Source organism: Tetrao urogallus, assembly GCF_951394365.1.
Source record: "Tetrao urogallus genome assembly, chromosome: 2".
Classification (NCBI taxonomy): domain Eukaryota; kingdom Metazoa; phylum Chordata; class Aves; order Galliformes; family Phasianidae; genus Tetrao; species Tetrao urogallus.
In genome coordinates, this window is record NC_136814.1 from 17,253,365 (window position 1) to 17,380,878 (window position 127,514).

Below are 127,514 nucleotides of genomic sequence, written 5' to 3' on the forward strand. Positions count from 1 at the left end.
CGCAGTTGTAAAAATAATTCAATGAAATTATTCTTCCCATTTGTATTCATGGGCTCCCTGTTTTCAGGCACCGTGAGAAGTACTAAATTGCACTGAGCTGTGGTAGAATTACTCTCAGAGATGTAACTCTGCCGAAGGAGTGTGCATGCTAATGGCTTCAGCTCTGAGCAAAACCAAACTGCAGGGAAGTACATTCAGCACATTGTAAGGAGGATTAAATGTAGCATACAGCTTTTGAAGTCGTGATCTTTTGTCTTTTTTTTATGGACCTACAACCTTGGCATAGAAAAATTACTTCTATATGAAGCTAAGAGGACTAGTTCCTGATTCCAGTAAAGTCCTTAACATAGCAGCTTTTGCATTCCCTGGTACAGAATGTGTCCCTTGCAAATGAAGTTTTCTGGATGATGCCTTAATTAAAGTGCATCCTCTCTAATCTGAACTGATGTCTGTTTATTTCAAAACCAATTATTTCATTATGTTTTCCTCTGCTAAAAGATTTTTGCTGCCTGAATGAGACTGCCAGCTTCTAGGGGCAAAGACCACAGGTAATGAGATAATGATACGTTTGCTAAACAGTATATTGGGAGGGAAGTTTGTGATCGCAATATTGGCTCAATGTTTGTGATTCATTTTCATGTATAGATGAAATTTCACAGTTTATCCCACATTTGCAGTCATAAATAATCTTTGTTCTCAGGTTCATAAATAAATCATCAGCTGAAATCCATCCTGCCACCCAAATGGTCTCAAATTATCTCTGACTCAATTGTGACAGATCAAACAAGAACTCCTTGATTCAAGTCATTTGCAACAAAATTTATCATATACAGCTCCTCTCTTGTGCGTAAGCCTTGTGTATGTGAAAAACTGTAACAACCTCTGTGGCTCTTACTTCAAAGGCACTTTTCCTAAAAATGATAATGTGAACTTTCTAACTTAAAACATCCATCCTACACCAAATTGATGCTGAACCCTTCTATGACAAATAAAGTTAATTGGACCAGAGTGCAGTGGTCAGCCAAGGAACGGTGTTTGCTGCTTGCTGATATTCAAAATGGGCAAAAAGAAAACAGGCTGTAATACATCTCAGTAGTTCAGAAGCACTGATTTCTCAAAGGTGAAGAAAATGTGAGTCTGATAGTGTGAATAAAAAACATCATAAAGAGCAAATATGATTGAGAACTGTGAGCTCTTTCAAGATAGTTCAATAAAGAGCCAAAATCTGTGATTCCATGATTCCAATATCAAGAAAGATGACAGGGTTACCTGAAAGGCCTTCTAGAATCTGTGAAAATATGGCAGAAGCAATTAGGAATAAGAATTGATAGGTCATCAATTGAAAAGGATAACAGAACAGCCAATTATATATGAGAATTTGTGAAGTGTGAAAAATGGAGAGAGGAGAGTAAAAAGACAATAATGAATTCTTGATGGCTCAGCATAAGGCAGCTAGGGATTTTTTTAGGAGCAGGATGTGTACAGGACAGTGGTAACTCCCTAAAAAGATATCACCTAAGATGGAGTAATCCCTTTGGAAAGGGTCGGGCCTACTCCAAGCTTCTCAACAGTGAAAGCAAGTTTGAGATTTGTTGCTCCAAAGAAAAGGATTCATCTTCCAAGGGAAGACTGTCCATGTCCCTGCTCTTCCCTTATTGCCACTGGTCTCTGGTAGCTTGAGCAGGTTCGGATCACATGTAAGAACAAAAAAGGCCAGAAGGATTCAGTATATGGCAGCTGGAATTCAAATTGGATAACTGAGGATCTTATTTCTGTGTGGAAAGCAATTAACTTGTTTGAACAAGCTGCCACAAGAGAACGGGATGCACTTATTGAAACATAGGTCTAGCTAAACACCAATATCCTTCAGCATACAGAACATACTGGGCTAAATGAGAGAAACATAATGGTCAGTGACATTTAGAAGGTCTGATTAGATGAAGATAAATTTAACATTACATTCTGAGAGCCTATCATCTCAAGCCATTGCCATCATCACCACTATCCATAGTCCCAGCCATGCATGCCATATCTGATATTTTATGCACCAAGAATACGTTAACACTGCTACCCTGGAGAAATAAGTTTCTATTTCAGTTTGTGCTCTGCACTTTAAGGAAAGCAATCACCTCACGTAAATTAACATGAATGCCTAATTACAAAGAGGAGCAATGCCTTAAGATGGCACTAAACTTAATAAAAAGGAATAATTAATATTATCTCAATTAACCTGTTGATGAAGACTAGACCTGGATGGATTTACTTTCCATTAGCAGTGATGAATTCTATGGGGATTCCAATACCTGAAAGCTATCATACAGTCAGTTCAATATTGTCTTCTTTTTACTATGAATTTCCCACAACATGCAAGAATTGTGGTCATGACTTTTCTAGTTAGCTTTAGTTATCAACTCACTTGATCATAGCTACCAGATAGTGAATTACAAAACACAGAACCAAAAAAAGGAGAACGGATCACACACAGGGAAAACCTGGATGGACCTGAATTGTTTTCTGTACAGAGAGCCAAAAGAAAGACTGATAGAGTCAGCACAGCTGAGTGGCAATATGGCTATAACTGCATTAAGCTATTTTTTTGTGGCTGCATGAAAAAAAAAAAAAAATGTAGAAAAATAAAGAAGGAAATTAGAGATGACAACAGCTCATATCCAAAGTCTTGCTTCTTTGAAGTCTCCTAATGTCAAGAACTACCCAGTACGTTATTCTTTTTGGTCTCTTTCTTCTGGCTGCAACAATGCACACTGTACTTAATTTCCATTGTGGATTTTTTTCTAAAAGTTTACTTTGTGCCTTGGCTTTTATTGCGTTCGTCAGATCATAGAATGGCCTGGGTTGAAAAGGACCGCAAAGATCATCAAAACTGATACTGAAGAAAGTAACCCTAATACTATTGTAACAGCAAAGTATCATTTTGTAGGTCTTCTGTGGCTTTCCTACCAGATCAAGTTAACACAAACCCCTGTATTTCTATCAAGAAACAGGGAAACGAACAAGCATGTGTTGTATGAGAGCTAAATAAACCAGCTCTTAACAGATTCACATTTACCCATGTGTTGTGTAGTTAAGGTTTCACATGGCATTTGGTTAGGATAGAATCCAAAAATCTCAACAATTTAGAAAACAATTATAACGTGCTAGATAACTTTGACATTTTACCTTTTCTGTTATCCTTCTTTCAGGATAGCAAAGCTATTTGCACTAGAAGAGATCTTAAACAGCATCCCTGCTCTTGCCACAGCCTCTCAAGGAGAAGGTGTGAATGCATCTGCTTTGTCTCCCCTCTCCTCCCCTCCCCTCCACTCATGGGGACTCCTCTCCAATCCCTCCTTCCTCTTTTCCTGTGTCCTGAAGGAATACGTAAAGCTGCTCTTTATGGGAGGAAAAAGGTAGCACATCATTTTCTACTTTCTTAGTGATTAATCAAACGCTTGAAGGCAAACACAGTGCACACAGGCTCTGCAAGCAGGAGATGTGCACACCTGTATCCCATTGGGCCATGCAGCCCATTCATTTTGCACCTGGGAGGAAATCTCACCTCATCGGCTTGTGCAAGGGAAGGCACAAGTTTTTAATTAATGAGTGATGAGTACCATTTGTGTTTGGAATGGTGTTGCAAATCAGGTGTTTTGTGTTTGTTCACCTCCTGTCCCGTGGGATGAGAAGTATTCATAATAGATTTAAGTTGTTTCAGATCCTGGAACTGCTTCTCTTCACATTGTTCTGATGGCAGTTGCTGCCTACTGGAAAGTAAGGGCCAAGCACAGTCACAGCAGTGGTGGTAAGCACGATTTGGCAGAAAAGAACCAAGGTCTTCATGTGCTCGTGAGCAAACCTTTCAGTAAATTCTGTGCAGTTGGGTTCTCCAGCTAGCCTGGTACCATTTATTTTTTTTCTGTAATCTCCTCTAAACATGGTGATGGCAATATAAATAATTACTATTCTATACTAATTGAATTGTAGCTGTCATTAAAGCGCTCTTCAGATTAAGATTTTTTGTTAGTTATGTGAAAAGGGTCAGTATGAAACAAAAATGTAGTGCAAACTCCATCTTCCCTATGCTACCTATTTTTCTAATAAAATAAAACCAGTACTAACTGGTAAAACTACATTGGTTTTCCCACTACCAGTGCTGGTGAATTGGTCTCAGATGTGGTTTTATGGTTACAAGTGATAGTGGCTCAGTGAAGGATAAAGATTTCTCCTGTCATATTGCCTTTTACATCTGGGTGCTATCACACCTAAACAACAGTGACTTTGTTTTAGAAAGGGAAGGCCTAAGTGCCAACCTTGAGCATCTCAGGGTTTCTAAGGCTGCTTTTCTCGAGCCATCATCATCATTAGTGGTTCAGAATTTATCAAAATAATTATCCTCCTCATTGCATATCTGTTCTTGAAAGCATGCTTATGAGGCAAGCTTCTCTTCAAAGCAATCACCTTAAAGCATTCTGTTTAGAATAATTGCTTTCCTGCAATCCCAGCTATTACTGTAGGGACAGCAATCATCTTTTTCAGGAATACATAGGTGAGAAAGATGGCCTTTCTGGAGAGGGGGGAAATGAAGTGATGAAATCAAGATATCCAGTGCAAATCTGCTCAGATTGGTGTACGGGGGAGCCTCTTGTTGAGACAAACACAACAGCACTCTGAAGAGGAGAGTCTCCAAGTGTGCTCTGGTAAGGAACAAAGCGCACTTGGAGATACAGTGGAAAATACTCAGGGACTCGTTTGTTCATGAATACTAATGTAAAAACATTGACATCAACATTAGCTCCAAAGAAGAGGAATTCTTTCCTTGATGATAATCTGGTATATTCACATGGGTTAATGATGCATATCTCATCCACACACACCTTATTTTAGTGAAATAGAGGCTCACTGATTCTTCTAAGTTAAAACAGAAGTATAGCATACTCCATGTATGAAGAAATTGCATGAAGATTTTATCTGATTTACAGAGGATGCTTAAATTGAACTGATAAAGTCAGAAATGATTCACAAATTTGTTTGAAAACGTTTGAAAACTTGAGCCTGGTAAGAATGCAAGAAATATCACTTATCCCAAGTTACTACCTGCTGTAACTGCATGACAAGATCATTATTAAATCTTAGCTCTACATAGCTTTGTGCCTTGCAAGGCATTCAGAATTCTTTTCAGCACACCACTGCGCATTTCTCCTTGTTTTCACCTGCACAATTTTGTTTAGCAGTGTGATGTAAGCAGGCCAGGGGCTGGGAAGCAATTGCTCTTTCCTGTGGCCCATGAAAAAGGAAGTTGGGTTGTGGCCAGGAGGCCTGGAGGACGTGTGGCAACAATATGGACTCACAGCCTGGGGTGATGTCCTGCCAGCCAAAGCTCAGTGCCAGTCACTGGCATTTTAGATTTTGGAATAATTCATTTCAGGCTTCTGAAGTAAGCTGCACTTTTCCTGATGGACTGAGCACCCCTATACTCATTCAACTGCAAACAACCTGCCTTGCTGTCTTCTTTACTATCTCCCACTGCCACAAATAACTTGTCCCAGACTCCTTAGCTCCAGTCACCGCTGCATCCTCTTCATCCTTACCAGAATCCAGCCAAAGAAACTACCCAACAGCCACATTCCTGGGACAGTTCCTTCTGACTTTGTTTATGAGCAGGTAAAACCCAGCTTCATCTCCTAGTACACAACTTTCTGGGCTATGTCTCTGCTTGGAAATCAGAGGTGTTCACAACACTCGTAGGCAATGGGCCCAATTGGCACAGGAGGGCCTACATCATTAACATTCTTTACTTTCAAAAACTGAGAAGCTGTATGCAAGCTATCATCAGGAAATGGGCTCGGGCCTATGGTGTCTCCCAGTCCGGACTTGGAAATGTTAGGCAGCTGGAACTGATGCTGTGATAATAATACAGAAAAATGAGACTGAGTATTCTAGAACTGTCTGAAGTTCTCATATACAACTCATAGTTGCAGCTGCAGTGCTTATAGAATCTATACTCTGACCAAACTTAGGAGGGAGAGATTTGGAATCCTTCAGACCATGGAATTTCCCAGTTTCTGGATGAGAGCTGTGTGAAGTTATCCAACAAATACGGGCTGGAGTGCATTATTCTGAGCAAAGCCTGACCTAGTTTGCACAGTGTGCTCTGTGGAAAACTTGAGCTGGCTGGCACACAGAGTGCTCTGCTGCTGCCAGTCACACACGGCCCTGGTCCTGGGCAGGCTCAGGACTGCCAAATATTATATTATACCATAAGGCCAAGTCACCTATCTGTCACGATGTAATGGACTGTGAGCAGACTCTAGGTGAAATACTGTAAGAGTGGGGTTGGTGTTTAGTTCTGTGCAGTTCTGCTACTTGGCGTGGAGAGAGGGATTGCTTTTGTGGTTGGATCTGTTTGGCTGCATGTTATGATCCAAAACTGCACACCCAGATGAAGGAGCCGACTGTAGAATTAGGGGTTAAGTAGGATGTATCAGCACAGGCATTATTTCACCCATTTCTTCCTCCTCTTCCAGTCTATATCTGGGTGCAGTGCCCCCATCCATGCTGAAATCTTTGCATTTTGATCTGCATGAAACAGGAGTGGTGCCACCTTGTTAGGGACGTTACCTTTCATTATTTTGACTTAAAAAAATCAGAGCTATCAAAGCAGAGACATAAAGAGTAGGGTCTCCTATTACAGAGAACAGAAATTCTGGTTTCATTGCTCAGTCCTGCCACCTGTAGTAGTCAGCAGCTTATTGCCTCAGATGTATCTCCATCATATAATTGCACCTGTGTCCTATTTGCTCAGCTTGTGTGACCTGCCAGTAACCTCGTTGGGCTGGCTGAGGAGGTGAAAATCACCTGGTCATGTTCGGGTGAAAAGGCTCCACATCTTCCATGTTTTCCTGTTGAAAAGGAGCAGCAAAGTGATAAAACAGTCACTAGGCTGAAAATCAGCAACATACTTTTGCTTCCTTAATGGAAGACCTGTATTTCTGTATGAGATGCCCATTCTCTCCAGGGGAGAGTATAAAGAACTACATTTCTTACACTGTTCTTTAACTGATGCATGATGCACTGACTTGAGCTCAAATCCCTTTTGAACTGCTTTAAGTTTGAGCTTGGAGGAGCCAGCATAAGGTAGCTGAAACTCGAATGGGACTCCATCCCTATGCATACTTCTAACAGCACAGAACATTCACCCCAAAGCATCAAGGTATGCTATTTCCACAACAGGGTTGTTGGTAGGAGCGTGCACGTCTTTGGATATGGCCTTGCTTTGGGACGTTTTGTCACTAACGTGTTTTCTCTCGTTCTCATTGCGACATTTAAGGTGATTTTCATTCCATCGGGGTGGAATTCCATTGAGATCCCGCATGGGTCGGTCGGTCGGTCGATGTTCCGTCCTTCCCTGCCCAGAAGACACCGTGGTTACTGCCGGCGGGGAGCGGGGAAATGCCCCGAGCTCGGCACGTTGTAGGTGGCAGCAGGAAACAGCCACAGCCGCCGTAGCCATGAGACAGCGTTCGACTCACTGCTGCGCGGCGGTGAATTTCAGACCGACTCGATCCGCCCGGGCGTCGCTTTCTAACGGCCACCAGCTCCGCGACCCCCTCGGGATCGGAACCCCGCCGCAGCCATGCGTGCGCACGGCGGCGGTGCCTCCCGGTCCCGCAGCGCCGGGCTCCCTGGGGCCGGGCAGGTGCGCGCTGCGGCTACACGCCGCCTCCCGCGCAGGTAGGGCAGAGCCGCGCGCGCGTGTGCCTGCGCGCGTCCGCGGGGCCGCCCGCCTGCGTGCCGCCGAGCCGCAACGGCGGAGGGGCCCCGGGGGGCGGCGCGGGGCCGCTGACGGCGCCGCGGGGAGCGGAGGCGGCGGCGGGGGCGCCCCGCGGAGCCGGCGCGCAGCCCCGGGCAGCGGCGAGGCGGCGGCGCGGCGCGGCTCTCTCGTTGCAGGCGGCGGCGGCGGCGGCGCCCCGGATGCCCGCGGCGGGCAGAAGATGTGTCATGGCAAGCAGGCGAGCGGCGGCGGTGCCCTCCCGGCGGCGAGGCGGCGGGCGCTGGCCGCCGCGCTCTGGCTGCGGCTGGCGCTGAGCCTCGGCCCGGGGCCGGCGGCGGGCGGTGAGTGAACGGCGGCGGCCCCCGCTCTGCCCGGCAGCCGGGCTGAGCCGACCCCTGCCCCGCGAAGGCTCCCCTAGTCCCGGCACCGGAGAGGGGGGAGGGAGCGAGGAGCGGGGAAACTTCCTCCCCGTGCTGCCCCGACGGGAGTGGAGCGGGAAATCCCCCCTTCGGGTCGCCCCGCGTGCGCCCCCCGGGAGAAGGCAGCCTCAGCCGGGTCCCTGCTGGGGAGCGGAGCCCCGCGTGGGTACGGCGCGATTCCGTTATTATTTTAGCACGATTATTTTAAATAGCCTTCCCCCAGCCCGGTGCCGCTCGGACATCCTCTGATCACTCTCAGTGCCGGTCCCCGAGCGGAAACGCGGGGTGGGAGAAGGTGATTTGGGTCTAAATAGGAACGCTTGGAACGTCCTTCAGCGCTCTCCTCCTGGAGAAAGGACCGAGTCGTAGTTGGCCTTTTTCATTTTAATTATATTTTTACGCTATCGTTTCAAACTATTGAGCCTCTGAGATATTTTGAGCAGGTACATTTAATTACAAAATTGCTTGAAACCGATTCTGTAATTAGACTTGGATTGTGGGAAAAGTCTTAAAGTAAACTGCTTCGCTGCAGAACGAACTTAGCTGTGATAAAGAGAGCAGCTTCCCATTTCCACTCCAGCATGGTGATATATTTTTGTACTGGGGGAACAAGGCAGCTCGTGATTGAATCACATCGCTAATGGCAGGCACAGTTTGATACAAAAATTGCACGGGCTTCTTCTCGTGCCAGAGAGTCATGCCAAAATGTTTGGAATACCTAAGTCCCAGCAGCTCCGATCCTGAAGCATTTTCTGCCTCTGACCATAGAATTGCTGAAATATGTCTGATGAGGACCTGGAGAGGTCGCCCTGTCCATCGTCCTTCTGATGTGATTTGGTTGTAATTTTCTCTCAGGACTGTAATGCCATTTCCAATAGAAATCCCATGACTGCAAATGTGATTCCAGCTAAACAAGCCTTTAAACTCTTGCAGTCTCCGAGAACGCCTCTTTAGAAATCAGTAGCATTTTTTGCTCCTGTATTTCCCATGGTTTCCTGGCCAGCTCGCCTTCCAGTGTGGTGATGCCACTCTTGTGCATCCCTCGCAATTGCAGTCGTGTGAGCTACTGTCATTTCCTGATTTCCTTTTTATGGCTCCATTCATAAAACAGGGTGGCCCAAGGACCCCCCTCTCCCCAGAGCTGTGTGCATACTGCAGTTTGCTTGTCAGCATTTAGTTGGCTGAGCAGCACAAGAGGTTCCTCAAGATGCAGTTTATGTCTCCCTTGGATGTAGTAGTTTTCATCACAGCCTGCTATAAATTCTTCCGTGATGCTGATTGTTATTAACACTGCTGCCGTTCACCTTGGCAATGTGGCTGATTCTGTATCAAATTGCATTTGTAAGGTGTTTTAGGATCTTTCAAGACTAAAATCTTGCCCAGAGTCTAGGGAAAGGTTATACACTAAATGCTTGTGCATGGCTAAAATAACCACTTGGAAAGATTCATTGCTCTTTCTGAGTTATTACTGCTGTTATTTTCTGCGGGGTTGTACTGGGAAGTTATGCGCTATATAAATACCTGTAAGTGCACAGATCTTTCATGTGATAGAATATATGATCGTTCAGGGTGTTTTTTCACCCTGAATCATCTGAGTGGTAAAATAATGACTTTTGTAATTAGAACAGAGAGCTGCACATTAGGATTCTTCTTATTTTATGCCCTGTTGTACCTGCGAGCAAGCTCGCTTTGCTTGCATGGCTCCCTGGCTCAGCTCTGGCTCCTCAGCCTGTGACCCAGAGTTTGAGAACTTCCAAGCACTCACTGTCACCAACCAAAGCTGTGGCTTCCTTGGACCTTTGCCTCTATTTTTTCAGGACTTGTGTTCTATGGGCTTGTGTATGCAGATACAAGCCGCACGGCACTATTGACTGCTTTGGAAAATGTGGCCCCAGTCTCTTTATATCTTCCCATTATCTGTTAAATAAGGATAATCATACTTCTTGCAGAGATTTGAAAAGAGCTTCGTTGACATTTAATGAAAATACTATGGAGGTGGAAAAAATTTGTTTCAAAAGCTTTAGAAAAACAGCACTGGCAATATGCTAAAATAAAAAGCATCTTGCATATTAATAACAAAAATGAATGGTGTAGCTTTTTTCTATAAATCCATCCACTGCTTACATTTGGATCCCAGTTACAGCTTCCTCCTGTCTTTGTCTGATTGGAGAATTTGGCTCCTGTAACAACTGTCATGACTTGCATGACTCCGTCTATTTTCTGTCTGACTAAGCCCTATTGATTGTCGCGTTCTACCATTTCACCCCAAATCAATACTACTTATGACTCTTCTTTTTCTTGTCAATAACCCTACAGAGAATAACTCTGTTTATTACATTCTGACTTTCTCCAAGAGGATCTAGCAGAAAATTTGCTATAGAAGTGAACTCAGATGAACAAACCTTTCATATGTCAATATGCCTGATTCCTCCCAGATGTATTTAAGTTTGCTGACACTGAGGATAAAGTAAATCTCTCATACTCTAGCTTGTGGCTTTCATCTCATCATCTTTGTTTATCTTGCTTTTTTGCCGTAATTCTGTAGTGAAGGAAAAAAGAAAGAAAAGAAGGAAGTGGGAACAGACTGGGAGGGTTATTAATGGTAGGCTTTATTTTCCTAAATCGGTGTTGTCCTGCAGCACTGATCTCCTGCAGGGCCCATGGGGAGGATCAGGGCTGCATCACCCAAGGGGGTTGCATCTCTGTAGGCATGGAGCAGGCCTTGGGCTGTCACCAGGCTTCGTCCCAAGGCATGATAGTGCCCTTCTGGGCAGATGCTTGTTTGATCTCATTCTTAAAACATCTGCGCCTGTCTTTGAAGCAGTCTCCAGGGTACCCTTGCTATCATTATGAAGAAATTAGGAATAAATTCTTAATTCAGAGGTTGGTGAGGCATCAGCACTGCTGCCCGGAGAAGCTGTAGTGCCCCATCCCTGGAGGAGCTCCAGGCCAGGTTGGATGGCCCTGGGCAGCCTGAGCTGGAGAGGGGCAGCCCTGCCCACGGCTGGGTGTTGGGGCTGTGTGATCTGCTGCTTTTTGGGTGCTGTAATCCAGTTGTTGAGTTCCCCTGGGTGTGTGCTCTGCAGGCAGCATCCCTTCACATCAGTGGGTGCTTTTAAGATGGGAGGCACATGGCTTCGTGCAGAGTGGCAAACAAAGCCAACGTGTTGTATAGCCTTTAAACATTACATTGAATAGCGGTGATACAATACAAAGTAGTTTTTTTTCCACAGACTAAAGCTGAGTTTTTATAGCTTTGTGGTTTTCATGCATTGCATTGGAGTCTTGGTTCTGCTTGCCTTTGGATGTTGTGGCTACCGAAACCAGATCTGTTGGCTTTCTAAGTGTGGTAGACTAATTTCCTTGGAATAAGACAAATTTTTTGTGTGGTAGTGATGCAGACCCACACTAGAGCTTACTTTTTGCTTACCTGCAGTTGCTTTCAGCAAGAGAAAACAGCCAAAGATTCCCCGTTTCTGCTTTACATAAACTTTTGGCATTATGTATAAAAACTGTGTTCTGAAAAGCCAGAATGCTTCCTGATAAACTCTCTAGGTTTGTAGTTAATATATTTTACTCACTCTATTTCAGTGTCTGCATCACTTGTCAAGCAAAACAGTCATTTTAGCCTAGAATTGTCTGCACGTTTTGCAAAATTGTCAGATAGGTTGCAGCATTGGTCTTAACCTCCAGCTCACTGGAAGATCTGGATATTTTGCAAGGAACAGATTTCTCACGTCCTTGTGCAATATCATTTCTGGACCTGTACCTGCCCCATGCAGCTCCCCTTCTCTTCTTTAGGCTGAAGTTGACATTTCAGTTCCATTTTGTGTCCATTTTGTATCCAAGTGGCAAGGTCAGCAACATCTGAGGACGAGAGATCATCATCTGTTGTAGTGGCACACACCTGCCACTACAAGTGTAGTCTTCCCACCTGCAGCCGTGCAAGATGTGCACCCTGCAATATGGAGGTATGGCCCTGATTTACCATGGGATATGGGGGCTGAGGTTAGCTTCTCCATCTGCTTTCTTGTTTCCAGAATCACAAGAATCTGTATCGTGATCTCTGTATTATGGATGATTATAGCTTTAGAAAAATTACTTATTTATCTTAGTTTGATTTTTCTCATCCATAAAGTGGATAAGTGATTTACTTCACAGACATGTTATGTGATGGTTGAAGAACCTGTGACAGGAGTGAGAAATATGAATTTTGACAAAGTATAAGTTTACCACAGTGAATGGTTCTTTAATACTTTTTACTTTTTTTTTTTTTTTTTTTTTTTTGTAGTGTTGATTATAGTGTTGATTAGATTGTTATTAATTAATCAGTCTTACAAATATATGAAGATTAGGAAGAAGTTATCTTTCTTTGTTGTTGTCATATAGGGCTTTTTATGGATTTAATTTTTTTATAACGTGGGTCATATGCTTCAGTTTTTTTCTGATTACCTACTTCTGGTTGAAAGTAATTCTTTTTCAAGGAAATGCGCATTACTTAAAAAGTAGAAAGCATTACACTTGTGCTGTGCTCTTCTATGAGGTTTTAGACATGAAAAGGACAATCAATCAGTGCCCAAGTTCACATTTGCTACATGTGAGTGCTAATATGAAAGAAAGTAAGGGGGCTGAAGGTGTATGTACCATACCAAATTCACCAATTTAACTGCAAAACAAACCTCCTTGCATGGTTTTACATCTTCCTCTCAGCCCCTTTCTTTGACTTGGCACAAGCAGAGCATAATGAAGCAAATTTCAAGCCGTATATCGACTAGTTTTCATAGTGGAGCCGTGCATCATAGCAATTGTCAACATACATGTTTTTATTTCCTGACTGTCTTATGCTGCCAGCATCTGGGTTGCATGTGGGATTTGCCTGAATTGGGGTGTTTTTTTCTCTGTGTATTGAGGCCAGTGGAAGAGTTGGATGCCATCTGCACATATTGAGCACCTGCTGGCACAGCACATGCCTTCATGCTCCCGATGGGTCGCCCTTGACTCACATGGCCTTACCTGCTCATGTCAATTTCCGAACTGTGTGGTGCTCATACTGGGCTGATCTTCTGCTCATTGGAAAGATTTCACATAAGAAACAAATCCTTCTATAGATTGGCAGATCCTCTGGATCTTAGCCTATCACTTTTTTTTATAAATAGAACTTGGGGAAATTCTTAATCCCCATTTGTATGGCACAGCTGTTACAGTAGGAATTTTTGATTGTGACTCTCCTCTGACTGAAACGAGCAACAGATTTCCTAAACTGCTACTTAAGCAAATCACAAAGGCAGTTTTTCCAGTGCAGTTTATTTGCCTTATTCCATTATGTCTGAGATAGCACAAGGCATTTTTTCCAGACCCTGAAGGCATCTCCTCCAAATAATAACAAAAAAATAATACAAAAATGTAATGGGAATGATATTTTTGCCTTTCTGGATCATATGGTTCATGATGATAGTTTACACGGAAGAACATTAGAAAAGCATTACATGCATCTTTAAAATAGTTCTACCATACTTCTGCTGTTAGACAGGAGCGCTGCATGACCACAAAGCCCTGTTTACTCATGAAAACATAAGTTATAATGTAGAGTACATAGATGGATAAAATAGATACAGTGACTGATTCCCTGCTGATTGCAGCGAGAAATCTCTGACTGCAGGTGGTGAAGTTGTATGAAATGTGGAGATGAGAAGCAGGCCCAGGAAAGGGTGCAACAGAACTTTTAAGTAAAATTCAATTCTGTGCACAGTAAAAATGTACAAAATCTTTAAAAGGTTGGACTTGCTTGGAAACTGAAAAGAGGAGACAAAGCTTACAATGGGCTGAAGAAGAAAATAGGTTAGGTTGCTAACGATTAGATTATTTAGAAGTTGGATTATCAAGGGGATCGTGAGATAGTGTCCTAAAAATACACCTTTGTGCACCACCAAAGGAAAATAAGCAGAACACAATACAACCATGAATCAAGAGAACTGCTGTTTTGCTGGACTCTCAGTCCTGAGTCCTGAAGAACAACCTAAAAAGAAGAGGTTGGAAGCAAAAGCCTTCAGATCTTTTTTGGTAGTGCAGAATGCCAGCACATGTAGTTGTTGATCTGTCAGAAGACTGAAGAGCACTACACAGGTTCAAGAGAAAAGGCCCTGTACATGCTGGGAGAGAGGAGAAGATGCACAGAAGTAGAAGCCGGTAATGTAGGTGTACTGTTCTCACTTCTGTCATTAGCACTTGTGAATGCACACAGTAAAAAAAAAAAAAAAGAAAGAAACAAAAAACCAAAATGCCCTAAAAAGTCATTTCTGTGATTCTGGAGATAAGTAGGACAATGAGTTTGACAACAGATTTATAGAAATGGGACTGAAAGAGACCTCAGAAGCACTTGTGGCTCATCTTTCAGCTCCTGGGAGGACTCTTGGATGCATGTCAGTGAAGTAACTCAAGATTTTTTGTTGGAAACTCTACAGTTTCCCTGATCATCTCTGAGTTTTTTAATTTCTCAACCACTAATAGGGTTTTTCTGATACCTCTTTTTTTCTGATACCCTCTGCTGGCGTGCCAGTGCTGTGTCTTTGGCTGTCCTGAGTGCTGCTGCTTCCCTTGATCAGGACTGGAAGAACCCTGACTGCCCCTATCCAGCAAAATGTCTCTGAAAAACTAGCTATTAGTTAACAGTCCAAGAGCTAAGGCTTACTTTGTACCCTACGTTCTTATACTGCTGTTGATGCAGAAGGAGTTGGCATGGTTCTTCATGGTTTAACTTATATTTTTCTGGTTTAGTTAAAGTGGCAGCAAAGTTTGTATTTAACACTAGATCCGATATCTCATCAGCAGCCATCAAACTAGCAGCCTTGCTAGTTTGGAAGGAATTACAAGGATTTTCCAAAGCCACTATTGTAAAGAATGAGGAATAAATCTGGGAGCCTCCTTTAAAAAATGCCTGTTTATGTTATCTTTCAGGATATGAGACCAATCATTTGTACTTGTTCACAGTGCAAACAGTGTGGTTAATCTCACACTAAATTGCACCAGAGTGAATTTGTATTTTACTTCAGTAGAGTTGAGTGAAATTTTATGTACTGAATGGCCCATGGTAGTCGATGAGATCCACACAAAAGCAAGTCAGTTATTTAAGACTTCCATTTGTATTTGCAAACAAACAATTTTAATGAGAAGTTTAAGGACCAGCTACTTATAGCTGACCTGGTTCTGTGCCTAAGTTCCTACACTCACTAAAAAGAGCACTGGTGGTGGCTATCCAGGAAGACTGTGTCTTTCAGCACTCTGTGAGGCACAGGCTGTGGTGGATTGAGAATATTAGACAATGTGTGGGAAATCATGTCTTTCTTAGGCTGAAAGATAAATCTGAGCCACTTAGAACAACATGCAGAACTGAATTAATAAAGGACTGTGATGGTGTGGGGATTGAAACTGAGAAGACTTCTTGCTTGAGGAAATTGGATCTTTTAGCTGTATGAACTTCACAGCGAGGAGTATGTCTTTCATCTGTTTCTAATGCCATGTATAAGCCTGCGTGTTATTACTGTGTTTGTGTAGCAATGATTTGTATTCTGAAAATCACGGGTGCTTGTGAGGCAGTCATTTTTCTGTATTGCTCTACTTAGATAAACAGTTGACATTTTTAGAGATATTTTCTACTCAGAGAAAACACAAATGATCCACTTAGAACTGAAAATAAATAATAAATAATTTGGTCTCCTGTAAATTGGACTTGTAAAATATCTTGATTGCAATTACTAGCTTAGCAACAATCTTGAAAGAATTAAGATAAAATGGTGCTGTTATGAGTAGTGGTAAAAATGAGAATATTCCACTGTAGTGTGGCCTTCTGACAGTATTCAGATACCTGTCCCAGTGTAATACCCACACTTTAAAACTCTTCCTCGCCTTGAATGGTCCACATTCCAAAGAGTGGGGATAATTTTTCAGGCCTTATCCTCTTCCCTTTTTGAAGAATGATTACTCAAATGGCAGAGTCCATCTTTCAGATACAGCAGAGACATCCCCTGCTCGTAACCTGTTGTTTATCTGTTACGGATGCCCTCATCCAGCATGTATGTCTTAGAGACCAGCACAAGAGGGTACTCTCTAGTACTTATTTTGTCAAGACCAAGGTGATTTGCAGATGCTTGGATACCTTAGCCCAAAGTGAAAATCCCAGTACAAGTGTTCACCAACCAAGATAAGCATATGTGAGCAGATGAAGCCCAGCTCCGTTATAGCGATGACCTTCTTGAAATGGGGTCATCATGGGATGCTCCACTCTGCACATTGGCTGTAAGAAGTGTAGTGGAAACAAAGGCAGGAAAGGGCATGCAGACTCATGGGACAACGTTATTAGTAAGGAGGGGCATGTAACTGTCTTCACATACAGTCATGCGTTAATGCATTAGAGTATGCCCACATCAATCTTACATGCAGATAGCTAGCTGATGCCTAGATATCTGCTGGAGATGAGTAAGAATCTCAAAGAACAAACAAACAAACAAAAAGCCCCAAGACCCAGCAGAGAAATGGTAAAAATATATACTACTCTCATGGACAGTTATTTTGAGAGTCTTATGCAGCTTCTTACAGCAAGGTTTCTTTTCACACTGAAAAATGGATGGCTGTTGCCTTTAGTGCTTCCCTTTAGGAGAATATTGGATTCATGTGAGGGATGAAAAACAGAATACTGTTGAGCGTATTTAGATTCTATTTCATTTTTTATTTCATATATATACAGTAACAGTAAAGAGTACATTCCTCAAATATATACCATTTTAAAAATAAATCCATCAGATAAACTACATTCATTGTGGGGAGAGGGATTTTGTCAAAACCAGGCTGAAAAATATTTTTTTGCAGTGGCCTTGTCCTGTTGCGAGGTGTCTTTCCTGGATGCTACTAAAAGGAAATTTTTCAACTCTGGTTCTGCTTGTGTGAAAGTTTTCTTGTTTTTTTCCAACCAAGAAGACCTCTTCAACCTCCAGCCTCTTCAAAACCTTATCCTTAGAACAAGTAGGTCTGTGTGGTTCATAAAGCTAGTGTGAACACAGGGCAAGTTTATCACTTGGATGGAATTTCACTCGATAAAACAGAGTGAAAAATTATACATAAAATGTTTAGGGTTTTTTTTTTTTTTTTTTTTTTTAGAATGTCAGCATTATGAGATTATAAAAATATAAGTGAGTGCTTATTTAAAGGAGCTCAGAATTATGTCAGCTAAAAAGATTTCACTCCATTGCATTAGTATCTCAGGTAAATGATTCATTCCATTGGCCTTCCTGGCCTGTTTAAAACTGATTTGAAAATGCAGACCTTCAAAGAAGGTTGTTATTTGTTCAATCTGAAGTCTGATTAATTATTTCTTCTAAGGAAACAATGATGCAACTTTGTATTCACCTTGACACTTGATGCTTAAGGTCAATTTTTGATGTGGTTGAATCTATTTAATTCTTTGGTAGTTTTAATAGAGAAAAAAGTCCTTTGATACTGTATACAGAGATACACTTAGAAGAAAATCTTCTCTGTATGCTGATTTTTTTTTTGTCTCTGCAGTCAGGTGATTCTGTTATCATAAAATCTACAGAACTGAAGCAGCATGAGGAGCTGCAGAGTTTGAGGAGCCAACAAGAATGGCAGCTTACTGAGGATATTAACGTGATGCTGCTATTTGCTACCTTGGAAATACCATTTGCTGTTTTTTCCCTGATCTGAACTTCTGGGGAAATAGATGATATGGCGGTTTTCCTGTTTATCAAGTTTCCATTTCTTCTGTGAATTTCCTTTTTCCCTCAGAAGTAGTCCTTCAGGCTCTGATCAGCCAGCATCACTACCAGTACCTACAAGGGATCTGTGTCTCTTTGTCTCTTATGCTTGACCATGACAGTTGAAGAGGTAGAGATGACCGGAGATTGTATGAGATGAAGAGGTTTGACCTTATGAAATTGTTCTACAATAAGAGTCCAGATGCGGCTCAGAGATATCTGTCCGGTGTAGATGGGCATTTATGCCAGCCCAGCTGGGAGGTTCAGGTGCTTTGCTGTCTGATGTGCTCCATGGGAGGCTGTCTGTCATGGTACCACATTACCACACTGAGTCTGAGTCCGTGCTCCCATCTGGTGAAATTTTCTGTTGCTGGGCAGGTAGGTGAAATCTGCCCATCTTTTTTCTGTCTTGTCTGATCCCATACTCTGTCAGTAGACCTAACTGTGAAATGCCTGAAGCTGGTTGGAGGATGCTGACTCCCATTTCAACCAGCATTTTGTGTATACTGGTAGAAGGAATGCCTTTAAGTCCAGCATTTCCCATTTGTCCAGCTGTCTCCCAGCTCTGGGGCCAAGAATATTTCTTTCAGGAACTCCTGCCCTTGGCTTCTTCATTATGCTCATTTGAAGAAGCAGGCTTCAGAAATTCTGTAGTACCTTCTCTGCTATTTTCATAGGCTATACAGACTCTCCTTTTAGCATCTGAAGATCACTCATTCTTGTCCTTTTCCCATAGAGCCCTGTAAGCCCAGAGTTATTTCCTCCCCTGACCATTTTCAAAAGTACTTACCTGAAAATAAAATGAATGGTTGGATGGGTGCCTTTTTCTGGAGATTCTCTGGGAAGTTACAAGGCACTTTAAAAACATTTAATATGTTTCTTTTATAACTTGACACCCTTGCAGCCTTCTACAGATCATCTAGTCTGTCTGTCTAGATCAACTGGCTTTCAAAACAGTTCTTCACAAACACTCTGTAATCATTTTACTTGATCTCTAATACAAAAAAAGAAAAAAAAAAAGAAAAAAAAAAAGCAGGCTATCTGTAGTAATTAGTGAACATAGGGTTCAAAGTTTGTGCTGTGCAGAGGTTTAAGTGTAGCTTCTCTTTCCTTCCCAGTAGTAGTAGTAATTTCATTATTGACCCCCATATTGGACTTGACTGCATTAATTTTGTTTATTTTTGAACTATGCATTGAGTTTTGAAACCAAGGAGCCCACTTACTGTGTGGTGATGTTCTTACTATCATTTCATGTGTGGCAGGAAGAGAATCGTTCTGTACATGTAAGCCTAATGACCCGAATTTGTAAAGCTAAACAGCAACACTGCTGCTGGCATGACTCACTATTATTTTTAGCTCTGAAGGGGAGGCAGTGGAGCAAAGGTTCATCTTTCCTTACCAGTTGTGTCTTTTGTTGAACAAACTGGTCTTACTGAGAGGTTTAACTTTCATGTTTCTGTTTTCAGTCAGACTTGTGCAAGATGCTACACAACTCTTCAATTTCTTAGCAGCCTCATTCCTTGAGTTCTTGTGTGGCAAGGATCCTTGCTTACACTCTTTGGGACTTGAACTGTTGCTGGAAGCACTTCAAAATAGAAAAGGTAACTGATTTTATTGTGAGTGGAGGAGAACTCAAATTCTGAGCTGCTCTGAGGGAGATAGGGCAGACTGGTGAGGTGCTGCTGCCTTTTGGATACTTGCTAATAGGATGACCAAAGCAAAAAGCTTCATTCAGATTACATGGGTTTTAGGTCTTAGATAGTAGCTCATAGTGGCTATGCAGCATATTTGATAAGGAGATTACTGCATGCACGTACATGAAAGTGAAGAAAAGATTTACTTTCCTTTTAAATCACAGTGGGAAATGGCACATACAGAAATCTTTTCTTGGGAAAAAATAAATGATAAGAAAACCCCAACTTTAACAGTGTTTAAATCTAATTTGAATTATTTCTTAAGAAAGACATATGATGATGAATGTCAGTTGAGTGATACTCGTATGTTCTCCATAATCAAGCCTCACTCTGCTACATATGGGAGATTTATCTGAGCCAACAAGGGCTCAGATAAAGGGCAGAGAATATGGAATACAGGGGAAGAACGTGCCTTGCATTATCAGGGGACTGCAAACTTAGATAAAGCAAGACACAGACATTTTGTCAAAGATGTGGGATATGTAAGTTTAAAGCTTGCTCTAGGCAGTTTGAAGTCAGACAGCACTTAGAGCAGCCGATAACCCAGAGTGGCACTGACCTTGGCAGATGCACAAGGGTAAGCTTTGCATGGAGATGAATTATTTCTTGATCAGTCACTCAAGAAGGAGTGGCACTGTCTGGCATTCCTTCAGTATTGATTATAGATGTTTTATCCCAAAGCAAACACATTTATTGCAGATAGTGAAATCAGATTCAGTCTCTGTGTATATCTGAGCTTTTCTGTAGCCATTCTGTGGTATCCTGAGGCACAGTGGTGCTGCTAAGCTTACGCTGCGCTTCAATCTTCTTGCTTTTTTTCACTCGTTCCTCTTTAAAGCTGCAGTGCATAGAAAAGGAAGCATGATTTTGTTCAGCAACTACCATCAGGCTCTTCTGTCTGACTATTATTGGCTCTTTGCTTGTTGCGTTCATGTCTGGAGGATGTTTCGTGACCTTTGCTTGTGGACATGCAATTGCAATTGCAGATAGTTTTCAGGTATCATAAGTGGCTGCTTCGAGATTGTCAGTGTTTAGAGGCACTGTGGAGGCAATTTAGCCACGACACTATTTTTAATCCTTCTTCTGTGTGCTGAATCACTGTACCTCTTGCTAAATATGTCAGGGTCTGTAGGTGTTGAATGCTGCTGGGATGCAAATCCTTTTTCTTGTCAGGAGATATCCAGGCTCAGGAAATAAAGTGCCATGATGGAACAGAGATCATTTGTATCCTCCCCATGCAAACTGCAGCATTTTTTAGTCGCTGAATAGGACAGCTCTAGAGTCACACCATAGTCCAAGCCCTTGTCTGGAGGATAATCAACTGTGATCTAGTGTACAGAGACTGCTGTCAATGCCAGAAGCCCCACAGATGTTCTCATTTTAGGCTAAATATATGAAAATAAAAATTTCTGAGGTAGAAAAATGTATGTATTATCTGATACCTTAGGGAATCTAACAGCTGGAGTGTCCCTTCTACATCCTTTATTGAGTGACTTGATGGGGTCAGAGGTATGTTTGCACACACTGCCTTGCCCACCTGCTCTTGCTGCTTTCTCAGATCCTCTGAGCAGTCAGAGAAGCAAAATTCAGAGGACTTCTGCTTTCTCTGTTCTTCAGAGAAAAGAAATGGTGTCAACTGCAATACTGCATTCAGACACAAAAACCTGAGCTGGCAGGAAAAAACAGATAGCATGACTGATGCGTAAGGCTGGTTGCTGAAGGAGTCCTGGGTTTTAATAGTGGTCATTGAGTTACAGATCAGATGGTAAAGATTTTGGACAGCTGCATTTTTTTGCTTGCTTTTTCTGTGTTAGACATTTGAATAAAGGATGTAATACTGTGATGAGAAATGGCTTTATTTATGGGATTTTCTTTAGCAGCATGGCCTTTTAGACACTACTGCATTGTGAGATTCAAGCTCTTTGTGAGCTCAGTCTCTGTTGACAACTCATGATCAATTCCATTTTGCAGATGGGACAGGTTTCCTTACTGTGCTTCAAGCTGTCTTCTGATGGCTTGCCCACAGAACTAGCCACTGTCAAACCAAAATGTTAGTATGGAGGAGAGCTCACTCATATGCATTTACACATATGGGAAGGCCCATTGCTTACCCAGTTGCTTGAGCAGAAAATTTTACACGATTATCTTGCTCTTTATACATGTGTAATACAGAATGCAAAGTTATGTGGCCAGAAATAGGAGCAGGAGTTTGAAAAGTTCACTTGTAATAAAATCAGAAATGAATATCGAATTGGTGTATATTAAAAAGCAGGCTGAGAGCCACTGGGATTTGTATGTTCATCGATCCCTTCAGCAGGTCAGCACTTGTTAGCTCTAAACCTACAGCTGCTTTCTTCTGAATGCTTTCTTTTACTTTTACGTCCTCCCATGGAATACCTATCTGTCTCATAGTCCCAAGTCACTGACAATTACCAATAATTATTGTCAGTTTGGAAGGGAAAACCGGGACCGAATGGGCCAAGGGACTGCACTGCTCTCCTGTCCCTGACAGTTTTACATTGACAGCCAATTGTCACACAAGGCTGCTGCTGTGGCCTCTCCTATGTAGTTTCTGAATATAAAGACCATTATACTTTTGGCTGCATCAGAAGCAAAACGTCACAATTGAGTAAACAGAAGAATTCAATTTTCAGGTTTTTTTTTTTTTGGCTGTATACTTCCAGCTATACAATATTGACATTGAAAATATTTTAAAATATAATATCTAGTACATAGTTCAGGTTTCTTTGCCTCAATGCCAATTTTAGGAATTGTAGTAGACTAATGCCTAACATGATTTTTTTTTTCTGCTGTACCTCATACTGTAATTTATAACTGCGCATAGGAGAATCTTGGTCTCTCTGAAAGCTACACCATGTTTGCAGTTTATTAGGAAAATGACGATATGGGTTTGATTTAGGTCCCAGATTTCCTTCCATAAGCGTTAATTTTCCCATTTAACATAAAAGGTTTACCTAAGGCTGAGCCCTAACAAATGAGGTGACATCCTGTGATCATCGGATCATTAAGGTTGGAAAATACTTCTATGATCATCTGGTCCAACTGTCCACCTACCCAATGTTATTAACATATAAAGAAGTGCCTGAGACCACAGATCTAACCAAAGGACTTCATTCTCACAGGTGATCTCCCCAAGTTTGTAGTAAATGTAGATGAAATCTGTGGTTTTGCACCATCTTAGGAAGGTGCATCTTATGGCACCATTAGTGGGGAGTGACTTCTGGCCACTGCACTAAAATATCTTTAACAGGTTATCATCTGCTCAGTGTTCTGCAAAGACAGGAAATATTAATTACAGAATATTCTGACAGCTCTGTATTTGTAGAACAGCTGAATGGTGCCCATTATATTTATAAAACTGATGTTGATCAGAGTAGCACTTCTGAACCATTCGCCTCTGAATAAGAATATTAGACAAAAGGCATGTATTTTAAAAATACATTCAGTACAAATTTGCATGAAAATAGTACTGTTGCTGAAGAGTGTATTATAAAGTGCTACATAAATAATCAACTTCTAAACAGACTCCAAATGACTATTTATGCAACATAGCAGTTATAAAAAATTAGGTCATGTTTTAAGTCTGACAGTAGCTTACTGTGTTTAGTGTCTTTGGTTTGTATGGCAGAATACTTTTCCCTTAACAACATATTTAAAAAAAAACAAAAAAAAAGCCCTAAAAAAAAAAGCAAACCAAAGCAAATGCTGAGATACATTCTGTGCACACTCATTGTATTTAAATATAAAGTTCATCTTGCATAATGAGTCAACTACAACCGGGGAGTTACTAAATGTGGCGGTTTGTCAGTGAATGTTCTACTATGCCTGCTTGTTACACAGGTTGTTCATCAATAGATAATGCCATATACGCTACAAGATGAGTGAACTAAGGCAAAAAGGTTTCTAAATAGATAAATATGAGTGGCTTTACCTCTTGTTAGACCATTAATGGATCGTTCTCCGAATGTCAAGTTTAACAGCCAAATTGCAGTTATTTAGTAGTTGGTTAAATAACATTGCTACAGATTTAAGCTTGTAGGGTTTCTGGAATTGAGTGAAATATTGAATTCTACCTGCTTATTATTCAGCTCTTCATGCCAGTATATACTCAAGCATTTGCTGGATGCAGTGACTTCTTAAATTGAGAAGTTGTATTTGTTTAAGCGTGGATCTTCACTCCACCACAGCAAGTGACTGTTCCTAAGTGAGTATGAAGGATGAACACCTCTCAGCAGACATCACTAAGATGTCTCTGTGCACCTAGGATCACTGGGACGCAGTGATTGAGAGACCCACTCATAACCCACCTGCATTATGTGTTTCTTTCAAGTGTGGAGGCCGGTGATTTCTTATTTGAAACGTGAAGGAACAAATAACTGAAATAGTTGTAACAGAATTGTACTTTTATTCAGTTTTGAGATGGATATATCATTTTTTGCTGATTTATTAGCATTGCCAGACTGGAAGGCTCCTTAGGCAAAAGATCATACAGTCTCAAAAAGACAATGCTACAATATGCATATAGCATGTTGAAAATGATAATCTCACCGTTTGGGTGTGTATCTGTTCTAGTCTGAAGAAAGAAATGAATCTGGTCTTCTGCCACAATTTCCTTAATATCCTGTATTTTATACAATAGCTCGGTCTTACAATCAACTGGCCAGACATTCAATTTCTGTTTTTGACTCTTGAAAGTTCTGCCGTGGCAGGCAGAACTTACAGAGTTGATGAGATATTAGTCAGATAATGGTTAATCAGATATCTAAAATAAAGCAAATAGCTCTTTAGAAACATCCTCAAAAGTTCAGATTCAAGCAATTCTTGAAAACTAACCCTTTCTCTTCAATCTTCTGGAAGAGGATCTAATCACATTCAGATTTTGCATTGAGAGAGAACTGCAGAACTGATGTGAACTAGGCACATCAGCTTTCATGTTTTCTACCTGGTTGCCCATGTGCATCTTTCTGATCTGTAAACAACATGTCCACTATTAGAGCTGTCTGTGCAAAAAAAAAAAAAAGTCAAAAAAGCCATCTGCCTGACAATATAAATCCACTCTTTCTTCTGTAGTTCATTAAACAAGAGTGCAACATGGCTATATTTTTCTTGAGTGTTTCCTACTTATTCTCATTCAGAAAATCACTTTAGAGAAATCTAGACCATGATGTGAATTTTCTATTTTGTTTTGATAACAGTAAGTTTTGAGATCACAATCATGTCCTATATGTAAGGGCCCTGTGAAAGAATTGCCACCTACATCTGTTGTAGTTGCAGGTCTTAACACCTCAGTCCAAGGATCACCAAGAGATTGAAGCTACCACAGTAGTGTGAGAAGAATTGTGGAGGATGGTGGAACTTAGAGATCTTAAGAATCAATTTGATTTTGGATCCTGAAACAAACGTGGCATGCTTGAGCACTGGCGATGTGTTCTTTTCCGTGTTTACAGACTGTAGTTTTGTTTGTGCAGTGTGGCATGGTAGTTAAGGTGAAAATGGCACATGCTTTGGCCACGAGTTAAAGTTATAAGCGACTTAAGGGCAGAAGAATATTTATGATTACAGAAGCCATGTCCATATCAAGTAAGAAGACATGCCTGCAATGGACTGCCTACCACTTGCATTTGGTTAAAGCAATCTGAAAGTAGCCAATTCTTTAAATATTTACCTTTTAAAAGACTGACTTCTCCCTTGGTTGGAGCTGGAAATCAGGAGAGCTCGGTAAGAGTTTCATCTGTGTTTTGGAGTGATGGATGTACATAGTAGAGAATCAGTTTTGTTTCATAGGAGAAATAAAACCTACTGGCATTCACTGGGAGTTTCTCTTCTCATGCACAAGGAGACTTGAGTCCTGTGAAACTATCTTTACCAGAGAGACCAGCTATCTCTTCTGATAATGTATGAATGTCTGGGAGGAATCAATACTTCATAGTCAGTTGTAAAAAATTCCACTGCCTATCCTGCTCTGAAGTACCGTTTGTGCATCTGCATCCAAGTCCAAGGTTAGGCAGGCACACATTTTAAAGGAGTTCATTTTCAGATGTGTACAAATCCTGCTAGTCAGATTGGGGTTGACTGACTAAAGCAGCTCTGCAGAGCAGGACTGTGAGGGTTGCCAGTACTGGAACATGTTGCTTAGCGAGGAAGCAGCTGTCCTTTTGTGGAGATATTCAAAACATGACTGAATATAGTCTTTGGCAATCTTCTGTAGCTTACTCTGCGTTAGCTGGAGCAATGGACAAGATGATCAGAAGGTCTCTTCCAATCTGAATGGTCCTGTTATTCTGTCATATAGCACAAATCAACATAAAATGCTTCCTTATCTGACTTGTCTATCAGCCAGGTCAAGGACAAAAGATATGCATGAGGCTTGCTCCATTATATAGAATTTATGCAGTTGTGGGGTCACAGAATCACAGAACTGTAGGGATTGGAAGAGACCTCTGGAAATTATCGAGTCCAACCCCCAGCTACAGCAGGTTGCACAGTTAGGTGTCCAGGTGGGTTTTGAATATCTCCAGAGAAGGAGACTCAGCCTCTCTGGCAGCCTGTTCCAGTGCTGTCACCCTGTTTTCCTTGTGTTCATATGGGACTTCCTATGTTCCAGTTTGTGTCCATTGCATTACAGTGCACCCCAGGATTCTATTGGCTTCTTGGCCCCAAGGGTTCTCTGCTGGCTCTGGGTGACTGACTGTGATGTGCTGCTCACATCCAAAGGACATGGACTCAAGGCAAACTGAGTGTGAGGCTGCAGTATGTTCCTAACATAAAGAAGAAGCTGAAGATCTAAGGCCTTCTATTTGAAATGTTCAGGTGTATACAGCAGGATTTGTATGCATAGTCCTCATGTGGACTTTTTTGCTCATATTTGAGAGCCTGAATGATCCCAGCCTGAAAATAGCTCATTGGAAATATTTATTTTGGCAGCATGTAGTCTACATTTCCTCCTCTTTTTCATATGTGTTATAACTTTATTCCAGAGCAAATATATAGTGCTTGATCAAGGTGAAACTATTTAGCAACACTTTCAGTATGGAGTTAAAGGTCTATGTTGCAATATAAGCAAGGGAGTGACTGTTAAAAAATAAAAAGTCATAGAGATGTTAGTATAGCCTGATACTGTGGTCTGTTACTACTCTTATCATCAGTGTTACTGCTATTATGACTGACATAGGTGTTTTTAGCACAGCCTGGCTACTATCCTCTGCTGAAATTAGGAATGGCTTGTTGCATTATTTTCTTTATGAAACACAACGTGACTGTATGCTGCCTTGGTGCAAGTAGGACCAAACCGTTAAGTCACAGCTCACGTTCTTCAGTGTCCTTGTGTTGTTGCTTTCATAATAGAAACAGATGGCTTAGCAGAAGTGTTTCTGGCTTTGGTAAAACAAAGATGCAGAAGGTCATATGAACTGGCTTTTATTGGAATATGCTGGCTATTACAGTTAGCTGTTTGATAGTCAATCCTAGACGTACATCTCCATTGCACAGATAGGATCAAATGTCTCTTAAGTGCAGGCAACAGGGAAATGAAGTGGATGGTTTTAAGAATTAAGATGCAAAATAACTGATTTGATATGCATATATACATTTTTGAGACATTTCTGCTTATATCTGATTCTGAACATGCAGCAACCGCGTTTTGGTTGTATAGGAATAAAATGACTGCTCTGTTGGAGGCACGTCATAGTTGCATAAAAGCCATGATGGCCTTGAGACCTTGAATCTGGACAAAGAGATAAAAAAATAGTTATATTTTAAACTCCTGATTCAGTGACCTTAGTTCAGCAGTGACAAAAGATTTCTGCCTTCTAAAAAGGTATTAAAGGACCTCGCAAATGTGAAATGGATTTTTCATTTGCTCAGGTGTCTGCATCACGCTTTCCATCCTCATGATCTTTCACAGAGCCAGCAGAGATGCCAGTTAGGGATGAGAAGCTGAACTATGCTTGGCAGTAGAAGTGAGGTGTATGGAGATGGAAAGGTGCTGCTGGGGTTGTGGAAGAAATCTGTATGTCCTCCTCCTCTGAGCATACTGATATTTTAGTTTTTAGCATTTTATATCCATGCCAAATGGAAAATTCGGTTTATGCTTTTTAGACCACATTCGCTGATGTTTGTTCACTGTATTTTGGCCTTTCGTGTATGTGACTAGAAGTAGGCTAATGTATGTCAGGCATGTGATTGCTGAAAGTAGGAAAAATAAATGCCAGGAAATGGTCTGCTAAGTGACTTTATCTCATTTTCTTCTTTATTGCTGTTGTATTAGATTGATCTACAGTGTCTTCTTTGTTCTGACATGTATTTATTCGCCTTCTAATTTTCTGCATAAAACTTAAATAGTTATGCACTTATTTGTATATATATCAAAGAGAAAAGAGATCAGTGGAGGATAGTAGAGCTGAGAGGGAGAGAAGGGCGTTTGGAAATATGTTTCTACTTTGATTAGATTTTGATTGTGGTTCTAAATATAAAATCTTTCCAAACTTTAAACTCTAGAAACCTTGTTAGATCATATTCACAATCAATTGAATATTTGGCCAGCGTGCCATTAAATGAGTATTTTCCAGTTCATAATTGTAGTAAGGACAATAAAGCAGAGTTCGTGAGGAAGGCCTTGCATGCCTGTGAAATGGTCCATTTTTAATAAAGATCTTAATTACTGCAGCAAAATATATTTATTTTCCCTGCAAATATTGCCTTAGTGAATACTGAAGGCAATCATAGCTTCAGCAATATTAGTGCTGCTCTAAAAGTTGCAACTGAATATGTCAGTGGGAGTCAAAGTAAAAGGTGCCATAGAAATGTTATGAATTATTATTAAGATACATGAAAAACCTCCGCAGGGAGGAACTGGAACATCTTGGGAGACAGTCTGAAGTCAGCCAGCTGGGAGAGCTGGAGGTAGCATGTTAATAGAAATGTTTTTCAAAATCACCATGACATCAACATTTATATCAAGTGCAGTGTGCTGGGGCTGGTTATGTAACAGTGATTGTATTAGGTGTGATGAGCAGCTGTGTAGATGAGATGGGCTGTGATGCATTGGGAAAGGTGGAGTTGGTGGTGATACCTGTAGCTAAAGCTGCTTCATTAGGAATCCTTGTTTCCAACATGACAATTGTTTGGCTGAAACTTTCCGTGCTTGGTTTCTTTCTGCCTTTATAGCTTAGGATTCCTGGAAATGTTAGAACAAAGTTTACAAAATATATAATTATGCCCACTTAAGTTACTTTTCACAGTATGTAATTTGAAGTGTTCCTGTATTATCAGTGTTTGGAGCAGCAACGTAATTTGCCCAGGTGCGAGGCCTGAGTACTAGAGATGTGCTTTATTGGCAGATCAGCCTGAACGGATTTGATCAAATACCAGCGTTCAGTGTGTCAGGGTTCGCAGATACTTCATGCTTGCCTTTTTGCCCAGAGGAGTGTTGGTTGCACAAAGGAAAGCATCAGTTTGCTTTCTTAAAGTAAGTGACATGCTGGAAGAGGTTGAAAGGACACTGGATTGCATGGACCCTCAGGTTACAAAAAGCTGAAGTCAGCATTGCTCATCTGGCCGTTCTTCCAGCCTGCTTATGTCTAAGCCCATTGTAGACACTTGTGTCCTTTCTCAGAGCAATCACATATTTTAACCCAGGTTGCCTATGCAGAGTTATTTCAGATATGGGAAAGAAAAGCAATAACAGAAATAATCAGTGTTACCATTATGGGTTCCAGTAGGATATTTACTTTGCATATGGGAAGGAACTGAAGTCCCCTAGCATACAAGAGAAGCGTCTTGAGAAAGTATGGTAAGTACCACACGTCATCTAGCAAAACAAGTCTGGTATTTGCTTGACTACATTTTCCTCCTTAAGTAGCAAGAGAAGGGAAAACATCCCAGTTCCACCCTAAATAATCTAAAACCTAAGTTCTTGTGATTGTGAAGTAAAGCCCCTCTGGCAAGATTTCTTGGTTAGAAGGATGATAGTTAAGAATAATGACATGCAAAGTCTTTATATGGCAAGCATCTTCTCAAAAATGGCATGAACAGTTCAGAAGTAGTTCAGAGACTAGAACAAGTGATGAATATTTCAATAAATGTACTGTGGAAGTTACCAGACACAAACATACGATACCCTCTTTCATCCTCTGAACAATATATGCTCTAAGGCAGATTTCTTCTGAAGAGCCGTGGAAGGACTAGGGTATAAAACACAGATGCTACTTCATAGTAGTGTACTTTTAATATTTCATATTTTTAATGACATTTTGAATGTCAGCTGTCTAGGGAGCTTGAGGGAGATTGTACAAGATGTTGAGAGGTCTGAGAAAGCCCCACTCTGTTTTTTGAAGAACTCTGCTTTCATCCACCTGCTTGGCAAGACAGCCGTGATGCATATAAAACTTGTATACACACAGACTCCATGCATAGGAAACAAGGTATATGTTTTCTTTTGCAAAATCTGCTAAAAGCTTTGTATCAGATATTGAAAATTTGATAGCATTTTACTACCTCAGTGTATTTCTGTATTAATATCCAGTGTTAAAAGGCTGGCTCGCTTGAGTAATCTGAATTGCTTATTGCCACTCACCCAGATGGAAGGGTGACTGCATTTTTAGATGAGGCAACTGTTAATCAAAGGTGCTCTTATCACAGTCTTATTCTTGTCCTTCCTTTGCATACTTTCCATTTTCGAGTGAGCAAGTTATACCATAAATTCCATCTTTTTACAAAACCTTTCACTGAAATAGAATTTGGTCTTGAGGCAAGGCTGCTGCTTCTTGGAACTCAATTTCTCAGCTATAATTATTTTCACTAATTTCTCTGTCACTTTCAATATCGCTTTATAATAAAGTTATCAGAGGCTCCCTCTGGTGGTCACATTAACTTAAATAAGACTAGCATTCCAAAACTGAAGAAGCAATAAGAACCATCTGTTGTGCAAGAGCAGCAATGTAGTTTTTATACGGAATAGGAAAAAAGGTAATTTCTTGCAGCAATAGCTGAATGATTTTCAGCAGAATATGAGCTTTACTTTAAAATATTTCATCCACCACTGCTATTGAGCAGTACTTTCACATAGGAGCAGAACATGAGATCTGTTTGAAAACATAGCCTCTCTTTTTGAGTATTTAAAGAATAAGATCTGTTATCTCATCTGATGTGAAAAACTTCTGCAAGCTTTGACTTTCCTTTAAAAAAAATATTAGTGTGATATGCAGACTTGATTTGAAGTAATGATGTTGCATTCAAAAACGCATCTCTTTGTTCCCATTAGCTTCATCTGTTGTATTTTTTTTTCCCGAGCTTTCAGAGCATATATAAAATAATGCAACAGCTCAATTCTGTTGTTTGTTAGGAATCTATCCAGCAAATAGTCTTGATGAAAAAAGTTAAACCTAATGTATTTCATCTCCTGAGTGAAGAGCTTGCATGGCCTGTTATTGCAGCTGAGATTGGGAAGCTCCAATATTTTGGCCTTGGAGGCACCAGCTAAAAGGAGCTTTCAGGGAGCCTGTGGTGGTGTGAGAGGCAGGCCTGACTCCTCTGCCATGTGATAAAGCAGGAGCTGGTTTTAAGCAGTGCTTAAAAAGTGCTGTTTGTACTTGCATTGTCCATCTATTTTTTTAGGCATAGATTCTCAGAAGGTTTTAGTTAAAATGCTGTGTTCCTTTGGGTCCTCACAGTCTGCTGTTCCATGGTAGGATGAGAGGTAATGGCCCTCAAGTTGTGCCAGGGGAGGTTCAGGTTGGAAATTAGCAGAAATTTCTTCTCAGACAGAGCAGTGATGCAGTGGCACAGGCTGCCCAGGGAGGTGATGGAGTCACGTGTCCCCAGAGATGTTTGAACCGTGGAGATGTGGCACTGAGGGACGTGGTCAGTGGGCAGTATCGACAGTAGGTAGATGGTTGGACTAGATGATCCTTGAGGTCTTTTCCAACCTTGGTAATTCTCTTATTCCCCCTCCATCCTCATCTGTCCCCAAACAACACAGTTGTGAATTAGGGAAAAATCTCTTCTGATGGCCTCCTGGTTTATACAAGTTTCAACAAGTCTTGTATCTACTATGTAAATAAAACCAAAATGGAGCAGTAATTGAAGGTTATTACCTGAGTTATGTACACGCCTGATACTCATGAGGATTTCACAGTTTTGCAGAATGGTGAGACAGATTAAAATACTTCAGAATCTGACTCCCAGAAGAGAAAATGTATCACACAGTGTCATTACAAAAAGAATGTAACTCTTCATTACTGTTATAAATCCCTCTAAAACAATTTTGTCCCTCATTTGAGTATGCCATATTTCAAAAGTAAGTGTAACAAGATGGGATTTTTGCCTGTTAGTCTGAGTTTGCCTGATTACTGTTTAAATGAGTTCCAACTATATGATGCATTCATCCCAACTTGGTGTATCTCTACTTGTAATTCCTCCATACCTTGCAGAGCAGCTGATAGAGCTGAGACAGCATCCCTTGCTACCTAAGAAAAAACTGCAGTTTCAAGCAATCTATACTTATAGAAGCTCGAAGATATATCAGAGTTCCCTCAGTTTTTCCATGGGTTACAATCCTTTGACCTCCATCTTCACTCCATTTTCAGTTATGCTTTTGTATTGTGCATGTGGTGTATGGTATGGATAATCTTATATATGGAATGGGAAACATGCTGAGTTTTAAGATGTACATTTAAGCTAAAGCCTAGAGTACATATTTATGTGTGCAAACATGTATGTGTGCATGTGGTGTGCAGGATCTTTCTGAGCAGCACACAAGTACAGTTGTGCTCACAGAGCCAGGCCTATTCCTAACACAGCAAAGCATTCAGGTTGCTGTTTGGGCCATTTTAACATGGGATACTAGATGGCACTTGTCCATATCCTTGTAGCTGAGGAATATCTGGGCTTTTAAGTGAACAATGTGATGTTACCTTTCCCTATAATTTTGTCCAGCAGTGAATTGCTGACAGCACACAAGATGCTGTGTTTTAAGAGAACAGTAGGTCTAAATGTGTGGAGGACAGGCATGCCCTGCGTGTGGGAAAGAGCATTGGGTCAAGGTGTACACTTCACACCATGCAGCACCATGTCAGTGTGGGAACTGGTAACTACAGTAGGTGGTTTCAGAGGTCAGTGCTGCCTGATGTGTGGTGATTGATGTGCCTTTGGTGAGCAGCATGTGGGCTGCAAAATGGCTTGAGTCAGAAATCAGGAGCAGAGGTACTTCTTTTCATAGCGGGAACAGGTATTTCTAATCTTGACAGTAAGGCAGATCAGATCAATGGCAGCCTCTCTGTTTGTGGGTAGAGCAGTGTATTCATGGAAAATTAATAGCAAGTGAAGAAATTCCAGAAGGTGCCTGTGGAGAAATGCAGAAAATTAATTAAAAGCTGAAAATTTTCAGGCCACAGATAGGGCAGAATGATGTAAGAGACCACCAAGTGTGGAAAGATGTTTTCTTGTCTTTGGATTTTACAACCTAAACTCAAAGACCTCACAGATAAAAACCCTTAAAGGGAAAGCAACTGGGTCTGGCACCCAGAAAGAATAAATGATGTAAGTGGGGCTTTGAGAGGGGATTTAAAAGACAACGTGACATGTGTGGGGAGAAATGGAGGATGGGGAGGTGGCATAAAAAGATAAATTCAAGCCTGAGAAAAAACAAAACAGCTTGAAGTATATCCTGGGGAGAATCCAGAAGAAAGGTAGGGCACAGAAATAACTGGGAATAGGGAGGACAGGATGAGGAACTTGGACTTCACAAAAAAAACGGAAGGGAAAGCAGTGAAGGGAACTGATGACACGTTTGTCCTGGCTAGTGGCAGAGTGCAGAGGGACTTTCCACAGAGAAGGAGCCATGAGCTGAGGGTGACCCCACCATAACCATTCCTTTACCAATGCAGTCCCACAAAATCCCTTTGGCTCCACAGGGGCAGAGCTGAGTGCTGGATTGTGCTTAACTATTTAGATGCAACCAGGGAATGAACCAGATCCAGTCAAGGCAGCAGGAGATGGGATTACAAAATGGGCCCAGGAAGATGAGGCCAGAGACAGGCACACCTAATAGTATTACCCAGGGATGGCCTGGGTGCCCAGGGCTGAGCTATTTGGAGCTCCTGGTTCATAGGCAAAGGGTATGGGCAGGTGTCCCAGGTGAGACCAATCAGTGCCATTAAGGTTTACCAATGCCCTCAGGATCCTGGTGAGGATTGTCTTAAGAGTGGAGGTGTTAGCAGCTCCAGAAAGTCAATTATGATGCTATACGCTGAATGCCAATTTATGGTGGATGAGTTCTGTCAAGTAGAACAGCAAGAAAGAAAGGAGGTTTTTAAGGGAGAATTTTGGAAGGCAGCAGGGAATGGTCAAGAAACTGGTGCTGGGACTGCATCAGTGTGCTTCCTCTACAGATAAGTTGAGAATTTTAATATGAAACTGTTTTGAGTTATTGGAGGCAAAAAGTACCCGTGGATTTTGTACAGAATAGAGCAAGGTTTGTCTATCCCAATAAGGCCTGAACAAATTATATTAAAATTATATTAACTTCCTAAAGCAGTTCACTTCTACTCTCAAATGAAGCTCAGGACAGTGTCAGATAGAAAGATTTTTTTTAATTATTTTTTTATTTTATTTTATTTTATTTTTAATAAAGGTGGCCAGAAAGCGAAGATAACAGTATTTGTAGGCAAGTTCTGGTCATTTAACCTTAACATGGTCACCATGTTGGATAGAGTGCTGGCTGAATGGAAGCTAGGCTTACTATTCACCATCACAACATTAGCCTGTGCTGTTTTTGTCCTGACTCTGTTTTACTGAATGCCCTTCATGTAAATTGGTAATATACATACCTGTCTTGGTTATACAGTGATTTGAAGACTGATAAGAGGAGTAAAAAATAATTTATTATCTTAAAATTGGTATTGACATACTGTAGCCAAAATAGGTACTGAAAGACCATGTCTACTTTATGAGCTTCTTAACTAACACTGTTTTGGGCTGTGGAAAAAAGTTAGAGATGTGTACACATAATAATTAGGAAGAACATAAATGTCCAAATAACTCAACTGTTTTTGCAAGTCCAGAATATGTTGCTTGTGTTAGTAAAGATTGCAATTCATCTGATACTGGAAGGCAGACTTGAAAGTCTGGGGTATTATTACAAAAAGAAAAGACTGAGCCGAATATTTTGTAAGAACAATCTAAGCTTTGAAAAGAAAATCCCCGAATAAAATCAGGCAACCCATCATGTGTGTGGCTGGAGTCTATGGTGTAAGGAGGGAGGCAGACACCTTCATTTATTTAAGTCTGCTTACTACATAATTCAGGGTAGTGGGGTGAACTAAGGATGAAGCATTAACTTCAGCATAGAATTTTTATTCTGATCACTGAAGCCTAAAGTTATTAAAGGAGCAAACACAGTTATGACATCCTAGGGGAATGGCATGCTTATAAATCTGAGTATGCTGCCTGTTTCTAGCAGAGCATGTACGTATGGATCTGTGTACTGCATGCTTGTTATTTTAACTAGGTTTGCTGCAGCTGTTGCTCTGCAAAGAGCCATTTAACCCTCAGGGGAAAGAGGAACTTCAGAAATCCTCAAATTAATATCTATTAAGGAAGATGACTTCTAAATAAGTTCATTGTTTGTGTGATTAAAACTCTTATCCCTTGAATAAGAACAAAGAATAATCTCTTTGCTAGTTCCAGACCTTTCCTAGCTCCCAGCTAGTCAATTTATAGCACCATAAAATCTTAAATAACAGCTTCCTCTTCCTCTAGTCCTTCAAAATGATGAGAATCTATTTTCATGATTGGGAGGGATGTGATTACTTTCTGAAGCATAGATGCATGTATTCTTTAAATTTAACCAGTGTATGTGATTTTCAGATTGGCTTTTATGTAAATATTTTGAGCATCAGACATCTCATCATTACCTACTATGCATATGCACAGGAATGCTGTAAGTCCCAGTCTTTTAAGTGCCTGCCAGCAGATTGTGTATATTATATAAAGGACATTAGATTTCATCTGACAGCCTCAACTTCACTGTTGTCAGTGCAGAGTACATTGTAGTTTTTTGGAAGTGTCAGCAGAAAAACAAACAAAGCCGAAAAATAGAACAACAAAAGAACACATCAGGTTGTTCTGTTCCAAAGATAGGCTGTTAACTCTTGAGCGGGCTCTCCTAGTGTATTAACAGCCTCCAGAATTGTTCTACCTCCTCTCAGTTTCTTAGGGGCACTGAAGACCTTGTTTTGGTGTGCTGCTCTTCCTCTTTGCTCCACTGCCTGTGGCTGAGGGTTCTTACCCCTCCTGTTCCTCTCCAGCTCCCTGTTTACCTTACTGGGAACCCTTCTAACGCTGCTGCTTCTTCTCACATCTCTTTCTCTCTTCTTTCTTAGTGGTAGTGCCATCCAAACAGCTGCCAGCCGGTTTCCAGGGAACATATTTTGTACGTCACTATGTCTCAGCACTGCCTTTACTGAATCACTCCTGCTGTTCCTCCTCCAGTTTCTCTTCTGTCCTCGGCTTCCTCCTGTTCTGCTTGGGTTCGTTGTCATATGCATAGCTGAAAGTGGATGACTTCCAGCAGTGCCCTAAGATAGTATCTGTAATAACCACAGATGAAAACAAAATTGGAAATCTCTATAATCTGGGAGATTGTGAAAAGAGAACTTGGTTCTCTCCAGTTGAACAATTCACCGCATTTTAGAATTTTTCTAAGTTATAGAAATTAAAAATCTTGCAGGTACACTAAGAACAAAATAAAGCATAGATGTGTTAAATAAAGGTTGTGCCAAATTAATCTGCTAATCTCTTGAGACGACAGCTGGTTTCTCAGGCAAGGAAAATGCAGCAGATAGTGTCTGTCTTGACTTTAGTAAACTGCCACTAGGGAAACTCTATGTGAAGATTTGGATTAATAGAAGAACTGCAGAACTGATAAGAAAATGGCAAGAGAGAAAGCAGATTGTGTTGAAAGGGGAAATATTGGACCAGAGCGTTCTTTACACACAAAGATTTGTAAGATTTTCATCTTAAAAACCTTGCCACAAATATTGAGAATGTGCCTGTAACATCTATCATTGAAACAATTTAGAAGGCCCCCTGTGGAGAAGGCCTGGAAAACTGTAGGTGGAAAAGATGGATCTAGAGAACTGTTCATAATAATAATAATTAATAAAGTTGAACAATTATTACTAATTACAATTACTTATTAATTACTAATAACTGCATTTCCAAAGAAGGGCAGCAATGGTGTGAAGGGTCTGGAGTACAGGTATTATGATGAGCAGCTGAGGGAACTGGAATGGTTCAGTCTGAAGAAGGGGGGGTTCAGGGGAGACCTTATCTCTCTCTGCAACTGCCTAAAAGGAGGTTGTGGTGAGGTGGGGATTGGCCTCTTTTCCTAGGTATCAGCAACAGGGTGAGAAGAAATGGCCTTAAGTTGCACCAGCAGAAGTTCAGATAGGATACTAGGAAACATTCTCAGAAAGACTGGTAATGTACTGGCACAGGCTGCCCAGGGAGGTGGGGGAATCACCATTGCTGGAGGTGTTCAGGAGTCATGGAGATGTGGCACTGAGGCCCAAGGTTAGTGAGCGGAGTGAGGATTGGTTGGTGGGTCAGCATGATGATCCTAGTGGTCTTTTTCAACTGTAATAATTGTATGATTCTACTAACTATAACCTTTATTATATCAATAAGCAAAGTCACATCATGATGGCACAGTTTCATTTATTGGCCTGGGACAATCTAAGCAGAGAATGTCCCAGAAAAGTACTTCCTATTCATTGCTCCTTACTACATTTTCACTCTTGCCCTTGTCAATGTGCTGACAGTGCTCAGAAGGCCAGTAGAATGAGAAAAGTCAACATCTTGTCTTGCAGGGCTCATTTCCAGCCAGTTCAGCCCACTGGTATCAGCAAAGGAGTGGAGACACCCAAATGGGATGAGGGAAGGGTGCCCATAAGTGTGTCTGCAATATGATCATGCACACAGGGGGATTTTTGTAGACAGCCCTGCAACTGCTGCTATACTCCCATTCCCAACCAGCTGTTTTAACAGTATCTGGAACAAATTTTAGAGTTGTTTTTCCGCTTTACTGAGGAATTGAGTTGGAAACAATTCTGAGTCAAAAGGGAAGGAATAAATATGCTTCTGCATCATCTTAGCCTGCCTCTGATTTTTTCCAGTCTTTGCACTATGGACAGAATAACTCACAGGACAGGGCATTTAAAATGAATAATTGTAAGTAACAACTGGTTCAGTATAATGACAGTGCTTCATTACCCGTGCTTCTTCCTTTCTATACAATTTGGTGGTTTTGTCTTGCTTTGTCAAAATAACAAGAAATCTTGTTATTATTCTCGTGAAAGGAAACAATAAACTTAAATCTGTGCCTAATGCTAACAGTATTGGCAAAACATAGACATGTAAGTTCACTTTTCAGCATAGAAAGAAATCAGGAGTTCTCCTTGAGTCCGTGTTGGGACCAAAATCAGTCAGTGTATTTTTTTCCCCCTGGATATTATATTTGTAGAAACCCTATTTGAGTAGAAGTGCTTTACTGTGTGATCTGGAACAAAGTTGAAAGGCAACATGGCAGTCCTCACTTGTAAGATACGTATTGGATGAGCAGAACCATGGCTTACCAAAATTAGCCTGCAAGCAGTGTATCCACTTCTTGCCTGTTTAGTGATTTATTGTTCAGCCCTTCTCAAAAGCCAAGCAGACAAGCTCTGCACTGTTGCAGTCTTCCAGTTATTTCTCAAATAGGTCACTTTCAAAAGAGGAGGAAAATGCAAATAAAGAATAGATGACTGTGATGCAGTTCACATCTAAGAGGAAAGGTCACAGTTTCATGGATAGGTGCATACAGAATAAAACACTGTAGGGCATAAGAGCTGTCAGAGTATACAGAAGCATCAGAGAACTTATGATGAGGAATCAAGTGCAAAAGCTGGAATTATTGTCTGCCTACTCTCCTGCATCATGTACCAGCTTTTAAAATCCCATGTCTCCCAGTCTTCTCTACTGTGCACTTTGTTAAAAAGTTACAATAATTGTAATATTCACACATTAATCCTGATTGTCTCTATATGAAATTCTGTCTGTTCTTGGGGGGGAAAGTATACAATCAATTTCAATTACACAGCTGAAATGCAAAAATTATTGAATTGCCATACTAGTGCGTGCAGCAAACATGTGACATGATATAGGGAAGTGTGTAACTGATTAGAAAATAAATATCAACCCAAAATCATGTGGCTGTATATTTGATTCTTGCATCTTACAGAGTCAAGGATCTCTGTGGAATTTGTAAGTGACATTTCATTACTTCAGATTCGCAATGATGAATAATCTTGTATGCTGTTGGCCTAAGAGAAATATTACAATAGTAACTAGCTCATGATTCATTTGTTGGTTTTTTGTTTGTTTGTTTGTTTTTTGTTTATTTGTTTTGCTGTATTTCCTAAGGGATGCATGCCTAGACTAGAAATGTTTAAACCAACCCTTGGTAAAGGTAATTAATTTTTCCCAGAATACGAAACATAGGGAACTGATAAACAGCAGCGCCTAGATACTGAAAAACACCTCTGGCCAATAACATTCTTAAAATTATGGAAGCATAGCTTTATTTTATTTGGCACTTTTTATTAGTAGCTTTCTGTGCTGTTCTTAATCCTGTTGAGTGACCTAAGGCTGGATTCCCACATTGACAATATTGCAACTCTAATGAAATCGTTAGACATATAATATATAAAGCGTTACATGTGAGGAACAAAATACAAGTGGGGTTGGTTGATTTAAATCAAAATAACGAGCTGGCCTATACATTTAAATCAGTAAAAAGGAAATCTTGGCCTGAAAATACATTAATGCGTCATATTTTTAATTTTTACTTATTTCATTCCTTATGATGGTTCTTCTTGGTCACTAGGAAACAAACACATGTTGGCAAGTGTTATCTTTATTACGGTTCCTTAAGCTGAATTGGAGGATGTGTTAGATACATGCTTGTTTGTTGAAAGGGAGGTAGAGCTTAATGTGCATTTACCGCATCCTTGGTTTTATTGTGGTGGAAGATTTTGATTGATTTTTTTTTAATCAGATTGTTTAGAAAACTCATCACCCATGTCAAAGCGTGTTTGTCTGAAGCCACAACTCAGAGATGTTCAGAATTCAGATAAAAAGTGTGGAAATAGCATTTGGAAGAATAACCATTTTGAAGGAGTTAAAATTAATCTGTGTGGTAAACACGCACAGAAACAAGTTTATGTAAGCACATCCTATATTTAAAATTCAGTTAGAAACCTGAAGTATTATCTGTAAAAAAAAAAAAAAGGGAAGTGAGCTGGAAGGAGTCACTCATTTTCGCCTGGTTCTTTTTCACAGCATAGAAAAGAAAAATCCAGTTTCATATTTTTGAAGTCTTGGTAGAGATTGCAGCTCGAATAGAAGCAATCATTAAACTGAACTAACTGGATGAATGGAAACGAAGAAGATAATTTACTTTATATCTGCAGAAAGTCGAGCAGGCCCTGGTTTCAGATTTTCAGTTATTTCTGCTTAATGCTTGAGCGGAACAAGCCTCAGGTCGGGCCACAGTGTGCCGCCATTCTAAATTATTCAAGAGCTAAATAGCAGTATAGGAGTTTAGGACGTTGTGATATTCCTTCTCTGATAAGTTGGCTTTTATTCACCCTGACACACACCAGGAGAGCAATGATAACTTTCTGCAAGCAAAATAAACTATGGTGGGAAGAGCTTGGCTTTGTCAGTAGAACCATGGGCTGATTTAATTTCCGCTTTATTCTGTTTTATTTAAGTGATGCTAGGTTCAGAAGATCACAGACTTGCATGTGACATTTCGTAAGGATTCATAAATTATGCAGCCAGAGTTGTGAGGTTACAAAGGCTGGAAACAACAAGTGCTTCCTGCATTATAAATGAAATGCTTATTTACAAAGATGACACAGCTATATTAATTTTAAGGAGTAGATATGATTAAAAGGACAGGCCTATACTGTTTAAGATATTAATAAGAAGCAACTCATTTTCAAAAAGAAACTAAAGCGCTCTGCAAATTTAATTCTACGTCTTCTTCCTTTTCCAGCAATTTTAAATGTTGTTGTTTTTTTTTTTTCCATGTGTATTAGCCTCATGTGCAAGTAACAAATCCTGTATCAAGGTTCACATACAAAACTATAAATTGTCATCACCTCCATTGACAGAAAATTTAGCTTGTTCCCTGCTGCCCTACACTGGTAGACACAGTTGGGGTGTGCTATCTTCCCTGAGTTCTTAAGTGTAATTGGAGTGTCTAATTGGAGTATCTAATTAGAGGCATGACCCCTGAAATCAAGATGCTGCTATTGCATCTGCTGTCATTGATGCAGTGGCTTGAATGCAGATCCTTCCCTTTTCCTACTGGTGGGTGTCCTGACCAGAAGCAGTTCTGATGTGACTCCTGGAAAACCCTTCCCATCACCTGTGGCCAGTTTGTCCTGGCTCCATCTCCTCACCTTCCCTTTCCCGTGCCCTCCGTGGAGGGTGCAGCAGTCCTGAGGGTTTCCAGGGATACGTCAGTTTGATTTAACACAGAAGTGCCCAAGGACATGTCATGCCTGAGAAGGGATTTTGAGGTTGACTGTGGCTCTTGGGAGCATCTCTGAGCAACTGCTTCTTTTCAGCTATTCCTCCAATAGGACTGTGCAGGAGTGGCTGTGGGCTGCCACCCTCATTAGGAGGAAGGATCCACTGTGTCCCCTTGGCACAAAGCAAGCATTACCAAGTGGTGGCACAGACACCCAGCATGATGTGCAGGGCCCCTTGGGTGAAGTGCATGTGGGAGCACTGGGACCTCCTCTGGTCTTAGAGGCTGCAAGGGTTAGGTGGTGAGTTGGTTTGGAGTTGCTTGAAGAACACAGATTGGAGGAGAAGATGACATTAAGTGGAATAATAAGAATAGTGGGCCATTGTGAATGAGGTAGCCTTTCAGCCTTTTTGGTGGTAGATTGCCTGTCTTGGAACTTGTTGCTGTTTGCATGGCATGCACATTCTCTTTTGTTGTTGTTGTTGTACATGGATGTTTTTGTGCCTGTGAAGTGTATTACATAGTGACTTGCTTATTTTTCTGCTTACACTTCTGGCTTATTCAAAGAAGAATAGAGCTTAATGATCTTCTTGATTGTATAGGTAAAACTTGTGGCTTATGCCAAGTACCCACCCCTGGAACTCTTATTTGCTGTTCTGTTTCTCCTCGATAATTTGAACATCTCCCTTTCTTCCAGCAGCTTGTTGTGCTGCCTTGGATGAAACTCAGCCAAGTGAGAAGGGATATCCAACCATGCTGAGGTTGGGAGCTTTCTGCAAGGATGGCAGTGAGGCTGTGATTCACATCTTAAACAGGGCAGGGTTTTTTGAGGCAGCTGAAGCCTCAGGGAAGCTTAGGCATTAGTGACCCTTAAGGGATTAAAGAGAGTTTAGATTTTCACAGGCATTTCACTAATGAAATTACAGGTTTATAATTTCATTTCACTTGGAAGGCTAGATGCTACTCTGAGCACATCCTTCCTTTCCTTGTTACAGTGGTATGTGGATAGCTCAATTAAAATCACCAGCCACAAGGAAGCATAAACAGCCAAAGGCACAAAACGCTGTGCCTGCGTGGCTTTCACAGGAACAGGCAGAAACTGTTAAAGGGATGAAAATGACTTTTCCTTTGTATGAGACGAGGAAGCCCTCGGCGCGTTTACTCTGGTGGCCTTTCTGCTTTAGTCCTAATAAGGCTTTTTACTGTGAGCTGGCCTAAGATAACCTGCTTCTGCCATGTTTGCAGGCTCCTTACAAAGTGTGTGTGTAGGCAGTCTGGTCCTGCCACAAGCTGCAAAGCCTCAGAATCCCTCTGCTGCCTCTGAAATAGAATTTGGTGATGGAGGGAGCCCAGGTCCCGGTGTTGGTGCATGAAAAGCCTGTCTCCATCATACTGTCACAGCTGAAGACAAATGCAGAAAGCAGACCATATCTTTAATATTATTATACATTGTGTATACACACTCTTCATTGTGTGTATGTAACAAACTGAAATGAGAGTGATGTCTCTCAAGAGCAAGTGCAGCCATTTCTGAGGTAACAACATCAACAGTTTTTCAGTGAATTGCCATACAGCAGCTTTGCAGGCACAGAAATGCATCAAATCTTGATTGGAAATCACCTGAGCAGCAGCATGAATTTACAGAACGCAGTAAGATTTGGCGATGAGGGGAGAGGGAAATGAGGAAGACAAGTGTGGAAATTGAGAAAAAGATTCTGGGAAGTGCAGAGAAAAGGAAGGATTCTTTCTCCTGGTTTATTTCAGGCATATCTGAAATTCAGCTGTGATACGACGATCCCATGTGACTACAGGGACGTAATTTACCCCTTGCCTTTCTGTTCACTTGACTTCTGTTGGGAGCACTCTTCTAGCAATGGAGAGTGGCTGTCTTTGCAGCTCACTTCAGACACAGCAAGCTGCTCACTGACATACAAATGTGGTGAAGTGTGTTTGCATTATCCTAGCACCAGGAATGGGAATAGCTATATTTGTCATTGAGCAATTTGCCAGTTTACAGACTTCATAAAAGTCTGTTTTCCAAAGGAATAGTCTGTTAATGGAGATACTCACGTCTGATCAGAATATTTTCTTGAGACTCTGAGCTGATGTGAGAGCACGCTGTATGAATTTGCAGATTGACTGAGAAATGTATCCATTAGTATGAGGAGCTGTTACTTTAATTCAGAACTGAACAGGATTTGGGAACTTCTGGTATTTTTCAGATAACTGCCTTCTGATATTGCAGGCTTTTCATCCAGAGACAAGATGAACCATTGTATGTGAGAGAACATACAGTGCAGGATTCCAGCAATACACATCATTCAGATGGACTGTAACTGTTTTACACCCCAAGGAAAGCACTGCTTTTTTTTTGGTCTTCTGATTCATTTGTCATAATTTTTGTCTGGGAAACAACAGCAAGTATGTAAGGTAAAACAAAAACCCATATAAAATACCTCCACTCTATCCAGGTTAAAAGCTTTGTGATGGTCCAGCAGTACAAATACAATAAATACCACAACCAAAGTACATTCTGTACCAACTACATGCTGTGCTGGTAATGATGAATTTGCATAGTCCTGAGCCTCATCAGAAAGTGTTATTGCTTGTTGTATTTTAAGCAGTATTCCTTAAGGGTGCCATGATACAGAAAGTCTTCTAGTTAGATTAATCTAACTAAGGGATTTAATGCCATGCAATAGCATCCCATAAAATTGGTGCTGGTGACGCAATGTTGATTTTGAAGATAGCTGCTGAAGTTTAAATATATTTTGCTGTTGTAGATACTATGGAAATTGACTGCTTTAATTGATAGGTGTTCTGTCTATTTTTTACTAGCAGACGCTGATAATCCCTTTTTCCCTTTTTCTAACCATGAAAACAGTACAGGAGACAAAGTAAAATTTATTCTTTTCATCCCCAGTGACTCATTGAAGGGTTTGTAAAGAAATAGAATTCATTGTCATTCTAACTTATTTTAAAACTTATTTGATATACTCTTTCCTGCTAGATAACACCTTCCTGCTATAACTGTAGCTTTCCCATTTATGAGATTTTTATGGTTCTTTCCCAAGATTTATCTTACAGCTCTGGCTGAAAACACTTTTTGTCTGATTTATTCAGGTTCTAAAATGACCAAAGCAACAGATGTCCAGTCTGTGACATGATACTGCTCCTTTCATTGAATAAAATACTGTATCTCAATTTTGAGTAGCTGCTCCTAGAAACATAGCTTTGATAAGGGAAAGAAATCGAAGATGACAAGACGAGAATACTTACTGTACCATTCATTCTGTGTTCACTCATTTTTGACAGCATAAGATTGATTTTAGCAAAATAAGGTTATATTATATAGAAATTATTGTCATGGAAAGAGTCCAGCTCTGATTCATTGAGGTCAACTGGAAGACTGCAGTTCTCAGGAGTGTTTTAGCATTGCTGTTCTTGAATATTGTACCACAAGATTCAGACCTAAAGTAGAAAACACTGAGACTTAACTCTCAGATAAATAAGCTGTTGAACTACTTAGCATGCTGTATTGCTTGTACAGTCAGCCTATGTGGCTATTTCTTGAAACTTCTTCCTCTCTTCAGGAACAAGCAATGGAAATACTGCATGGAAGCAGTGATCCTGTGCTGCTTCCGTGTGTCATATCTCATTCAGTGGCTGAATAAGCTCACTGCTGGGTTTGTATAAACTAGGGATACAGAAATTAATTTTTCTTTCCATATTCCAGTTCCTTCCCAGGAGTGCCCTCTGGGCATTGCATTTTCTGCTCCCAGACTGCTCAATTCAACTTACTTGCAAAATGAATGAAAATCTTTGCTTGTTAAAGGTCACCAGAGAAATGACAGCAGGGTCACTGAATTGAGCTGCATGGGGGAGAAGAATGTTCTTTCTTTCTGTGTTGAGTTTTGTGCTGACAATCCCACTGTCTCTAACTTTGCATATTTGACTTAGTGAAAACTAAGGAATAAGCTTGACTAATTTTTATATCCTGCAGACTGTAAGTGACCCCAGCATTATTCTCACTCCTCTCCTCTCCCCTTTTTTTCTGAGGCTTAACAGTTAGCAATTTATGAACTTTGATGCAGTTAATAAGAAAATGTGTGTATTTCAAGGCAGGCTATAATATTCTTTACCTGACTACAATCTCGGAGGTGTCCAAAGTAACAAAATTAAACTACATATCTGTATGGGAACTGTTGAGTCTCAGCCTGAACCACTGATTGAGCACCTGGGAAAGGATCAGGTCAGACCTTGGAGCACAGGTGAAGGCTATTTGGCTGGGTGACTGGAAGGGTGGAGCCTGGCTGCACCTCTGAGAATTAATTTAAGGGCTGACTCCCCACTGGGGAAGGATCTCTGGTTGGAGATCTCTTTCTTGTGTAGTTTTTCCCCGTGAGCCTAGATCTTTGGAGACGAGCGAACATTCCTTTCCTGTTCGTCCTTCTGCCTTTCCACTGTACTAATCTTTCTAACTGTAACAAGGTCATATTATTCTTTTGCTTAATGGAAAATTAATCAAGATCGTTGCTGACTTTATTGAATGATGTAAGTTTGGTGCTTGAAAAATAAGAGTCTTCTTTTTAATCTCCAGTAAGAATGGACAGCCCTCCTCTATTATTAGGTATTGTCTACAGTATGTAATCTCATGACTGTATTTCTCCTTGCTTGTCATGTTAGCAAACTATAGAGTCTTAGATGATTTGCACTGGAAATTTTGAGCCATGTGGCAGATGAATAGACTTGAACTTCAGAAATCTTTTCCACTTGGCTATTGCACTAACCAATTTCTCCTTGTGATAAACTTCACTGCATGGAAGAGTAAAACTGGCTAAGAGCAGATGCTCAAGAAATTCTTTACTCAGAGGGTGATGAGGCCCTGGCACAGCTGCCCAGAGAGCTGTGATGCCCTATCCCTGGAGGTGCTCCAGGGCAAGTTGGATGGGGCCCTGGGCAGCTGAGTTGGGGGGTGGCAACCCTGCCTGCACCTGGGTGTTAGGGCTGGGTGGGCTCTAGGATCCTCTTCAGCCCAAGCTATTGCAAGATTCTCTGGTCCTTTTGTGTTGGCTCAGCAGTACAAAGAGAGAGAATGCCAGTGGCATCTCCTTTTTTGAAGTGCCACTGATATGTGAGCACTGCTGAGGCTGGAGGTCAGCGATGGCTGCATGGATGTTGGAATTCGTGCTGGGCTCTGGCCATCCTGCTCTCAAATTGCTTTTTGGAAAAGGGAGCCTGCTGGGAGAGTTCAATACAGGGACCTTGACCCATGGGATGTAATCAGGAAAATGCCAGGCCTTCTTGTGGCTCTTCTGAGCCTTTCAGTGGTTTGGGAAACAGATTTGTTTTGAAAAGTCTTCTATTGTAATACTTTAATTGTCCCTGACTGTATGACAGAGGCACTTTGTGCTTATCACACAGGAAGTAGCTGAGGCTTTCCAGTGCTAAAACATTAAAGACAAAATGTGATGATTTATGAGTTTTTCAAGCACCTCTCCCATCAGCATTAATTGCCCCCTTGCTGTTTCTGCTGCAAAACTCTTTTGCTCTTTCAGTATGCAGTACTTGTTCAGTACTGTGATAAACCATGGCTATTTTGCAGTTAAAAAAAAAAAAGCCTCACTTTATGCAAATGATGTTGAAATAGGTTTGATTAAGTGATAAACAGTCACATTTAATGATTGCAACTGTTGGCTTTTTGTTTGTTATTTTACAGTTAGTTTTATGGATATAAATGGCTTTACAAAATCCCTTCTGGCATGAATGCTGTAATATAGCACTCTCATAAAAGTGTTTTAAGAGTTTAGTAGGGCCAACAGGGCAGATTCATAGGGAAAACGCATATCTCTAGCATTAGAGTGTCTTTTATCCCTTTGGTGGATGTCCTGTACACCTAAAAATCTCCCTGTACCTAGCAGCTTAAATTCTGTTTAAATGCATGATGCAGTTAGGCTTCATACCCTTTTCTTTATTTCCTCTTCCACTCTGCTTCTGGCACATTATTATTCTTTCCAATAATAGTACAAGGCCTCTAGAACCCAATAGACCCCAGGAATAATTACAGATACATTAGTGTGCTGTCCCCACAGGTAGATTGAGTCAGTGCTTAATTTCTGTATAGGTCAGCTGTTGAGGAATGTGCTTGCTCTTGATTTCTCCATAGTTACCTGGCAGGACAGAAATATTTCTGTCCCTCGTGTATTTGTCCTGTGGCTGGAGGCTGGTCCTCTCCCGAGTCTGGAGCACCCAGTACCCATATATGGTTGATAATGAACATTAGTGGGGAGATTAACTAATGGGGAAACCTAGACAAGGTGTGATTATGGCTGCATGAACACAGTTTGATTGTATCTTTGTCTGACTTAGGGTTTGATGACCTACAAGCTTGTGCGGATCCTGGAGCTCCTGAACACGGATACAAGACTCCCAGTGCAGGTGTTTTCTTTGAAAGCGTGGTAGTCCGGTTTCATTGCCAAGAAGGATACAGGCTTAACGGTACTTCAAAAAAACTTTGTGTGAGACACTTTAATGGCTCCCTGAGCTGGAAACCAAGTGATAAACCTGTGTGCCTACAAGAAGGTAAGTCAGTTTTCTTAAAGCAATTCACCAGTGTCAGTGCTTCTCATTTGTATGTGTACCTTGTCCTTGTGTCTCAGCACAAACCACAACAGGCTGGAGTCCATTTTATTGGATCTTATTTGATACATACTGGAGTTTGTCATCCGTAATCACCATTCCTCTGTTAAGTTTGTACTGTGAGAGGTTCTGTGTGCGTGCCTATGTGTTGAAAGGGACATAAAGGAATCTCAAGGAAAAAAAGTAATCCTTCTACCCAGTTACAGACCAATGCAGAGAGAAATAAGAAAACAATCTCTTATCAGTAAAGTGTTTATAGCTATTTGTTAAAACTGCCTACTTAATACTTCTTTCTGTAATATCTTACTAGGAAAATAAAATTAACTTCCATTGCCACTGTTCCTGCTAATCAGGAGTTTTAAACAATTGTGTTTTATGGCGTGTGCACGATTCAAGTAAGAAAATCAAATATGCATGAAATGCAAAAATTTAAAGTCACTGTAGAAGTTTACTTTGAGATAAATCAGACTATTATGCATAAAACGACTTATTTTTATTGCAGTGCATTTTTGAATTTGTATTTGGTTTTAACTAATTAGGGCATTAAATTACTCTCTTCTTCCAGGAATTTTTAGAAGCGGGATTAATATGAATATCATAAATATAAATTTTGGCCAAAAATACCCCCCAAGCAGCATATTTATTCCACTAAGTATATTAAAGCTATAACTTGTTCTTTATGTTGAATTATTTTGATCAACAGAGCTATTAAAATCAACAGACATGAAAAGTGTTAGTTAAATCAAGTGTGCACATTTTACTGTTGTCTTTCCATTGAAGACATCAGCAATTGCTTCACTGATTTCAAGGTGGACGGTCCTGTCAATGTGATGCAGTAAGTACTGGGGAGAGCAGCCAGAAATAATTGGCGAGTAGTCCATGGTTTCTCAGGTAGCTGTCCAGTTGGCCAAGTAGAGGTCTTGGTAAAATATGCCATAGGCAACAGTCATGAGGGATGCAGTCTTGAGCTCTCTTTTGATATGCACTGAGATTACAATTAGTATGTAGAACGTAAAGGCAGTCAGGCTAGTAGCACCAGCTCATAAATTGTATGATAATGTGCTGTCTGTTTTGAGGGTGATCAAAGGAAAATGAACCTAAGAGTGACTGAACAGCACAGATCCTAACTGGTGGAGCGGCCACAGATGGAACCGGAAATGGGACACACGGGTCAGCTTGTCTTCCAGACAGAACGGCTCTTCAGTGGCTTTGTGGAGCTACAATGCAGTGGTCTTAGCAGGAATGATACTGAGAACTTCTGAAACATTTAACAGAATTATGGCCCATGCAAACTCTTTTAGGATAGATTATCAGTGTGGTGATTGTGACACCACGTAAAGACTTGGATCTACTTTCAAATGAGATTTAACATACAGGCAAGCAGATTGGAGTATAGACTCTATACCCCTTGAGTTTAGGGTTAAATTATGGGAGCAAGTCCAAATGACAACTATGACTGTTGATATCAAGAGGGAGCTGGCTGTGCAGTGCAAACAATATTCTGTGTTAAATCACTCTACCCACAGCACTCAGATTTTACCTGATTTTCAATGTTGAAATTATATGCAAGTTTGAAGAAATTCATAGGTCATAGCTGATAGAAATTAACTTCATAAGAAGAAAGGGAGTGGTGGTCATTTTATCAGGTGGTGCTGGCTGAGAAACTTTGATATCTAGGCCTCAAGTACATATGTAGATAGGATGAAACCCTGGCACAAGTCACGGAATCATTTGGAGCTGTGTTTAATGTCAAAACTAGTGCAGCACGCAACCAAAACATGCACAAGTTATTAGCCTCGCTAATAATACACGTTCCTGTTGAAAATAATGTCCTCAAGCCATGTAGCCACAGATACAATTAAGCTATTGGAAGAAGGGAAAGAGTATCAAGGCACTGATGTGTTTAGATATTGGTGTTCAACACTGTGTCACATGGTATGATCTTTTTACAGACCACAAAAAAAATAGTAATGGAGTTACCATAATAGTAATTTTGAAATAGCACCTGTACCATCCACATTATTTAAAGAAGCATTGACCTATTTTATTGAATATTAAGTGCTTTACTGAATACTGAGACCTCTTCCAGCCCCAACAGTCCAAATCTATGGAAATCTGTGAAAGAAGTTTCAGATCACAATGCCTTCAACAGCAGAGCTGACACTAATATCACTGTGATCAAAATTTCCTCCAACTGTTTTTAAAAAAGAAAGAAACTGGAAGAACGTGATGGATGATGTGACAACAGGTGCTTAGGAGATAATCATTACTTTTCAGTACAGAACACTTAAAAACGATTGCAAGCCAGTGCTCTGATCAAGCAAAGCACTTAAACTTGAGCATAGCTGTAATTATGTGATTAGTCCTCTTAAAGTTCTATTTCCAAAATTAAGCATACAGAAAAATACTTTTTATTATTTAGACTGAAGAGTAGGACCCTGATATGGGATTTAGTGAGGCAAGTGCCTAAGTGCTTTCCTGATTAATGGTGCTTCCCTCAGGTATTGTTAGAACAATCTTAGAATTTAGCTAGGGAAAAAAAAAATAATTCTTCTTTCCAATGCATAATATAACCAGTGATTCAGAAGAAATACTAAGCAAAGGTTCTGTGGCAATTCATAGGACCTGCCCATTTATTGAAGTACTTTTCAGTGTGGTTCTTGTGTTTACCAGGACCAGAATCATGAGGAAGGAGCATGACGGGGAGGTAGGGAGCACAGGAGCGTGGCACAGGAGCAGAGCAGTCAAGGAGCAGTTAGAACAGTGTTTGTGGGAACAGGCTGCCCAGAGAAGCTGTGATGCCCCGTCCCTGGAGGTGCTCCAGGCCAAGTTGGATGGGGCCCTGGGCAGACTGAGCTGAGGTGGCAGCCCTGGCCATGGCTGCAGATGGGGCTCCGGGGGTTTTAGGGTCCTCTCCAACTTAAGCTGTTCTGTAATTTACCCTATGTTTTATCTATGATGTAGATAGAAGTCTTCATTGCAGAAATTCTATAATGAAATGTGAAAAGAATTTAGAAATTTGTAACAGCTGCTGCTGAGGTAGGAAGTTAATGTTTTAACGTTTGTCACTGACCTGTCGCAGGGTGAAACAAGCATTATATGACATTCACCCAGTTAAGGCAGAGGCTGATTGCCATAGCTACTGGAGTATAAACTCCATGCTTCTGGTGCCATATGGTACATGTAAAGGTCAAACGCTTCCATCTGAGCCCGAACAGTAAAAATGTTCAGTACTTTGCAGTTGATTTTAAGTTAATTTCAGGAGTTTGGGTTCAGCTAAGGGTAGTTATGTATGATTTTATACCTGTATGCTATGAAGTATGATTGTTTTTATGTTTGCTATAATAATTTCTAATCACAAGTTAGTGGTATTTACAAAAGGAAGAAAAGGAACTTGTTTAAGAATATAATCAATCTTAAAACTGCTCTTAATTCTGTTAATTGGATTTAAAACTGTCATTTTTTGTGAAGTGGCAGGAGACTTTAAGTATCAGTGCAAGAATGAAGTTGCATGACTAGGTGCCAGTGAGTGCCCTGTCACGAATTGGCTTGCTTAGAGTTATGCTCTCGTGTTGATCTATGGCCTGTTGTGAGTGTAACTTCCATCAATTCTAATGCAGTTATGCACATAAATGCCAAAGCTCTAAGGTAGGAATTTTGTATTTACTGTTTAAGAGCAATATGTCATGTTGTTCACACTTTAATCTAATCTTCTCCCACTGTGATAATGTGGCTGCCGAGACTGTTGCCCTACTTGTAACAAATGCTGCCTCTTTCCTCTGAGATTGAATCTAAATTTACAGTCAGTGTAGGGATAGCAACGAAGCTAAGAACTGTGCCCTGCTCTCTCAGTGCTCCTGCAGGCAGATGCCTTTGAGATGTGTTCAGTGCCTCGTTCTCCCAGTGGCAGGGATGATAAACTGGCAGTAAAAGTAACAGGCTAGAGCACAGTTTGGGCACAATTTCCTCGCATGACATTTAGCACTCATTTCTCTTAGCCTTTGTCCCTGGATCTGTGAGATGATCGAAGACTTTTTTTTTTATCTCCATCTTTTAATGCTCTTGCCCAGTGTTTAATTCTTAAGCCTGGTCACGCACCCCTTCATGACGCATGTAACCTGTGCTTGGTGTGATGGCCACTAGTATTGGGAAAAGCCATTGTGCGCTGTTGGAATACAAGCAAAGGCAGCAGGAAGGCATTTAATATGCACTGAAATCTCATGTTTTCCATCTTCAGAATGATTCCACTAGCACAGTAGTACAGATTCAGTACTACTGAAAGAGAGAATTTGGATCTTAGTTGTTTTTTTTTGGTTTAGAGGATAGTGTGCAGAGGAGTTGTTCCTGCATACAGCACATTTTTTGTGACTATCTCCATAGCCCTCCTGCTGAGATGCCTTAACTCTTTAGATGCTGCTGTAAGGAGAGAGGAGGGTGGCCCTCCTTCCCTGTGGCCTGGAAGTAACATCTCTGAGTGATGCCTGAGGCCAGGCTGAATGGAGCCCTGGGCTGCCTGAGCTGGTGGGTGGCAGTCCTGCCCATGGCAGGAGATTGGAACTGGATGGGCTTTAAGGTCCCTTCCAGCCCAAACCATTCTATCATTCTGTGATTCAATGTTCCACTGTATTGTTTGCATACAAATTTAAGCACTTGGACTATTGAGTTTAACAAATCTTGCCTGCTAAAAAATATCCTCCTTTGACACATGAGAGCATGGTTTGCTGAAGCCAAGGACTCCTAATGTACATCTTCATCAAGAGTAAGCCAGGATGACACCAGTGCCAGGCCTGCCAGCTGCCCCCACCTGCATAAAGACCACTGCCTTCACTGCCTTTGTACCTCTGGAAGAAAAGGAACGTGTTCCTAACTAGGGCATGCTCTTGGCTGACCCATTTTAATATTCATGCATTCAGTATAAGCAGATCATGTAGAAGTGGCAGAAAAGAATGTAAGTCATAGCCATTACTGTTTGATGCTGGTTAAAGACACTGTTAAATGGTTTAGTGACTTCCATGAGTTTGCAGAAAAGTGCTTGGAATAAAGCAGTTTTATTTTCTAGGACAGGACATTTTAAAATTCGGTCACTTCTCAGCTTTTCCAAACAGATTTTGTGCCAGCTAATCCAGTTGTTTGCAGAGAGAGGGCATCTGCAATTTATTCCTGGCTAAGTGCTAAACAATAGAAACTCAGCCAGTGGGAAACCATTTCCTCACGAGGCATCAGGAAAAAGCGCTGTAATATTGTCATATGAAAGTCCCATACTTAGCTGGGGCTTGTAATAGGGCCATTATCAAAGCCAGCCAGGATCTAGTGAGGATATAATGTACAGTGAGCAACTTTGCACTGTCCTCCACCATCATCTATCCGATCAAGTGATTCAATCTATAGCTGTTATTTGGAATAATGAGAATGAAGTCACCGTTATAGATCATTGTTACAGAATCAATTTCCCCCACTTTGGAAGTGAAATCTCATATGTTACTGCAGTGTATATATACGTCTTTTTTATTTGTGCAGCAACAGAAAGCTGTTGTGCCCAAAGTGTGAGCTGCTCATTGATATTATCTTCTGTTATCCATCTCAGCCCTCCTCCTGCAGGGCTGCAGAGCAGGACCCTCATCCGTCTTATCCCAGCCGTGGAAGTGCCCGGGGCAGCCTCTGCATAACAGACAGTAGACGAGGTTTGCATCAGGCATTTCTTATGGTGCAACCTCTGCTGTCTGTCTGCTTCACTGATTAACTTGCCAGCAAGAGTGAAAAATGCTCAGTTTGGAAGGGGGATGCCTACATTCTTAGCCTAGTGCATTTTGTAGGTTCCGGGCAAGGAACACATCATCCCAGACTTGGACATCTATAAATGAATACCTATAAAGCAACAAGAGAAATGGGGAAATTCTGAACTAATAATGTATCTGAGCCCAATACTGAAGTTTAGGCATGTACAGTGTATTTTAGAAACCATCTTTATAACATAAAGGTACACTGGATAATATATTTTAAATGGGGAAGCAACACCTTTTCACTTCATATTAGTAAAATTTAATGGTTGAATCTCAGAGTAATAATGACCTACTTTGCCTAAATAAATGAAGTTTTCCCTGGAGGTATTTATGAAATGTGGAGATGTGGCAGTGAGGGACGCAGTTAGTGGGCATGGTGGGGATGGGCTGGTGGTTGGACTAGGTGGCCTTCCCAACAGTAGTGATTCAATGAAGACATCATGAAATATGTTTGCTCTTAGTAGTTTGCATGTACTATGCTAAACTGCAGTTTACCTTGCTTAAAGTTGTGTTTCTAAACAAAGTTGTTGTTGCTTTACTTTGTGCACGCTCGCTGTAACCTGCTAAGACCAAACTTGGATTTCCCTCTACCTCTTCAGCAAGAATTACTGCTGAAAATGGCAGAAACTTTCACTTTTATGCAAGTCTCAAAGGACTGCTGAAACTTCTTTTTAGTAAATACCACATTCCTAAATGAAGGTGATTACTCCTTGTGGTAGAAATATTTGAAAAAAATAGCATAGAACAGGCTTGCTGTTCTTATTTGCTTGCTGTTATTTGAACCACTCTGCGGGTTTTGTTGCCTGGAAATTTTTATCCCCATCTGTGTCATGGATTGACTGCTGGCAGAAAACCAGATAATTTTGATTATATTTTCCCAGTATGTGATATTTTCCTCTCTTCTGTTTAGTCTCACTTTGCATTCATGTGGAGGATGAACTTTCAGTAACCTGGACTATTCCTTCATATCCTCTTGGCATCTCTCTTAATTATTCAGTATTAGCAGAATGTTTTTAACTGTGCCTCACCCTTTCCTTCCACTGTTCATGATATCTTTCATTTTTTTAGTCATGTGGGTTTTATTTTATATTTTGGAGATTTTGGCACCAGAGTATACCTTGAATTGATTATAGTGCTTGATAAATGTATCTCAGACAGGTAAGAGAGCCCATGACTGTATATCACTGGAGGTTTGTAGCTATTCCACTTTTTGAGAGTCTTTACAAACACTTGAGATGGCGCTTAGTTGCTTAAAATCTCACACCCTCTAAAGGCAAATGAATTCAGGCACATAAAATGGCCTGATTTAAAACAGAATCAATGAGATTAACATGAATACGTTCTCAAAATGAACTCTGTGAAATGGAGTTGGATAAGCCCTTGTAGCTGTACCTGGTTTTCATTCTGTCTCTCTGCTAACACTGCAGTTTCCCTTTGTTCCTTGTTCATATCTGTATTTTATCTCCTCTTTCATCTTGTCCTTGGTGCTGTCAAAGAGTCTACCGTCGCATGGACCGTCGTGTAGTCCCAGTGTGCGGTGTAATTTGCACTTGATGAATGGAAGGAGAAAATTAAAAGGAGTCTTCCTAAACTATCTTAATTGTGTTTGTTTAAAAATGTCTTGGGGAATGAACCATTAGTGTAACACATCACATTCTTGTACCACACTATAGACTTTGTAACTGGTGGTTAACTAGGGAAAGTATATATTTGCTGAAATGCATTTTGTCCAAATGGTTTAAGCAGAGCACTTATATTAACTGATAATTTTTGCTTAAGAGCTTGATTACTGAATAGCTAGCTGTGCTATTTTTAATTAAGTCAATTTTTTTCTTTATGAAGTCACAGATTGCCTTGTTCCACATGTTGAAGATGCAAAGATTCATAACAAGACTTACAGGACTGGAGATAAGTTAATAATCAGCTGTCATGAAGGATTCCAGATCCGTTACCCTGACTTAGACAACATGGTTTCAATTTGTCAAGACGATGGAACTTGGGATAATCTGCCCATTTGTCAAGGTTTAGTACACCAGAACATCCTGTTTTATAGCTCATGCACCTTGTGATAGCCTGCCAATATTTCTTCCTGCAGTTTTAAGGATGACAGTGGTCTCTTCAGTCCCACTGTAGAGTATTTGAATAGCGATTCTTCTAAGATACTTTGGTTTCTCCACCCCACTGCTTGCTGCAGAAAAGAAGATACTGGTTTCTGAACATATCCATGCTTTATGAATTACGAATTGTTTTATCTGATAGTTTATAATCTTACAGAGAAGCATTTTTAAAAGAAGTCAAGGTTAAATCAGAATATCAGCAAATGATTTGATGGGCAGATGATGTTTTTGTGCCAATTTATGGAGAGGTTTAAGCTTCTTGCTGCAATTTACCTTTGTTTGCCATGTACAGTGGGCATAGCTAAAGGAGAGAATATCCTGGAACCTGTTCATCTCTCTGAATTTTCAGCAGAATTGATAGTTGGGTTCACAGTCCATTAAACTGATTGGTATTGACTGAAAACTCAGGATTGGATTTTGTCCAGAAAAACTATTGGTCATAGAACTTGTAGAATTAGTAGTTTGAGAATTCAGCTTTGCTTCAACTGCAAGAAGTGGCTGGGGGTGAGCCAGCTTTATTTAATGAGAGTTAACTCCCAGTCTGCTCTAATTTCACCTTTCTGACATGCATGTCTTGGTACCACTGCCTTTTAACCGATTCAAGCATGGCCAGCTCAAGAGCATCAAAAGATTTTATCTGTCTATGCAAAGGAGAAGAGTGGCTTAAGCAATTCCAACTCCCCATCCCAAAGAGAGAGATCAAAAAACAGGATGTTAGGGTGTGCAGATAGGTGAGGTGAACTCAAACAAGGTGGATTTGTAGATACTGTATTTACCAAAGATTCAGGTAGAAATTTTGTGACAGTCAGAATTAAATAGGAGAGTAGAAACAGCCCCTAGTTTGTTACTTTCTTCAGTTGCTGTATTTATGCTATAAATAACAATCAATTGCTGCTACTCAGTGCTCAATGTTTACTGCTTTTAAAAGTAAAGGCCATGCTAGTTAAAGTTATGGAGTCAATTGCATGAGAGCAAAGTGCTGTAACTACCAGATAGGTAAAGAATAGATAACGCAGATTCCAGTATCTTCTGTATTTTGCTAATTTCTATAATTCTGTTACAGAATTAACTCCAAAATATTTTTTTTTTTTGCCTTGTTAGGCACTAATACTGTCCAAGGCTCTCAAATACTTGCAGTAGGAAGCCTGACAATTACATTTATATGGCCCTTTGATTATAACAGGCAAGAGTCACGTGATGCTGAGATGTCTTTTTCTTCTGACAGAACATTGGGAAAGGATTGTAGAACAGAGAAAAATCAAGCCTCAGTCTATTTTTGACATGCAGTAGTCATGATAATTACTGATCTGGAATGATGTGAATTACTTGGCAAAAAAATGTCAAAAGGAAGTTTCCAGGCAGCTGGAGGTGTTTGGAGACTGGGGATTTTCACAAATCCTTAGAATTTTTACAAATTCCACTAAATCTTGATCCTGCACTGCAAAGACCTTGGGTGGCATTAAAGTTCTGCATTAGAAAGGCAAAACCTTCCCCAGTATAATGCAAGTTTGGGCAGGCAGCGCTCCTCCCTTCTGTCCCATTGGAGGCTGCTCATGTCATCCTGCTCTGCAGGCTGCCTGGTTTGCAGGAGCAGTTAATGTGAGGGGTGTATCTGACTGGGGTACAGGCAGTAAGTAGGAGATAGGATGCCTATGGTTTACTTGTGCAAGGAGATAACCCACTAGTAAAACAGCTGTCAGTCATTGCTCTGTTAGTAAAGTGTGCTGGGAAAAGCTTTCAAAGCTTTATTCTATTTGCGTTTGCTTTCATCCCTCTTCCTCAAGTGGCCATTGGAAGGAAATAATCACTTCAAGTACTTTATAGACAATAGCTGGGCATCCACAGCAGTGCTACTATCTTACAAGAGATGCTCTCACTCTGGTTCTGGTTTCTCTGTCAGGCTTAACATTATGTGAGCCTTTGTAGATATCCTTCACAAATTTCTTGTAGTGGCAAGAGACCCATTTCTGGGTTGCCATAATGAAATTCCTGCTTGTCTCCTAATCCTGTAATATTTATCATTCCCTGATTAGTAATCATCTTCCCCTGATGTTCATGCAAATTTAAAATCAACACAATTATTATCCAGTGGGTCATTTCTGATGGCATGAGGCCTTTATTTTTTCTCTAGTACATCTCTAAATGCCACCTCAAAGCAAGCCTTGAATATATGTGAATAACCTGTCAGAAAGTCATGCCATCTATTAATTTCACTGCTGTTTCCTCTTCTTTTCTGTACCAAACACAGCTGGTGACCACTTAACTGTCACAGCTGAGTACCACCCATGTCACAAATTCCTCGAGAGTAATTCTAGGGGTAGAATGGAGCTGCTGACTGCATTTAACATTTCTGTTGATAACAGGTATTTTAAACCTTTGATGGTCTGATCTGAACCCTTGCTCAGTGTTTATCATGTGACTGCTCACAGGAAATGGCATCCCTTTAGACTTTCTCAGTTTGGAACTTCAAAATCATTAATTCTGTCTGCAGATCTTTTGCAGTTGTGTGCACTTTATCACAAGAGCAGTTTGAATATTTAAGATCTACCTGACTGTTTTAAGAGGAGAAATAAAATTCATGGTTTATATAAATGACAGTCTTTATTTATTTTAGATTCTACCTCAAAAAGGAATTGCCATCTGCTATAGCAGTGAATGTTTGTGCAACAAAATACTGTAATTTTCAGTAAACCTTCCTTGGATTTGTTGAAACTGAATCCCATACTAACAAAGCATGTGGGTTAAATGATAGAAAGAGTTTCAAAAAGAATAACGAGGCATAAGTATCTGAGGGAGGGCATGCAGTCATGCCATTCATGGTAGAGAAGGTGAAAAATATTGCACTCTTCAATCTAGGAGTTTTTTTCTGGGTATGTTAAAATGAATAAGATAAGCACCTTGTAATAAAAGATACCTCCTTCTTCTTAATTTGCAGGTTGCCTGAGGCCATTGGTTCTTCCTCATAGTTACATTAACATATCTGAGTTCGAGTCCTCCTTCTCAGTAGGAACAGTGGTGTATTATCAATGCTTTCCTGGATATAAACTAGAAGGGGCAGAGTTCCTTGAGTGCATGTATAACCTTATCTGGTCAGATAGCCCACCTAGGTGCCTTGATGTGGAAGGTAAATGTCTTATTGTTCGTTTATCTTGCTTTTAATTTTGCAAAAATCAGCATGCTCAATATGATTCTAACCCAGGGCTATATCTGCAGTTCTACTATGTATAATGTTCCTGAAGGCCATGCAGAACGCACCCAGTTTGTGTTGCATGCAACGAGCTCCAGTTCACTGCAGTCAGCTGCCAGGGTTCTCCAGCTCGTGGCTTCTCTCTGCTGTCCTCAGTGCAAGAGGGAAGGTTCTTTACAGGGATGATTGCTTTGCCTTGAAAATGTAAATCTTTGCAGCTTTTCTGATGAAAATATGGAGGGAGTTATGGAGTTCACATTCACATACAGATGGTCAGTGTTTCTATAGATACAGACACATTTCCATGTTAAGCAAAAAATGCTCAATGCAGACTCTTATGTTGGGCAGTTTTATTCAGTGCCACGTGCTGCTGCTGCACACTTCAGAATTGATTGTCTCTCATAGTAGTTATCTTTAAGGAAGGATCTGCAACCAAAGTGAATGACTTTATTGATTAGGAACTTCAAAATTGTGGTCAGAGTGTGATAGATATTAGCCATCCAAAAGGAATAGTCTGTGGCTGCAGCTGCAGTGACGCTGCAAAGACATTGAATGGAATACTCCATACACGATCAAAATCTTGTGAACCACCTTCTGTCACCTTCATATTGCATCCTAAGTAAAAAGCATCCCAGGAAGTTACCAGAATTGAAATACATACTCTAGAAGGACTACATTTTTGCTCTTTCAAGATAGATATCTATATTTAGAAAATAGTTTAAAGCAGTTGTAGAAACGTCTGAGTGATGCTTATTTCAGAGAGTTAAACACTAAACATTCTGGGAGTGCAAAAATTTGCCAACAGCATCAACAAAGTGGCATAATACACAAAAGCAATGAAATGATCCTTTTCCAAAATGTAAAACGCCTTTGCAGTTTTGGGATGACATGAGTCTTTTGTAGGGTTGTGTGGTTTTGGTTTTTTGTTTGTTTGCTTGTTTTGTTTTTATTTTGATTTAGCTCACCATGAAAAATTAATTGCGTACTAGATCTACGTAATACCTTTTGGGAGGTTTGCTTCTTGTTCCTTTTTACATCACAGCAAATAAATAACTCAAAAAAAATTAGAAGGCCTTGTTAGTCCTGAACAAAGAAAGTGAAGTGTTTTAATAATAATGACAATTCTTCAGTTAGGAAGATAGGAGCATTAATATATAGATATCCCAATGTATGAAACATAGGAAGCTGTGCTAGTGTCCTTTCCGTCACCGAAGGCCACCACAGGCAGCTTCACCTGGGAGAGGTGTTGTAGGAACACATCAGTTGGTATGCCACAAATTTCAACATTAACTCCAACAGAACAGAGTAAATCAATGCTAGATGCTCTCAATGGGAAGTGTTTAAGTGATTTATGCAAGGAGTGCCATACCCCTGAGATCTTGCTGCAGTCTACCTCTCTAGTGAACTGAACTGCCTCCCCACATATTTTTTATTCCTTACCTTGCATACCCAGGTCAAGCTCATTCCTTGGTATTCTTTTTATGTGTGATGTACAATCTCACCAAGAAATATTTTGCACAAAGGAAATCTGCAACTAACGAATTAATTCCATTTTCAAATTTCTCCCAATAATATTTTCCACTCAGTAATCCAATATGGCAATGATTAAAAGCAAATGATTTTAATGAAGCTGTAGTACAACATTTTGGAGTTTTTATTGTGCCGCAAGCAGAATTTTTTTCTTCCTCATTCTGTAGTATATTCTTGAAACCTTTCTCACAAATGCTATATCTGTCAATCTTGTGAAATTTTGCCCCCTTTTAGGCCGGATTGATTCTGGTCAAGGGTTTGCAGATCCATTTAACTACATGGTTCTGCTAGGCATCACTTGGCTCACTTTCAGCACTGTGTGGAGTAGCTGTCTCTAAAGCTGAAGTTAAAGATGTACGTGCAGGTTTGGAGCTTTGGGTGTATGCTGATAGCATTTATGCACTTCAGATGTAGAATCACAGTAGCTGAAGGTAGGAAGGAACAATCAGCTTGTGTAATCCATCACTTGCTTCCACCCTACCTCATTCTATCTAATGCTCAGCCCTGTCTTGTTCTCAGCATGGCAAGAGCAGAGCTTCACAAGCTCCTGTGAGAGGCTTTGTTATGTTCAGGACATTGTCCTGATAGGAAAAAAAAAGATATTTTCTGCATGAAGATTGTGTTACCTGGTACTGACGTGCAGCCAGCACTGCAGTGGTGTGCAGCGGCTTCTCAGAAGCAGCTGCTAGTTCTGATCAGGGAAATTGTTGTAGCTCAGGCAAATGAGGACGCCGCTAGCACAGATTGCCAAGTATTTACTGTTATGAGATCCTCCTCTTAAATGCTTGTAACTTTGCCAAATTTAAAACATTCACATTGATTTTTCGAGTGTCTGCCTCGAGCTGAATCATTTGCGAAGCTTCAGTTGAAATGGTTCAGCTATATGAGAGAATGGTGCTAGAGGAAATTGTGTTGTTTTGGCAGTGTTGGAAATTGTTACAGTCATCTAGAGGGTAAGCTGAAGCATCTTAACCCTGAATTTTCTTCTTCTATTCCTTGATTTACATCTCTAACTTTCTTTATACCTTTTTTTTTTTTTGTAGTGAAACTCCATAACTATACAGATGTTTGTTAAGCATCCTTTTTTACTGAAACTTCATAGACTAAAGAAATATGAAAATTAAAGAAAATTGTTAATTCAGTTATTAATATGATTTTTAAATTACTAGTTTGGGGTTAATTATCCATCTGTGGAAATTAATGTGAGTTAGTGATTGCCTTCTGTAAAATCAGTTATGCAAAAGATGGGGGAAAAGAAAACATAAATTGAAGATTTTACCATATGTGGTATAAAAATTTCCTGTAAAATTAGATGGTTTCCTAAAATGTTGGAGGAGAGCAAATACTTCAAAATGCAAGGAAACTGTGAAAAGAAATGGACAGCCAACTACTAAATAGAAATATAAAATATTTGTGATAAATAAATAAAATATTTGTAATAAAGATATTACAAAGGATTTGGAGAAATTAAAAAAAAAAGTCTCGCCATTAATACTGGGAGAACATGATCTGCATATGATTACACACCTTGCCATCTGGACTCTCCATTTTAATCTTATTCCCTTTGGAAGTCTTCCAAGAAGATGTAAAGAAAAGCTCTTGCAAAGGATGAGGAGGGAATCAGGCAAGGAAAGGAAAAGCAGGGGGAATTTGCTTGTAATTCTGATGCTGGAATATAAAGCAGTGCATGCATAGTGTAATCGAGTAATCCTGGCTTTATGTTTAAGAGTATGAGGGAAAACAAGTTAATTGAGATAGCAAACAGCAGATGTGATTCTAGCATCTGGAATGCCTGGTTTCAGCATCAGCCCAACTGAGCACAAAAGCCGGAAATCAGATACACTGAGATATCAAAACAGTTCTGAAGCTAATTCTGTATGCTAGAACCAACAGATTCTCGAGCTGAGATTAAACTTGAGAGTATGTAAAACAAAGTATTACATGTTCTTGTAGGTAGGGTCAACTGAAAATGAAACAAACCTGTGTAACAGGCTTTGAAGGAAGGATCAAATGAATAGAAGAGAGGAAAACTGAAGGAATTTCGAAACTGGTACATAAAACCAGTTCATTGTGAGTGGGGGTGAAGAGTCATAACACTGTGCAACTGCTGATTACAGAAATGAACACAAACTGAGTGAGATTAGAGATGGAAGGAATTTAGAAAACTGCCCAGCAAAGTCAGAAGGGAAGCAAAAAAAACCCAAAAACCAAACAATCTACATAGAACATCAGGAAACTGCTGAAGAACAAAAGTCGGTCATATGAGAATTATAAATGATGAAGCATGATACAGATATATAATAAATGTTTTGGAAAGACGGGCAAGGATAGAGTTTCTAAATGATACTTCTCATGAAGATTCTGAAGATAATGCAGTGAGACAGACCCTAAGTGAGAGGATCTGATGGTTGTGACATTGAACCTAAGCAGAAAAAAGCAAAAGAGAGTACTGGAAGAAGGTGTTAATGTAGGTGAAATGCCATAGCCACTTAGTACTTTAAAACAGTAGCTTAAACTCTCTAACCAATTACACACAGGATACTTTGAAAGAAAGCTTTAAAATCTTCATTCTTACATAACAATTACTGATGCCAAATACCATAGTTGAGACTGGGCTGTACATTTGGTAAGTTTTATCCTTAAAATGTTTTCAATTCTCAATGGAACATATAGCAATACACTGGAGAGGAGAAAAATCAGTCTGTAATCAGTTTACATTCAAGAGTCAGAATAAAGTAAGCAATCCTAAGCCTGAGATATTATACATTAGCAAAAAAGGATTTATCTCTGCATTTCTTTGTTGACTTTGAGAAGGCTTTAGATAAATTCCAATATGACAAACTGATGCATGTTCTCAGGGATCATAATGTTGATGCGGCAGATCTCAAACAAATAAAAATCTTGTAGGGGGAGCAGAGAGCAGCAAAACGAGCAAGCTGTGAAATACTGTGGTATCAGCTCAATTTTCCTAAGTCCATGTGGTCTGATGGAATTCATCCTGGAGTGCTGGAGGAATTAGCAGACACTGTAGCTGGACCACTTTCAATTATCTACCAAACTGGGAGGTTGGAGAGGTTCCTGCTGACTGGGAGCTAGCCAATGCTATACCCATCTACAGAATGGGCACAAGAGAAGACCTGAGCAGCTACAGACTTGTCTAACCTCAATGCCTGTAGAGGATGGCCTTCTTTCTATTTACTCTGCAGTATTAAGAAATAAATAATAGCCTTGTTTTTAACTGCACTGACTGCAGTGGAGTTTCAGAATGTAATCAGTGCCTAGAGAAATAGTTCTCAGAATTGACAATCAACAGCAAATGCTCAAGTAGCAGCAAAAACTAATGTCTGTAAGCTCCTTTACTTGGTGACACCTTTACATTGGTGACTCCTTTAGACCACTAACTAGAGGACAGAATAGGCTGATAGTCTTTCACCCTTGGGATGTTTGAGTCACAGAAAGCAGATGTGATAAATCTATAAGGAAAGTTTTCTTTAATAAAAAAAAAAAGTACTTTAGTAATAATAAGGGTTTCTGGACTGTAGGTAGTAGTTACCTGTTCATCACCCAAAGCTGTAGAAATGGTGCATGTGTCTGGCCACTCTGTACGAATGTGAACATGTTACAGAGCTGCTCAGAGATGACTTGGAATGTCTGAATTTTTGTGCTCTTAGAGGATTCTGCCTTTTATCTGTAGACCTTTATCCACAGTTGAAGAGGTGTGGAGAAGAATTGAATTCAGAGGGAGCACAGTGACACAAAATACTCAGCAGATAAATGGTATTGTACTGCAGATGTACTGCTTCATAATTCTCAGATCACTCAATTGCAGCAGATGTATTTTAAAGAAAAGTAGAAAGAAGACCAGAGCACATCTCAGGACAGGATGATAGACAGAAGTGGACATTTTACAGCTCTCATCGGGGGTGGCATGAAGAGACAGAGAGTTTAGGGAACTATCTCCTAGTTGAATACATTGTTTGAAGATGATAAATGTGATTATATTTCTAAGTGACTGCACTTCTTTTGCATTGCAGAAATCTTCTTTGATCTTTGCTGTGATTGAAGTAGATATATTCTGCACTGTTCGTAGTTTTTCAAGAAAGAAACAGAACAACTTGTAATCTGCTTCTTTTATGTCTTCTGTTTCTGCCTGATGCACGGGATTGTCAAAGTAAATCATTGTTTTACACCTGCTCTGTCACCTGTGTACCTTTCAGAAACTCCTTAGCATTTCCAGACATCCAAACTCTTTTATAGAGCCATAATTTCTGCCCTGCAGTTCTGTGTTAGCTGCCAGATGCATGTAGTATTTTATCCACGGTGCTTTAAATATGCTGAGGATTAGGTGGGGGAAAGCAGATGAAATTTCTCCCTGAGGGCTGTTTTATAGTATTAATCTTTAACTCAAATCTGGCAGGGCTCCTCAGAAAGGAAAAGAGCACTACACTGTCTAGCTTGGAATCAAATTTGTCTGTGCTTTATGGGCAGGTTCATTAAATTTGGCTACCCAGTGCAATCACAGGACATTCTCCATAATCAATGAGAAGTATAGATGTAGATTCTACACAGTAGAATGTCTACCTGCTGTGTAGGTTTGTTCACTTTCAGAGACAAGAACCAACATTTAAATAGAGATAATTTCACCAAAATAGCATAGGTATGCACTTGGTAACTATACACAAATAACAGAAACTGGTACTCTTTCACATCTTTCTAGTTTTGTAGGCAGGTTTTGAGGTATTATCAACTACTGTTTCCCCTACCACCACTAATTTTTTTTCCCTGATATCACAGGGGGATGGGTCTTTGTGTTTTTCCTTTTCCCAAAAGGTACATTTTTGTTCTCTCAGCCTTCATCTAGGCCCTGGGGTAGAGCTCTCTTATCCCAGCAGGTGCAGCTGGATTTAGCATTCCTTTCCTCCATCAGGCCCTACTGACAGGTGTAGGTAACACCAAGCAGGCTCAAGGGGTTATTTCTTACCAACGAAGAGGAGTAAGCATCCCAATCACAAGTCAATAAATAACAGGTGTAGTTTATTATATCCATTGCTCATAGCAAATGTCACTTAACTGGGAAGAAAAGACTTCCTGGAGTGGTCTTTCTACTTTCTACCCAAGAAAAGTTTTTCTGCTTGATGATTTCTTTAACAGGAATCCAGCTACAGTATTTATCTCTGTTTCTTTTTGAGAGCAGCTGTTAACAGTAGGTCACTGGAGCACAATACCTGATGGCAACTGGAACTCAGGCAAGTAAATGAAAAGCAGGAAAACTGAATTGCAAATTGAGTAATTGTAATGGCATCTATTCTATAGAAAAATTATCACAAGCAGTTGGCTCCACTTCCAGAAATGAGGCCAAGTATTCAGTTTCTGCTTCTCAGTGTCCTAAAAAGACCATTAGTGATCATAAAGTCAGCCAGTCTTGAGAACGGCAAGAAAATTAGAACTGAGTGATGAAGAAAGCAAAATTGATCTGCTGTAAATGAAACCGTGATGCTTTAAACACTCCTCTGTGAGTAATTAGTGTAAATATTTCCTTGAAGATAATTGTGGGCATCTTGCTAAAAGAATCCTAAGCTCTCCATTGCTGCAAACTCATAATCAATTTTTGTAGTTTAAACAAAAATTGCACTTGTGAATGTATAATTTATAGGTGAAAGCTCAGTCAGAGTGTGTTTTTGCTCATATATATTGTGAAATGCATTTGAAACCGAAGGCTTTGGCAGTAAGATCAGTGTTTCACTGGCTGTGTACTGTAGATGGAAGGATTGTTGAGGATGACTGTGGAGTTGGTCTGATACGGAGGCATTCTAGGCAAGGCTGGATGTGGCTCTGGGCAGCCTGGTCTGGTGGTTGGCAACCCTGCAAGTAGCAGGGAGGTTGAAACAAGATGATCATTGTGGTCCTTTTCAACCCAGGCCCTTCTATGATACTCCTCATAGGAGCTCAGCTGACTGGAACTGCAAAATGGGCTCCATGATCTGTAACTCCAAGGAGCAAGGAAGTTCTGTGTCCTATTTGTGGTTGTAAGTCACCTTCTGTTTTCTTTTAGGAATCAGTTAATGTTAAACTACCATTAAACTATCTTGAAACCAGTTTTATAATGTCTCACTTAGGCTCAACCAGCTAGTATCAGTGATAGTGATTTTCAGCAATATGGTATTGGTCAGAGCTAGACCAGAGAAGTAAGTTTTCATTAAAAACTTGATTATTTGTTTCATGCTTTGTGGAAGGTGAAAAGTGCTTCTCACTGTGCTCACATTGAAAGGTTTCCCTTGCCATTTTAGTGAGTTACCAAGTCGTTGTTTAGGGGTGAGAGCAAGCAGCCTGGAGTCATGAGATCCAGTACAGCTGCCATTGACTGGCTGAATGATCAAGGAGGAGTTGCTTAACTGTCTTTTCAGTGGAAAATAATGTGGATGGCACTGTGAAGGTTAAGTACTTGGAGACTGAGAAGAATTTGGAAATTATTGGATAAGAACAAGGTATTTTGAATAATCCTTGCTGTAGAATAAATAAATAAATTTGCTGGCAACTTCAGCACTGGAACAGGTTGCCCAAGGAGGCTGTGGATGCCCCATCCCTGGAGGCATTCAAAGCCAGGCTGGATGTGGCTCTGGGCAGCCTGGTCTGCTGGTTGGCGACCCTGTGCATAGCAGGGGGGTTGAAACTACGTGATCATTGTGGTCCTTTTCAACCCTGGCTGTTCTATGATCTTGAATCTTTGCTTCTCTTTGTGTCTATTGTTGGGTTTAGTAGGAGTTACTTTATAAACTGGTGGTCGCTTTGTTTTTTCCACTGATATTTCTATTCTGGTAGCCCTGCTGGTTCTGTTGTTGTTTTACTGTGGGAATAATCAGGAGAATTTCTCAAAGCATGCCTTTATTTTCAAAATGTGATTTTGTGGCCATAAGTTCTCACTTATTCCAATTACAGCTAAAATGAGCACTAACTCCCTTCACAGGACAGCAATTGTTGAGTTATGAGAAAGGCTTCTTGGCTGGGTATGAAACAAACAGGTTTCATCTTCAGTGTTACTGGTTACTGTAAAAATAAAAATAAAAATTCAAATTGACATACATAAGGATGTGCTTGTTCAAAGATATTATAGGGAGAAAGGCCCTAACTAGGCTTAGATGGGAAACTGGGTCTGCTGGGATGCAGCAGAACTACTGCATTCTCCTGCCTTAAACAGTGATTGGGATGGAACTGATTATGCATATTCAATATGCTGGAACTGAATTATGAATTTTTAGCAGTTCTGACATGAAAATGCAATTTAGTGAAAAGCAATTGCATCTCCCAACTGCACTCTCACATTCTCCCATCTGGTGGCCAAGCATAGGATTGTCAGCTGGCCCCTTTGCTGCGTGGGGGGATGAGAGGGCTGGAAGGCAGACAGCCTGGGAGAAATACATATATAGGTCACTCTGTGCTTTCCAGGGAAGTAAGAATTTGTGTTCTGGTAGAATAGAGAGCTTTTACTGAGTGTTCTGTTCTTGCTTAACACGTGTGAGGAGCTAAGGATGCCCTGTGCACTGCAGTGGGATACATCTACCTCAGCTGTGTACAAGGCAGCCAGGCACACAAAGCAGAAGATAGTAAGGCAGGAGAGTGATGAGCAAAGGCTTCTGAGTGTCTTCCTTGACATGAAGTTTCATCTTAATCTTTTCTCACTTTTTGCATAATAAAAAGGGATTCATGGTGAAGTTGGAAGAAGATTTATTTTTTATTTGGTGCAAATATCACTAGCACTGTCCATCCCTGTGTGACACAGAAAACAGCTGGCCTTACACTGGGTTTTCCTGTTATCTAGCTAACATAGGAACCAATAGGATACATGAAAGGCTGGAGGAGAAAAATCCCTACTACACAAAAAATCAAAGCTGGAGAAGAAGCTTCTGGCTTCTTCGTAGCACTTCAGCAGCCTGTGTTTCAAGACATTGTTGCATTTGTTTTTTGGCTCCTGTGCAAAAACTAGGCAAAACCTGAATAATTTTCAGCTTACTCTGAGCAAAAACTAAACTACTAACCAGAATGCCAGTGAACCTATTGGCTAAAAATAGATTTTGAGCACTTTACGTATCTGAAGCTTCACTGTCATTTCTCTACCAGTGGCTTTGAAAAAGTGATGTGACACCTTTATTCTGTGCCAACAGTGTTAATTGAGACTGTGCTAATGCCAAACATTTTCTCTCCTTCCTACAGTCCTAGTGTCAGCAGTGCAGATTAACTGCAGCATCCTCTGAGCAGAGCTTAAAAAGCTCCTTGACCGTAATGGGTAGAAAAAATGAGGAGAACTGCATTCACTGATCTGATGTACAAGTGCCCACTGGCAGTGGGTGGGGAGCAGAGTCACCCTTGCCTTGTGCTTGGCGTCCCTTGCAGAGGGACAGACATTTCTTCTGCTTCCAGAACATCAGCACTGGAACGTATTTTTGTCTTCTGTTAATAACTATCTCCTACAAGCCTGGAGGAGGTCCTCTTCTCCAAGGCAGTATGTAACTGCGTTTGGAATGTAAGGCTTGGAACCCAGGTTTTAAGTTCTTCATCAGAGTACTAATCTTTGACTGAAACTGGTCAGAGAAGAAAGGCCATAGCTGGAGGGCCCTGAGCTCCAACTGATCTTCAGGGCAGGAGGGGTTGGCTGTCAGATCCAGTCAGGAATCCTTCCCTACAGCTTCCCTGACCATCAGCAGTCCTGAGCTTACCAGAAGGGATTTATTTGTGATATGAACATGTTCGTTTGTTCTTTTTATTTAATGATTTCACGTTTTGACTGAAAATACTGCTATAAAGTCTCTGTGAGTCCCCTTACGGCCTGTGGCCAACTGCTCTATAAAGACTAATCCAGAAATCCTGGATCCAGTGCCCAGAGGATGCATTTGGTGCATCTGCCTGAAGTCCATGGCCTGTAATTACCAAATAAGCCAAGGAATGATCATTGAGGTGCCAAGAATTTTAACTTTCCTAGAAAACTTCAGTGGGCTGAAGTTCTGCCACCTGAGTTTTAGTTCACATCTGATCTGCCACACTGCTTTAGTCTGTGTCATTGGTGCCGTGCACTGATATCTAGCATGATACTATGTAATATACTATGTATATACTATATAAATATCAACAGTGAGGAATTGGCCCTGTAAGAGAACTAGCTCTGCACAAAAAGCCTGTCTACTGAGAGCCAAGAGTGCTCAACAGCTGTCCAGAATGGCTAAAATCTTGGTCTTCTATGATTAAAGCTAAGGCCACTTCACTGTGTACTTCCATTGACTCTAAAGGATCGTGAGCCAAGATGATGATGAAAATGGAGTAAGTTGAGAAAGGAACTAGATGTATGACTAACTGCTCAGGGATGGAAATAAGTTAATCTTTGGTTGCTGGTGACATAACTCATCTGGTTTGATTTCATTTGGAGAAAGAGGCTCTGAACCTGAGTGTTGATGATCATTAATCACCCTCCTCACAAATGCATGAGGGGGCCATTTTGCCCATACAACTGTTGGAGGATTCCTTGAACTTGATGAACATAATGTTCATAGGAGGTGATGAGGGAGAAGTGACAGAACAGCCCTGATTCTGACATTCCAGCTGTCAGAACAAAGTCTTGCTTCCGTTGAGCCTAATTCCTTCATTGGTTGGACAAGGTGATCTTAGTGGTCTTTCCAACCTTGATGATTCTATTCTGTGATATTTTGAAACCCATTCCATTGCAACCACTGCTGTAATTTAACGCAAGAGCGGTTGGGGTGTACAACCATTTAAAACCTTACTCCATCTCACAATGAGCATAGTACAGCACTTTACAGAAATTTTTACAGACATTTTTGGGCAGTATCAGTAGATGATCATTTCCCTTGAAATGAAGAAGGTGTCAGTGGGAGGGGTGGCACCCGTTTTTAGCACTGGGGACGTATCCTACACTAAGAGCAATGCTCTTATTCTCAGGTTTTCTAAAGCACATCTCCATTTGTAAACAAACTGACAGCTCCGCATATGGGCTGTACTCACAATGCATGGTTTTTAATCTGACTGGAAAACATGTCATTCCTGAGCTGGGAGACCAGCACTGAGGCCTTTATTTATTTATTTATTTATTTTAATTCAGAAGGCTGCTTTGGCCCTTAATGACATTAGTGGGTTTGGGGTTTGGTGTGTCAGGAAAGGCAGCAGGTGCACGGCTGGAGAGTAGGAATTTGTTTATCAGAGCAGTTGCCCCCTGTGATAAGATGTGCTCTACTTTCCTTGTAGCTTGGAGGGCTGTGTGCATCCACACGTCTCCTGCTGCCTGTCACAGTCTGCCAAAACTCAATTGCAAAGAAGTCTAAGCTACTGTCTTTGTTCTCATGCTATAAATGTAGATAATACAAATATATGAGGTTTCCTTACAGTAGGCCAAAATTGTTGCTTTCTGTGATTGTTTTCTTTGTAATAGAGAAACGATCACTGATATGGACAAAGGTGCTTTTCTGTTATTTCAGATGCACACCTTTGCCCTATTCTTAAGAAAATTGTTTTCAGGCTTGAGTTCACCTCTCAGTAAACCCTTCCTATTTCTCATGGACCTAGAGACTTTGGAAAATATGCAGAGTATGGAGGATGTGAATTTTTATGTGAATTACTTGCTCTGATTTCAAGTTATTACTGAGCCTTGCCAGTGAAAATGCAAACAAAACCATGTCTCCAGGGGATGGGGAACAGACAGTGCTGCACATTGTAATCAGCTTCTCTTGAAGATTCATTTAATATCTTGTGTATTTTTTTATGAAATACATTATTCATGTAACAAGGTTCGCAGAGAGAAGCAGCTGCATTGTAATTTCTGGGGAGATTCTTCTTTGGAGAGATGGCATTTTCATTCTTTAAATCAATGCAGTAGGGCTGGGCTATGTGAAGGAGGCATGAGATGGAGGGGTGGGCAGCCCGCAGATGGGGCTCCAATCCCATCCGTTACTGCCTCCGGAGGGAGATAAAACAGTCCAGTTAGCTGGATTGAGCCCTCTCCAATCAGCATTTTAGACATCATTACAACTATTTTCCTTTGTGTTAGGAACAATACGTAAGAAAATAGTAATCAACTAATACTTTTTCAGTATATAAGTTTCTTCTCTTTTAAAAGCACTGCCTGCAAGCTGCTTTATAGCTGCTGCGTCCTAGAGACTGCTCCTTCAGCTCTGTTGAACTATTAATTTCTCAGCAATGTGAGGGGGCATTTCTTCTTGTTTCAGGATCTACAATAAAAGTTCACATGTTTATGTTGTAATTCAGTCTTATGTACATAACCTCATGTACACCACTGTACTTAATTAACACAGCCTCAGCCTCTGTTCTATTCAGTGCCTCACCCCAGCAGCAATCCTGCTGGAATCACTGGGGCTGCTCAGAGATAACAAAACACAAATAGCACTGGGGTGGTCTTAGCCCAGTGAGACAAAATCACAGTGGCACAACTGTAATTGCTTAAGCAGCGTTGTGAGCCGAGCATCTCTTCCAGCATTGCTGATAGCAAATTTCTTTATAAAAGTGAATATTGCAGAATTTAATTAGGGCATGCAATCAATCAACTGTGCTAATGGAAGAAAAAAAAAAAAAAAGATCTTACAGCTGAATTTGAGATGCTTCATAAGGAAAGAGATTGTCTTTATTCTGACTGTCCCCCTCCATCCCCATGTAGCCTTTCTATAGCCATGCAAGTCCATTTCTCCCTTCCTCCCCTCGTCCAGAGGCTGGAAGGCTTCACCAGTGCCATCTTTCATGTCTTTAAGCAAACAGACAGCAGAGCTTTCTGGTGTAAGTGTAAGCCAAAAGCTCCCATGCTGCTGCAGGAGGTGCGTGCATCCATCCACTGGTGCCACACAGATGTACCTACCCACAAAGCAGGGAGCCTGGAGGGGATTTTGAGGCACACTGGTCAGTCGCTGTGGTTAAATTCTTTCTCCTTTTCTCTCTGTTTGCCCAAGTTTGTCCGCTACCTCCAATGGTCAGCCATGGAGACTACATCTGCCATCCGCGGCCTTGCGAGCGCTACAACCACGGGACAGTGGTAGAGTTCTACTGTGACCCCGGCTACACCCTCACCAATGACTACAAATACATCACCTGCCAGTATGGAGAGTGGTTCCCCTCCTACCAAGTCTACTGTGTCAAAACAGGTAAGGGAGCAGCCTCTGTCCTCCTGTAGCCCACCTCCTTCTGAGCAAATCAGGAGGTGAGTAATGTCTGGTGAAACTCATTATTTCATGCTTATGTGACAATTGTTCATTTAAGATGCCATTAAATGCAGCATATTTTATTTCCTGAATGATCCTTTCAGTATTTAGCTTTTCAAATTATTTTTGAATGTTGATAACTTAATACATAGATAAGCAAAATTTATGATTGCATGCATAAAAATAACATCAAGGGGAAAAAACAAGGTCCGGCCTCAGTGACAACTTGTTGTTAAGGCTGCTTTGGTATCTGGAATTAGATTAATGAGTGTAAATTTGATTCATATATATGTATGTGCATGTAAAACATGCCTATAAGAAATCTCTCATCCTATCTGGCCCTTCTGAGTATTGTTGAATTGATATAAACTAGCAACAGTAATGATCAGACATAACTGTGGTATTATCGTCTTTTTGTTACAGAACAAACCTGGCCAAATACACAGGAGACCCTCCTGACTACATGGAAAATAGTGGCATTTACTGCTACCAGCGTTTTATTAGTACTTCTACTGGTCATTTTAGCCAGAATGTTCCAGACCAAATTTAAGACACATTTCCTTCCAAGGTTTGTACTGTTTTCTGTAATTATTTTATTATGTTATTTTATTACTATTTTAATTTATTGTTTTGTTAAGATTGGGGCCCTTGATTCCATTTCCACACTCTGATCTACCTGCAGAGATGGGCACCCCTGGAACCGTAGAACTTTCCATAGCTGTTCTACAGAAAAGGCAAAGTTGTCCAGATTCATTTTGGGTGCAATTACAGCTCTGCTAACTACTGATTCCTGATTCTGCATGTAAGAATAGTCGACAGTTGTGTGAAAATCATTGACGGCAAAAATGGTTTAAAATACTCAATGTTGGGTGCTGAGGGACTTAATTTTTTAAGTTCTGTAGATTTAGTAATGTAAATTTTATGAAAGATCTTTTTTTTTTTTTTTTTTTTTGCGGGTTTTTTTCCTGTGGACGAAATTAAATTTAAAGTTTGCTTTCCCCTCATAAACATCTCCTACGTTTTCCTTTACTTCCGTGAAATATTATCAACATATGTCATTGGGCATTTGTCACAGCACTCATAAAGAGACAAGTAGATGGTATTATTATTATCATACCACTGGAAAAAACAAAGACAGGCATGCTAAAGTTTAGGCAGAGCTAATGCTGTATCTGGGTTTAGATCCGCTCTGAGGTTTCAGTCTATGCTCAGTTTGCTATGGGCTTTGACTGAATGACTCCTCCTCTTTCTTTTTCTTCTGTCTTTATTCTACCATGTACAGAGGAGAGAGGTAAAAAGCTGTATATTACTGAATATGTCCCCAGGTCAATACAGGAGGATGAACTTTGTAGTCTTATTGTTAATTAAGTGTATGTACACGAAAATATATGTTTTATTTGGCAAGATGGGGGTCGGCCTCTTCCCCCAGGTAATAACAATAGGATGAGAGGTAATGGCTGCAAGTTGCACCAGGTGAGGGTCCGGTTAGGATTGGGAAACATTCATTCTCAGGAAGAGCGGTGATGCAGTGGCACGGGCTGCCCAGTGAGGTGGTGGAGTCACTGTCCCTGGAGGTGTTCAAGAACCACGGCACTGGGAGATGTGGTCAGTGGGCATGGGGGGGATGAGTTGACTGTTGGACTAGACAATCTTAGTGGTCTTTTTCATCCTTAATGATTCTATGATTCTATAGAAGTAATGTATAAACTAACATACATATTCATAGGTATAGCATATGGGGAGTGTACATATACCTGTGTAATTGGGAAGAATTGAGGATAAAGGGTTCCACTACAGATAGCCTGCTCTCCTCTAGCTTATTGAAGTGGCTTTCTGGCCTCTTCTTCCCAGATGTTTTCCTGTCCCAATGGTACCTGCGACCAACTCCTTTCTGCTGAGTCTCTACTGTTTTCTGACTGACTATAAAACAAGTAACTTGGGATTTAGCACACCTTCCCAGCATAATATAAATGTTTTGTTGTTAAAGGGAACCAGCCTAGTGCTAAATGCCTTCATCCTTTGAGAGCAAGAACTGAAGGAATCCAATATCTGGCAACAAAACCCTGCCATCCAATAACAGCCTGTTTACATATGCTGCAAACACTTCTTTGCTCTAGCCCGCATCTTTTCAGGGGCCAGACACTTGTGACTGCTGAGTAACATCTGTGATCTCATATCCATGATACCTACTCTGCGTGGCACAGCAAATGGCACTCCTTATCTCCTCCAAGCACCTGTTTTGTTTTTTTTTCCCCTTCTCTAAACTGAGCTTCACATTACTTGTTTCATTTATCCAATTGTAACGGATTCCACCTGACTGTCAATCTGAACAGATTTTTGCAGACCTGTGAGGCAAACACCTCTGTGAATGTTAATGGCCCTGTAGCATCAATTTGTGCCATTAGGAAATGTTGTGTTTCCTTACATTCAGCAGTTGCTCCAAGGTGCTTCAGAAACCCAGGGGGTCTGTAAGAAAGAAGGGGACAGACTGTTTAGCAGGGTGTGTTGTGGCAGGACAAAGGGAAGTGGTTTCAAACTGAAAGAAGAGAGATTTAGACTGGATATAAGGAAGGAGATTTTTACAATTACGGTGGTGATGCAGTGGCACAGGTTACCCAGAGAGGTGGTGGGTGCCCCATTCCTGGAGATATCCAAGGTCAGGATGGACAGGGCTCTGAGTATCTGATCTGTCTGCAGATGTTCCTGTTTACTGCAGGGAGTTTAACTCGATGGCTTTTAAGGGTCCCTTCCAACTGAAACAATTCTATGAAACCCTCTGGCTCTCTGTGATCATTTTCCTGTGTTTGACTTAGAGGCAACCAGGAGGGCTCTGTGGGTGACCCCGACTTCGTGGTAGTGGATGGTGTTCCTGTCATGCTGCCTTCCTACGATGAAGCTGTAAGCAGCAGCCTGAATGCTCTGGCACCTGGATATTCAGCCACAGTGGACCAGGGGCATATTTTGCAGACAGAAGATCAAAGTCCTCCTGCTTATCCTGGTCCCAGGATTACAGACATGCTGCCAAGTGAATTTGAGAGCTGTGAGAGTCAATCAGTCTCCTCTGAACTGCTCCAAAGCTTGTACTCACCCCCAGTGTGCCAAGCAGCAGTGCTTGCCAGCTCAGATCGAACTGATGCATCCCAGAGCACTGCTGGGGAGGCCGTGTCCACTAGCCCACGGATTGATATTACAGATGGTGAGTCACACGTGGGTGCCATATGCGAGTCCTTACACATTTGCTTGTACAGACAGAGCATCAGTAAAGCCGGCTGACCTGCTTTTTACTTTCACCATGTATTTTATATCCGGTCAGAGTTAGCAGCCTTCACTGACAAGCTCTTTGTGTCTGCATGCATGATAAACATTTCAGTCTAAGGCATGTGAGCATTCACGTATACTTTATGGACATGGGAGTCACAATATAAGAACATGCAGGAGAGAACCCTGTGGTAGAAGGCAGATCATCATGTACTACTGTCTGCATTTCAATCATGAGCATGGATTGATACTAAACACTAAATTTCATTTAGTTCTGACAGAGCCTTCTCAGCTTAATAAAGAAACGAGTTAGCTTTCCTTAGAGACATTTAAAGAATTGTGGGTGAAGATTGGGGTGGAAGAAGTCTCCTGCACCATAGAGTTGGGGCTGACTTTTAATGGCATCATAAGTGGGAGAGGACAGCTGGAAGGAGGTGGGAGGAATGATGATGATGCCAGTAAAGCTCTGCCTACTCTGAATGCAGATTCCATGTTAAATGTAGTAGAAAAGATGTTTGTACTTAGCTTTGGTGGGCCTAACTTGTTTTAGGAAACATGGATAGTCTTAGTAGGTTAATCTGAGCAACTTGATTGAGCTGTAGGTGTCCATGTTCACTGCAGGGGATTTGGGCCAGATGACCTTTAAGGGTCCCCTCTAACTCAATTCTGTGATTCTGTGATTTTCATATGGGGTATAGAATTGGAGACTCTTTATATATTGCTCAGATTTTTGCATTTATATTTTTTCCGAGTTGCTAATAATACTACTCTGAAAACATCTAAAGGCAAGACCCAGCCTGTAATCAATACCATTTTTCTTTTTCCTCTAGAGATTCCTTTGATGGAAGAAGACCCTTAGCCTGCATGGAGACATGTCATCATCACACTGCACCATTGGGTGACATGAATCCTGAGCACTCAGAGATAGAAAAGACTATCTGTGGATCTGGGGAGGGTACTTACCAATCTTCCACACGATGATGTCACCAGATTGTGTGTACATCTTAATCCACAGTGGAGATAACAGCATCAGCACTTGGAACAGCAATTTTATGAATGAATCCTGGGGATTTGATGAGAGCAGATGTAGAAAAAGAACTGTGGCTTTTTAGAAACGAAATGTATATCTGCATCGCAGAAAGTCATATGGTTCTGTAGAAAAATACTATTGGATTTTGATACTAACTGCCTCACAAAAGCATGTCAAAGTATGTAAATTTGCTTATAAAGACTGCTTTAAATGATCTGTGGACCTCTAGTTTATGAAGAAGCCTTTCAAACTTAAAAACCAAAAACAAACAAACAAAAACCTAGTCCTGAAACACACACCCTAAAGAGGGAAGATCTTCTTTGACTATCCTATGTAAATCAGAAAGCTTATGGTTTGGTTGTTGGTTATTTTGTTTCAAACCATGTCTGCAGAAAACAATGGGATTCCTATGTACTTTGATGTATGATAGCAAATATATATAAATACATATATATATATTTAAAAACTCTTACAGAGAAAGAAAAGGGAAAGACTCCGGATCACATAATGACCTGGAGATTTTTTTTAAAGGTAAGGCAGAATTTATATAATATACAATATTCAAGGTAAAGTATCAATATTTGTATTTATGCAAGACTTCTGTGACTACATTGCATTTGATAAATCCTGCTATCATATGAAAGACCTAGAAAGTGTTAAAATAATGAAATATTTGCTTAAGAAATGTTGAACTGCCACATTTCAACCTTCCTTAAGCTTTGACAAATACATGCATTAGAGTAATCTACAGTCATAGCCCAGAGCACTGCCTTGTCCCTGTGCGCTGCGGTAGTATTCTGAGCCATTATTGTAGAATACTTTAAAAAAATAAAGTTCAGTTTCAGTTCTTTTGACTTATCAGACTGTGTCTAGTTGGCCTTTTTTCCCCTTCCTTCCTTCTTTCACCAGCTCCCACCTGAAAGATGGGATCACTGGAGAACCCCCACTCTATAGCATTTTATGTCCATTATTTAGCTCCAGTTGGACTGTGTGGTTTTATTTAGGCAGAGCACATGAAATGGGTGCAGCAATGGCACAGCTTATCCACGCATGTTATTGTTGGCTTTCTTCTGCATGCTGTGCCAGAGCTTTGTGCTAAAGACTGTAGGAATAGTTCATCCTTGTTGTATCACAGGCCATTTGTTATTTGTCAGGAAAAATTCCTGGCTGCTTCATGTGCTTCTTGAAAGCCAAGCAGATTTCCCACTTTATTTATGGTAATGCGGAGATGAAACATATGTTAAACTGGTGGTGTTTTGAGGAAGAACTCACCATATGTTAATGGTGGAGATTGCCATTGTGGGCTTATCCAAAGCAAAGGGAAAAAATGAGACCAAGTTCTGATTTTATATTCAAAGTAAGCCTATGATATCTCTATTGTTCTAAGTAGAGGATCATTACAAGTCGCTCTCTTGTTTTTTCATGACTATTTATTTCTTTGCACTGTGGCAACGTTTACTGACCCCACTGATGAGTCGGGGCAGTGGTATGATAGACTTGCAGCTAACATTCGATAAAGTGTTTATAAGCACCCTGTCAGCAATGCTATATATCAGTAAGAAGCTAATGGAGACCAAAAAACAAAAAAAGCCACCAGAATAGTGTAGCAGTAGAGAGACAATTATTAGTATAATCTCAGTTATACCCCATTATCATTGTTGAGATCATTTTGACTTAGATTGCTTTCTTATCTTAAACTTTCTTCAAGAAAAAAAATCTTGAAGGTACAGGATCAGTCCATTCCAATGCACCAAAAGCCAAGCTGGTGGGGCAGAAGACCAGCCTGGATTAACAGAGATGATCTTCAGGAACTTGGGGAGAAAGAGTTTATGAACTCTGGAAAAAGGTGCAAGCAATTCAGGAGAGCTATAGAGCTGTTGTCAAGCTGTGCAGGCAAAAAAAATAGAAGGACCAAAGCCCAACTGGATCTCAGCTTGGTTGGTGCAGCAAAAGACAATTTTAAAAAAATGCTTTGTGGATAGAACGACAGCAAAAGGAGGATCGAGGATAATCTCCATCCTTTATTGGGTGTGAGAGGAAACGCAATGATGAAAGGTAAGGATAAGGCTGAGGCACTTAATGCCTTTTTTGCCTCAGTCTTTAGCAGTAAGGCCATTTGTTCTCAGGGTACCCAGCCCTCTGCTTTGAAAGATGACGAAATGGAGTTAGGTGAAGAACCTAACTCCAGTAGGAAACTGACCTACTACATTATTTGAACATTCATAAGTCTGTGGAACCGTATGGGATTCATTCAGTGGTACTGAAGGAGCTGGTGAAATGCTCACCAAGCCACTTTCTGCTATTTACCAGCCGATCTGGCTAACTGAGGAGGCCCCAGTTGGTTGGAGGTTAGTGAACATGTATTTCAGGTCAGTCTGACCTCAGTACTAGGGAATGTCACGGAGCAGATCATCTTGAATGTCATCACACCATACAATCAGGACAATCCTTCTATGACAAGATAACCCACTTAGTAGGTGAGGGAAAGGCTGTGGATGTTATCTCCCTGGATTTTAGTAAAGCATTTGATGCCATCCCATCATGTTCTTCTGGAGAAATTGTGGCTTGTGGCTAGGACAGGCAGAGAGATTGCTGGGTGAAGAAGTGGCTGGATGGATGGGCTTAAAGAGTCACTGTGAAGATCAGTCTGGTTGTCAGACAGTCACCAGTGGCCCTCCCCAAGGCTCAGTACTGGATCTGGTTTAGTATATTTATGAGAGATCTGGATGAGAGGAAGTTTACGGGTGATACCAAGTTAGGTGGGACTGTTTCTCTGCTTGAGGGCAGGAAGGTTTTGAAGAGGAATCTGGTTAGAGGAGCCACACACAGACGTATGGCATTCAACAGAGGTAAGTGCTGGGTGCACTTGACACAGGCTTGGGGAAAGCTGCCTGTTAGAAAAGGACCTGAGGGTGCTGGTTGGCAGCAGGCTCAACATAAGCCAACAGTGTGCCCAGGTGGCCATGAAAGCCCTTGGCATCATATCCAAGCTTGTATTAGAAAACACATGGCCAGCAGAAGCAAGGAGGTAATCACCCCCTTGTACTCGTAGTCCTAGTGAGACCACATCTGGAATCCTATGTTCATCTTGTAGTGCCCCTCATTACAAGGAGGATATTGGATTACTCAAGCATTTGCAGAGAAGAGCAATGAAGCTGGTGAAGGGACTAGAAAATAAAACTCATGAGGAGCAAGTGAGGAAACTGGGATTGTTCCATCTGGAGAAGAGGAGGTTGTGGGAAGACCTCATTGCTCTCTACAACTGCCTGAAAGGAGACTGCTGTGAGGTGGGTGTCAGACATTTTTCTCAGATGAAAAGTGATAGGATGTGAGAATATGGCCTCAAGTTGTACCAGAAGAGTTTAGATTGCATACTGGGGAAAATTTCTTCACAGAGAGGATGGTCAAGGATTGGATCTGGCTGCAGCAGGCATTGGTGGAGTCCCCATCACTGGAGGCATTTAAGAGGCATGTGGCTGTGGCACATAAGGACATGGTCAGATTGAACTTGGTGATCTTGAAGGTCTTTTCTAACCTAGATGATTCTATGACATTGCGTATTATCTTCTATTCTTGCTGCATAAGATCTGCAAAGGTGAAATTTTCTGTATTGCCATCATATCTGTCTGGTATTAGTACTTTCTTTGCCACCTCCTTTCTTTTTAGGTCCCATGCTTTCCAGAAGTATTTGCACTGTCAGCTAAAGTTCTTCATTGTCACACCAGCAAACAACCTAAGAGTGCTGTAACACCAGCTTTGGAGTACCTGGCAAGCCTATGGTCAGTTAAGTGATTTTTGTTTTGTAATGTCATGAAAAATATTGAACTTACTATAGGTGCTCTGCAAAATAACATGCAATCTGCCTTAGCTGGTCTTTCAACAGTTTGCAAAATTTCATTCCTCATGAAATGTTTGGACTCCTATTCATTAATTTCTGTTATGAAAGCTTCTAGATGATACTTGGAGCTCTACAGATTTACATTGCTGTGTGCATTGTATTGCAGTCGTTCAGCTAAGGAGGTCAGACAGAGTAGCTCAATAAATTTAAGTTTATGGCTTATTAGACCATTGTTATTTTAAAAAGTGCAGAATTGCACCTCCACTAGAAAACGTTGATGTACTGATATTGCTTGACAATCCTTTGATAGCTGTGTACTAAATATAACTTGCAAAGGTGAAAAAGAGGTTTTTTCTCTTTGCTTACAGGGCTTCCTGAAAGGGTATTATGGGGAAAAAACTTGTGTGATTTGAGGTAGTAGGTTTTGCATGCTTGAGGGGAGAACAGAGGACTGTCTCTGCTTTTCTTTTCCTTTGGACTGGAATTGCCAGGAAAATCTCTGCTGGCCCCTGGATCTGTACCCACACCCCAACGTGTGAGCTGGTTCCCTGGGCTGAGAGCTGCCCCCAGCCCTGGTCAGAGAGCTCGGGTCACCTCAAGCTCTGAGCCAGAGCTTCTGGAAGGGGGATGCTTTGGGGGCCCTTAGGGATTGGAGAGCTTCAAAGATCATGACAGTATGTTCCCTGTGCAAACGAAGCCAGATGGGTGGAGGAGTGCATCTCATGCAGTTCATGAGCTGTTTTCACTTGAGCTGTCTGGCTGTGAATAAAAAACAAACCCAGGAAAACCTTTGTTGGTGAGGGGAGAAGCAGCAAGTTAGTGAAGACAGACAACCCATGTGCTGTCAGCAGAGGGAGGGGAGGGTGCGTACTGAGAACTCCAGGAAAGAAAAACAAGAACTGGCTTTGGCATGCTGTTTCTAAAAAAAAATGAGAAGGAGGAGGAGGAAAAAGTGAGCAACAAGCCAGCCTTCAACACCAGCTTACAAACAAGGGCTTGACCTGCAGAGGACTGGGGGAAGGGTGGGGATCCAAGGTCTAGCAGCAGCTCTGCAGGGAGTGAATCACAACCTGAGCATGACTCAACAGGACCTGGCTGTTGTGAAAATGTTAAATGTCAGTATGAGGATGTTTACGCAGAACGGTAACTTTTAAAATGCATGGAGCCATCCTTCAGCTCCACTCAGCACTAGTCAAGCCTCAGCGAGAGTGCTGTGTCAAATGCTGAGCAGTTTTATTTCCCCTCTTCTAGGAAAATGTGAAGTGGCTGGAGGGAAGCCATGCAGAGAGAATCAGCAACTATTGGAAAAGCCTCCACTCACAGGTCAGGTTAGAGACTGTGTAGTGCTGTGTGTAAACAACAGATGACCAGAGGGGACAGAGGAATTTGGCTTTCTGTAAGAAGCATGTTTTGCAAAGTAGAAGGGAAGCATCCACATAAATAGGACAAAAATAATAGGCTTAGCTGCAGCAGAAACTGAGGTTAGATATCAGGAAAAACCTTCCAGCCTGAGGGAGGTTACTGGTAGGAGGAGATGGTCTGAGAAAGTTGCCATAAAGCTCTGTTGGGGGGGATTTCAAATAAACAATGGCTGACTGCATATCAAACCGATGGTGCTGGGCAAACCGGTCATGATTTATCAAAGCTGGAAATATTCTCTATTCCACCAGAAGAAGCTTTTCATGTAGCGTGTGCTGAACTCCAGTGAAATCCTGTGAATTAAGCCCTGTTGCATTACGGTGACATTGATTTCAAAACTTTGTTCTGTGACAAATCCAAATATGGGATTTTCTGGGTTTTGGATCTATCTCAGGCAGCCAAATGAATGCAGCCCCTCTAATACTCCCTGTGCATTAGGTGAAGTAAATCCTCTCTTGGCAATTATCTGAAGACACCTATTGAGTTCAAGGGAAAACAGCAGCTCAGGTGCTGTAGTGCAGAAATCATTGTCATACTTATGCAAAACTTCTTCCTATGCCACAGAAACTGCTTGTTCCTGTCTGCGCTGTGCTGCATCTGTTGGCACATCTCAGCACGTTGACTGTCAGATGAGGAGCAGCAAGAATGAAAGATGCTCATCTCCAACTCTTGTCCTTGGGCTCACAGGGATTCTTGGGGGCAGGAAGAGCTAGAAAGTAAGTGAATATCTGCCTCAAACCCAGCAGCGTGTCCCCTTGTCAAGGGCATTTCTCATCCCTTTGATGCAGTTCTCCAGGGGGTTGCATTACAGCAGGAAGAGGACCTGCTTTGCTGTCACTGTCCCACGTCAGGATGTGCAGCCACAAAAAACAAACAAACAAAAACCCAGACAAATCTCGACCAGAAATTTGGAGGAGGAAGAAATGCCACTTACATTTTAGTAATATCCAGGGCAATATGTGAACAAGTTCCCCATGTTCTCCAGGAGGAACAGAGGGAGCTGTTTGGTTAATGTAACTGGCTCAAAATAGAGTCAAGCAGCAGAAAAGAAAGACATACTTTCTTGTCTGGAGGGGTCAGCAGCCTCTTTTGCAAGTTTCCGCTTGCAATATGTTCCTCTGCTTCCCATGCATGATATGCTCTTTTGTTTTGGGTCCATGTTTTTCATCTTACTGTTTGCTTTCTGTTTCCCCTCTGCACATCTTTTGACTGTCCTTCTCTTTTTCTAACTAGCATTGCTCCTGTTTCACCCTGCCATCTCAGTCATGCTGGGATGTGAAACAAGTTGCTTAATTGCAGCACAGTACCCAGCAGGCAACATCCGATCCCTCCAAAGAGGTTGCTCATATTTGCCTTCCTCATTTACACTCTCAGCAGAGAGGACAAGAAGGGACACAGCACTCCTCGCTCTGCTGACAAATGGTGCATGGAAGTTGTTAGAGAGGGATGCTGAGGGAAGCCCACATCACCATGTACGTGATTGATCTGTCTGCTGAGGTCCTTAGCTTGTGAGCTCATTTTCATTGGCCCCTGAATTCACAGGTGCAGGTGAATGCTCCTCAACAAGCATACAGCCAAAGGCTTTCAAAGAATTAGCTAATATTTTAGCGGGCTTCAGTATTAGAGATGTTAAAAATACCCTTTTTTCCAAAACTGGAGGGCCCATAGCTTCAGAAAATGGACACTTCCAGCCCAGTTCAGGGTGCACAGCAGGGCACTTCATCTGCTTCCTGGTGCTCCAGTATGGATTTGTTATCCTTGAGATAATTGCTAGATCTAAACAGCTGCCAGTTGCTGAGCTGTCAGGTTCATGTCTTTTTTTTTTTTTTCTTTTCTTAAATACCTAATTAGGCTAGATTTATTTTTAATGCACCTTATTACTATCAGCATCTGACTTCCATCTATCTACTGCTGTGTACAGGCTGCTGTTGCCAAAGCAAGTGTCTTTTAGCATCTACCTCAGCCCCACCGCTGTCCCTCTCTGTGGGAGATGGCACTTGCTGCTGCCGTCCCTCCTATTAATTCCACCACAGCCCATGCTGTTTGCCTGCCTCATTTGGTGCTCTGGAGCTAATGACTGCACAACCAGTTGTTCTTTCTTTTGTAACCATTACCATAGCTGCCTGTTGTTGATAATTACTTACTATAAAGCTTTGCAGAGCAATTTAGCCTAGCTGAGCCTGTTCATTGATGAAGACTATAAATGTCTGCAGTCTGTCACTGATATAAATGTTACTGAAGGTTGGTATAATTGGCTTTTACTGGAGTGCTGCAGCAAACAGGATGATTAGCCCAGTGCCAAGTCCAGATGCCCCTGGTGTCTTGTACAACCACCACACCAGGTTTGCTTATGTATGTGTTCACACTGCAGAGTATGCATAGCTCCAGTATTGAAGCCAGACACTAACAGGATATTGTGGCAGTTGTAAGTCCAGCATCTTAACTGAGCTTATGGTGCTGCGTTGAACAGCCATATATGCATCTTATTGGAGATAGACATAGCTACTAAGAGATTTAAGGCTGAAGAAGCAGGCTTGTTCAGCCTGGAGAAGAGAAGGCTCTGGGGAGAGTTCATCATGGTACTAGAAGGGAACTTACAAGCAGGAGGGGGACTGACTTCTTATAAGGTCTTAGTGATAGGGAAAAGTGGAATGCCTTTAAACTAATAGAGGAGAGATTTAGATTAGATGTTAGGAAGAAATTCTTTACTCAGAGGGCGGTGAGGGGCTGGCATTGCTGCCCAGAGAAGCTGTGGGTGCCCAGGGCCAGGCTGGATGGGGCTCTGGGCAGCCCAAGCTGGTGGGGCACAGCCCTGCCCAGCAGTTGGAGTTAGGGCTGGATGATCTGTAAGGTCCCTTTCCACCAGAGCCATTCTGTGATTTTATGATTATGTTCTCTCTGTTTTATGGAAAAAGTGGGGGAAGAATTGCCAAGTGTTCAGCCTAAGGCCGCCTCTCAGGTGCTGCATCTCCAGTTATCTGAACTGAGGCTATTCTGCATTCATGTAAGCCTTCACAGTGTGGTGCCATGCAATAGTCTTCAGCATGTCATCAATAGTCTTCAGCAGCTCCAGGCACTTACAGCTGCTCACTGGGAAAGGACAGTTTCATTGCACCATGCAGGACCCTGAGGCTCCAATTTGTTTCAGTGAAAACAAAGCCACTACCCTCTGAGGCACCTTTTAAATTCAGCACAGCGTTGTCTTCATCTTCAGATGTCACAGTATCCCAAATATACCTAATATCTTTGTGTGAAGTTATGAGTGAGAAGGTGATTAATTGTTCTCTGACCATCAGTTTCTTCATTTAGACTGTGTCACCAAACCATATTTTATGTCGCTAGGAGACAGCAGATGTAAATTAAAGATCTGCCTGCTCTAGAATAGCTAACAAGGGAGGAAATGACATCCATCCGTTAACACGGACAGATTTTCTTGAGAAGATTTTCTGCCTTCCAAACCTGTTTTTAAAATGAGATTTCATATTCACAGGTCTCGTGTTGGTTTCCAGCACGAGGGGGGTTGCCAGAGTTGGCAGTTCTGGCAAGAACAGCAACCTGACACTGTTTCATCTTAAAATTGCCTTTTTTTTTTTTTCCCCATAAAATTAGTTTAAACTAAGAACTAGTTAAAAAAGTAAATTAAAAATAAACATAGGTTTTACATATTTTAAGCAGGAAAGGTCACGACCATACTTTCTCAAGAAATGAAATGCTTCTGCCACAGTTTATGGCAAAATGGGCCTCCCCGTGCATCAGTGCTTTATCATTTGTTTTCCCTGTTTCCTTGCGTTAGATTTTTTAATCAGCAGCATGCTATCAGCTCACTGTATCCACGTATTCCTCAGCTGTGTGAGGCAATGAATGTTTTCAACACTGATTCCAAAGGGAGTGCCACTGAAAACTAAGTGAATCAAACAATTTAAAAAAAATAAATAAACAAATGAAGTTTAGGTTTAGCCATGTTGTTGTGTTGGCGCTGCACGGTTTCATTTTTCCACTCGTTAATTGTTAATTTTCCACATTAATTGTGCCCTTGAGAAATAGGGAATCCACAGTGAGGCAGCCAAATTTCGTGTTCAAAATTAGGAACCTGGGAGGAAAAATCAGCACAGAAACCCACAACATATCAGCTTCTGATTGTGTTGAAATCTCAAAGCTTAATGTGATATGTGTTTGTAAGTGCTTTTACTGGAAAGAAGCAGCCTTAGCCAGGTAAGTACATATTTAAACACAGTAGAAAAGATTTGTTTACTGACTGACAAAGGCATGCACCCCAGGGCACTGCTCAGAGAGTTGTGTTTAATAACATAAACTGAAAATCAAATAAAGTTTGAAGACCTTTGGTATTTAACTGGTATTTTTCTTCTTTGCAGAGTGAAGAGAGTGTTTTGTACTTTAAAAGGTGGATGAGCTAAAGCTTTAGTTGGAGAAAGAAATGAAGAACAAGTCTGTGGAGAACAGTGAGTATATGCTAAAAATGTATGGGGGAATTGCTGCCAAGCAGAGTGACAGATTTTAAATTCCAAATACGGATAGACTTAGACGTAGATAGAGATGCCAAACACAACTGTGGTTCCAAGAAAAAAGTTGGAAATGGAAAGAGCACAAATCTGTGGTAACTGGGAAATACTTGAGACTTCTCCATCAGCATCATCATGGAGAACTGTAGGGTGTAATTTTGTGCACATCTGTACTGGGCCTTGACCCATACAGCTCCATCAGGGCAGAGAATCCAAACCAGGAAAGTTTCAATCATCCCTATCAGGCTTAAAAGAAATGGGTGAGGTGTGAGGCAACAGTGTGATGACAACCAGGCCCTTCTTGCTCCCCATTCTCTCCACCCTTCCACCTGCTGCCTCTCCTGTTCTTGCACAGCCTTGCACAGTGTGACAGCACTGCAGGCAAGCCAGCTGGAAATCCAACAGTACTGCAAGCATAAAACACAAAATTGTCTCAAATATACAAAGTAAAGGAAAAAAACAAACAAACCAGCAACTTTTGTGGTTACTTAAAACAGCAAGCATGCCATTTTGTGATTTCTGAAGAGGTGGTTGCTTCACAAGCAGTGAGTCATAGCCTCTGCAGTCTCCCCAGTTTCTTAGGCAGCATTTTCCGTGGTGGGAACAGGTGTAGATAAGAGCAGTGTTTTTGGGCTTTTGCCGATAGAACAAAATGAGCAGAAACTGCTGTCACATCAAAGCAGATGATAGGAAAATCCAAGAAGAGGTCATACAAATGTGAAAAACACTTCCTATCAGGCAGATTGGACTCTCAGGTGTGGATGAAGTCAGAAGCAATGGGACATCTACTGAGCTACCTCCTGCTGTAAACTTTTCCTTCAGATACTCCTAGACAACAACCTTCTGTCAGCATAAAAGCAGCTTGGTCAGAATGGGCCCTGCGTGAGGAGGAATGAGGGGAAACAGGGCTGCAACAAAGACCCCAGGACAAGGATATCACCTGCTGTGGGACAGCAGGCTGAGTGGTTCCCAGACCTCTCTGCAGGAAGGGCTGTGGTTGACACTATGGCAGGTGCTGCCATTGATACTCATCATTGCTGAGGCCTCACCTGAAGTACTGCCTTGTCTTGGGCCTCTCAATACAAGAAAGACATTGAGGCTCTGGAGCGTATCCAGAGAAGGGCAACAAAGCTGTGAGAGGTCTGAAGCACAAGTCTTATGGGGAGCAGCTGAAGGAACTGGCTGTTCAGTATGGAGAAGAGGAGGCTCAGGGCAGACCTTATTGCTCTCTACAAATGCCTGAAAGGAGGTCATGGTGAGGTGGGGGATCAGCCTCTTCTCCCAGGTAACAGTAATAGGACACAGGCTGCCCAGGGAGGTGGTGGAGTTTGAAAGGTGTTTGAATCATGGGGATGTAGCACTGAGGGATATGGTCAGTGGGCATGGTAGGGATGGGCAGACCATTGGACTTGATGATCTTGGTCTTTTCCATTTTTGTGATTCTGTAATTCTATTCTGTGATTCTACAAGCTGCATGTCCACCAGGGTTGTCACCCAGACAGGAAACCAGTGTAAAGGCAGCAGTTGCAAAAGCATTGCTTGTCTTGCCACACTCGAGGTTTCCAGTTGAAGTGACAGGCTGAAAGGTCATGTGCAGATGTGCATGTGCTGGGTTTTATTCTTGAAAACGTAGGAATCCATCCTTCTTCATGAACACTTGCTCTTGATTCTTGGTAGAAATGGGAGCTAGTATCAAGATTTCATATAATTTTTCTGATGCTTGCAAGACATCATTCCATGTGAGAAAAAAAAATGTTTTGGACCTTTCCTCTAGGATATGATGCACTTTGCTAATAAACCACTTCGGAGATCCTGGAAAGAATAACGTTCCTGGAAGTGCAAAAAGTAATTTGCTGTGCTTTTTCTTTTGCTGTCCTCAGCCTTTGTGTTTTTGAATGGCACAACGTGACATGTTGCAATTCAGCTGTCATTTTCACATTTGGAGAAGTGGTCAGAACGAAGCAACGAGCCATCGAATACGCTGCTTCTAAGTGACAGATGTTTTGAATGCAGGAGGAAGCATGAGGCTGTCTTGGAGGTGCTGACTTTTGAATCCCAGCTGCAGACAGAAACTTGGCATATTGTCAGCATGTTCAATTTTCAATTTCATGGGACATTTCTTTTGGTGTTACCAGTGGATTTTGTTTTACCTTCATGTCTCCTTTTTGTTAACGCTGCAGGAATTACTTCTTGGGTCTCTCTCTCTCTTTAGCAGCTGTCTTACCTGATACCACTGTGTGATTCCTGAGGTGTTTCTGTGGATAGAGACCTGAGTTTGTATGGATATTTGTATGTGTACATTCACATACAAATGCTGGGTAATTCAGCAGCACAGAAGCCAGCATAGACCAGTATGCTACAGCCCAGCTTTCAGCTCAGGTCAGCTTTTTTTTTTGCAGAACAGGCAGAACAGGATAATGCCTGGCTGGTGGGCACTGACTGAACGAAGGTCTGCTCTGCACAGCCATGGGAGGAAGGAAGTTGCAGCTCTGTCTGTCTCACCCAGCAGTAGAACCCAAAACTGGGGCTGGCTTGTGCCCCCTACAAGTATTGAATGAAGACAGTCTGGGGCTGTACAGTCTGCAAGACCCTGCAGCTTTAAGCGTGGAAGCACATTTTTCTCTTACAACCAACCATATGTACCTAAATTGTACCAGAATTGTGCCTAAAGCACCGTCCTTTGGTGTATTTTTGCCTTATTTTTCGGAATTCAAAGCATGGTAAGTATAACACTAAGCTATCTTGCCAAAATATGGCCACACCTATTTCAACAGATCAAACTTCAGTCTGATAACTATCTTCCATTTTAAAGCAAGATTTAAAATGATAATATGGGAATTTTTTAAGCTAAAGTACCTTTAAAGCGTAGTATGCTGAGTTATTCTAACATCAGGACTGGTAGAACACTTTCATAAATTGATCAAACTTTGCTGATCTTTTTTTCCTTTGCTCATATTACATAACATAATCCTATTTCTGATTGATCTCAGTGGTAGCCAAGGCTACCATGAGTGCAAAAACTGCTTCTCTGAAGTCTTCAAGCTCAGTAAGAACAGTGCTCACCAACACACATCTTGCTCAAAATTGATGCTGTCTGCAGTAGAAAAATACGACTTGAAGAGGCTCATTTTAGATCCTTATATATGCACAAACAGAAAATAATTACCTCGCAACAGGCAGAGATGTATCTTGTCTTATTCTATCCATTCTGTGGACAAACTGTTATATTCACTGCTTTCCTATACCCTTCTAAGACATAAGTAATTCCCCACTCAACAGCCCACAGCTTGACTTTTAGTTTTTAAAGCTGGATGTTTATTAAGATCCCAGATTTGTCCGTTTGTTGTGAAATCCAGGTGGGGAAAAAAAAAACACCAAATAATTCTTGATATTTCGCATGATAATTCTGAGACTCAAGGTAAAGAGGCCTAATCTCATTAGCTATGCAAGACATGTAAACACCTGTCTCCAGAAATAATGACTTCATTACAATGTTGATTTTCTGTGGGTTGAAGCCTGCTTTAGTGGAAAACTGGGAGCGATGATCATGTATTTCACCTGCTTATTGTACGTTGTAGGAGAGCCCAGAGGCACAATAAGAAATACATTTGGTAAGAGACTTACATACAAGAAATCAGTAATTTAATGCATTAATCACTAGAGTGCAGTTATAGGCCTTAATTTAGAAAGCATTAGTCATTTGCCATAGATAACCTTCTGTGGCTTAAATTTCATAGCTCGAGTTCTTTATAGCTGGCAAACATTGTTTGCACAAGCAGCACACGCAAGGGCCTGTTCTCTAGCTAGAAGCACATTTTTTCAGTATTAAATCCACTCCATTAAATACAAGGGAGAGCATGTGTTTGGATCTTATTTCAGTAAAGATTATATCCTGGTTGCATTTTAAGGGAGCTTATAAAGATTGTAGATTATTAATATATTTTATGAGCACGTTGAAAATGGAGTGGTATGCACTGGAAATGTTACAAGCACAAGTATAGGAGACATCATAGCTGGTAATAAAGTGTTGCAGTAAACACCCTATTAACCTGTTGAAGTCTGTACCAAAATATGAAACAAATGACTGTTTGTTACAAAAACTGCTAACATTTATATTGGCCTTTTAGAACTGAACTTTCATATAAGATGTGTTCTTGAAATTACTAATATCCTTAAAATTAAGCGCAGCAGTGTTTAAGTTCAAGAGGCTGCAAATATTGAGGACATGGTAAAAATCTGAGAGTGATTGCTTGTAATTTTCGGTGTTTTGATGCACACAGTAGAGAGAATATCTTTTCTTCTCCTTTTTTCCTAACCCCATATGGCGACTGGGATCCCAGACAGAGCTTAGCAGTGTCTGACTGAAGCTCAGTAGAACCTCAGGCAGTGGCACCTGCAGGTGAGCCTGCTTGCTGGGTATCTCACTCACCACATGTATGACCTGCATAATGCAAAGGGGAGCTGGGAGCACCTCTTCTTTGCACAGACACAGTACAGGAAGACAGCTTTGGTTTTAATTTCCATCATTTCTTGCAAATGACAACAGCACGAGATGGTTGTGTAGGCGTTCTTTTTGTAGTCAAAACACAACATGCTCTGCATCATTTGGAATTACATTGCTTGCTCTGTGCAAGAAGGCATTTAAAGGTGTCAGCACAGTGCTGTGGAAAATGTGATGCGTGTATGTCAGGGGCAGTATGAGAAAGAAACAGGCTGCTTAACGGACCACGGAGCTGTTTCATTTCTTTCAGGAGCTGAGTATGTCAGCATCTTTGATAGAGCCTTGTGAATTATGTATTTTAAACTCAGAGGTTTTTAATAATTGAAAAGAAAGGATTTAATTCAGAACCAAGATTTCACTTGTAATAATAACACATGAGCTTAGTTTAGGGAGATCAATCTCAATGCACCCAACTAAAAAAGTTCCAGGTTGGACTTCCAACCTTTCACAAAAGCCATTCCTGTAATGGTATAGTTAGCAAGCAGCAGTGAATGCTGCATCACCCTGAGATGAGCCTCTGTGCTGAAATGTTCCAAATATTTTAAATAAAAGACACTCAAAACCTAAAGCTAGGAAAGGATTCCTGCTTCCCTGCTGCTGCAGGCACTTACAAAGTTTTTATCATAGTCTGAAACCAGCTAAGGTGTCACCTAAGTTCTCTCTGGGTTCCAGGCTTGCTTTGGTAACTTCAAAATAAAACATCTCAGCCTTTTATGAATGTGGATGAACAGTTAGAGGTCTATGTTAACAGAATACAAAACAAACGAACAAACACCCACAATACTTGCATGTTTCCCACTTGTATCAACAAGCTACAATAAAGGAATGGAAACTGAAGTATCCATATAGGATACTTACACAGGGTGAGATATGTGCAAATTGGGGTCAAACATTTATATTCTGTTGCTGAGTGTTACCGTCACCACCTGCAAAGGGGTGGCAGACTGGGTGAACAGGAGACTTGCTACATCCTTACTGTCTTCCCCAGTTTATTACTGTGGTAGAGATCACTCCTGAATATATTCCGAACTTCAAATATCCAGTTCCATCTCATCTATTGCAAATGAGAAAAAGCAGGACCAAATAGAAAAACAGGATTATACTACTTGGGCTTAAGTATCACAACCGCTTCCTCAAGCTGCAAATTTGCACAGAACAAACACTTTTTAATAACCAAAGTGATCTGAAAGAATTTTGTAGGACTTTCCCTAAGCTATTTTATTTGGCTTTATCTAATTCCCCGTGTTCCATCCAAATGCAGTATTCCAAACTTAGCACAATTAATCTCTAGCTACACAAGTAGTGTTACTGTGGCTCTGGAACTTTTCCTTCAGCACCTGAATGTCTTGCAGTGTCCCTCCTGATTCAACATGAGTGGATCACTGAAGAGTTGCATTGATACCATCAAAATACATGCATGTACTGTTAGTTATAATACCTAAAAGAGAACTGACAAAAATATCAGTAATTCACAGTACAAAAGCCAGGTTAGCATGAGGACAGGCACCTTGCTGCCATCTCTGGCCCAATCAATTCCATGTAAAGCAAAAGAGTTTCAGCTGGAATAGAGAACTTCCCAGTGAGATCTCCTCGTGGTCTGGTGGGACATCAGAGACAGAAGCAGAGGTCAGATCCTAGTATGAGAAAAGAGGCTTTGGAAGGAGTGATCTGGAGGAGCAGGAGAGGAGTGCTACAACTGCTGGAAATTAGGTGTAATGGCTGTCTTAGGCAGTTGGCTCCATAAGGTTTAGAGCTCTTCAACCTCAGCAGAGTACAGACTCATTTCATGGGTGACTCTCAGGACACAGCCCTCATTCTGCTCAGCATCTCCAGCTGTCCTGATTAGTGATGCTTTGGTTAACACAGCATACCCTGTAGATCTAACATTTTAGGAAACTCTTCTATGCAATGTAAATGAATCCCCAGCTCACAGCTGTGGCTATGGCCAAGCAGCACAGTGCTAAAAAGTTATCTGGCCAATGCAAAAGCTCTTTTACAAAAACATTTCCAGAAGATTAGAGCAAAATTTTAAAATAAAAATTACCCTGTACTCATATTTTAAATGCCTTGTGATTCCTGTATACTATATTCTTCTATAAGAGTCACTGTACCAGGTAAATAAATCAGTAGATACAGAACTACCATTCGGCTTCAGTTTCTTGGGCCACCAGCTCAAAAAAGATGGGGAGCTTTTGGAACGGGTCCAGAGAAGGCTATAAAGCTGCTCAGAGGGCTGGAGTACTTCTCCTATGAAAATGGGCTGAAGGAATGGGTCTTGTTCAGACTGGAGAAGAGAGGGCTCTGGGGAGACCTTGCTGTATCTTTAAAGAGAGCTTACAAGAAGAAGAGGAGTCAACTTTTTACACGGTCTGACAGCGAGAGAACAGAGGGAATGGCTTTAAACTGTGTACAATCAATGACTATACAGATGGTATAGCATATCCAGGAGTTTGTCTGATGTAATTATGATACTGGAGTAAGGAAAAGAAAACACTCACCCAATCCTGGGCTTGCATAATAAACTCCAGTGGAGTGGCTCTCCAGAAGAGACCCTTCCCCACTGGCAGTCAGTTCTTAAATGGGTCTAGGAGAGTTGGAGCCAGCCTCCACCCCTTCCTGCAGCACAGTTGAATTGCCTTCACCTGTGCTCCCAGGGCTGACTCAGTGCTCGCCTCAGGTGATCAATCAGAGGCTGTGATTCAGCAGCCCCACACACTCCACCCCTTCACAGCGTGAACCAAACTACAGGGTGAGCTTTTCCTAATACAGAGATCCGATATACCACGCTTATACAATTTCATCGCAACGCGTGTTGGTAAAATTTAAGATGAGTGATGATCGGTGAACACTGATATTCTTCTAAGGGCCAGTGCTCGATGATGTTACTGGAGGCGTGTAGTCATGAGTTGCAGGTCTGTTCTGTGTTCCATCAGTCCCATGTAGACCATTACCAGGTGCTGGACATGATCTGATAGCAACACTGGAACACTTTTGATGACATTTCGTTCCTTCCAGTAATCCTCACAGACTCACGGAGAGTAATACAGATGTTTCAGAGGTACCAGGAGGGGAATATCTGCCTTCCAGAGCAAGATAGAGGCCGTATTTCTATCCTGAGTCAACACTTCCACTTGTACTGGGGCACGTCCTGGCCGCCTGTACCACACCTTCTGGCCAGATATCTGCGACTGCATAACGATATCAGGCACCAAAGGAGGTGTCCTGATCTGCCACAGGGACATGATGGGAGTCCCTTTAGCAATGAAAATCGGAATGTTGACCACAGTATCAGTAGGCCATGTACCTATTACTGGAGGGACTACTGAGCCTCCTGCCTCCAACAATCTCCCCCAAGGTGCAAGTAGGCCACACCACCTGGGTCCTACTTGCACCTTCCAGGGCCATTTTATTATATGGGTGCCAGGATCTAAATTCTCAGGGGCAAGGAGCAGAAGATTATTTTCGTTACCAATCTGGGGTCTTACCTGATGATCAGTGCCCGTAATTTGGATCCTAAGCGGGGTGGTCCACGTTGTCTGCAGCATCCTGAGGGCACTGGGTCTGCCACCCTGGGGTCTTTCATTCAGCTCCCACAGGGTTTCATACAGTCTTTTCGTCCAACCCTGCAGGGACTGGGAGTCTGTCTTCAGGGCAGCCTTAAGAATACCGCTATAACATTTGATGAGGCCTGCACTGTTGGATAATACGGCAGGTGGAATCGCCATTCAATTATTTTCGTGTTATTTTCTCCTGCCTGGTTCACCAATTGTACAATGAATGACTATACAGATGGTATAGTATATCGAGGAATTTGTCTGATGTAATTATGATACTGGAGTAAGGAAAAGAAAACACTCACCCAATCCTGGGCTTGCGCAATAAACTCCAGTGGAGTGGCTCTCCAAAAGAGACCCTTCCCCACTGGCAGTCAGTTCTTAAATGGGTCTAGGAGAAGTGGAGCCAGGCTCCACCCCTTCATGCAGCACAGTTGAATTGCCTTCACCTGTGCTCCCAGGGCTGACTCAGTGCTCGCCTCAGGTGATCAATCAGAGGTTCAGGCTGTGATTCAGCAGCCCCATACAAACTAATAGAGGGAAGATTTAGGTTAGATGTTAGGAATTCTTTACTGAAAGGGCAGTGTGACCCTGGTCAGGGTGAGAAGTAACAGAGATCACAGAACGGTTTGTGTTGGAAGGGACCTTTAAGATCATCTAGTTCCAACCCCCTGCTATAGGCAGGGACACCTCCATCCAGACCAGGTTGCTCCCAGCCCCACTCAGCCTGGCCTTGAATTATGCTTGGGAGGGGCGTCCACAGCCTCTGGGCAACCTGTGCCGGTGTCTCACCATCCTCACAGTAAAGAATTTCTTCCTAACATCTAGTCTAAATCTACCCTCTTCCAGTTTAAAGCCATTTCTCTTCATTCTGTCACTATGTTCCCTTGTAAAAGTCCCTCCCCAGCTTTCCTGGGGGTCCCTTCAGGTACTGAAAGGCTGCTATCAAGTCCCCCGAAGCTTTCTCCATAGACGTGCCTGTCAGCATGAAAACTCGAGCACCAAGCAGCAAACACCGTTCCTACATTGTTCACACCGAGGCGAGTCGATAGGATCACCAAGTACAGATGATATTGCTCGTTGTACGGAGGCCGGATCCCCACACAGCAGCTGATGGCAGCAAGTCAGCCAGCATCCATGTAACTGCTGCCGTCCTCGCGTTCCACAGGTGTTCCACCACCGCCCTGGGCACGCCGCAGCGCGAAGGCCGCCCCCTGCAGGCATTTGCTAACTGCTGCCGCGTGCCCACAGCGACCCGTCCCGCCCCGCGCACGCCTTCCATCCGCAGCCAGCGTAACCCCGCGCAGCCCTCCGCCGTGTGTGGGGGAGGAGAGAAGGAGAGCCGCTGCCACGCGTTCCCGGGAGGCTCGGCCGCTTTCCGGCCCGCCGTCTCCGCAGGGGGGTCTCGTAGCCGGCCGTGCCGCCCCGGGGCCGGGGAAGGTGAGTGCGGGCGGCGTGAGGGACGGGGTGCGAGGCGGGCCGAGCAGCGGGAGGGACGGGGTAAAACGAGGGCCGGGCGTCCCGTGGCCGCGCACCCAAGAATTACCCGTGCGTCCCGTGCTGCGGTCAGCGAGCTGAGCGCTTACCCCTACGTTCTGCTTTTCCGGGCGTGATGGTGGGCTTCGTGCTGCAGCGGTGCGGGGAGGAGTGCTGGCGCTGGGTGCACCTGTGGTCCTTCACCTTCCGCTTCCCCGGCAGCCGGGCAGGTCGGAGCAGATGCGGATGCCACGCGCCTGACCCGCTGATGGCCTTTCGGAGGTCCTTTGCAGCCTGTGGTTGTCCAGGCGCCGAGCTGCTCCTTCCCACCTCAGCCTTTCCGCTCTGAGCCGATAGTTGGCATCCATCCTGCGGGAGATTTTATCACCTGGGTTGCACTTCACCTGTTTTGAAAGCAGTATGTTATCCAGCAGCTCCCCTCTCCCCTTGCCCCTGAGGCTAACAAAGCTATCAGGGGAGCTTCAGGTTGCATATGAGGAAATACGTCTCAGAAAGAGTGGTGGGGCACTGGCATAGTCAAGGTGTAAAATTCTTAAGAAGTATGTAGGCATCCAAGGCAGGAGTTGAGGAGGCCCTGCTCCACCTGTCTGGTTATCAGAGTTCTCTGCCCTTCTTTTGTCACGCTCAACTGTCTGAGCATGCAACATTTTGTTTTGTGTACTCCTGGCAACGCCTTGGGTCTGCTAAGGCCGAGCAGTCTGCATCTAAATCTGGCTGTATCACATGACTGTTTTGATGTAAGCATACTTCTAGTTCAGAATATGTCTAAATGCAGCTGTAGGTGCTGCTTTGGTTCGTGCCGTGATCTGTTGTTACAGTACACCTTTCATTCTGCAACTTACTGCAAGGAGCATCCACCATCTCCCAGGTCATGGGAGAGTTCATCGAGCTCGGCTTTATGCCAGAGGGCAGATGAGACATTGTCTTCCTCCTAATTGGTGACAAGCTTTCAGTTTCTTCCTGAAGCGCTGTTATTGTGCAACAACTTCTAGAAACAAAATGAGTCCTAAGTAATCAGTGCTTCAGCAGTTAGCGGGTATTTGTTGACACAGGAGGGTTTGGCACTGCCTTGTACAGGAGCTCACCAGTCACTTCTTGCAGTGACTTTCAGGCAGGCCAGCTGCTTTTCTACCTTCTTCACTTGTTACATCCCCTGTGCACAATGGCTTTTACAGTACAGGCTTACAGGCTTCTTTCACCTATACTTACAAATGTACTTCTCACATTTTTGCACCTCCAGTGGCAAGTTAGAACTAACTTAAATTTACTCTAATCCTACTGCAAAGAAATTCACAAATTACCATTTAAATGTCTGAAGAAAAGAGCAGAGCAGGTTTCTAACTTCAATTAAGTTGTCTGTCTCCCTCCTACATTTGCAGCTTATTATGTTTCAATAGTTTTTTAAAAATATTTGTGCAGAAAACATACTTGCAAAAGAAATATTTCTTTGTTGTCTGTTATCGGCACCTGTCCCTATGATCTTTTAATAATTTCTTACTAAATACTCTGCTCAGACTGGGTTGCAGGAGTAATGGAGTGACCACCATGTCACTTCCATTCCAGCCAGCCATTCAGTAATATTTGCTGACTTCAGCTACCAACCCTTACTGCTGCTTTCTGCCTGACCACCAGTTAATGGCATCACAGTGCTGCTTAGCTTTATTAAAAGATAGGCTTTGTAGGCAAGGCTGTACCAAATTCTGCCTCTGGCCCTAGGAGTTGTGCTCTGGATGCCTTTCTCCACTCCTTCCTCAGGATTTTATGTTAAATCTCTGAGCATTGGCCTCTCCTAAGCTATAAGTGCAACCTCCAACCTAGCTGTCATTCTTAATATTTACTTCTTATGGTCTTCTTTGATCTTCTCTTGATCTGAGAGTGTTAAACCTGGCTGTTTCTAATTACTGCAGAAGCACAAAAAAAGAGCCCTTTTGTCCCTAGGCTAAACTCACTTTGTGAAAAACACAGTCCAAAACAATAGCTACTTGTCTTTCCCAGAGCATCTTCTAATCTAGACCAGGTAGGTATTGCATATTAATTTTCAAAGAAAAAGAAACCAACACAGATTCAGCAAGAACACCTGTGTGTGGATGGTTTATGCAGCTTTGAGTAGGTGCTCTCACTGGGAAACAATCATAGCAGTGAGTTGGAAAAAATCTTTGCTGTCCTCATAGAAGCCTTGAGAAATTCCTTTCCTCATGGCTTGGAAGAGTACTAGAAACCCTTCTCAAGCCTAGTTGAGTCTCTCTCAGCCTTCATCATCCCCTAATCAGAGAGAGCAGGGCTGCCTGGGGCTGGCAAACGAACCAAGTGGGGTCACTAGCCCAGCACAGAAAAGCAGGCTGGTGTTGTTCAGGAGGGAGATACTCAAAGCAGTGTCAGGGGCTGGACTCTGGGGCTACAGCACTTTCTCTGTGCCTGGATCTGTTTTGGGTGTCTCCCTCCCAAGCAACACCAGCCTGCTTTTTGTCTATACACTCACATTTGTTTCCCTGTCCTTCTGGAGACCACATTGTTTTACAAGAGCTGTAATAACAGAAGAGTAGAGGAATCATGGTCTTTGAAGTGTGCATGTCTGCATTTCACCATATGATCTTAAGGCATATAAAAATGAATCTAAGTGATGAACAGGAACTAGATAATTACATCCAATACGTAGCTTCACATTACCCAAATCAGTGGCTGTTTTTTATGACACCTGTGCTCTGTCAGGTCACGTAATGCCTTATTGCTTTAGGTCTCCCATCTGTGAAAGGAACTGCCTCACCACTCACCTGCCTTATAGCACACTTTCTGATTCCAAGATGGAAAATGCTGTATTTGGATTATGCATCCTAGCAGCTTAAGGGAGAGGCTGAGGAGGTTGGAAGGGCACATTCATTAATCATTTGATTTTTATTTTTTTCTTTTTTAATTTAGATCGTAATTGGCTAGAGGGGCCCCACATGAACAGTTTGTTTACACTGCACAGCTTTTTACAAGCCCAAATGCATATATTCTGATGGCTTAGAGCCAGGGAAAAAGCGTGGAGCCTTATTTTTGTTTCAGTAAGTAGATTTGATCTAATAGGACAACAGCAATGATACCTATTCTCACAATAGCATATTCTCACTGCCCTTTATGTGGCTGGCCTTACTGTGTGTGATGTATCTTTTAAGATCTCTGTTGTGGCCTAGATAAATGTTATAAACAAGCTCCTTGTCAGCTGGCTTACTGTTAGATTAAAAGAAAGAGGGTGCTTTTTGAAGGTCTTTGTTTTTTTTTTTCCTAAGAAATTTTACCAAATATCAAATACTGCCTTTCAGTCAGTGTGTATAACCAGTCCCTTAGATAGATGTCCATAAGTGATACCACGAGTGAAGAAAAACCTATAACATTTTAGATAAGGGTACTTTCCTTGATCTGCACTTCCTCCAAGAAGTAAAAATGACTCGCTGTTCTTTAAGAATCAGGATGTGGCTGTGGATATACAGACATAACAGGAAAGGAAGGCTCCTTCATTTGAGTGGCAGTAAGGGACCCAAGAATTGATGAATGAGAAAAACACATTAATCTAATCAGGTGAATTTCGATAGAATTTGGACAGCCAAGTCCTCGAAATCTGATCCATATGCCCTTCCTTCAGCCATCGACCTACACAGCCCCACCGTGTTCTTCTGCTGCTCCCAGTATGTGCAAACCATTGCACAGAACAGCCCAGGGTGAGGAGCCCTGCACATCAGTTGCATCCTCTGGGGAACCTGCATGGAACATCTCTGACAGAGCTGCAGCTCTAAATCAAGAGCAGAGCACACCGTTCATGGACATTTTATTTCAAACTGAGCGTGGAAATGAGAGACCTCTGATACCATGACCCAGTTAGAACATTAAGGAAGCAGAGTATCTTAACCTTCCTCAGTTTGAGAAGCTTCAGGCTGTATCTAAAGACACTGCTTTAACCACAAGGCTATAAGCAAGTATGTATGTCAGGTAACAATGCTGTATTTCTCCTACTGAGGCTTGGCTATTGAGCAAACAACAATCCAAGGGCTGTAAGAGCTCTTCTGGAAGATTATAAACTCCTGGAATTACAATAATGGTTGCTTAATTTTGGTTTGTTGAATTAAAAAAGCTAGCTTTAGCTTCAACTTCAGAGCTGAGTATTGAGTACAGAATTAGCACCTGCTGTTCCTGTCTTCTTCATTTTGTCCATACGTGCTTCCTTGGCATAATGTTGCATTCAATCAATATTTCCTTTGTTCTGCGAAACTGGAAAGCTGCGGGAAACTCTTTCCCGGTTCTTTCAGTGTCTCCTTCCACTTAGATGTATCATTTTCCAAGGTTTGGAGGCTGATGTCCTGCAACTTTTGTCAGCAATGTTGGATGCCATGGAGAGAGAAGCAGTGTGTGTCGGAAAAAAATCCTACTAAGACTGTAAATAATTCAAGTGGAATTTAGAAGCTCCATCTGGGCACGACCCTCAGTTCATTGTACCACAGCTCTGGTGAAGATAGAAGAGGGACAGAAGTTAGAAAGAATGCATTATATCTAAAAATCAGAAATGTAATATTTGAAATGATATGATTATCTACACAGAAACATCTCTTGATGACTGGATTTGAAGTTAGAGGATTAAATCAAATCTTAGATTTTGACAGAAAGCAGAGGTATGGCTCCATTCTGTCTAGAAACTTACTCATAGAATCTGTTGCAAACTCTGCAGTTATGGTTAAAGAAATATAAAACAATCTCTATTCAGTTGGCCTGGCTCTGGATATGTACATACAGAACTTGCATTAAGTGTATTTTGTAGACATTCACAAGCAAAACTGTAGAGTGATGGTGAAATCAGTGCACAGATTAATTTTATGTTAAACCACTGATTTTTTTTAATACAAAGACATCTCATCATGGATGAAAAATCGAAACAGACAATTAAATGGTCTTCGTCTCTGCTGGGTATGGAAGGGAAAGAAGAGTACTGGCCTCTACGTATTAATTTTACAGGCAAGAAATACATGCTGACATTGTTTGAACCTATATTTTTCTTCTCTTTCCCTTGGGAGCTTTTGTGGTGCCTGTGACAGCTAGCAGCATTTCATAAAAAAACATGAGGATAACAGCAAGTGAGATCTTACATCCTGCTTTCAAGATTGCAAGACCTTTAGATATGAAGTTAAAGGAAAAGAATGCCTTCCCAGCTGGCAGTAGGATTCAGGTTCATTCCCTCTACAGACTTGCAGCAATTATAGGTGAGATTCTCAGGCACTTATCAAAAGCAGTTGGTACCATTGCACACCACTCATCTGTGATTCAGTGACCTACAGAAAATGGCCTGGATGGTTTTGGTGAAAGTTAACACAAGCATCACCTAGGAAAATTCTTCACGGGAAGCTACTATGGTCACTACAATAAGTTACTGATAAAAAATCTTTAACAATCTAACAATAAATGTAATAACTGTATCAGAGTGATCTTCTCTAGAGCCTGTCCAGATAGCCAGCACCTCTGCTGCTTCATTCTCCAAAAGTTCTGGCTGACAATTCAGAACCACTGAAGTCAGCTGATGGTTCTCCTAAGTACACATCAGGTGAACTGTCATGTGCTGATTTATATCTGACCCAGGGGTTATGTGGCAGAAGCAGAGGCAGCTGAGGACAGTAAGCACGCTAATGACTGCGACTCAAAACCACTTCTGAAACTGAAATTTCCCCTTCGTATCACTCTTCTTAAAAGCAAGTAAGTGAACGTTCTTGGCCACCAGCAAAAACGGGATACCTAACACATTATTTACCTGTGTGTACTGCAGTGCATTTTTTGCTGGGGGCATGGAAAGGATGAACGATAATTTCTTTGTGACTCTCCAGGGGACAGCTAACTCCTTTCTGGCTCATATATGTTACAAAGGTCACAGTCTCAGCCCCCCTACCTCTTTTGTAGTAATGAAGAAGACTTACAATACTATATGGTTTGCTACTTAGAATGCAGCCTTTCAACAGTGCCTGCTAGGTAAAAAAAAAAAAAAAAAAAAAAAAAAAAATAGGGGAGTAGAAAAGACAATTACTTTCTATTACTAGGGATAATTCCTCTCAGATGCAGTTAAAGTCTCTTAACAGAGTTTTGGTACTCTGTTAAGAGTTAGGTTCTGTGGGATTGTGTCAAAGTTTATGAGACTTGATTGTACTGTACTAATCTATTAGTAATTCCTATTTAGCAGTCTGTTAAAAATGGCTTGGACTTTTGTTTGGTGTTTGAAATGTGAGTATCAGATTGTTTTCTATTGACATACTTCTTCATTTCCTCAGTCTATGCCTCTTACACAATAGCAATAAGCATAAAAGATTTTAGTTCAAGACCTAAATTCTGCATAGAATTCTGTTCTTGCACGTTAAAGGAGCAATGTGTCTAAATCATAACAATTAATGGGATTTACCTCCTTTAAATTACCAGCTTAAAGCCCAACTCTTTTTCCTTTCTGAAACAGGCATACCTTGTAGCTGTTTGGTGGCCATCAGAGGGTTTGGTTCCACCAGGATTTACACTTTGTGGTTTTTAAGCAGACTGTGCTGGAGGTCACCAAAAACCTTACACTGAGTTGTCAGTCAGTAAATCATTTCAATGAATGTTGTTTAAAAAAGAGAGACAGATGGCTGCAATCTTAATTAACTGTGGTGGTGGTGTTTTTTCTACCTACAGTACAGAAACAACTACTTTGGTGCTAATAATTCACTCTACTCTCCATCATGCTCAGTAAAAAAGACTTGCCTTGTTTTGGAGAGGTTTTTGCCTGAGAGAGAGAGAGAGAGAGAGAGACAGATGACATAATGCATGGAAAATCCAGAGTAGGAATAAATTAATAAATGGATTAATCAATGAGATACATAAATTATGCTATGTACCTCACTGTATAGCTTAACAATTTACGGTTCAGCAAATGTAGTTTTTTTATATCTTGCAGTAGTTACATCTTAAGATGTATAGCAGTAGGGTTACTTTTCATGTCTTGGGAACTCATGTCTCTTCGGGACCCATATTTTGAGCAATCAGACAATCAGATGATACCTCATAGACTTCAAAGAAAGCAATCTGGGATTTATCCTAATGTCATTTTTAGCATGCCAGTAGTCGTTCATACTACAACTGTTAAAAAGCTGTTATACAACTTATTGCTCAGACAGTCAATAGCAGAATTAATCTTAATATTTTAATTTTTTTCATGCAGATTCACAATGTTACATCAACAGCTAATAACTGTCTTTGGTGTATTACTAGCTGGAGATCTATGTGCATCTAAAAGCTGCTATTCAGAAGACCGAGTGTCCATGTATAATTCCTGCAACCTCACAAGTGTTCCACCTGTGCCAAAGGACACCGCAAAGCTTTTTCTAACTTACAACTATATCAGACAAGTGACTGCAACTTCATTTCCACTGCTGGAGGATTTGTTTTTGTTGGAAATTGGAACACAACATGTCTTTCCCCTTTACATAGGAAAAGAAGCTTTCAGGAACTTGCCAAACCTTCGTGTCTTGGACCTGGGGTTCAATAACATTCTTCTGCTGGATCTCGATTCTTTTGCGGGGTTGCAACGTTTGACCATACTCCGTCTGTTTCAGAACAACCTTGGAGATTCCATCCTGGAGCAGCGTTACTTTCAAGATTTGAGCTCATTAGAAGAATTGGATCTTTCAGGAAACCAAATCACAAAACTTCATCCACACCCCTTATTTTATAATCTAACCATCTTGAAAGCTGTGGACCTGAAATTCAACAAGATATCCAACCTGTGTGAAAGTAATCTTACCAGCTTCCAAGGAAAACACTTTTCATTTTTCAGCCTCAGTTCTAACACTTTGTATAAGACAGATAAAATGGTCTGGGCCAAATGCCCAAATCCTTTCAGAAATATTACATTTAACTCACTGGACATTAGTGAGAATGGCTGGAGCACAGAGACAGTCCAGTATTTCTGCACAGCTATTAAGGGGACTCAAATCAATTATTTATCATTTCGCTTTCATACAATGGGCTCAGGATTTGGCTTTAATAACTTAAAAAATCCAGATAAGGATACATTTACAGGACTAGCAAGAAGTGATCTTCGTTTGCTTGATATTTCCAATGGATTCATTTTCTCTCTCAATTCTTTAATCTTTCAAAGCCTTGGTAATCTGGAATTTCTAAACCTTTTCAGAAACAAGGTAAATCAAATCCAAAAGCAAGCATTTTTTGGCTTGGAAAACCTAAAAATTCTCAATCTCTCAAGTAACCTTTTAGGTGAGTTGTACGATTATACTTTTGAGGGGCTACACAGTATAATGTATATTGATTTACAGCAAAATCATATTGGGATGATTGGTCAAAAATCTTTCAGTAACTTGGTAAGTCTGAAAATAATTGATCTCCGTGATAATGCCTTAAAAAAACTCCCTTCCTTTCCACATCTGACTACTGCCTTTTTAGGTGACAATAAGCTGAAGTCTGTAGCTCACACAGCAATAGCAGCAACACATATTGAATTAGAGAGAAATTGGCTCGCAAATCTGGGTGACCTGTATGTTCTTTTCCAAGTTCCAGATATGCAGTATCTCTCCTTAAAACAGAATCGCATCTCTTACTGTGAAAAACGTGTTAATGCTATAGAAAATAACCAGTTGATTTATATGGATCTAGGAGAAAACATGTTACAGCTTGTGTGGGAGAGAGGTTTATGTTTGGATGTGTTCAGGACACTGTCTAAACTTCAGATTCTATTCCTGAACAACAACTACCTTAGTGCTCTTCCACAGGAGATTTTTAGTGGTCTAACATCTCTAAAAATACTTAATCTAGCCTCTAACCTATTGTCTCACCTCTCTCTTGGGGTTTTTCCACGAAGCCTCATAAACCTAAACTTGTCTGGAAACCAGCTTTTTTCCCCTAAGCCTGAAGTCTTTATGACTTTGAGTATTCTGGATATAACACATAACAAGTATGTCTGTGACTGTGCTTTAAAAAGCCTACTAGTGTGGCTAAATGAAACCAATGTAACCCTAGCTGGCTCAGAGTCTGACAGGTACTGTGTGTACCCACCTGCATCAGCAGGGGTACCACTGTCACTTCTGACATATGATGATTGTGATGAAGATGAACTCCAGCAGACAGTCAGGCTCTCAGTATTCATTTTCATTTCTGTCACCCTTCTGATGTTTCTGATGTCAGCCATTATTTTTACTCGCTGCCGGGGGATTTGTTTTGTCTGGTATAAGACCATCACCAAAACTTTGATAGGAAGCCATCCACCAGCAGCAGATACAAGTGAATACATGTATGATGCGTATTTGTGCTACAGCAAAAATGATTTCGAATGGGTCCAGAATTCTTTGCTGAAGCACTTGGATTCACAGTATTTTGATAAGAACAGATTTACTTTGTGCTTTGAGGAACGAGATTTCTTGCCTGGGGAAGAACATATCAACAATATTCGTGATGCTATTTGGAAGAGCAGGAAAACAATTTGTGTTGTTACCAGGCATTTCCTCAAAGATGGGTGGTGTGTAGAAGCCTTTAATTTTGCCCAGAGCAGATACTTCAGTGATTTGAAAGAGGTTCTCATTATGGTAGTAGTTGGGTCACTTTCTCAATATCAACTGATGAAACATAAGCCAATTCGAATTTTTTTACAAAGAAGTCGATATCTGCGTTGGCCTGAAGATTATCAAGATATAGACTGGTTTTTAGATAACCTTTCTTCCCAAATTCTAAAGGAAAAAAAAGTGCAAAAGAACGTCAGTGGTATAGAGCTGCAAACTGTAGCAACAGTCTCACGCTGACAGTTGATGGGTCTCTAGCTTTCTCAATACTTTCTATTCTAGCTGTGCTATGGGAGGACAAAACAGATCTGCTTTATCCTTTCCTGAAAAAGCAGGTAGAGAGATTCATTTTAAATCCTACTAAACTTGGAAACAACTTGAGAGCTAAGAAAGTGCAATTATTTTATGGAATGTGGCACTTATTTTCAGAAGAATTAAATGAATCGCAAATGCCTCACATTTTGGATGCTCAGCTTCAAACAACTTACTATTGATTTTCAGAATGTTAAATACTTCCAGGTCTCTGTTTCAGTGACAGGAAGATGCCCATTTTTATTTTGTTTTTTATTCTTTTCAAAAAGAGACCACTGTACTGTGTGGGAGTGCCTTACAACTTTATGTTTTAAAATGGTGCTATATAGATTTTGTTTCTTTTCTATTCAGCTAGGCTTAGATTCTCAACTGCAACACACAGCCTTTGAACTTCATTCATTTCTTTCCCCTTTTCAATTCTTCTGCTTGGTGGTGAAGCCACAGTTACTGGGATGCTTCATTTGTTGCTGTTCCAATTGGTCATTTTCTCAGCTGCCTCCCACTGTGCAGAGAGAAGCAGGTATCCCCTTCAGATCGGAAGCAAGCCTGAAAACCAAACAGGAAACTACCTCCATAGCCATAAGTGGCTCCCGGGAAGCTTCCACATTCTATGGATGGAATATATGGATAACTTGTTTGTCTTGTGGGTTGTTCTTGGTATGTCCTGTATCTTGATCAATTAAGATCTTTTTTTTCTGATTCTATTGAAATAGTTTTCTAGAGGCATAAATATCTGGTATGCTCTTTCTTCCTCTTACCTTTCTTTTCTTAGGTATGCATCTGCAGGGGGACATTCAGGGTCATTTTAATAAAAAGTCTGATCTATCATTGCTGTGGTTTAACAACTGCAGCTCAGCACTGTGCAGCTGCTTGCTCAGCCTCACCAAAATAATTCCAGTACGGGCTAGGTAAGTTCTTCTCTGTAGTGAAGATGCAGGAATGGATGGGTTTACAAAATGGTCATGTCTTGACCTGAGCTGCAAACAAAAACTACCATCTTAACTATTTTCATAGAAATAAGAAGGTACAATCCACTTCATGTGAATGCAGCTGTTTGAGTATAGAAGCACTTGTGACTGATCTAATTTACTTTCAATATTCTATTAATACAAGTACTACAGTGAAATATTATTTCTGTCTCAATCAGTGTAGGCATCCATGAACAGAAAAGGGCTAAACCTTGTAAAGTTTGCTTGGGGCAGAGGGATTGAAAAAGGGACCAGGCTGTGCTCAGGAAGCCCTGGGTGTCGCTGTTGGCTCAAGTAACGGCGAGGGTTTCTCTACACTCCTGCCTCTGTCCATTGCAGCCACTGACATTACAGACAAAAGCTGCTGCAGAAGGTCAGAGAAAGAAGCAGCAGTCTCAGCTTTCCAGAGACCCTGCAGGCTGTTAGGAAAGCCATCACTGTGCCTTTCTTTCAGCTCTCTAAAAATGTCAAGCTATTATTTTTTTTTTTTTACTCTAGCCACTGCAAATACTTAAAGGCATTCTTTGAAGTCAGAGGTTATGTCAGAGAGTACTTAACATTATTAAGCATCACTGACAGGCAGCCAAAGGAGGAATGAATCTGTACAATCAAGATCATGTGCAGGTCTAGACTGTTAGCTGAGGCATCTGCACATGGTGTAAGACATGGCAATTCTAAAAGCATACTTAAATTACATCTGTATGACTTTCACAGAACATTTTTCGTTGTAGTAATAGAATGCCCTCTCCAGTTTGGGCCTTACTCTGTACTTATAAGACACTCTTATCGTTTCAGATACTTAAAATTTAATTCAGATAACATATGGAGGAACTACTGAATATAAGTAGATATAGTTTGCCAAGATGGTTTTAGCCAAGGCTTTGCCATTCTGTTTTAAATCCTTCTCTCTACTGTTTTTGCCATGGGTGGGAGGCTGCTAGATCTAACTTGCATGTACTTCAGACTTTGAACAGATCTGACTTTTTACATAAAAGTAATGAAGACTTTGGATGAAATTTCACCGTGTGCCTCCATCTTTGTATACAATTTTGGAAGTGTAAAGTGATCAAAACTGTAAGGACCAGCTGAGAAAACATCCTTATACCACAGAGGTGTCATAAAAATAGAGGAAGCCCAGCCTCAGTCTGCTCTGCAAATTCTGCTCCCAGAGGCTGGCACTGTAAGCTGGATTTTTGCAGAAAATGCTATTGAACCCTTCCTGATTGCAGACTGGTTTGCAGGCATATGAATAAATCCAGGGTGAAACTAATGAAATCTGAAATAACTTTCTTTTTTATCCTTTGTGAAACCACTCCAAGCCTGAGACTCTGAGAACAAATGCAGTCTTCCCAGTTGGCACAGTCTGTCCTATAGACTAAAAAATTGACTTCAAATAGATCATAGGACTCTGATCACCGCCACCATGGAGTCACCTCTTTTAAATGACAAACCAGAGGAACTGTTGAGAAAGGGCTTATGCAGACTTCATACTGCTCTGCTCAGCAGAAATCACAAAAGCATCCTGTACAAAAAAGGAGAACATCTATGCTTGATGAATTAGGGCCATAAATTGAGCTCCAACCTCATAACTATTGATCAGATTCCCTTTAGGCTTGCTGGGAACATTACTGCTCTATTAGAATTTTATGGCTCTTCAGTTAAGGATACTCTCATCAGTTTTACTCACCTTCCTCAGCAGAAGACATTAACTTGCTGGAGAGTGTCCAGAATAGGGTGTGAAGTGTGACACTGGCTCTAAAACAAGCTATTAGGATGGAATCTGGTGAATGCATTTGCAGTAGCACCACGGCAAATATTCAGAGGACAGTGACTCTGTGCCACATGGTATCAGCTGAGATACTTGATGGTACGACTTTGCTTCCACCTACACCAATGTGTATTATAAACTGGTCAAGCAGCCAGTGCAGTTCAAGAGCTACAGTTAGCAAACCTGCCGGGGTCCAAAGTCTACATGGACTCCTACTAAAAGTCAGGGCACTCGGGGCCAGAACCCAGGTTCCACAAACATATTTCTGTGTTGGATAATAAAACTCACCTATAACATGACCACATATAATTTCACATTTTACATGATTATTATTTCACACACATCGAGACCAGGGTTCTGCTCCCCTTCCCATCCACACACAGTGGGCTCATCAAAGTGTCATCCACTCACATTTGCTAACCCCAGTTGCTAATGCCTCCTCAGGGAGATGGTTCAGCATGCTGCTAGAGCTATTGCCTTCTTAATTTACACTTACTATCTGTCATTGCTCCCACTCCAGCAGTTATACTATCTCTGTGGTAGCACAGATAAGACTACAGAGTTCACTCTCTCGAGTGGGACACTTATGCATGTGTTACTCAGAATCATGTTGCCTTTCTTTTTCATGTGCTACATCATTATCTCAGCTCATTTGCTGACTTCTGGGTCTTTCTCAGCATGACAGCTCTCCTACTTCTTACTGCCAGAGACCATCTGGGCTTCAGATTATTGTATGCCACCTTCTCAATTTCATGATACTGAATATTTTACAATGGCTTTTAATGTGTTCTCTTCTTGCTAGAACTGTGAATTTCAGCAGTCCAGTTAAATCACAAAGCAAGACCCATACCTGGCAAAGTACTTACAGCTGAAGAGCAATATACAACTGAGTAGCAGGAGTGAGTGGTAAAAACCACTGCAAATGGAGTAGGAGCAACATCTATGGATCTCTGGGAGATCACCAAAATTAGGAAGGGTATATAAAGCAGCCTAAGCATCTTCAAAAGGGCACTTCATGCCATTCCATTTCATTCCAAGTGGAAACTAGAAGCAAGCAAAGGCAAGAGAAGGAAAAAGATTTAATGTCTGAGTCTGCAAACGGGATCATACAGAATTCTCTCATAAATCAAGTAGATTAAGGAGGACTAGTTCTAGCAAATAGTTGCAAAGTTTCATTGCTCTATACCAAATGCAAGCTTACAGTTGTGTGAAATAAGGCATTCAAAATCAGAAGACTGGTATATTAAAAAACAAACAAACACCAAAAAAAAAACCAACCCCGACAGATTACAAAACAACGATAAGTGTTTGTTATTTGACTCTGTAAGACCACATCTTTACACTTTGTCTGTGATCATGAGGTGGAAATTAATGCAGTCACAGATACAAGAGCCAGTGTTTTAAGAAATAGTCTAAGTATTTAAATACTTTCACTTAAATAGGAAGTGTGAACAAATTAGTCAGGCTTTGAGTAAGGAAGGAACAACTTTAGGAAGATGGTGAAGACAACACAGGCTGTCTTTCCAAGCCTCCCTAGATGGTTGCCTTCAGCACATATGTAATTCAACTATTGAAAATTCTGTAGTTGTTGTTGATAGATAGGCTCAGCAAAAACAAGGCCTTAACTGAAATGAAATAACCTGAAGGAGAAATGACAACATTGCAGACTTCCCACACAGACAAATTCACATCAGTAGTCTTTACAAAAGCTCTGCTGGTGACATTTCCACTAGGCTGCATGTCAGCCTCCAGGAAGCTACAAACGCCTTTGTGATGACAAAGATTTTGTTCTGCTTTGGGATACAAGCACTTTTTGCATATGCACATGTTACATGTTTTCTATTTCATCCCTTGTAAAGATGAGCTGAGCATCTTGGTCTTCATTGTCACTGTGCTGCTCCTGGCAGCCATCAAGATTCCATACAGTGGAACAGAACTGCAGATGCTGCTGCACTGGTATTTCCTTCAACAAAACTTACAAGAGCACATTTTGGGAGCTGAGGTTTACCAGAAGGCCACTGTGAGCACAGACACCAACCACAGAGAACACTCCATGCCAAGCACATAGTAGAAATGTTAAATTCAGACTTTTTATTCAATCTGGTATCATATCTAGGCACTAATGTTGGGCCAACCAAACTCCTCAGTGATTCTCTCTTGCACAAGGATTGAAGGAGGGTTCTCTTCCCTTTCTAACCTTCCTTACCTTTTGCTTTCTGTGCTGTGTGCATACAGTGTAGCCATTGCCAAAAATAAGTCTACATTTCCTTTCCCAATATGCAAAATTTGGTATATAGATGTGACATGAATTATTTCGTAGAGCAAAGATTATCTATTCATAGCAGACTCTGCTTCAGATGTGCGGTTTTCCTTCCTTTCAGATAGCCTATTGTTTGTCTTTTCCATTCGTATTAAAAATAAAATCTTTGAAAACTGCAAGTAGGAGAGAAAAATATATTCCTTCTGAAACTAACAACTCTCCAAACAGGAAGGTTAGCTTTTTCCTGTTTAGACATGATGTTCAAAGAAAGGAAGTCGGTATTTTCAATGATAATAATTACATCGTATGTATATATCAGTAATCATCAAAAAAGTCTTCATTCTATTTAGCATGCCTCTAATGCTACACTGCTGTTTAGAGTATCTTAATCTTTGCCAGTTCACCAGCCTCCTGCAAAAAGAGATTTATGAGCAGTCACTGTGCTTGGTTGATCAGCTGTACACCTGCTATTTGCAAGCTTCCAGAGTATAACAGTGTTATCAGACTGCTTCAAGCCTGCATGGAGAGCAGTGGAGCAAATAGAATCCTCATACAAAACAACAAACTACACTGTTTGTACACTACAATTGCTCATGCTGGAAGCAATTCTCAGCATCAGCTTCTTTAATTCCAATCTTAGAGGGCTTTGTGACTCCTTTTTGTTATGTTGTCCCTAGTTCTCTGTTGTCAAGAATTCCCGAACTGCTTTTTTGTTGCAAATGTATTTGCACCCACTCAGGAAAGGACCATCCTGTGCTGTGAGTCACACATGGCAGGAATAGGTATGCTACGAATAAGAGCTAGGAAAGACCTGCAAACCATTTACCTGGATAAATCCACCACACTGATTACCCAGGGTTCTATGAAAGCTCATGGAGCCATTAAAGCTCTTTCTCTGAAATCTGGACTATGCCTCTCCTGCCAGAGGCCTGACTTGGTAAGAAGATGCCAGCTCAGCCTTTAGCTGTAGCAGCCAGTGCTGCCTCCAGCACAACCCACATCACAAGGAGAAATACAAGCTCCTGTGGAGCAAAGACAAATACACAACACATGGTACCTTTACCAAGATCCCTTGGTACTCTTCAAGGACACACCAGCAAGAACAAGGAATGTGTGGCAGATCAATAAAAAGCAAGCTGAGTTTCACACATTTCTGGCTTTACAGTTCCTCACCAGGAGCAGTGAGGATTCTGATTTCATAGAATCATTAAGGTTAGAAGAGATCACTAAGATCATTTAGTCCAACCGTCAACCCATCACCACCATGCCCACTAATTTGATGGAAGGCAGATAAAGCAGATTCTAGTTGGTAAAGATAGAATTTAAAAAGCAAAGAATTTCTTTTTTTTTTTTTTTTTCTGAAACCTGAGACAGGCTTTAAAAACGCCTGGTTAGCTTTCTGCCCCATTTCCCATTTCTACACAGTTCTCCTTGCCTGGGTCCTGGCTGAAGATGGAAACAAAGTGACTGAAGAACCCAGCTAAGCAAAAGCAGAACAACTAACAACTAGAAGAAAACTGGATCTGAAGCTTGTGGTAGTTTCTGAGGTAAAGAAAGCAGTGGGCTGTATTACTACAGAGGGCACATTCCCTACCAGCTCCCCATCTGCTCATACTGCAGATACAAGGACTAAATGAAAGGTAGAGAATGGTATGAGAAACTGATAGCCTGAAATGAAGGTGACCAATTCAACACTGAATGAATCTTGGACAGATCACTGTCTTCACTGCCACTTTTACTCATCTTTTTCATGGGGAGTCTAGCAAATCCATCTATCTTCAGAGGGCTGCAATGGTAAATACATGCAAAATGGTCAGACTTTTCAATCCCACGATGACAGATGAGAGAGTAATTTTTTAAAACATTTACTTCCTATTAAGAGAGCTCTGTCTGTCCTACTGCCATGGAAGTACATTTCTCTGACACCTACCACCATGCCCTGAAGTCCTTTCACTGAGGACAGACATCATTTCAGGGCTTTTTTTTTTTTTTTTTTTCCTAAAACTGGAAAATCTTTCCTATTTAGCATAACTTCTGAAAAGAAAATAATGTAGTTCACTAGAAAGTGGGAACCCACTCCCCCTGGGTGTTCTTCCTTCCGAGTATTTGCTCGTACTTCTGTGGTTGTTTTTGCTAACAGTGTCCTTTTCATCAGTGTTCTTCTCTGAAGAGACTCATTCATAATATTCTCATTTGGGTATATACACATTCGTTCCCTTGACACTCCAGCAATCCGCAGTTCCATTCATACCCCAACACACACATCAGAAGGCTGTTTAAAAAACCCCAGGAAGTTTGCTCAGACATGTGCTATTTTAAGAGACTTGGACTGGGTCTTGGAATTTTACAACATTTGGAGGATTTGGCAGTGTGACTGTTTCCACACCAGGACACACGTGCAGTCTGAACATGTGCCATGCACTTTGAAGGAGAGGAATAAGCTACCTGCAAGCCAGCATATGAAGAGGAAGGCCTATAAAATGCTTGAGAGCAGCTGTAGCAAAACATTTTGGGGAAGGCTGATCCAGTCATCCACCAACTCATCCCTGCAGAAAGAGAGCAGCCAGGCTGCAGCCAACTGCAAGGTGCACTGCCCTGTTGGTGCATCAGAGGACTGTCCTATTCACATGACAGCACTATACAGTACGTAGATACTAAGCCTATTGACACTTCCTCTGCATGACTCCACTATGCCAGCGTCTGTGATACAGATCTTCTAACACTAGAAGATACCCACTGCAGCTGGATTGCTCTTGATTTCCAGAGGAAGGGAGTATTCCTTGTACCTGTTCTCCCTGCTGGGAGCAGGCTTTTTATCAAGTAACTGGCCCATACTTCACATGCATGAAGTAAAACAAAAATCCACCAAAAACATTTTGCAGAAGCACCACAGTGGCTCTCCTTGCAAAGCCTCCCCCTCCCTTCTGCCACGCTACAGGTTCTGTTGCTTCTCAGACAACCTCAGAACACTGACTTTCTTAATTTAATAACACACTGCTCTCTGACCTTTGCTTTACCCCTTTACCTGAGATTGAAGGAAGAAGCTGAGAAAGAGTTTCTGTGGAGGAATCTGTACTTCGTGTATATAGGTAACTTTCAGTGACCCTTTGGTAGCCCTTACACTCAGGTTGAAATCCCCTCTGTATCCTGTTGACTGTATTTCATTGGCATTACAATACAGCACATCCTGTCTGAACCTATGAACCTTTGGCCAGACTCTCACCTTTATGGCTCCAATATACAAGCATTAATAACACTTGATGAGTTATCACAACGTGCCTGAAGGACAAATCCCTCCTATTTGGCTCCCACTTGTTTTTTTTCACTACTCTATATATTTTGATCCAGTCACTAGATAGTGATCACAGTGGATATTGATTGCAGCTCACCTCCATGATATCTACTGGCTTTGAGGAGGATGGGAAGAACATCTTCAAACAACTTTTTCTCAGTACTAGACACTACTAGAAATAAAGCTGATCAGTAAGATGATCGATTAATGGGTGCTTTGGCTTTGATGAATCATCTGTGATGAGAACCAGAGAAATATCTTGATGGTTGCAACCTAGATGAACTGGGAGGAGAAGTCATGGTAAAATGAAAACCAGAGACCATAAGAAAAAAAAAAAAAAAGAAATCTTCAAAATTGGAGAAAACTAGAGAAAAACAAAAAAATGCAGAGAGAAATAAATGTGTTGGCAGTAACTTATTTGGTGTTGGGTTTGTGTGCTTTTTTTACATTTTTAGCAATCTAAGATCTGACACACTTTCATCAATAGAAAGGTACCCTGGGAGTTCCATTGATCTTCTAGTTTTAGGAAAAGCCATTTTTACTACATCTTGAGTAGATTAATCCCACAGCAAGATGTAAAGTAGTATATGCTTTGTTTTCTGAAATCTTTGCCCTTCTTGAGAAATTTAAAAATCACATTAGATCTTCGTGAGGACAACTAGATGATCTCAGCCTCAGTCCTGCTTGTTACTTACAATATCCAAAACTATCAGGATGACTCTCCTGCAGATGTGGCCTTAAGCATTTTTTAAACATGTAGCCGTCAAAGGATTCCACAACTACAAGGAGAATTTATCAGAAAGAGTCCACCACGGTGACCCACTGCTCTCAAATCTCCCTCTCAAAAGAGATATATCTCTATCCCTTCCCTAGATAAGAATCACAGAAATCTGCCCTTCAATTCTCAGAAAATGGCGTTTATAGCATTGCACTATCTAATGACTCAGGACCTCTTTGAGAAATACAAAGAGCTGCTACACCCAGGTTACAAGCATGACCCCTGGAGAGAGGACATCCTGAATAAATGTGGGGAAAACAAAGATCCGAGGACTGCTCTTGATAAGCCACAGTCTGTGCATATTCCTTCTAACAACCACACAGTTCTAAGAGGAATTCATACAGTAACAGAATATCTTTATGTATTTTAAATATTTCCCAGCTTTTCGATGCCTCTGGGAATTTCTTCAAAAGGTGCCTTAGCAAATAGTTCTGTCAGTATATCAGAGTATCAAGCACATGCGAAAATCAGCCATTCAGGAACCACTCTCAGCAGGAGCCACAAGCAGCATCTGCCCTGATACATTACCTTTTCCATTTGCCTTCTGACATTAGATGCGACTTCACAAAAGGGAGTGCACAGGTATGGTTGTCAGCTTCAGAGGCATAAGACAGGAATGGCACTTTAATGACCCACTTAAAATAAATGAAACAGCCATTTATTCGGATTGGAGTAACACTAATTATATCAGAAAGTGTCACATTTGTAAATGGCAAAGAGCAAATGTTATCTAATGAAACTTAATGAATAGGTGAAGTATCCCGACAGACCATCTGCGCATCACTCCTGCATTCCTGCAAACAGAAAAAATAGCCTGTAGGGAGCTGATCTGAAAATGGAGGTTTTAAAACTGAAGGTTAATTACAGTGGTTGAATATGTGCTTTATCTAAAAGCAAGTTTGCGTCATGAGCCTCAAGGGAATTTTTTCTTTTGAAGAAAACAAATATAGTTGTAAGGTGGCTGGGACATGGGGAACACCTGGTGTGGAAGGACCTGGGAGGTAGAGGGGGGGACTCCCTTCATTTGTATGACAGAATCATAGACTTGTTAAGACCTCCAAGATTATCACAATCAACCATCAACCCATCCCTACTGACCACATCCCTCAGTGCCACATCCCCGTGTTTCTTGAACCCCTCCAAGGGCAGTGACTCCACCACCTCCCTGGGCAGTCTGTGCCACTGCATCATGGCTCTTTCTGAGAAGAGAAGTCTCCCAATATCCAGCCTGAACCCCCCTTGGCACAACTTGAAGCCACTACCACTTGTCCTAAAGGAGAAGGTTCAAGAAGCTTCCACTTCACAAGAGTAGGTGCGATGCTAAAATGTCCTTGTTTTCTCCCAGGCCAGTACCCAGCTAGTTCTGCTTCTGATTCAGAGAAGGGGCGTGAAGCAAGGAGCTGTGAACAGGTCTGGGAGCGCACACTGGAGCCCAGCACTCCTGGAGGAGATGATCATTATTGCAGTAGGAGTGCAGGAGTTCAGCAATCACATGGATAAGCTCACATTTTTATGAAAGTGAGTTGGGCTTTCTATGAGCTGTTCACTGACAGCCTCTCAACACCTATGAAAAGATGAAAACTTTTCCACCTATTTAAATCACTCTAATTAGGAATACCAGCGACAAAATCGAAACTTCTACCAGTGAAAAAAATAAAACATCAAACCTTGCTCTTGTGAGTAAGGTACAATGTTAAAATTGGAAAACATTTACTTTCAAGCCTCAGTAGTCAGCCTTAAAATATTAGCAGAATTGGCTGCATGGAAGCCATGCAAACAGCTCTAGTTTTATATACTGAAGATGCCGAGTAAACACACAAGTCCTGACCAAACAAGTACTGCACTGACAGCTGGGCTTAAAAAAAGCTGTGAGGGATGTAACAAAACTCCATGCAAAATGTGTTCCCAGGAAAAAAAAAAACAAAACAAACCCCAACAACTCAGGATAAAAAGACATTCACAGCCTCTGAATGCTTGCTGAGATTAGACATAAAAGCCTCTTCAACTTATCTTGAGTTGTATTTTCCTCTTAATGTCAAAGGGTACCCTGCTGCACAGGGAGATGTTTATACCCTCATGGGAAGCCAGAGGCTTCAGATAAGTGAATGTATTTGGAGGAACAGAACTTTAAAGGCTTAGGAAGACAGCCTTTATTATCAGCCAGCCCTCTATTAGGTTGGTGAGATTCCTGTTTGATTTGGCCGCAGTCTCTAGCCTCAAGTTCCTGCCCTAGCTTTTAAAATAGAACAAGATCTCTCTGCAGCTGAAATAGGGGCAGAGGGTGGAACGTGTAAATAGCAATTAAAACAAAAAAACAACAACAACTTGTTTTAAAAAACCCTCCACTAAAAGATACTCTGTGCTCTTTCTTAGTGGCCAAGGTTGGCAGGCCGACAAAACCAAACATGCCGCACAAAACAGTTTAAGTTATATGCAACTTGACTTGCTATTTCAGACTGTGGATGGGAACACACTCTTGACATCACCCTTCCTTGCTCTTGTGGTAAGAGGCCACACAGCCCAAAAGACAGACCTCTGGACTGAGCCTTGTGAGTGGGGCTATCCTGGCTGCCTTGCTAACCTGCTGGGCTGTCTACGTTTGGGCATCTTTGTTGATTTACTTTTCTGAAGCGTTTTTGAGACCTACAAATAAGAAATGCTGGGCTAGGCATTATTATGTACTGTTACTATCAATAGTTTTTGCTCCACATAGGTTGGTAAGACAAGATAGAAAAATAAAACATCCAAGTGAACTACACTTACATCAGGGAACAAGAATTCCTCATGTTCTTCCTTTCCACATCCTGATCACGGAGCAGCTCTGTCAGGCCCGTGCCATTCGCTGCTCATGTCTTGTAACCTTACCTCATCTGTTTCTCAGTTTTCCACTGTACTGTCATAAATCACGACATTCTTGCCTCTCAGAGTTTCAATCAATATATGAAATGTCAGAGCAGATAACTGGTACTCTCTCAATGCACACTAATGTAATTTCATAATGTGATTTCATTTTTCAGAGAAAGGATCAGATGAGCTATTATTGGAACAGGAAGAACCAGGTAATCCATCAAGAACACTTAGAAGGCAAAATTCTTTAGTTTGGAGTACTGTATTTGGCTTTAGATTATACATGAATGACTTCTGTGACTTTCACTCCATTTGCACATGCTACAAAACGAAACTGTTTCCAATATCCAAACACAAATGCAATTGACCTAGAACAAAATGGATTCAGGATGGCTAAGTGCAAGTATCTGGAGAGAACAGTTAAGTCATGGAAGTGTTTCAGCATCTATTCATATAGTACATATATTTATATAGCATCTTTTTATATAGTATTAGTAGCATATGGAAGAAATCAGACTCAAACTCAGTGGTTTCTCTCTCATTTCCAAGCAATATCTGAAATAAAGATGAACCTGACTAATCTGTATCTTCAAGTATGACAACACTGGATAGAGATCTTGAAGACTGTAAGTGGCTGCAAGGTACAATGTACGAAATGTAAATAACTATACAATTTGGGGGAATAATTAAATAAATCATACTGGAAAACAACAAACAGAACAAAATCCAAACTACTTACATCAGTGAGATCATTTTGAACCTATTCTCAAATGGAAGACAAATCCAAAGATGCAGCCAAGACCAAGGTTAGTCCTGAGTCTGGTTCTGGAACCAGAACTTTGCTATGACAAGATGAGGTTCTGCTCACATCTCCATGTTTCCTCTCCATTTGTTTGTGGCCCATCTGTGTGGTAAAATGGTGAGATTTTTGGTAGATTGCATTCAATAATTAGTCCCTTTCATGAGCAGACCGGGACCATCTGGATGAACTATTGATAATCTGTGCTATATAACAGCCTGTAATTTCTGAGAACTTTTTAAACATTTCTCAGTACTCTGAATTTTCAGCATGGTCTCTATCACTGCTTAGTCTTGAGAGGTAAGGCACAGAGAAACTTAAAAGTACAAATTGCTGCAGAAGTGAAGGCCAGAATCATAGTCCTGTTTCTTGCCTTAGCCATCTCTTGGACTATCTAAACACAAAGACTTCTGAAAGAATAATCCATTAGCTTACTTTTTGCTTAATTTAGTCATTTAAATCAGTTTTTGCCAAGGATTGGGTGGACACATAAAACACATCAGTGGGAAATCCAATTTTTTCTGATAGAATTTTCACTGTATGGACTTTGCGATCTGCCTCTTTATAACTTCTAAAAGCTTTTGCTCCACAGAAAAGAAGGTTTGGTTAGAAAAAATAAGTTATTTACTGCACAGTTTTTGCTAAGCAAAATAACATAAACTGTTTTTGTGTGAAAAATAGAAATCAGCAAAAAAGTAGAACCAAGCACTACTGGGACAGTCTAAGTTGAGATTAGAAAAGAAGGTAATTGCAAATAGAAATTCAAGAACACATCTGAATCTTGATGAGAATCTAAAACGGCGAAATAACTTCACTGCAACTGTGGGCAGACACTGATTTTAGTCAAGTTAGCTGAAAAAGTCAGTTTAAAAGGTGACTTTACCTAGAAGTGACAGATAAACCAGATACCTTAGGCTCTGTCACACTGAGGCGACCATCAGTATGTGCCTTAAAGCAGTGAAGGTTATGTGGGCAATTTGACACAGGCATACCTGACATTCTTCCCAAATTGGAGTGAAAAGACCAGGCTGTGATTTATACAAAAGGAGACAAAGCTGCACAAAGGCCAGGGGAAGGAGAGAGATCAAAGTTCTTAGACAGAACAAGCTAACCTTTATCAGATTGAGGGGTTTTTTCATTTCAGGAACCTGTAAAACATTAATTTCCAGCAAAAATCTGATTGTGAGAATCACCTTCCTATGAAACAAAATGTGCTTCAGTTTTCTCTTTTTTTTTTTTTTTTTTGTCTAGTTGGTATTTCTTAATCATTTTTTTCTTTCACTTTTTCAGTGGTAAAATAGAGGAGGTTCAGGATGAGACAAAAAGAGAAAATGTCAAACAGCCACAAAGAAACCTTGACATCTTCGGTAAAAATGTTGGTGAAATATTTTGAATTAATTAATACAGTGGTTATGCTGTTTGCAAAGGTCTTCAAAATTGTGTTTTCTGCTTTTCTCCTATTGTTACTTCCCTGCTTCATAGGCACTAAAATAACAGTGAGTGTTACAAAATGTTTCAAGATTTTCCCAACTGTATCTGAATATAATTATGGTCATAACAGTTTCAACAACAATCCAGAAGGTCTGAGTTTCTGAACCTGGCCATCATTCAGCCATCAGTTTGAAGACCAAGTGGGTAAGAAGACTGTTAGTTTCCTTCTCCAGCTTCTCTCTTTAAGGACATTTACAGGAGCACAGGACATAGTGTGCCGCTTACTTTTACCCTCTATCCCATGCTGAATGGCAAGCAGAACAAAACCTGCACTTGCTACTGCCAGTCTATGGCTAGTTACAGCTAAAGATGGTAATTTATAGGTCTGATTAATAGAGATTCTTTCTTTAAAAGGCTAAATGTAATATATTTGTTCTTTCTTTAAAAGTTTGCTAGTTCAGCCACTGATCTTAGATTTTCACTTAAGGCTCAGGCCCCTCGAATATCAAGATTCCTGACAGCACCATGTGCATTCCAGAACTCTGACTCCACTAATTCTCTCCAGGCTGGTGGAAAGACAAAGTAGAAGAGCAGTCAGTCAGAAAGACGCATTTATTTTCATCTTTCATGTAGCTGATATCTGAGAAGAACATCTCAGTGAGGCCCTACGGGCAACAAGGATTTTGATTTACTCCAGAAACTGTTTTCATAGACATGTTGCTTTCTTGGCAAAATTTATAAGAAATTCTTGAACTATAAAGTCTTGGGGAAGGTTTTGACTTCCTGCCTCACTTGAACAAATACTATTTGCACTGTATTTAATATAACCCCCTACAGCAACAGCACTTATAATTTCCCAACGAAATGTCAGTACGTTTCATGTTTAAAAACTTCACTGTTCATACTTATCATGCAAACACAATACTGAATAATTTTTTCAAATCTTCATTAACTTCAGGACCAACAGGAAGAGGAAATGAGGGCAGGAAAAACCTGCAATCACTGTTACACACTGCCTGTAACATCAGGCACACTGCATCAGTGCACCGTTTTCCTTATTCATTTCTCCCCAGCTCAGATATCCTCCAGCAGAACCAGCTCAGAGAACAAAAGCTGGATTATATATTTGTATGAATAATATCCAATATTTCACCAGCTAATGAAAAATGATCAAAGATACCAGCTGTCGTACTTCAAGAGGATAAACTGATTGTCAGCTGAGATCAAGAAAAAATAGCTTCCCCACCCTCATCCCTCAACACTTCAGCATAATTACAACGTAAACACAATGAGGATTTAAACCTTTTTTGAGGCAGCCACAACTGGGTGCACTGGAAAGACAATAGGAAAGGCAAATGAGACAACTCATTTGCCTTGAAAATTCCTATAGCAGTACAAAGAGTAGAGAGAGCAGCAATCCGTATCAAGGTAAAAAAAAAAAAAAAGTTGGCTTTCCTCTTTAAATGCTGGCAGATGAACCACATATGGCTGTTTTCTACAATTCATGTCAACGCATTAATGACTGCCCATTAAGGTACTAGTTGCTTCCCAGCATACTGTGTATCCACCAAGGACCCATAATACAGTTCCGGTCATTTTCTGCACACTGTGTTTAATTCTGACTCTTCTAATCGCATGTCCTGTAAGGTCAAACTGACACTGTTAACTCAACTCCAAAGCATTAAAGTCTAGTACTCAACAAGACAGGAATACTCATTCAGAGACACATACATGACTCAGGCTCAGCTCATCTGCCTCTACATATATCCTTTTTATTCCTGTTCAATCAATATTAAAAAACCTCGGAGTAGCAAGTTTGGTCTTTGCTTTATTTACCAGTCAAAAGAAAGATTTATTCATCTGCCACTAATGAAGATTTAACCCATCATCTGAGAATTGGACTTATCTTTCTATTCCACACAATTGTTAATATGAATAGTCATGAAAATAGTGAAGATGTAAATTATGAGACTGTGCCTTCTCCTGGAGCTCTGTAAATTCTGAATCAGGAGTAGTTAACATGTACATTAATTACCTGGCTCTCTTTACTGCTTGTATCTGTGCCTCTCTGGGTAATACTCTTGCCTTCCAGAGCTGATCTTATATTTATGTGTAAAATCTGGAACACACATAAAGAGCTGTAGAAGCAATGCAGAACTAAAAAAGCTGGAGAGCAAATCTACCTGCCTTATTTTGCACTTTCTTTTACTGTTGTCCTATCCATAAGATTGCAGAAACTAAGCAGATACCATGTTATGCCTGGCAGCCTTCCCTTCTAGGGATCAACATTCTTCTGTGCCTGGGGTAAACATGTTAGTAGAGGAAGGACAAGTGGGAGATTTAGAGGTATGAGAATGAAGTTCACAATTTAAGTACCCAAGTATGAAATGGCTTTCTAGGAAAGCTCTGAAATGTATCCACAGAGTATTCTGATTCTGGATTCATCTGATAACTTCTAAGAGGTTTTCCTTATCAGTCATCAAGAGAATGGGTACGCTGAGGCTGCACATTTGGCACGGTCCTTGAAGTGTGCAGCAGCTACAGCCAAACACAGATTAATATTCAACTTCTATTGTTGCTGAAGCTTGATCTATTTATTGATTTTAAAACTAGATCAGTATACCTTGAATTGGTACTGAAGAGGCAGAGAGCAGGCTTTAGGTTCCCACAATGGACTGAAGCCTGGAGAAGAGGAGCAAGCAGCCACATGCTGCCCCACTGACATCTGTGCATCTGCCTGAAATCCAGGTATAACAAAGAAAGGCAGCCCCTCTGGAGGTAATGAATGACTTGGCATACTGCAGACAGATCTGTATATGGGAAGAAAGGCCAAACTTTCATAGAAAGCTGGAAGTAAAAGATGATACTTTTAGAAACTAATGTAAACCTGAGCTTCCTTAAGTAAAGTATGCTGATGCGTTTGAAAGCTTGAACTGCATAAACACTAGAAGGAAATACCGCAAGAACAGGATTTTTTTTTTTTAAAACAGCCTCACCTTTTGACCATATCTAACCTCTTAAAAAAGCCAATTTTCTGCTTGCTTACTTATTCTGTATTTTTACACACACTTTTAAATCTACACATATGGAGCTAAAACTTCTCAAGAATTGCTTCCCACTGGAAATTACTCACTTTTCATCATTCTTGTTTACAAGAAAGGATAGCTTCTATATTTACATACTAGAAGACTCTGAACTGGAAACATTGTGCATTTTAGCACACAAGATTTAAAATTTCTTGATTAATACAAATAGTGCACACAACCAAGCGTTACCAGGTGCCCTGGGTGACTGCTGCCATAGACTAAACTCCACGCCTTTTCCTGTTAAAACCTATGCAAACAAACAAATGGGAACAATAGATTAGCCAACTGAATTAGACATTCCCAAGCCAGCACACTGCTGCAACATGTACTGAGTTTAAAGCATCAGCACAGGGAAGATGAGAGAAGAGCTGGGCTAAAAGCACAGGGAGTACTGTAAGCAGTGATAAGCTATCACAAAATTGGTGACGAGTTATCAAGAAGAGAGGGTTCTCTGTCCTTAAAAATATTGTATAAAATGGCCTCAAACACAATGCAACATTGACTTTGATGTCTTGTGGTGGCAAGGAGAAGCAGAGTGAGTATCACAGGATGTCAGTCCATTCCTTTGCCTGGTCAAGTAAAAACATTTATGGAAACTAAGAAGCCCATTTACCAAGCTTGCAATTTCAATGAGGGAAGAAAATATTTCTTTTTCTGCTTTTGCACTTTTTCCACGTTATTCCACACCCAGGTTCAACCCGTTGATTAACCCATCAGTTAACAAGAAAGAAAAAGACTACACTGCACCATTAGCCAGAAAGACAATGCAGTCCTTCAAAACCTTCTAAGGTAGATGTTCCACATCAGGCACAATTCGCTGCTCCTAAAACAGGATCCTGGCCTCCTTGGATTGTCACTGGGAAGAGACAAAGTGCTTCCAGAAGGTTGCACCTGGATCGGGAGTTTGAAGAAGATGGTGGGAGCACACCTCAGATTGCAACTGCACAGTCACACACTCAGTTGGCTCCTACTCCACTTTCCTTTTTCTTTTTTTTTTATTTAAACAATGGCAACAGAGGGATTTGAATCATGACCCCACAGCCCAGGATGCACACCACCTTCTCAGTGGCAGCAATGAGCTCTAGGTGCTGGCATACTTATCGTCTGCTGCACCTCTACTCAAGCAGTCAGGAGCTCTCTGATTTCACTTATACTGAACTATTTCAGTATATGGCAAAGCTACCAAGCTGGGAGCCAAATCTCAGTTCAAATAATCAATCACAGATCAGCTGGTATCCTGTGGAGAAGGGATGTCAGAGGTTGAGAACAGTAGCCTTTTGGCATTGCTCCAGTTTGTCTTCCCCATTTCCCTTCCACTGCAGGAAAGGTTACAAATGATCTGCGTCTAGTTGGATACACTGGAGATAAGACTTCAGATCCTCTAAAGAAGAAAACAAACCAACCTGAGAGCTGTGATAGCTCTGAGGATATCCACATGAATTCAGGCACATCTAAATTAAAAATACAAAGAGGCTGTGGCTTCCTTGCTGTCTGGGCTTCCTAAGGAAGGGTGGACCCATTTCCAGATAGCATGGAGTTGGGTGGAGAGAAGGAGGAAGACACTAGCAGCAACAACAACATCTGACCCAAATCTTTGCTCTCCTTATCTTAAAATACAATGCAAAACCAGAGCAAGAGTGAATGCCGAAGACTCCAGCATTCCAGGGCTGCACATCAATCAGGCTTTTCAGGCTAAATTGTACCAGGAACAAGACAACAAATGTTAGATGTCAGGACAATGTCTGAGTTCTGGCACAGCCGGAAGACAAAACATATTGAAATCCGTGGCCTTCACATTTACAGTCTCCTGAGAAGCTCGTGCTGCCCATTCCCAGTCCCCATGTGGCAGAGGAGGTTACAGTGCAAACAATAGCTATATTGGGGCAAGGCCACTTAAATAAATGAACCCTTCCAGCTTTCCTCTGCTGACAAGGGGCTCCAACAAGGTCCTCTGTGAGCAAGGGGAGCTCAACCTGCAGCAAGGCCTTTTGGTAGCAAGGATTTCAGGATACAAGCACCAGGAGGGAGCTGCTCTCTGATGCCCAGAGTGGGGGGGAATAACTTGCAGAGCAGCACAACAGACAAAAGGCAAATGCAGACCTAACATCAGAACGATAAATGGTTGAAAGTTCTCAGGACTGGGGACTAATCCTTGGGGACTGCACAGCCCAGGGCCCCCTGCTGTGAGGCCATCACACCCGCTTTGCTGGAGATCAATCACTCTCATGCTCAGAGAACCAAGAGAGATATAATAGCGGGTCTCATTCAAGATCTGTGTCTGGGAATCCGTATTTAAAAAGCAGGCACACAACAGCATAATCACAGCCTCTCCAAACCGGTTGTCCCCTTGCAGTACAACAACTAGCTCTCATACTTTAGGACATTCAGACACTGCAAGGAACCAGAGCTGAGCCGGGAAGAAGAACTGAAAGAGAACAAGGGTGGAAGTAGCCCTGAGAGGTGGGCTGGAAAGGTGCATGCTGGACACAGGCTGTGTACAGAGACCCACTAGAAATGAAGTATATTACGCTTTTGTTTTACTGTTACAGATGAAGTTGTTATTTTTCTGTCAGTTGTTTCGAGCAGTTTTAATGCTAACTGTAGATACCTTGAATCATCTGTGTGTACAGGGCCAGCATTTACACTTTTTTTTATTTTAAAGACATCATGAAATACAATCATGAAGTACTAAAAATGGTAAATGAAAACAGAGTTTATATATCTCTGCAGTGCTGGACTATTAATAAAAATGCTGAAGTAATGACAACAACTTTAAACGTCAGTTTATAACAACAGGAGTTTAAGACTAGGGAATATTATTCTAGACTTTATATACCTAAAATATACATGAACTTAAACATAAGAGCATTGTATTTCTTTGACAATGCCAGAACAGAAACAGATCAGGTCACTTTTTACACATAAACTGGGTGAAATGAAAAGCTGGACGATCAGTTTGGAAATCAGTAACAGCTATAAAAATCGAGGCGTGTATTTGGCACACCAAAAATCCAAGCACCTCCACAAAGCTTGAGTTACTCCTACACAGCCTCATAAGGGCTTCATAAGATGACTTTATCTGCCTTCTGACTTTTGAAACATCTGTGCTAGTCAGCTTCTTTCTTCAGGGGAAAAGCACAAGTACAGATTTCAACCTCCCTCCTCTGCTGCCCATAAGAAGTTAGCATCTGGCAGAAGACAGACAGGCAGACTCATGTTTTGTTCTTAAGGTTGGTCCCAGTTTTGAACTGATCATTCAGGAGGCAGTTCAGGCTCCATCCGAAGCCCTGACTAGTGACAGCTGAATCTGCTGCACTAAGGTGCCTGTGGACCAGCATAATAGATGCCAAGTGGACTATATCAAAGTTATAGTGCTAGAAACTATTTGGAAGCACTGAGTTACAGGTCTTCTTGAACACGCATCAACATTTATTGCAAGTTCATGAAATTTGCTCTTTTAAACCGCCACTAATGTTAAATGCATAGAAATTTACAGTTCCCTAATTAAACATCAACAACCTTTTACATGCTATTGTTCATCACTGAGTTTAACGCTTATGACTCTGAGATCATAAGCTTTTAGTTTCAAATACTGTGGCTTCCATGTATTTTCAAGATACTCCGTCCCTCTGTATTGTGTAGAAGACTGTTTCAATGCAAATAGACTTGAGGCATCAATCTCTCCTCACTTCGCCTTAGCTGGATTAGTTGAAGCCAATAGATATAAGTTAATTCAGTGCACCTACTGAGCTGTCTCAAATTCTTATGTATCTCTCATTTAAAATCTATTAGTTCAAGTTCCATGTTGCTTTTCAGCTGCAACTGATGACAATGCCAGATAGAGCAACATCTGAACGATTGCCTCTCCATTAAGACATTTTCTTTTGGTACAGTATCTTTTCCCAGTACTGTTAAAATTATTACACGTTGTGAAACTTCTCTGGCACGTGACACCATCAAGAGATGTCAGAGGAGAGTTTCTTGAAATCTCATTCTACAGCAGCATGCTGTTCATATGGGACATATTAAGTGAGGTCCTTACAAAAAAGAGAAAGCAGCAGAGTTCACCTCTTGGCAAAACACTCCAATCTGAGCATTTTTCAATT

General features: G+C 41.1%; 2 protein-coding genes across 2 annotated transcripts; both read left to right on the forward strand.

Moving 5' to 3' along the window:
• Positions 1 to 7,988: 7,988 nt before the first annotated feature.
• On the forward strand, positions 7,989 to 76,819 carry SUSD4 (sushi domain containing 4; the record flags this gene model as incomplete). Its single annotated transcript, XM_079549965.1, has 8 exons — positions 7,989 to 8,109; positions 47,613 to 47,825; positions 55,505 to 55,684; positions 58,715 to 58,903; positions 72,454 to 72,645; positions 73,126 to 73,270; positions 75,516 to 75,898; positions 76,791 to 76,819. 8 exons carry the CDS (start codon positions 7,989 to 7,991, stop codon positions 76,817 to 76,819), a joined length of 1,452 nt encoding a protein of 483 aa, XP_079406091.1.
• Positions 76,820 to 103,521: 26,702 nt separating this feature from the next.
• On the forward strand, positions 103,522 to 106,107 carry TLR5 (toll like receptor 5; the record flags this gene model as incomplete). The annotated part of the gene is made up of 1 exon (XM_079532729.1): positions 103,522 to 106,107. Exon 1 carries the CDS (start codon positions 103,525 to 103,527, stop codon positions 106,105 to 106,107), a length of 2,583 nt encoding a protein of 860 aa, XP_079388855.1. The 5' UTR covers positions 103,522 to 103,524.
• Positions 106,108 to 127,514: the final 21,407 nt, after the last annotated feature.